General features: G+C 37.1%; 15 protein-coding genes across 28 annotated transcripts; 7 read left to right on the top strand and 8 right to left on the bottom strand.

Annotated features, from left to right (window-relative positions):
• Positions 1-1,538: 1,538 nt before the first annotated feature.
• Positions 1,539-5,526, top strand: LOC113694081 (AP2-like ethylene-responsive transcription factor AIL5). The gene is made up of 9 exons (XM_027212936.2): positions 1,539-1,995; positions 2,114-2,489; positions 2,636-2,718; positions 3,082-3,090; positions 3,295-3,383; positions 3,464-3,537; positions 3,680-3,730; positions 3,835-3,911; positions 4,270-5,526. The coding sequence occupies exons 1-9, from the start codon at positions 1,911-1,913 to the stop codon at positions 5,040-5,042; spliced, it is 1,617 nt and encodes a 538-aa protein (XP_027068737.1). The 5' UTR covers positions 1,539-1,910; the 3' UTR covers positions 5,043-5,526.
• A 6,238-nt stretch (positions 5,527-11,764) lies between these two features.
• On the bottom strand, positions 11,765-15,344 carry LOC113694257 (uncharacterized). Of its 2 annotated transcripts, XM_027213154.2 has the most exons (6): positions 15,205-15,344; positions 14,678-14,738; positions 14,313-14,461; positions 13,198-13,393; positions 12,472-12,491; positions 11,765-12,068 (listed from the first exon to the last, which is right to left on the bottom strand). In XM_027213154.2, exons 3-6 carry the CDS (start codon positions 14,426-14,428, stop codon positions 12,038-12,040), a joined length of 363 nt encoding a protein of 120 aa, XP_027068955.1. In that variant the 5' UTR covers positions 14,429-14,461; positions 14,678-14,738; positions 15,205-15,344; the 3' UTR covers positions 11,765-12,037. The 2 variants fall into 2 exon arrangements, with proteins under 2 accessions (XP_027068955.1, XP_027068956.1); XM_027213155.2 differs by lacking the exon at positions 14,678-14,738 and having other exon boundaries at positions 15,205-15,342.
• An 8,269-nt stretch (positions 15,345-23,613) lies between these two features.
• LOC113692744 (VIN3-like protein 2) lies at positions 23,614-28,533 on the top strand. 3 transcript variants are annotated; one of them, XM_027211269.2, is made up of 5 exons: positions 23,626-23,882; positions 24,002-24,132; positions 25,643-26,321; positions 26,747-27,048; positions 27,195-28,533. In XM_027211269.2, the coding sequence occupies exons 2-5, from the start codon at positions 24,111-24,113 to the stop codon at positions 28,376-28,378; spliced, it is 2,187 nt and encodes a 728-aa protein (XP_027067070.1). In that variant the 5' UTR covers positions 23,626-23,882; positions 24,002-24,110; the 3' UTR covers positions 28,379-28,533. The 3 variants fall into 3 exon arrangements, with proteins under 3 accessions (XP_027067069.1, XP_027067070.1, XP_071909035.1); XM_027211268.2 differs by having other exon boundaries at positions 23,614-24,132; XM_072052934.1 differs by lacking the exon at positions 24,002-24,132.
• A 6,203-nt stretch (positions 28,534-34,736) lies between these two features.
• On the bottom strand, positions 34,737-39,207 carry LOC113692930 (probable 3-hydroxyisobutyryl-CoA hydrolase 3). The gene is made up of 14 exons (XM_027211531.2): positions 39,116-39,207; positions 38,759-38,839; positions 38,570-38,638; positions 38,390-38,453; positions 37,874-37,953; positions 37,687-37,770; positions 37,292-37,376; positions 37,101-37,186; positions 36,183-36,313; positions 35,799-35,859; positions 35,591-35,689; positions 35,328-35,429; positions 35,207-35,248; positions 34,737-35,013 (listed from the first exon to the last, which is right to left on the bottom strand). The coding sequence occupies exons 1-14, from the start codon at positions 39,149-39,151 to the stop codon at positions 34,873-34,875; spliced, it is 1,161 nt and encodes a 386-aa protein (XP_027067332.1). The 5' UTR covers positions 39,152-39,207; the 3' UTR covers positions 34,737-34,872.
• A 6,527-nt stretch (positions 39,208-45,734) lies between these two features.
• LOC113691508 (ribulose bisphosphate carboxylase small subunit, chloroplastic-like) lies at positions 45,735-47,218 on the top strand. Its single transcript, XM_027209663.2, has 3 exons — positions 45,735-45,955; positions 46,053-46,184; positions 46,662-47,218. The coding sequence occupies exons 1-3, from the start codon at positions 45,806-45,808 to the stop codon at positions 46,887-46,889; spliced, it is 510 nt and encodes a 169-aa protein (XP_027065464.2). The 5' UTR covers positions 45,735-45,805; the 3' UTR covers positions 46,890-47,218.
• A 1,031-nt stretch (positions 47,219-48,249) lies between these two features.
• LOC113693613 (uncharacterized) lies at positions 48,250-51,504 on the bottom strand. 4 transcript variants are annotated; one of them, XM_072052932.1, is made up of 4 exons: positions 50,707-51,504; positions 48,870-48,960; positions 48,638-48,762; positions 48,250-48,558 (listed from the first exon to the last, which is right to left on the bottom strand). In XM_072052932.1, exon 1 carries the CDS (start codon positions 51,399-51,401, stop codon positions 50,721-50,723), a length of 681 nt encoding a protein of 226 aa, XP_071909033.1. In that variant the 5' UTR covers positions 51,402-51,504; the 3' UTR covers positions 48,250-48,558; positions 48,638-48,762; positions 48,870-48,960; positions 50,707-50,720. The 4 variants fall into 4 exon arrangements, with proteins under 4 accessions (XP_071909033.1, XP_071909032.1, XP_071909031.1 ...); XM_072052931.1 differs by having other exon boundaries at positions 48,638-48,752; XM_072052930.1 differs by having other exon boundaries at positions 48,638-48,960.
• A 10,804-nt stretch (positions 51,505-62,308) lies between these two features.
• Positions 62,309-65,777, top strand: LOC113694103 (probable receptor-like serine/threonine-protein kinase At5g57670). Its single transcript, XM_027212952.2, has 7 exons — positions 62,309-62,891; positions 62,987-63,241; positions 63,324-63,481; positions 63,609-63,688; positions 63,787-63,922; positions 64,010-64,159; positions 65,373-65,777. The coding sequence occupies exons 1-7, from the start codon at positions 62,669-62,671 to the stop codon at positions 65,538-65,540; spliced, it is 1,170 nt and encodes a 389-aa protein (XP_027068753.1). The 5' UTR covers positions 62,309-62,668; the 3' UTR covers positions 65,541-65,777.
• Positions 65,778-73,125: 7,348 nt separating this feature from the next.
• Positions 73,126-75,421, bottom strand: LOC113693581 (uncharacterized). Its single transcript, XM_027212118.2, has one exon. It carries the CDS (start codon positions 75,109-75,111, stop codon positions 73,342-73,344), a length of 1,770 nt encoding a protein of 589 aa, XP_027067919.1. The 5' UTR covers positions 75,112-75,421; the 3' UTR covers positions 73,126-73,341.
• Positions 75,422-76,418: 997 nt separating this feature from the next.
• Positions 76,419-81,292, top strand: LOC113691965 (protein WHAT'S THIS FACTOR 1 homolog, chloroplastic-like). Of its 3 annotated transcripts, none has more exons than XR_003448830.2 (3): positions 76,419-78,371; positions 79,569-79,669; positions 80,663-81,292. XR_003448830.2 is itself a non-coding variant. In XM_027210295.2 (2 exons), the coding sequence occupies exon 1, from the start codon at positions 76,983-76,985 to the stop codon at positions 78,351-78,353; it is 1,371 nt and encodes a 456-aa protein (XP_027066096.2). In that variant the 5' UTR covers positions 76,419-76,982; the 3' UTR covers positions 78,354-78,371; positions 79,569-81,292. The 3 variants fall into 3 exon arrangements, 1 of the variants encoding a protein (XP_027066096.2); XR_003448829.2 differs by having other exon boundaries at positions 79,569-79,883; XM_027210295.2 differs by having other exon boundaries at positions 79,569-81,292.
• A 1,939-nt stretch (positions 81,293-83,231) lies between these two features.
• LOC113692132 (uncharacterized) lies at positions 83,232-86,757 on the top strand. 2 transcript variants are annotated; one of them, XM_027210502.2, is made up of 3 exons: positions 83,232-84,275; positions 85,313-85,551; positions 85,993-86,757. In XM_027210502.2, exons 2-3 carry the CDS (start codon positions 85,315-85,317, stop codon positions 86,632-86,634), a joined length of 879 nt encoding a protein of 292 aa, XP_027066303.1. In that variant the 5' UTR covers positions 83,232-84,275; positions 85,313-85,314; the 3' UTR covers positions 86,635-86,757. The 2 variants fall into 2 exon arrangements, with proteins under 2 accessions (XP_027066303.1, XP_071909029.1); XM_072052928.1 differs by lacking the exon at positions 83,232-84,275 and having other exon boundaries at positions 84,357-85,551.
• Positions 86,758-88,616: 1,859 nt separating this feature from the next.
• On the bottom strand, positions 88,617-90,823 carry LOC113692559 (peroxidase 45-like). 2 transcript variants are annotated; one of them, XM_072052927.1, is made up of 5 exons: positions 90,605-90,823; positions 90,219-90,333; positions 89,833-90,030; positions 89,538-89,703; positions 88,617-89,253 (listed from the first exon to the last, which is right to left on the bottom strand). In XM_072052927.1, exons 1-5 carry the CDS (start codon positions 90,628-90,630, stop codon positions 88,847-88,849), a joined length of 912 nt encoding a protein of 303 aa, XP_071909028.1. In that variant the 5' UTR covers positions 90,631-90,823; the 3' UTR covers positions 88,617-88,846. The 2 variants fall into 2 exon arrangements, with proteins under 2 accessions (XP_071909028.1, XP_027066781.1); XM_027210980.2 differs by lacking the exon at positions 90,605-90,823 and having other exon boundaries at positions 90,219-90,586.
• A 2,218-nt stretch (positions 90,824-93,041) lies between these two features.
• Positions 93,042-99,505, bottom strand: LOC113693643 (putative glucose-6-phosphate 1-epimerase). Of its 2 annotated transcripts, none has more exons than XM_027212225.2 (9): positions 99,128-99,505; positions 97,361-97,435; positions 95,264-95,320; positions 95,021-95,181; positions 94,758-94,898; positions 94,415-94,517; positions 94,233-94,332; positions 93,494-93,741; positions 93,042-93,343 (listed from the first exon to the last, which is right to left on the bottom strand). In XM_027212225.2, the coding sequence occupies exons 1-8, from the start codon at positions 99,356-99,358 to the stop codon at positions 93,527-93,529; spliced, it is 1,083 nt and encodes a 360-aa protein (XP_027068026.2). In that variant the 5' UTR covers positions 99,359-99,505; the 3' UTR covers positions 93,042-93,343; positions 93,494-93,526. The 2 variants fall into 2 exon arrangements, with proteins under 2 accessions (XP_027068026.2, XP_027068027.2); XM_027212226.2 differs by lacking the exon at positions 93,042-93,343 and adding an exon at positions 93,845-93,870 and having other exon boundaries at positions 93,608-93,741.
• Positions 99,506-101,985: 2,480 nt separating this feature from the next.
• Positions 101,986-105,026, top strand: LOC113694338 (uncharacterized). Its single transcript, XM_027213267.2, has 3 exons — positions 101,986-102,291; positions 102,405-102,578; positions 104,626-105,026. The coding sequence occupies exons 1-3, from the start codon at positions 102,137-102,139 to the stop codon at positions 104,870-104,872; spliced, it is 576 nt and encodes a 191-aa protein (XP_027069068.2). The 5' UTR covers positions 101,986-102,136; the 3' UTR covers positions 104,873-105,026.
• Positions 105,027-105,678: 652 nt separating this feature from the next.
• On the bottom strand, positions 105,679-114,074 carry LOC113694066 (plasma membrane ATPase 4). The gene is made up of 16 exons (XM_027212919.2): positions 113,871-114,074; positions 110,738-110,857; positions 110,413-110,649; positions 109,489-110,250; positions 109,233-109,355; positions 109,028-109,132; positions 108,647-108,791; positions 108,382-108,546; positions 108,055-108,293; positions 107,942-107,974; positions 107,768-107,849; positions 107,521-107,681; positions 107,240-107,413; positions 106,561-106,743; positions 106,275-106,456; positions 105,679-106,166 (listed from the first exon to the last, which is right to left on the bottom strand). Exons 1-16 carry the CDS (start codon positions 113,925-113,927, stop codon positions 106,070-106,072), a joined length of 2,865 nt encoding a protein of 954 aa, XP_027068720.2. The 5' UTR covers positions 113,928-114,074; the 3' UTR covers positions 105,679-106,069.
• A 13,727-nt stretch (positions 114,075-127,801) lies between these two features.
• Positions 127,802-135,160, bottom strand: LOC113694253 (homogentisate phytyltransferase 1, chloroplastic). 3 transcript variants are annotated; one of them, XM_027213148.2, is made up of 12 exons: positions 134,844-135,160; positions 134,086-134,357; positions 133,822-133,905; positions 133,659-133,733; positions 132,855-132,938; positions 131,822-131,911; positions 129,970-130,071; positions 129,432-129,527; positions 128,857-128,928; positions 128,668-128,763; positions 128,373-128,477; positions 127,802-128,066 (listed from the first exon to the last, which is right to left on the bottom strand). In XM_027213148.2, the coding sequence occupies exons 1-12, from the start codon at positions 134,929-134,931 to the stop codon at positions 128,025-128,027; spliced, it is 1,206 nt and encodes a 401-aa protein (XP_027068949.1). In that variant the 5' UTR covers positions 134,932-135,160; the 3' UTR covers positions 127,802-128,024. The 3 variants fall into 3 exon arrangements, with proteins under 3 accessions (XP_027068949.1, XP_027068950.1, XP_071909027.1); XM_027213149.2 differs by having other exon boundaries at positions 134,206-134,357; positions 134,844-135,156; XM_072052926.1 differs by lacking the exon at positions 129,432-129,527.
• Positions 135,161-139,525: the final 4,365 nt, after the last annotated feature.

Raw genomic sequence — 139,525 nt, 5'->3', positions numbered from 1 at the left:
GTCCCATGTTTGCCCTCGCAAAATTTTCTCTTTCTTCCCCATCTTTGTGAAATATGAATTGGTCTAGTCATTAGAATAATTTAGAAACTCCACATACAATGACTACTTTTTTGATTAACCTTGCAAAATTTTAAAGCTCCATCCTGCATAAATTTCTTAACTTTCTTTGCAAACTTCGAAGTTTCTATGCACTAATTGTCTTGTATAAATCTCCTTTCGTTGAAGAAATATCACTAAAAACCAAGTATGAGCTCTTTTTTTATGCTCCTGGACTTCTACCTTATTACTGCCCATTTTTTTTTTCAAAAAATATGTGCATTTTCTATGAACACATTTATCAATACCTTTTTATCTTAAATATATTAAATTATTATTGTATTTTTTATAAAAATTTTAAAAAATAACAATCTAAATGAGCTCTTAGATTCAGTTAAGATTTTTTTTTTAAAGTTAACTTTGATACAATTGTATTACGCATTGAGTTGGTGTACAAATAATACATATATTAAATTATTTAATAAAAACAACAACTGTACAATTCATGATAAATCTAATTGCCCAGTCCTTAATCACCACAAGAGGTGTTAAATATAATCCAATTATATTGATTAAATGGATATGGGTACGGAATGAACTTCGAATGAGTCTATAAATGACGATCCGATCAAATTGATTTAATTGATAAGCAGTGAGTTGACTCAACTCACCCATTTATTCCTATTAATTAAAATGATTATATATATATTTAGACTCAACTTTTAGTAGGTGTTAAGCAGGTAAATTTGAATTTTCTACCAATCTAATAATGATAAAATATCGTTATTTCTTGTCAAACAATATGCAAAAAATTTTAAAAAAATAAAATTTCAAGTGAACCATAAATAGATAATTAAATGTATCCATACCTATTTTCTAAATTGATATAAATCAATTGATTTATTTTGACACATGTATTAAATAAATATAAATAAATTAGACTAATTATTTTTATTATCCAACCAATTATAACCCGTTCAAATCCGTTAAGCTCATCCATTTAGGTAGGCACCCCTAGTCACCCTATTGTCCGAAGAGTCTGTAATAACAACAATCGGTAAAACACGTAAAGTTACCACACTGCCGATCTAATTTTGTAAGGGGGGGAAAAAAAAAGAGCAGTAAGTAGCATGACAAGTTGATCTTCCGTGTGTTGAGTCAAGAGAGACAGACAACAGAGACCGCCCAGTCATCCCATGAAATGCTTCCACTTGTTTTACTCTGCAACCCTCCCTACATCAATAGTCAATCCCCATGCATATGCATCCTGCATATTGCATAATGCATTAACACACACACGCACGCACGCACGCACACACACCAAGCCCAGACCACTGTACACACACAACGATTACCTCCATTAATTATTATTATACTACTAATTTCTCCAACCCAGTGCTTCCCACCGGGCCACCACCCCCGCTTCCCACAGCCCGTCTTACCTCTTACCTTAGAGACTCTGCCGGTATATGTATGTATTTTTTTTTTGGGGGGTAGAAAACTCTTCCGGGTTGCTGGTATATGTATGTAATGTAAAGACTCTGAGAGCGACCTCGATCCTCGTGCAACTTCTCCATTTTGCCTCTATATTTGTGTCCTCTCCTTTCACTAACTCAAAGTATATTTTTCTCTGGTCTCCACTTCACTACACCTTCCTTCCTTTGAGATAGTAGTGGCAGTAGTGGTAATTTTCATCACCTCAATCATCCCCAATCTTTCCTGCTTTTCTCTCACTTACAGCAAGAATACATATTTGCTAGCTTAGCTCAGGACTCAGGAGGCGCTGTTTCCCAAAGAACCCATCTGGCTTAGAAGTTAGATCTCTTTCTTTCACGCTCACCGACGACCACTTCCACTTCAAATTTCAAAACCCTATGGATTCTTCCCATCCCAACTGGCTCGCCTTCTCGCTTTCCAACCATCCTCTCTTTGAAGCCTTCAACTCCCTTACCTCCTCGAGTATGATCTCTATCACCCCTTATTGCTACTATTTTATTAGGCCTGGAAAATTGTTCACAATCTTTTACTAATATTCACTACAAAAATGTTTTATTTATGTGTCTTTTATATTTTTTAGGTGGGGCGGTTGTTAGAGCTGAAGAAGATAATGGAAACAATGGTGCAAGTGTGACTGCAGCAGCAGATTTATCAACAGTTCTCAACTGTTCTAGCCCCAAGCTTGAGGATTTCTTGGGTGGTGGGTCTAATGGTTCTTGTTCTTCTGCTGATGTTTGTCAGTTTGGCGGGGGAAATCAGACTTCAGCTTTGATTAACGCGGACGTGTATGATTCGGAGCTTAAATCAATAGCGGCTAGCTTTTTACGTGGATATTCAACCGAGCAGGCTGAATCCCAGAAGCAGTTGGCAGCTGTTCCACTGGCTCCTGAGCCGCCTGCGAAGAAGGCGGTCGAGACTTTTGGCCAACGTACGTCTATTTTCAGAGGGGTTACCAGGTAAGCACCGGTTAAGAATAGTTTTAAGGTTGTATTTATTGCTTGTTATGTTATTACTAGTATATGGTATTTGTTTAGTACTAGTATATAAGTAACTCCTTTTACTTAATCTCCTTTTTTTTTTCCCCTGCTGTTTTGAACTTCAGGCATAGGTGGACCGGAAGATATGAAGCCCATTTGTGGGATAACACTTGCAGAAGAGAAGGGCAAAGTCGCAAGGGAAGGCAAGGTATATGTTTTCACTTCTCTAGGGTTTTCAGGTTTATAGTTGTTAATTTTTTTTTAAAAAAATGAAAACATGCTATCGTGGTTATCCAAACTCAAATTTAAGTCGGAGATCTAAGCTCAGATTTTTAGGATTTCGAAAAGAGCAGGCAGGCCGTTTAGATTTTTCTTTAAATAATTATTGGGTTTTGTTTTTGGGCTAATAAGTAACAACACGAGCACGTAGTATTTCATTATTCGATGAGAAGAGATTCTCGTTCAAACTACTATAGGGTAGACGAAGGTGGGCTAATGTCGGTTGGTTCTTTATGTGGCATGTACTTGGGCGAATGATTATGGCGAATGGACGATTCAAATCATGGCTCAGTTTATCTGGGTGAGTACTAATGATCTCTCTCATTGTATCATCATATTTTCCATTCTTGAGCACAGTTTGATAGTCAAATCATTTTTTGTAGAAGTATCGAAAGAGAATCTTCCTGCATGGACAAACAGTCCTCTAGGATTAGATTCTCCTTGGATTCTCATTTTCTGACACTACTGGTGTGTTTGGATGGTTTTCTTGTTTTACGCTTCACAGGTGGATATGACAAAGAAGAGAAAGCAGCTAGGGCTTATGATCTCGCCGCCCTTAAATACTGGGGTCCGACCACCACCACAAATTTTCCGGTGAGCACGTGAATGCTATATGCATGCCCTTTGCTTGTCCACCCTGTATACCTGAACAACGTTGGCTTGTGCTTATTTAGGTGTCTAACTATGAGAAGGAACTGGAGGAAATGAAGCACATGACTAGGCAAGAATTTGTTGCTTCTCTTAGGAGGTTAGATTTCCTAGCCATGCTTTATTTAACCTGCATTTTCCCTCTTAGCTTTGTTGGAGTTCTACGTTATTTACAATTTTTTGCTATCTCTCTCTCTCTCTTCCCTAATATTCTATTTTCTCTGTACTTTATGGTATTGCAGGAAAAGTAGCGGGTTTTCTAGAGGGGCATCAATCTACAGAGGAGTCACTAGGTGCATGCATGCATATAACCTTGTAGTAAATGAATCATCTTGTCCTTTAACTAATGTAACTGGATGTCTGCGAAACTAATTTTTGTGCCAAAACGTTCGATCAGGCACCATCAACATGGACGTTGGCAAGCTAGAATAGGAAGGGTTGCTGGCAACAAAGATCTCTACCTTGGGACCTTCAGTAAGTTCATATCTTTGTCGACAACATATCCTGATAAACCAAAGTACTTTCGTGCACCATTTCCCCGATCAGCCTTTTAAAGGAAAAAGTAATGCCAATTTTTGGAACAACAAAATAATATGCGAGTAGTACAATTTGTGGCCGTGGAGGTGAATGCCCAAAAATATCTTTTAAGGGGCCTTTGAAAGCAATAAATGTGGTTCCATTACATGCCAATTTCCATTTTGTTGCCTTTTTTTTCTTAACACGGGAGATAAATTAAAATTGAAAACAATGTTCAATTTTGTCTCTTGCACTTGAATTTTTCAGAAAATGTCGTTTAAGAGAATAGTTTCTTGATTTTGTACTTCCCCAACAGGTACCCAAGAAGAAGCAGCAGAGGCTTATGACATTGCTGCAATCAAATTTAGAGGCCTGAACGCCGTGACAAATTTCGACATCAGCCGTTACGACGTAAAAAGCATAGCAAGCAGCAATCTCCCCGTTGGAGGAATCAGCAACAATAAATCCAACAACAACAACAAGACATCATCAGATTCTTTATCTGATAACAAGAGCGCTGACGGAAGCAACCGGTCAGATGACCGAGACCACTCCTCAGCCACCTCGGTTTCCTTTGTTTCTCAGCCTTCAACATCAGCTCTCGGCTTTGGTTTGCCCATCAAACAAAACACCCCATCAACCTCCGATTTTTGGTCTAGCCTCGGCTACCACAATAATAATGTCACTGCCAAAATCCCAACTCCTACAGCTATCCCACTTTTCCAAAATCCCAGTACCCCAAATGGTACAACATTGCAGTGTACAACACCCTCCTTCAACGTGGACTACCCAACTAATAATAATAATAATGGCTACTTCGGTGGTGGAGTGTACTTTCAGCAGCAGCATCAGCAGAGTAATGTTCTTGGTGGTGGTGGTGGTAATGGTAATGGTACAGGTACTAATAGTTCAAGTCCAAGTGAACAAGTTCCATTTGTGACAAGAATTGCATTAAGCAGCAGCAATGGGACTGGCAGTACTTATGATGCCGCCAATTTTGGTAATTGGATTTCGCCAACCCTTCATTCATTCCAACCTGCAAAGCCAAATCTATCAGTGTTCCAGACACCAATTTTTGGAATGGAATGAGCCCATCAAAGATTTATTTATGGAAATGAAGGACGGGGAAATTGAAGGAGGACAGACGAGGAGCAGAGGAGTGAATGCTGTTCATGAGTTTGCTTAACATAAAATGGTGGGTTGGTCAAAAGGGCTAGAAAAACTTTTACTTTTTGCATGGGATGGTATAATGGGACTGACAATCATTTCACAGCAAAGCAAAAACTAGCAGCGGAGTACTTACTAACTGAATCTTTTGTTTTGGTCTTTTCCCTTCTTTTGTTCTTTTTCTCCTTTACCTTTCTTTTCTTGTCCCGCTTTAGGACTGACATGATTAATCACGGTATAATGGAAAAGAAAAATCCTTTTGTAATTAATCCTTTGTCTGCTAGCTAGCTAGTTCCAATCCTGTGAACATCCTTATCAGCGTTTATTTACTACATTTTGTAGATTAAACATATTGTAGCAATGCTGTATTAATGTGCGGTGGTGGAGCCCTGTTCCTGTTGCTGCATGCTTTCTACTTTTCAAGCTTCGAATGCTGCCAAATTTGGCTTCAATTTAGCTTTTTTTTAAACAACGCTAGTAGTGTATCTTTGTGGAAGGGATAATGCCAATTTGTCTCCTCGTGTCTCCTTTAATGTCTGGCTTAGTTCTTCAATTTGTCTCCTTTTGTTTAAACTTTTTTTGAGGGAATCCTTTTGTTTAAACTTGTGAAGACTTTTCTTCTGTATTTCCGTCTAATGAGCTGTACATTAGTAAGATTTTGCTTAGTTTTGACTGGATAAAAATTCGAATGACGCTTAGTAGTTGCTTTTGAATCAAAGAAAGAGTAATTTAACATGTTAGGTGGATTTTATTTAGCATGTGAATTAGCAAATGGAGTCTTATACATGTTAGAAAGAGTTTTTAAACTAGCTATTAGGCATGATGTTCTAATAGTTGGTTCAAACATTCATAAAACTTCTCACGCGAACGGGGAAGTTTTCAAAAGCTTGTATAATTTGTGTGTCTTAAAAAAAAAAAAGTAATGAAGGAATATTAGCTGTGGTCCTTTTTGTGTTTGGATTGCATTTTTCATTATTTTTCATGAAAAAATTACTGTAGCGATGTATGTGAGGGAAAAAGGTAATAAGAAAATGTGATAATGAAAAACAACGTAATTTTCCTACGAAAAAGGTAATAAGAAAATGTGATCACGAAAAACAACGTAATTTTTCGACTGAAAACTGCAATCCAAACAAGGTTTTAAAAACTTTGATTATCAACATTTTGCAATACTTCAAGGGTGCATCGAGCACCGAGAGATTCCCCGTACGGTCGTACGATAGAATGAAAACCATGAACAACAACAAGATAGGGCAAGGAGCCTCTCAATTGAATTTCTCTTCATTGTTTCCTTAATTTATTTATTATAACTCTATAAACTCATCTGAATGTATCATTATTTTTTGAAATATCTATTCTATTAGCATGCTAAAAAAGATATTTTTTTGAGAATACTTTGATATTCAATTTACATGAAATATTTAAACAGCAACAAAATTTATAATAATTGATCAAAAGGTCGAATTTAATTCATTGTATACAGAAATGTATGTATAGCTACCACAAGTAATGCGAAATATATTATGAATGGTGTGGATTTTTAAAAATAAATTTGAAATTAATTTTATTCGAGTGTAATAGAGAGAAATTCTCTCTAATGCAGTGGAAAGGAGCACGGCCCTACCAAGATAATACTTATTCACGAGCGTGGGAAGGTCGAAGCATCTTCCGGACCTTCATCAAATTTGACATTCTACAAGTGGAAAGAAACAAGAGATTAAAAATTCTCCATTATGGTAGAACTAGGAAGCCAAAAGAACGAGTAAATTAGGAAAGACACATTATATTGTCAGGGGATAATGCATAGTACCATTATTGTTTTTCTGGAGTCTGGATAATGGACAATAGTTTGAGTTTAACGCAGCATGGCTATATTACGACGTGTTCGAAATGAAAGTAAAATGAAAAGGGGAATAAAAAAGGAATTATGATCACCAGATGCGTGTCCTTGACTCAAAACTCAGAACCAAAGGGAAAAAAACAAAAACAGAATGTAAAGTTGTATGTATGGTCCCTTGTGAATTCAGGCAATGGTCGCCGCCGGTCTTGGTCCCGTTTTGAGGGAAGGCTTTTGATTATATATTTATTTATCTTTTTAATTACTTGACTTGCTCAAAGGAAAGGAAAGGAAAGTCAACTATAGCCTCATGTTCAACATCATGCTGCAATGAAGCACGAACCAAAGATTCACATAATGATTCAAGCATTTCGTCCCTTTTATCTGTTACCTATATATGCACATAGGTTGGTGGAAATAAAAATGGTTAAATTCTTGCGGAAATTGGAATCCATCAACGACAACTGCCAAATCTTTTTGTAACGTGGAGGCAATGACCGAAAACTTGTTTCTGATAATCAATAATGTCTTGTACATCCAGAAGCATGCGAGGATTTGAATGTTGAATTACCATCTCCGAAGCTGCTGTTGGAGGCATGCAGTAGACCTTGCTTTTCTTTCACCCTCCTTTTCCCCTTACCCCAAGGCTCTTCAACAGATTAACTATCTCAATGATTTAGCACAAATGACCTTTGTTACTGAAACTAGTTCTCTTTGATTCTTAGATGTATTCCCATAATTGGTTAATAAGTTGGTTCAGCATTACTTGTTGGTTTAGCAATGCGTAATGTGGTATATTTAACTACTGGGATTACTTCAATGATCAGGGGAGACCACTTAGAGCTAGATCTCACCGCTATCAAGTTGATCAGGATTTGAATCCTAAACCTCACAATTGGGGGTAAGAATGGTTTGGGAAGGAAAGAGGAGGCCAAAAAAAAAAGATATATTTGAGTGTTGACCTTAATTGTTTACATGCTTCTTTACCAATGGAACTAGAATAGAAATTTAAAAAAAAAAAAAAAACGAAAGAGAAAAAGCGCTGGATTGATTCTAATTCCTCAAGTACGTGCATGCAGATTGAAAACTCAGCAAACATAAAATATTTTCCATTTCTTGGCTCTAGGAGAACACATTTTTGGTCCAATAACTGGACTTGGTTCGGGACTGTTGACTCAGAATGAGCTACTAACGTTCAAGTAGGCCTTGCCTTTGCATGGCAATTAATTTATCTATCTCGTCTGAGATCATGCTCCAAGACTTCACAAAAAGCAATGATAAATCGTGCTTTATAAGCTTAAACTATCAAATCACCAGCTGAATGAATTTACATGCTAAGCAATTGCAGACACTAGCTGAGCTGCTGTGAGTTGAAGCACTTGATGAACTATCGATCTCCATGCATCATTTGACCTGAAATTTAGTACTATCGGATAATCACTACAAAAATGAATTCACTCTAATCTTTTCTTTTCTTCTTCTTCTTTTTTTCTCTTACGTGATTTGATTCCAATTTTTATTCCTTCCACCTTATAAGGTTATAGGGTCCCAACTGAAAAAAAAAAAAAAAAAAAAAACACAAAGCTTGCTGCTGCTTGCCTTAAATAATCTTTTCGGATGTTTTGCTAGTGGAATAAGTGAGATCGAATTCCATTCCTGTCTTTTCTTGTCTATTTTCCCCTCCGATTGATGGGGGGTCCGTTTATTCCTTTCGGCGCTCACTAGCTTCCCACCGTCACTCCGCCTCCTCCCCCAACCCTATCCCGAGGACCCACCACCATGCTTTCATCTTTGACCAACAATTTGACCGCTCTTTAACAGCGTTCAAAATTATCCACGAGAAAATCCTCCAGTTAAAGTTTTCTTTCTTCTGTTGGACCATTATCCCTAAAGATTCATGAAATTCTTTAAATGTAAATTCTTAGGTATTCTTTTCCTACACTTAATCAAAACAATCCCTTGTAGATCCATGAGGCCACGTTGCTGCCGTCGTACAATTTTCCGTCTTTACGCTCTAGCCAGATGCGGCCACGATCGACTTGCTTCTATGGCATGCTAAGGTTAGGTATCTGCTTTACTAACACTTAGCCTTAGCTAAATCACTATTTGTAGCACATGCAATGTGCTTTGCACTTTGACGGCAAAAATCCAGCAGCTGTAGACCAAGAAACTGAGTGGCCATACGTGACTATTAAGTTTGTCACACAATCCCTCGTAATCTGATAGGACAGAGAAAGTATACTGGTATATGAGGAAAAGGATAGAGATGATTGCACATACTTGGTAAAACAAAGTATATATTAAACAGCGATTAAACAAGCAGCTTGATTGTCTCCTACTATCCTAATCCCTGTTTCCACCTAGGCCTCAAAACGCAACATGTATAGTTAAAAAGACAAACAAAGATGGTTGCTTTGTCTAGAGGAAGATTACCAAAACTCAGTTTTTAATTGATTAGTCATTTGATTAGAGCGCGCGCGCGCACATATATATATATATATATATAAGAAAATTTGACCAGGAATTCTCTTTCAAATGTACAAGCTCTGCTGCTGCACATGGCTATATCGGCCACATACTGAAAAGGGTGTTTTAAATGGTGACTAGCGTATTAGTCAAATGAAACCCTTCTGCAAAATATCATCTTTTTCCTGCTCTTTACCTCAATTATGCTTGCAAGAGACCCTTTTATTATTGCTATTTGTTTCTTTGGAGTTCTTTCTCAATCTTTGCTTTCCTTCTTTAGTACTTACTTTACAATATTCATGTCGGCCTCATTATTTGTCCTCTCTATGGATAGAGCTCTGCTAATCAATTAAATAGATAGATGATGAGTTGGTTTGACTGAGAATTGGGAATGTACTATCTTGGTAACCAAACTAAAGTCTTTGCATTTTTTAATCATGAAGAGATTAGAGTTTGCCCTCTAAAATGTGAACAAAAAGGCCGAATCATAGAGACAGCAAAGAGCATACTCATCTCTATGGCTATTTCTTTACTGTTGATTGCAGTTGTGTTACAAGGGAGTTGCACGTGCTTGTAGCTATGACTCATGATCTACCCACGGTTGATCCTCTAAACACTTCAATTTCCTTAGAAAAGAAGCGCGTAAGATTGACTAACTGTCCAGAATATGTATACTAATGATGTTGCTATATACGTCTAGAGTGGCAACAAAGCTAATTAGCAGTACAAGTTACGTTACAGGGAAAGAGTACGGACCAATGCCCTCTATCTGAGTTTGAGTTCTTGATAATCAAAGGTAGAGAGCAGGAGACTATCATTATTTTGGAAGGATGATCTGTAATTGCTAAGTTGGCAAGAAAGTGAAATTTGAAGGACTTAAAATTGTATACACTTCCGCCACTTTGTGACTTTTCGTATGATTTTGCAGATTGCACCAACTTTTCGTATCATGTTGTGTTACACATTTTCAAATCAACTGGCATCCAATTACTCACAAGTAAACTAGTACCCAAAGTAGTATTTTTAATTTGCTATTCTCCCTTTGTTATGAATAGGAAAGTGTAATTTGCACTCCCAATCTCGCTCCTTTAACTCCACCTGTCCTGTTAGTTCTTTTTCATGAAAATCTACTATCCTTCTTAGTATACTCTCTGCTGATCTTCACATTCAGCGCGCCATGAGTGCAGATGTTTTTCAGCTATTTTACCACTAAAAATAAAAACATTTTGATTGGGGTGAAGATATCTTTTTATTTTATTTTATTTTTTTAGTAAGGGTCCCTTAACAGCTTAACTTATTTATCCATCGAAAACTTGATGGATTGATCAGTGAACCACTCTGCAGAATCTGGCATTTAAATTTTACGAAGTCACAATCTTGAAAAAAGTCACTAGATTTACAAATCCCGAGCTCATATTATGCCACAATTGTTAGTTTTCCTCTCGGCTTTAGTTAGGAAGGGTCTCTGTAAAATGTGAGATGGGTCCAAGGTACAAAATGGTTTTTCCCACCAAATCTGGAAGCTTAGCAGTCCTTAATCAGGAAGAGCAAAAGGGCTCACGCTGTCATTCATTCTGCTTAGTTTCTATAAGAAGAAAGTTATACCCGAACTTCAACACGGGCCCAGAAAAAGTAGTCCATATCTAGACAGAAACGCTTGCCGCTTTACCAACCCAGCAAAGGCAGATAGCCAGACATTAATGGAAGAGTAGCCTAAATCCCGGTGGGTAGAGGCATCAGTCTTGGGCAGTTTGTCGAAGTCTTCAAAGTTTTGGGTTCCACTGGAGTCCCAAGTGCTGCCCATTGTGAGGCTTAAATTCTTTCTTAAATAAAAAAAAAAAAAAGGAAAATGAAGAATTGAACACAAGTTCTTGATGAAATTGGAGAGGCCAAGTTTAACATATAGATTCAGACAATGATATCATTTTAGATACCAAAATCAGTCGCCATAAATTCGTATTTTATCGGTCCACGACCATGAATCGTCCAGTGGCTGCTAGGCATATGCCCATATCGTAGTCCAACTCCTGATAAATGCAAGGCATAGTTTGCTTTCGCCCTTTTTATAGCACTGTGAACTTACCCAGTACATCAACCAAGAATATAAAGTAGACAAAACTTTGCTACTAACAAGTTTCTCTATTTTGTTAAAATTCAAACAATCCAAATCCCAGGGACATTCCAAAATCACAAACACATGGGGTTGAGGAATCGGTTGAAGTAGAAGCAGCAACGCCTACTTTATAGGATTTCAAGAGCAGTAGAACAAGAACATACCAAGGTATGAAAGACGTATCATTATTTTGATATCACAAACTTTCTGGTTCAATCTCAATAAAGATTGCATAGTCAACAGATGGAGCTTTTCAACCTTAATTAACCACGAAGTGAAACAAAGTATAACATTGTATCCAAAATTAACTACAAAAAGCCGCATGGCGTTTAAGATATCCTGTAAAATTCTTACAAAAGCTGCAAGAAGAAGGTCCAAAGTTCTCGAGGCACATTAGCTGTGTGATCGAAATGTCAGACAACAAAATGTAAGACTTCCAGATTATCCAGAACTTGTTGTCCTTGCAAGCAGTAAGACCAGTCTTGTTCCATGAAGAATTCCTCAGAATATGTGCACAATGTCATAAGCAAATCTTTTCATGTCAAGGAATACTTGAAATATGCAATCAATGGACGCCTATAGAGGGAAAGTAAAAAGGTAACAAGGAGGGTGAGAAAGCTTGGCATCATGCATTCCTAATGTATCTGCTGCCATTAAATCCCAGGGAATGAAAAACTACTTTACAAGTTAAAGATATATTATTCACAGCTGTGGCGACCAGAGCTATAGCTCTTATATTTTCTCCATGAATATTTTAACAATTCCAACTCAAATTAAAAATTTGCAACAGGCCAAATTTCCAACAGGTTGACAGAGGGAAATTAGGTGGATGGAGAGAACAAAAGGATGACACGTAAACTAGGTTAAAATATAAAAAGCTCAAACACGAGAACAATTTGCTTAAAGATTAATGACAAAAAAGACTTGAAGGATACGTCCAGAACAGCACAAAAGACTGCAAGAAAGGAAAACAGCGTCAATCAAACAGAAAATAGGACAAGTACAGTTAAAATTTGTGAAACTCGACAAAACATTGAGCTGAGATAGCAAAAAGATGTTTATAGACATTTTAAGCTTCAGATAACAAATGCAGTGAAGCAAGGAAAAACAAATTATGAACATCATAAATTGGCTGCTAGAGAAGTTTTTTGGTGCATCAGATGCATTATCTTCCCTGCATTGGACATCTTAGAAAATTCCATTTCTTGACAATTGTAGTCCCTTGGCAACTTAAAAACACACAAATTCATTCTAATAATTCAGGTTTTCAAATGGCATCTTTCAGTACATCAACTTTTTATTTTGCAGCATAAAAGATAACTGTTATTTTCGATCAAATTCACAGATCAGGTTCTATCCTACTTTTTTTAAAAAAAAAACACAAATCTTACTCAAAGATAAAATGCACGTAACCAAGACATATTTTTCACTAAAAGTTCAGCAGAATCTTTCTTTGCAGATTTAAATGGACTAAAAGATGCAAATTAAATAATCCAGGACAAATGAAAAATCCAAATATTGAGGACCTCTACCATACAGATGCAAGTTGTAATATCACATCACACCAAATAACATCCTGCAAATGCTGAGTCCAGAGAAATTCTGGAATATAGTGCAAGAGGAAAACTTGGAAGATGAATTATTATGATGCAAAATAATACCATAAGCCCGCCAAAGAAACCATCTAGCAAAATCTTGTTCCAGCTGTCAAAGTACGAATGAATCGAAAACCCAGCCTTGGCAGCCAGTCCGGCTGAAGTTATGCCCATAATTAGGAAATAAAAGACAAATCCCATCAACCCTGTTAACCCCAAAATTCCAGCAACGACTCCTCCAATTATCGACATAAATGTTCGGCTGAAAAAAAAGAAGAAACACCAGTATTAGCCAATCAAAATGAATCAATTAAAAGGAAAAGGAGAAGAAACCAGTATTAGTACCATTATTCAGTGCATGGGCGTTTTGCAAAGGAGAGAAACACAAAAAGACATGAATAATGGACCTTATGGTTTCAAGTAAGGGCTAAGATCATACATGTGCATGCTTAGCAACATCTCAAAGGCAGTTTAAAAGTTCCACGTTTATTTATTTACTTTTTGGTATTTCAGTTAGAAGCTAAGCAACGGAAAAGAAGCCAGACTTCTTTCTTTCACTGGATATTGAATAGGAAGACAGGTAAGGCAGCTAATGGAAGACAAAATTACATCACTCAGCTTCCCAGGAACAGTTAACTTTCTTTCTTAGGCACGTAATATAGGCCACTAAACACTAGAGCAGCCATACTTTTTCTAAATAGAGTCTGAAGTAACCATATCTCATTACCAACATTTTAACATGAGAGAAATCCTAGAGGGTATCAACATTTTATGGCAGTTTCGCCAGATGGCATGTCACTGCATCTTAAAAATATTTATTCTTCTTTAGCATGGATTAATTAGTTTTCCATAAGGTCCTTTTACGAAGGGCAGTTAGTCTCCAACTTGGGTGAGTAGAGTTAATTATGATTTAATAGCTGGCTTTGGATAAAGACAAAAGTCTGATGGCATGTCACAGCATATCTAGAAAATAATATTTTTGTCTCTGCATGGATTCAGAAATTTCAAATGGTCTCCCAGAAATTGGCAACAAACTTCTTGAATTTTATAAAATTATGTGATCGTATCAATGATAGGATGCAATAAAAGTATCCATCAACTTATTACGTGTAAGACTGCTTAAGAAGGACAGAAGCATAGCAATACAGACAGGAATACATTATCCAGCTGTCATAACAGACCTGTAATACATGACCTTCGCGTTGTTCTGCATATTTTCCGCATTGAAGGTGGGCAAATCATTCAAGTTGTCACTGGCTTTCTCCTTAAGTTTGTCAGAATCAACACGACCAGCCATAGATTTAGCTTCTTGTAAGTTCAAAACAAAATTCTGAAAACAGCACAATTTTTGTCAGGAGGAGCTATACAGAATACCAACAAAGCAGAAGCAACAAATAATTATGAATTCTACAACTAGATGTATAATTCCATCGATTATCCTTTGTACACAAGAATTACACGAAGCACCACTCGAAATGCTAAAAATATCTAACTTAGATCCATTCCTTAATTTTCTTTTAGATGTTTGAATGAAGTTCCCTCAAACCTTAGTGATCGTAATTTTGCAACCCGTCAAACCGAAAGGCCACAAGTTTCGAACACTTTCCCTGCAAGCACACAATGCATCGGTCATTATCGCAAAAGACTGCAATGCCCCACTATTATCCTACTCTTTATTTTCTCTCTAGCTATTCTTCCTTAAATGTTTAGCAATACATAACTTCTTAAGAGCTATTCATTAAAGCAACGGCCACTGATTTTCTTAGTCTGCCAAATCCAAATCTTAATATCACCACCACTGGCCTACATAGAGTGTGGGGGAAAAAAAAACCCATATAAATGCCCTAGATAAAAAAAAATTCAAAGAATCTATGCTAAGATCAAGCAAATAAAGAATTGGAAAAATTTATCACTAGAGCCCCAAACAAAAGTCAATTTTAATCGCGAGATAAAATTTCCAGAAATTCACAAAAAGGACACTCCTTGAACAGTCCAGACATTGGAGCTTTGAATTATCAGGAAGAACGATTTCTTTACTACAACAGTGAAGAGTGACAGAAAGAAGAAGATTACCTGTAATTATCAAGTTCCTAGACGTAATTGCTGGTCGGAATGTCTAAAGGAACCAGGCTGCTGCTGCTGCTGCCGCCGCTGCCGGTGGTGGTGATAGCCAGGCTCAAAGATCTGGAGTTCGGTTCCTGCTTCCCATCGTCGTTGCCATGATCAGGAATTTAATTCTTTAGTCGGATGCTGAAATTTCGGCCCATTTGAGGTCCAAAAGTGTATTGGATAAAAAATATCAATGGGCTGGGCCCGTATTTTCATTAAGGTTCATGTCCAAAAAAGGAAATTTTTAAGGGTTCGGCCTCGAGCGTTAGTTAGTACCTTAGAAAACTGAAATTAAATTTAAAGAGTATATCTAAATGCGAATGGAGCGATTAACTATATCAGAAATCACTTGAATTATGAAGACAAAGTTGAGTTACTTAAGGATAGTTTTTGATAATCTATTCATTCAAAGAATAGAAAGAAAAGGGATAAAACATAGAATGCAGCATGGAAAAGGGTTTCCTTCCAGGCCTAGATTGGGTTGGTCTATAACTCTTTTATGGTTCCGGGGAGGGTAAACACTTGAAAATAAAATTTAAAAAAGAGGGAGCCAAAACAAAAATTAATTTTGAATCTATGCGTTCTATGCTACTATTTGATTTTATAATAATATATGAGATTCTTAATTAATGATGAATTTTAGGTCAATTATGAAGTGTTTTTTTTTTTTATGGACGTTGAAGCTTTTAATTTAACCTGAAAAAGCCTTTAATGTCGCTTTCCTTTTACATTAATTATATTCTAGCAGTCTCTGGAGGTGAAAAAGATTGCACTCTATAATTGGTGAAAAGGAATTGAATGAAATCCATGTCTTCCTCTTAATACATCAATGATTAGGCTACAATTGGAGCCTTAGCCTTAGCGTTTCATTTCATTTGATGTCTCTGGTGGACAATAAAAAAATCCATCGTCTCGTTGTTTGCAGAGGGGGGCTGCTGATCAATATAATTATGATGTTGTACTTGCACGGCTAAGGCACTTTAATTGATCCTCTGTGTCACTGGGTGGGCGTGAGTCAGATATCCGTCCCATTCACCATTTGGTTGATCCGATCTGCATCTTGCGAGTCAGTCATTTTCTGACGCTTATCCGCCTCGATTATCAACGGGTACCAGCTAAAATAGGATCGGATCAGTGGGTACCCGTCCCGCCCCGTTTATCATTTAATTTTTTTTAAAAAATAATTTATATCAATTTAATTTTATATTTTACACATTCATCTAAGATTTAATAATTTTTTTTCTAAAAAAAGGTTTCCCACCAAGAAACAAGCATATGAAGAGAATATAAGATAAAGAAAAAAAATTAAAAAAATTCAAAATCAATAAAAGTTTGAAATAAGTAGCACAATTTTTAATATATATATTCCATATTAATTAAATTTTTTTCTATAAAATATAAGATCATGGCTTTTTACAAATGAATCTTGTAAATAAACTATAGTCTCTCATATTTGTAACGCAATTTGTTCAATAAAATTACTTATTTAGCTCTAACTTATTATTTTATAGTGTGTGTATAAAAATAAAAATAAAAAATATATACATGCGGGGCGGATCGGGTACCCCGCAAGTTTTTAATTATGTGACCCTAACCCGCCCCGCATCTTAGTAGATACCCGACCCTCTTTTGACCGGATCAAATAATAAAAATCGAATATTCTAATTTTCGGATCGGATATGACGGATTTTCGGGTTAGCGGATAATTTTGCCTACCCCTATCTGTCACTATCATATATGTATATGTGGAGTATTATCTATTAACTCAAGCATTTAACTTAATCAACAAAAATATTTCTTCTTCTTCTTCTTCTTTTTTTATTATAAATTTTAAGCCCGTAATTCTTTATACAAATAATCCAAAACTAAAGGGTATGGTATTGGCATGTCGTCGTCCATCCAAAACAATAATATAATGACCATGACAGCGGAAGATAAACATCATGTTTTGTTTATCTTCTTCTTTTTTCAATAATTCTTCCACCGCTCGCTCTCCTCCGCACCCTTCCCTACCTCCAACTAACTGTTAACGACAGACAAAATTCGAACCGCCGAATCTAAAAGTGGGAAAGGCTACCATGATCCATGTTTCGTTTATCTTTATAAATAAATCTGTTGGATTTAAAGAACCTAAATTTCATATTGAAACCACACAAAACATGACATGATGCCACACAATTTTAGGTTGTCTATCTGTTGTTTGTGAAATTTAAGCATGCATTTTATGAAAAAGAAGAAATTCAGCATGCATGGTGAAGGAGTGTACAATGATGACTAATTATTGAAGCGGGCAGAGAAGAAGAAGAAGAAGAAGAAGAGGAGAAAGAGAAAAAAGAGAGGAGTGGTTGTTGAGTCGCAGGGTTTATGATTATCGGACCAAGAAGAAGACGGGATTGTGGAAACGACTCTGTCCCGCAAAAGGCGGTCCAATCCAATCGCGTGCTTGATGACCCCATGAATGATGCAGCAAGCAATTGGCTTAATTTAACCTAACACTGCGTATAAATAAAAACAAAAGTCTGCTTCTAGTTCTATCTATCAGCGTCGCCACCGTCTCCTTATCATCTTCCAGCCTGATTTAACATCTCTGAGCTTTTTCACAAAATTTAGTTTCGTCCGCCAGCCAGCCAGCCAACCATCTAGCGCCATTTTCTTCAATTTCTTATCTCATTTTTCGCCGGTTAGGCCTACGTCGCTTTTTCGATTTTGATGCGCAACGAATGGGTGATGCACATGACATGTATGTGAATATCAAAGCATAATTGACTTTTTTTTTAAAAAAAAAAAAAAAAAGCAACAAAGTACAATTGGCTTGAAAAAAAATAGTTTGTGTTTCAACGAAGAATTTTCGTAGATAAGGTACGTGTATTGATATGGCAATACATGCAGACTCCATGAAGACCCACCTTCTAAGTTTGGATGGTTTCAAGAAGAAGCGGTCTTTGAGTAATTTGCGGAACAAGTGGATGAATTATTAATTAAGGTGGGGTTAGAAAGTTTTTTCAGTTCAGTGTCAGAGTTTACTCAGTTAAAACAAGATTAGCATATTGAGTAGAGTTGTTTGTCTTATAGTATTAATTAATTTATGAGAGGAAGAAAGATAATATTTACTCCAATGTATAAAATTTTCGAATCGAGGTTGGGTTTCAGCCATAGGGCTTCTTGGTGGGCTCTCTAGCATTAAATTTTTTCCTCGACATTGAGCAATAGAAATCAGGGACAAAGTTGATCATGACACAAGAGTGAGTCAAATTATACGAGCTCACATGTAGTTAGATAGATCAAGGCATGCATGGACTCATTCATATGTAATGGACAAAAATTCATCACCGATGGATGTTGGTGCAAGTGGAAGGGGCTTGCATCCCTTAACCATGAGGTTTCGGGTTCGAAATTCATAGAAATGGAAAAAATAACGTTGGGAGAGTTTCCCCTGCAAGGGATTCGACCCAACTCGAACAGGATTAGTCACAGAACGAAAAAACAGACGCGGACACCTGTGAGTTATACCTTAAAAAAAAAAAAAAAAAGGGACAAAAATTCATCGATATTGAATGGCATTTGCAAATGCGAACTCCTCTCTTCGTTTGGTCATTTTCTATACTTTTGAGGTGAGCCTGCATGATCTTTTCATCAATCTATATATATATATGCGTTAGGCCAGTTGTCATCTTCACATTAATGCATTATAATGCACTGTCCAAAATTAATGGACTGCGTATGATTAGTGTACCGTGGCAGATGGTCACTGCTTGGGTAAATGGGCAGCAGTGCTGCTGAAAGGAATCCACAGAAAAGACTTCTCTCATGCTTTTCCTTTACGGAATACTCCCACCAATCCCATAAAGCTAAAGAGCAGATTGACCAATTATAGTAACTTGTTCACGAGATCACATTCTATGCTAATGCGTGAAAGACTGAATCCACAGAAAGCTAACCTCCCAATAATGAATTCTACAACATCTAATAATCCACCGAAGGCTTTGGGTTTCGTACGTACAGGTCATTGCTCTGAAATATTGGCCGCAAGAGTTGTTAATTGATTCATGCGAGGCAACTACTTCTAGAATGAAGACTGGGTCTCGAGCGAAAAGGGGCAAAGACGATTTGGTTGCAGAAAAAAAAAAAGAGGATCACCCACCCAACATTTGATTTGAGACGGCTGGATTGATTTATCACGGACCGTACCTTCGGCTTTGGTGTAGGTGAAAGTTTGAAATTGATCCATCGAACCTTTGAACTTCTTCAACGTCCACCGTCGAAACAAGAGGAGCAAAGACCCAACTTTTTAATTATTAATAATAATTGACAGCAATTTAAGAGACCAAAACTTAAGGTTCTATTTCTATAAGACAAACCAAACTCAAAAAATCTCACGTACGACAGCATTGTATGCTCTTATCACAAAAGGACCACATATATTTCACCGGAAAATATCGCCAGATCTTTAGCTATGAAAAAGCCTAATGGTATTGGCATTTTCGACAAGGCTACGCCAAATGCTGGGGACCATATCCCTCCTCCCCCGTCCAGAAATTAAGACGTGCCCCGGATATCATAAAACTCCACTAGAAGAAAAGCTGGAACAGTTTGCTGGAGCTCTTGCAAGGGTTAATAGGGGTGGAGAAAAAACCATAGAAACAAAAAGGCCAGTTGCAAAAGAGAAGGCAGCTGTTGACTATTGAGAGAGAGTCCTCGGGGTGACAAGCACCAGTCACTCAGTCCCTCCAAGAGGAGAAGAAGATATTTGTATGCATTGGCCTTTGATTTTAACAATTCTTTGAACTCAAGCCAATAAATTGAGGATACGATTTTCATCATAACATAGAGAATTAAGGGCAAAAAATATATATATATATATATATTTTTTTTATCTCTAAGGCCGCATTCATGGCGAATTGTGTTGTGACCCTCTTTAATTTCCATGGTATCTGAGCATTGTGGAGTCCACTTCACTCGTCCTCTAACACGTCACTATTATGGAGTCATTTTTATCATTTGTTTCAGGTATATTATTATTAGCAATGTGTGTGCTGATTGTAACTTCAAAGTAGAATCTGAATAAAATGAGAATTTATCAAAGTTGATTAGTCTGATGGACACTTTTGAAGAAGGCATGCAAAATATATATTACTATCCACGGAAAGTAAGTAGAGAGAATAAATACGAAGGAACTGGTTCAAATCAGCTTGATTCTTGGTTAATCTCGTCAAATTTTAATTGAATCTTGACTTCTCGATTAATCTCGTAAGCCCCTGCCGGGTTAGGGTCGTTTCGAGTCAAATTGGTCAAACCCTTCTTAAACACTCCATATACGTGTGTGTGTGTATATATATATATATATATGTGCCTGTGGCGTGTATCCAAGGAGGAGCGCATCACTTTTAATTTATCGTATGAATCCGCATACTAATAATTATTACGTAACTTTACATTTATAAGTTTTCCGGATTCAACTTTATACTTTTAAAATATTAATACCCGAACTATAAATATAAGCTAAGACCAGGAAAGGCAGATTGGACCAAGAATTGCCAAATTTCCTCGAAGCAAAACGAGGAGCATTAAAAGATGCTTGTATTTATTCCCTTGATTGTGTGAATCTTGACCATAAATTGTGGGGAGAATGTTAATCACCGCAAACTGTAGTTGGATTCTAAGTGATAGTAGTATCTTGGCACAATTCTTTCATGCTGCGCCAACATGGAGACACGATTTGTTGGAGGACTTTCAGTGAAAAGTGAGCAGGGAAGAATAATAAGAGAAGAGAAAGAACTTGTTCCTTGCCCAGATGCCAAGGGAAGCTAGAATTATAACCAATCATAACAGTGTTGCAATATTTTATGTCCAATTAGATAACGCCTTCAAACGTCGTCAACCATTTGGCATTGGCATGTGCAGCACTCTACTACTTATGTGCAATTTACTGCACAGCGTTTATTAAACTCTCTTGCCCCCACAGCACTTTTTGGCTTTTGGCAGTTGAATTATTATGGGTCATTTCTTGCGCTACCGATTGTAACATCCAACCTCTTCAACCCGAAAGTCTGTCTTGCATATAGAGCCATCATCTAATGGAAATATTATCCTAGTAGCTTGAATTGGATTCTTTCCTTGATTTCTTGAACTTAGGTTCGTTTTATCTCAACTCCCAAGGTAAAGTTTTTCTCTTTTTTTTTGGGGTTAGCATAATTTGATCAAAATTTTGACATGACCTACTTTTGAGTGTGTCTGGATAGAGTATTATTTGAAATAATATTTAAATTATTTATTGTAACGTTTAATTATTATACTCCCTCCGTCCCACTTTGATAGTCCTGTTTCTTTTTTCACACAGTTTAAGAAAAAATAGTTAACTTTGTTGGAAAAGTAAATTTAGATTGTTATTTTCCTAAAATACCCTCATATTAAATATGGTACAACTTTATGGGAACTTGAATTGATGGTAAAAAAAAGAATCAACTCTCATTAAATAGGATAGGTTTATAGTAACAACTACTTACATTGAATAAGGGTATTTTAGGAAAATTAAAATACAACTACATTCTTCAATTGGAAAGTGGACTACAATTTGGGACAGATGAAAAAGGAATACAGAAAAGTGGGATGGAGGGAGTAATATTTTTTATTATGTGATGTATGTGGAATAAAAATATAGTAAAAAATATAAAATAATAGTTAAAAAGTGTATTTTGATATACACAAAATAATATTTTAAAAAAATTTAGTATTCAAACGCACCATCTATTTCCACTCTATAAAGCATGTGTGAGGGTTCCTATGGAAAGTGCATGCAAAATAATTTGAATCGTTTAAATTGTTAGTGAGTCACTATAGATTCTTGATCAATTAAGGAGTTTAAACTAGTAGTTAAAATGGGGCCGGGAATTTTGTTTCTGGGGGAAGTTGGGGAGGTTAAAAAAAAATAGTTCAAAAATGGATCCAGGTATATATTTAGAGTAAATCTTATATACACTGATGGTGTATACACTATCACACTGTTGGATGTACGATACATATATAAAATTTGGATTTTAAATTCAAATTCGAATTATATGTCATGCATCTAATGATGAAAGTGTATACACTGTCAGTGTATAGAAAATTAATTTATATATTTATCTTACGAGTGTATACATGTCCATATCTAACTCAATACACTTACAGAAACTATTACAATACATGTTTCTACGAGTGTGGAGGTCAGGTTTTGATTCAAAAAGCAGAGTGACGTAGATGTTTTTTCAATGGGTTGGGTACTACCATATTATCTAATTTAACAAAGTATAATAAAACAGACAAAATATTATTCTTTGAGAAAAAAAAAAGATAGGCAGAGAAATCCAGAAAAGGGATAAAGCAACTAAACAAATAATGTGCCTGTTTCTGTTGAGTCGTGTGCAGTTTTGGGTAGGATATTAAAGTGATGGGATGGGAAAAAGTGTAATTACATGCAAGCAAAGCAAAGCAAAGCAAAACAAAGAGAGAGCTGCTGACGGAGCAGGCAGCCGCTTTTGCCACTCCTTTCTCGTTGTTTCTTTTGTCACAACGATATTACTAGTGTGTTCCCACAGTTCATTATTTGCTGATAATATTTTACTTGTATTATAAATATATATTTTTATTTTATATGTATCACATTATAAAATGTTTTTTGATGTCATATGCTGCTACTAACATACTACTAATAGCTAGGTATCAAACATCGGCATTTTTGGTTAAGAAAAAGCCAGTATAAAAATGTTTCTTAGCTTTAATTTCGAGGTTTGCGTCAAGTAACAAGAAACCTAGGAAATTAGTGATTTAATAGCATAATGGAAAATTGCAAAGTGACACACTTTGTGACATTTTAACTATCTTATTGCAGTTTAATTACATGTAAATTACTTATTTATTTATTATCTTTCTTTATACAAGATATATCTGCGTCTACTTTACGAACACCTTTCACATATCATAAACGCTCGTACTATATGTTTTAAACTTGGCTGCAAAATTTGTTAATATATGTGCCTAATTACAATGTAGGTATTTAATATGCTTGATTCTTAAAATTATAATATTCTACTGTCTGGTTAGGTAATTTGTAAAAATAATTTTCAAATATTATTTAACTTGTATCATAAACATAATAATTTTCAATCATCATCATTTTATGTCACATAATTCACGTTACAATAAAAAATTCTACAATGTTACTTCAAATAATTTTTTCCTCAAATAATCTCCTACCCAAATGCTACCATTACAACTCAAACATAAGGTCATGAACTTTAAATTTATTTACTTATTTATTTTTCCCTAGGAAATGAATTCTTTAGCGGGCACAAATATTATGACTTTCGTGCTTGATCCATGCAATCGGATGTAGCAGATCAATTTACGATGTTTCCCAACAGTTACCAGAGAAAAGCTTTATTTATTTTCTCTCTCTCAACCGTTTCTGCCCTCCCTCCCTCACTCATCTCCTTAAAAGGGTCCTGGAATCTCTTTCTCTCTCTCTCCTCCCCTGACTCTCTCTGAGATGATGAGATGTGCTTCGGGTGCTGAAAAGCCCACGTTGAGGACCCATCTCTTCTTCATGGATTCCATTCTATTCTATTTCTAGTGTGCCACAATTTCAGGGCAGCTCCCGTCCCTTGGTATTTGCACTCTATCACTCCTTCATGTTCTCTCTCTCTCATATAAAAGTGGTCTTATCTTTCTTCTCTTTTGTTTTCTAAATATGGGTTTCTCTACAACTCTGTTTCTGGAAAAGAAGAAGGTTTTCTTGTTTGTCTATTGAGGATTTATATACTACAGCTCCTCAAAAGAAGCTGGTATTTTGATGGTAATGCTGTAAAAAGACTGGATTTTTATCCTGCAGCAGTATGGACAGTTCTTATTTAGAGGGTAATTTTCTTTCTCCTTTTTTTGGTACAATTTGATGATGAATTAAGTTTCTTCAATGTTAGCTTTCTGGGTTTTCTTTCTTCTTCTTCTTTTTTTTTTTTTTAAAAATTTTTCTTGTCTCTAATGTGCAAAAGTTCATTTTTTGAGGCCTAAAATTCAATCTTGATCTGTTTTCAAGCCATGTACCACAATTCTTTTAAGATTGCTAAGTTCTTACCTATGAGTTTTGATTAGATCTCCTGTGAATTTCATTGGTAAGGAAATTTTGTAGTTTGTGTTGTTTTTGTGTGTGTTGTGTCAATGGTACTTACTAATTTGTCTATTTATCTGGTTAATAGTGTACTATTATGATAGTAGTGGTGGTTACCCACTCTCTTATTGATTTTAGCATTATAACTATAATAAAAATCTCAAAGGATATCAATCAGATTCCAGCAATGTCTTTTTCTCTGCCTACAATGCTCCTTCCTCTTTATTGAGTGAAAAGGGTTCCCTCTGAGAGTGGAGACGTATGCACAAAATAAAGTTTTATGGTACTAATGTGTCACCGTAGCATAATTGAATAATCAGATTGCTGTCACCCGGGAAGAGCAGCAGTGCCAAGTGCAATGCAAAGTCAAACATGAAATTTGGTGCGCTAGCATGTTTATCTAAATTCAATTGCAAAAATGATTCGCGTGACCTACTTGTAAAATTAGTCAACTGGATTGTTATTTATTCTGCTGACTATCTTCTTTTAGTATTGATTTTATTTTTGTTGGTTGGGAGGAGAGGGTTGCGCTATGCTGGCTTTAACTGTATACAGGCCGCCAGACTTTGCGTCAACCTTCCTCACAATCTTTTTGGAAGTTTTTCAAGTTGTGTGATCATCTTATAATTGAATTCTGGCTCAGAAATTTTTTTTCCTCATTTTTAGACACAGAAGAGGGTCCTAGTATTTCAGGTTTATGGTAATGGAAAGTATAAGCTGACCTGTATGCAAAAATATGGTTTCTTTGGGTGGATGATGGCAGAGACATTATATGCAGTTTGGTGCCACATCTTTTTTTTTTTTTTTTTTGTCATTGATAAGCAATTGCCCCTTCTAATGTGTATATTATTTATTTATTTACTTGGTTTTACTTTTCCGGAGATTGCCACCTTGTTGAGTAGTAGAGCTAGCATGGAGCATTGGTATATCGAAATGAAAGAAAATTATTTTTAGGGTTCCTGATGTTAGGAATTTATGGATTCAGACATTACGGATTTACTGTGCAGTGTTTTTTTTTTCCTTTTTATTTTTGGTTTCAAGAAACAGTTGAATAAGTAAAAGAAGAAAGGAAGGGCTTTACTAAACTAAATTGCCTTCTACCCTATAAGCTGCCTGATTGGCCCCACTGAAGGATCTTTTCGCTATTCTTCTCAGCTTTCTTTGTCTTTCTTAATTTCTCTTAGATTATGAGTAAATACTCAGTTAATTTCTCAATCCATTAGAAGGTCATAATCTTTAGAAATCTTTTTGTGGCTCCAGGATTGATGCTTGATCCGTCAAAGTGCAGTAAGTTGAGCATGGATGAGAAAAGGGAACTCGTCTATGCTCTGTCAAAATGGTCACATGGTGCACCGGAAATGCTCCAGTCCTGGAGCCGTCAAGAGATATTGGAAGTCCTTTGTGCGGAAATGGGAAAGGAAAGGAAATATACAGGCTTGACGAAACTGAAAATAATAGAGCAGCTTTTGAAAATTGTTTCTGAAAAGAAATCTCAAGAACATGCTGCTGCTATTGATCTTGAAGCTGGAGCTTCATCAGAAGTTCCACAAAAGACTGCCAAAAGGCAGAGGAAAACTGATAATCCCGTTCGCCTGCCTGTTACTGTAAATACAGTCTCCACGAATAATGTCATTGAGGATTTGGAAAATCCTGTATATTGTAAAAATTCAGCTTGTAGAGCCAGACTATTTCATGATGCTGCATTTTGCAAGAGGTGCTCATGCTGCATTTGCCGTAAGTATGATGACAACAAAGACCCTAGCTTGTGGTTGATTTGCAGCTCAGAACCCCCATTTCAAGGTGTATCATGTGGCATGTCATGTCACCTTGATTGTGCCCTAAGACATGAAAGATCTGGCATTCTAAAGGATAAGCTGGATAACAGGCTAGATGGGAGTTTTTATTGTGTAGCTTGTGGAAAAGTGAATGATATCCTTGGGTAAATATCCACTCTTCCTGTTTCGTATTGTCACTGTCATTTTCCACCTCAGAACTCATAAGTGCATATTTCTAATTTTGAGATGTTTCATATATTACACAATGTCTATAATAATTGTTGTGCTGCCTTTTATTTTGTTGTTAATGTGTGCAAATTTAAACGGACTATTTTGGATACTGTTACTATTAGCTTTATCAGAGAATGAGTAAAGTACATCTCCCTGAGAAAATTCTTTCTTTAAAACACTGAGGACAGGGCTGTTTACTGTTTAAATGTGATAGTGTCTGAGGGTTGAATGTGGACAAAGCTGAGTGTTGAGAGTGTTGATCAAAAGAGCCCATTGTGAAGTACCTATTATTCTATTTATGTATTTTTAGTTCAAGGTTTTTGATGATCGCATGGATCTTGGCCTTGGGTTTGTGCAGATCCTGGCGAAAACAACTATTAATAGCAAGGGATACCAGAAGGGTTGACATACTGTGTTATCGGGTTTCCTTGTGCCGAAAGATTCTTGCTGGTACCAAACATTACCAGAAGTTGTATGACATTGTGGATGAAGCAGTGAATAAGCTTGAAGCAGATGTGGGGCCTTTAACTGGTTTACCAGTGAAGATGGCTAGGGGGATTGTCAACCGGCTATCTTCTGGCCCAGAGGTTCAGAGACTCTGTGCTTTTGCCATTGAGTCACTTGACACCATGCTTTCAGAAAGAGTACCTGATATGTCAGGTAGAGTTGAGCAATGTTATTTTCCTTTCAAGCAGCAAGATAACCAGTTAACTTCATTCCTTTTGTCTTATTTGCTCCTTGTAGTACTAGAATCTTTGCAGAAACTATTGCTATAAAACTGCTGCATGATGTTTTGCCTTGGTTAGATTGCAAGGTGATGAGTGCTAAATTGGTGACGTTGGAAGATGTCTGCACCTCATCTGTCACTGTGACTCTGAAGTTTGAAGATTCATCTCTTGGAAATTTAGTTGGTTATACCTTATGGCATCGCAAATCTGATGATTTGGACTATCCGACAGAACCTACTTGTACATTGTTTGCTCCAAACTCGAAATTTTATCTCTCTGGTCTATCTCCAGATACAGATTATCATCTCAAGGTTGTATCCCTTGATAGTAATAGGGAGCTGGGGATGTGTGAAGTTAGTTTCCAAACAGCCGCTACTGAAACTGAAGCTACTAATCCCAACTCTAAAGATATGGAAGTTGGAAGGAGTGAAAGTCCAGCGACCAACTGTAGTAGCCTGTCTAATCCCTCATCGGTGGAAGATGAAACTAATAATGTCATTCCGTGCAGCAATGAGGATGAGACTAGAGGGGATAACTATCATGACCATCACAATACCCTTGAAAAAATGGTCTCTACAAAGGTGTATAATGGCTATACAGATACTATTGAAAGAGGACTTACTGGTGAGACGATATCCTTGTTGGATGAGGAACATAGCATGGGAAAAATTTGTTCTGCACCAAATACTGATGCTGTGAATCTTGAGAGCAAGCCCTCACCAGATGGCCAGATGATGGAGGACACCAGCACTGAAAATGGATCAAATACTCCTAGGCAGACTGGGCTGGACTGTGTTCCGCCAGCCGCGGAAGCTCTCCTTCCAATAACACCCTGCAAACTTGATAAGATGAAGGATGGGCTCCAAAGGAGCTGCAGACCCAAGCTCATAATTAAGGACCTTGATATTGGTTCAGGGAAGGAGGAGGAACCACAAGCTGGCAGCTCTTCGAAGAAGAGAAGGCTAGAAAGGCTAGATGACGAATCTGCTGCAGTTGACAAGGATTTTGAGTATTATGTAAAGGTCATCAGATGGTTGGAGTGTGATGGGCATATCGAGACTGGATTCAGGAAGAAGTTCCTGACTTGGTACAGCTTGAGAGCTACCCCGCAGGAGGTGAGGATTGTCAAGGTGTTTGTTGACACGTTTATTGAAGACCCCGATTCCCTCGCAGGACAGCTTGTTGACACCTTCTCTGATGTCATTTCGAACAAAAGATCAACCACTGTACCCGCAGGTTTCTGCTTGAAGCTGTGGCATTGAAGGTTGCCAACAGATTGTGCTTCACATTTTATGGCTCTAACTCAAAAGTTGGAGAAGGTTATCTAGGTTAATTCTTTGGACGTTATGAAATGTTATGTTTCTCCATTTGACTGATTATTCAAATTTTAATGATTAGGATATTCAAGATTGACCTATTGGCAATTTAGCATACCATACCTACTGTTACAAGTCAAACTAGTATATAAATTATTTTCTTTTCGCGGGACGCCCTGTATTATCCTTCATGGCAAATTGTATTCAGGCAGCTGTACCTAGTAGCCTAACAAATGCTGGATTTTATCTTTGATAAGAGCAAACAAGGATCATACATAGCCAGAATTGTATCATCAAGCATGAAGAACCAGAACATTTCTGAGTTCAATAACAGCCTATAAGCTTAAATAGCAGAGAAGCCTGAAGTAGTTAGGAAGCTGCAGAGGTACCATTTCATCATCAGTAACGTCAGAAAAGTACGTTTCCACCATTCCATTTTTAACTTTAATTCTTAGGAAAAGCAGATTACGAGAAGGAATTGCAATTTGAACCAATTACTTTTAGAGTGGTTGGCTATGAGGAGAGGCTTAAAGTTCTTCTTGGGTGTAGGTCAAAGGATAAAATCCCTTGACTTGCATTTTTTTTCAAAATTTTCTGGAAAAATTTATCAGCAGGTGCAGAGGCATTCGTCTGGTTCGGTGGCAGTTCAGTCCCTTTCAGGTTTTTTATTGACCCTTTTGGGTCCATCTCTTCTCCTTAGTGCAGAGTTGGAGTAGGTATAGAATAAAAATTATCGTATCGGGAAAAAAAAAAAGGAGAGAAGGAATTGCAATTTGAAATGATACCAAGCTTTATTCTATTTTATTTTTCCTTCTGCACTTAGAAACGGATCCAAGCTGCCTTTTTCACCAGCTGGAGCTGCAACTGAAGTATCTTTCAGCTTGGAATGTCACTTATTTCATTTAGAACACCTTGAATTGAAAGAGTTGGACTTGAGATGGAGTGATTTAGATTTTCTTCCTGAGAGTACCCTCGCCATAAATTATAATGATTCTATTATTGCTCAACTTGATTTGAAAAAAAAATTAATTGCCATCTTTGTGCCTATCTAGTGTAACATCCCCTTCAAATTTCTCCATGACCAGTCGTATGTTTTTCTAATGGGACGTTTGGATATAAATCTAATGGAGCATTTCAGGATTAGACTTCAATATACCTTTATTCACTTGAGATCCACAGCTCCATCCCCTTCCCCAAGAAAAAAAAACATCAATGCAATTGTTCTTGGACAATATAATATATATATATATATATATATATTATCTTTCTTTCACTGATAACGTATATATTAACAAATCTAAATGCATTGAATTTAAATTCTAAATTTTACACATTGCATGCATTTAGACCTACTAACTTATACACTGTTGTGAGTGTAAGAAAAATTAAGTAAAAGTATTGTATGAAGTTACTACCAGGGGAAGGATTGACCCCTCACTACTTACAGCATTCATGGGACACGGCCAGGCAACCAGGCTCTGGGAGTGTGAGCAATTAACTCTGCAACACAAGATTGCCTATTAAGTTGGTTGTTTTTGCTCACCCCTCCATCAAAATTTGGTCTGAGCATGATATGGAAGTAAAAGGGCTCCAGCGCCATTGATCCGTATTGCGGCAATATTACATTTTTCCATTGCTAACTTCGGCCATCATGTTTCTACTGAACAAGTTGTATGGCACCGTGGAGAGAGGTTTGTCAAGTTCCTCTAAAAAGATGAATTAATTTTGTGAAACACTGTAAACTTATCCTATCATGTTAAAAAGCATAAAGCATTCAATTGAAATTCTCATGTTCTTAACCCCGAAAATCTTTAAAAAAAAAGAAAAGGAAAATGTATTTAATAGATGTTAAATTTCAAATAGCATTCACACACAAAGCTCATCTTAGATAACATTCAAGTACAAAGCACCTGAATTATTGATAATACATAAATGTATGAGTAAGTATTTAATTACACAGACCAAAAGTAGAGAGTATTAGTCCATCCCATACACGGGACAAGATTGGCGCCTGCAATCTCTAGAGCCTCGACATTGCAGATCTTGCAGGCAGTCGCAAAGGCTCCCAATGATCATCATCATCAACTTCGCAGAAATACTTTTCCACCATTTCCTTGCAGTGATGATCCACTTCTCTTTGTCATTAGCAGCTAACTTCTCCTGCCACGAGGAAATTTCATTTTCGCAAGTACATTAATTAATTTGGACTATGGTTGTATGTGGTTTTTTTGTCTGATATATGGTTCGAGAAAGAAATCACAATTCTAGCTTGTTATGAACTTACGAGCGATCCCAAAATGAAGGGGTGTTGGGGGACTATGACAGTATTTCTTCAAGAGTATCCTTGGAGAAGCAGTCATTGATGGCATCAAATCTAGTCAGAAATTGATTTCGTTTCGTTAAAAATTAGTGTGAATTGGTATGCAAGAAAACATTTTTGCATCAGCATTGCATACAGAGAATCAAAGATTTATTAGATATTTCAAATGAAAACATAAGATTAGCATTGCATATAAAAAATCGTGCAATTGTAAGGTATAGTGCCCTATTACGACTTTCCTATCGCAAAAAATAAAAAGAAACGTAGATCTTACGTACGTAAAGGAATAGCATTAAATTTATTAAATTAGTTTGCTTAAAAAAATGGCAAATTAATTACCTCTTGCATAAACTGTCTTTCTTAAGGCGTGCTTCTTGAACAAATTTATGGATGGTCTCAGAAATTGATGCCACATTGAGCGATCCAGACGCTACCAACAAATCAAGAGCATTCTCCATTGAAGCGAGATCTTGAAGGAAATATTTATTATTTCCGATGTAGTTTTAGGATGGCTCTATCTAGCTAGCGGGTGTTCATTGGACACTCCCTAAGATGTGTATGTATTTCAGGTTTTAGATTTTTTAAAAAGTAAGGTTAATTAGAAAAAGTGTATAAATGTTAAAAAAAAAAAAAAAGGTTAGTGATTGTTAGTGCGTGTATATACGCGATAGATTGGATGCAATTTAACAAGTGTTTATTGAGCACATATTGAAAAAACCTTTTTTTAAGGAATATATGCTACAACGGCAGTAGTATAGTCGTAACTAAACACATGCACGTATTGCTTCGACTGTTATATATATATATATGTTGATAAATAAAAAAACCAACAAATTATTGGAGGGGGAAAAAAATAAAAAGAAAAACAGAGACTCTTATCTTATGTTACGAACTGCTACAATACAAACTTCAGCCAGAAACCTTTGAAGGTCATCGTCATTCAAAAATTCATCATGCATATAAACTGCACGAAAAGAGATTATTCACACAGTTAGTCTCTGGAATTATATGCTACGCGCGCATTTGTGAAGGCGATGCTGTGGAGCCGCTTGATGTAAACAACTTTTGGATTACGGGCTGTTAAAGCAATTGTATTTTAAGCATCTTTCATGATCTCAGAGAATTTTTATTTGGTTTGTTCTGCAGGAAGGAGGTTTCAACTTGGTTATTTGTCCAGAAAGATACAACTATCTTGGCAAAGTTAGGTTCTTTGACCATTAGTTACAGTTAACAAGATTCAGCTGTAATAAAATTTTGGTGTTCCTTTAATTCTGCCATCTTGAAGCAGAGTTCTGTGCGCCATTTGCTAAATTTGCTTGGAGGGGATGAGAAGGGAACAATTCATTGCTTAGTTGAGGTCCACCCGATGGGGTGGTCACACTTAAACCGTCAATTTTTATAAAAACAAAAGAAAAAAAGGCTTTTTTTTTTCCCCAAATTTTCAATCAGTGACAGGCACAAGATTTTGGTTTGGGGGCGAACGATCAAACAATAAGTAAATAAAATTATCAAAACAAATGATGCATGCTAACTTAAAATCAAAGTCTTAAAGCCAAAGTTTAAGAGACGATAACTAATAATTAAATGATCTAGAGAGAGAGAGAGAGAGAGGGTAAAGCAAAACAAGAAAATTAACTCACAACCAAATTCATATAAACATTAACTAAATTCAATAAATAGACATTCATCCTATACATATTAAGCCTAAAAAAATCCCTATACATATGAACACAAAAATTCTAGTGTACAAATTTAGGATAAGAAAAATTGACAAATTAATAATCATAAAAAAAATTCAAAAAATCACAGATTAAAATAAGGGTATGTGTCTCAATAATTAATGATCCTAAATCAAAATATGAAGGAATTGTAAAGGGCAAAAAAAAAAAAAAAAAGTTAAACTTGCCTTAAAAAAAATTGAGTTTTGGAAAGTGTTGATGTTTGAGATGAGGTTGAACAAACTTAGGAATGATCTATATCATTTGGATGTTAGCTTTTGGCTAATACATTGAGTCAAATCACATATAAATATAATCCTAAACCTGATTAAATTTCCTTTTATTTGTCAATTATTTGTTTTCTTACTTTAACAAATGTAAGGATACACAAAATACGTTAAAATTATATAAGGAAACTAGTGTGGCTTATTATAAAACATGTTTTCAAAGAGAAATTAAAAAAAGAGATAACCATGCTAACTAATAAAAAAAGTTGTCAAGAAGACAAAATGATAGAGTTTAAATTTAAAGGGTTAATTTCACTTTGTCCCCCTAAACTTTGGACGATTACTCACTTCAGTCCCTAAACTTTAAAATGGGACACTTAAGTCCCTAAACTTATAAATACCTCCCACTTAAGAAAAATTGTTAACAAATCTTGAATGCCGTTGGTGGCCGAAGTGTCCTATTTTATAAGGATTTATGGATTTAAGTGTCCCATTTTATAAGTTTAGGGACTTAAGTGGGAGTATTTATAAGTTTAGGGATTTAAGTGTCCCATTTTGAAATTTAGGGATTGAAGTGGGTAATCGTCCAAAGTTTAGGGGGACAAAGTGGAATTAACCCAAATTTAAATCCAATACTCCATGTGCAGTTTTTGGAAAATTTTGGGGGGCGAAAAACTTGCTAAGGAGACAAAATAGAATTAGTAGCATTTGGAAAATTTTCGGCGGCGGGGCCGGTGTCATTGACAACTCAAAGTCGACGATTTAACGTGACTTGACCACAAACCTAACGTTGTATTTGTCAATTTTCATTGCCAACTAGGGAAGCCCAATGTCCATCCGTTCTTATGCTTGGTGCACGTTCATCGGCTAGTCTTTGAATACAAATATACTACTATCAACAAATGGTAGCCATGAAATGGGGAGGAGGGGCAGTAACAGTTGCTTGAAGCAAAGTTTATGGCTAAGATTTGTTCGAAGAAAAATACGCAAGTTCTAAATTATATTTTGTATATTATTTTTCACATTACGTGTGAAATTCATAAAATTTTATACTATAATTACATGTTGTTGAAAGTTACTTACACCGTGTGCATATAAAAAAATTATATCTTTTATATTTTACATAAAATCGACTTGAATGATTTTCCTACAACCTTGCCCTATGTCCATGATATGGGATTATCATCCGTCAACCATCAAATAATGTGCAGCACGGCGGCACCTTACGATTAGCCAGTTGTATTTACCTTGAGGTCCATGATTTCAGTGCAACACATCAGAAGCATTATGTTTTAATTGAGTAAAAAATAAATACAACAGTTTCAAAAAGCTAATATATAATAGAAAATTAAAAAATACAGCAGAAAATTCATAAAAAATCTCATTTTTTTTATGCATTTTGATTTATTGAATTTGTTAAATTTTGTGTATTACTCAATTAATAGTTATTGGATCATAAGGAAATAAAAAAGAATTAAAACATGATGTTTGTGAAGGAGAAATAACAATATAATAAAAAATGGGATAGAGAATGGCACAGAGTGTGAGACAGAAGATCCGTTGCGTCTTTTTTCTATCTGACTCAATTTAAGTGCATATAAGCAATGGGTCGCTATATCTTGTCTACAAATAGAAGAACCTAATTAAATTAATAGGTAACGTAAGCATCAACAACACATTACACAATTGTCTAAACTTTCTTTTTTTTTTTTCCAAACAATTCTATTATTTGCATCACCGACCATGTTTTTCTCCTGTAGCAGCCCTGAATCTTAAAAAAGTCTCCGATGAAAGGATGTTGGGGTTTGGGTTGTTGAAACATAATAATATTGTTATATTTCTAATTAGCATATTTTTATGATCCGGGAGTAATTCTTTATTCGGTTTTTTCTGCTGCAAAGATGTTGATAAGCATAATGTTGTTTGACTTGGCTCCTTCTCAGGGAAGGAGAACAGTACTATCTTTGGCAAATTCAGCTTATTAAACAGTTAGTTTCCGGATCGGCGAATTATGCAACGCTGTGGCTCAAAGATCGATATATATAACCAAGAAATTTCTTGCATCGCAGGACAACATCCTCAAAACATTAATACCCTTGCCCGCTTTATTGTAGTAATTATTCCACTTTTACAAGCAAAAACTTGGACTTGCATTCTGTAAATGTATGCCGCACTTTAGAGTCTAGACGGTGCAAAGTATGCCGGAGCAGGTCTTGGAGGTAGATGTAAAGGCTCCCAATCATCATCGTTATCAACCTCGCAGAAATATTTTCCCACCATTTCATCGCTGACTAGGTCTAGTTTAGAAGGCATCCACTGTTCAATGAAGAAACACAAACATGAAATCTAAGTAATGAAGAAAAAAAAAGAAGAAATTAATCAATTGTTTGAACCCGATAAAGCTACATCAATGATAAGAAGAGACTTAGGGAATGGTCGAATTCCTTACTTCAGACAATAATTAGGAAATACTTAAGATGAATTATATGCACGTATAATACGGCTGTACCTGGGGTTGTCTGCCTTTCTCAACGAGGAGAGCTCTCCCACCCTGCGTGTTAAACATAAGAAGATTTGTCATATTAATTAGTCCTAAAAATAAATGATCTAATTAATCACCCTGTGCCAACCTCGTAGAAATCGTTGTTGACTGTTCTTCGCAAAATATGACAGGAAGCCCTAAATTCACGAACAAGACACTCTTTTAGGTTCTGCGTACGTCCTTCTCGGATCTATTCATCAATTCCAAAAGCTCAAGTAAGTTGCATATATTAGAAGCTAACATCTACTTCTTTTACTATATACGAATACATTAGAAGAATGTAGTGGGCTCTTGTAACGATAATTGTATCATTCGACATGAAAACATGAGCTAGTTATAATAAGATTTTACCAGCCTTAGGAAAATTTTGAGACTTGTTGGAGAAACTGATGTCATGGATTTAATCGCATGGACGATCCATTTTTCTTCATTTTTAGCAGCTAATTCCTCCTGCCAAAAAGAAATTCCATGTACAAGCGCATGTTAAGTAATTTGACTAAAAGTTTTGGTCCGATGTACAAGAACGAAATACGATCTTATCTTCTTCTAATGGACTCACCAACGATGACAATATTTCTTCGGCAGTATCCTTGGAGAAGCATTCATTGATGGCATCCAACCTAAGCAGAAATTAGCTTAATTGATTTCGAAAGAAAAATGTAGATGGACTTGCAAGAATACAAAATTTAGTATTGTCAAATGTAGAAATGCACTAGATTATTCAAGTGAAATTCACAAGTCATGATTAATAAAGCATATAAAAAACCATGAGAAAGGTATGGTAAAATGCCCTTAAAGTCAGTAATTTCTCGTTGATATATAAATATTAAATAGTACTTCTACTGCAACTTTTCTACCAAAGACGGAAAGAGACGTAGATATTACCAGAGTGGAGAGCACATAATTTCTTATGTTAGTGTGCTCAAAAGGAGCAATATGTTACCTCTTGTATACACTGTCTTTCTTAAGATGTGGTCCGCGAACAAATTGATGGATAGTCTTAGAAATGGATGACAAATCCACCGACCCAGATGCTGCCAACGAATCAAGAGCATTCTCCATTGAAGCAAGATCCTGAAGGAAATTTTAATCCCGATGTAATTTTAGTTTAGAATATACGCAGCAAAGCTAGCAAGATTGATATGATTTACTTGATTGTGTCTATAAATGATAAGCTTATTTTTGTTACTTACTTGGAGGTGGCCGAAAAAAAAAAAAACTCTTACATTACAAACTGGTGGAATATGAAGGTCAGAAACTTTTGATGGTCAAATTCCTTTAGAAAAAATCTTTGATAGCATTTATCATGCCGAACCAACTTTAAAAAAAAAAAAAAAAAAAAAACTCTCCAACTTTTCTTCACACCCTTCTATCCCTAATTATAAGGCACAAGATTCAAATCATGAATCTTGCAACAGGATAAACTCTAGGAGCTTTCCTCTAATGTTGAACCAACCACTCAGGTTATGGTAACCCATGACGAAAATTTGGGTAAAAAGTTAAGAGTTTTTTTTTCTCTTTTGGATAAGCTCCAATCTTCTTGATTGTCTTAAGAGAGAGTTTATGTTAGCGTAGAAAGAAAACCAAAGAAAAAAAAAATTCAATAGCCAGTCCAAGTGGTCCTCTACAAGTTGACCTTTTCGCAAATTTGATTGGTACTTTAGGCTGGTTGACTTGCATTGAATGCATAACAATTTCGCCAACAGTTTCAAGTTAATCTCAAATCGATGGGCCAAGAAGAAAACCATTTTGGCATTTTCTTAATGCTATTGATGCAAGCAGTTAGAAGTGCTTCTGTCTTGAGCTTAAAAGAAGGAAGCATTAATTTACAGCTGAAAAGAAAATGATGTGATGTGTGCACCTTTGAAAGAACAAAATGAGTTGCTAGGCCGCATTTAACCATCTCCGCCCCATCCAACCTGCTGCCCGTCAAACCTAAGTATTCTCCTATTATATTTTCACAAGAAGAGAAATTCGAGATTACATAAGCCTGCTGCTAAAGGTTTTGATTAGTCGATATGATGCAAAATGATTGTAACGTGTGGAATTTACCAAGAAACCCTGGAAGCCTAGACAAGAAATGAGATGCGCTACAATCTGGAAAGAGTCCAATCGCAGCCTCTGGCATGGCAAACACCTGAGAGTTTCATATCAAAAGAAAGAAATTTATATATATTGCACTTTGCAGAAATTTATATATATATTTGCTTGACATGCAGCTGATTTTGGAGAAGAAAAGATTATCGTTTTGGGCATCTCTTGATTTTCAGGTTATCTTGTCATTTTGTGATCGAATCTCATGTGTAAAAAGTAGAATCAATTTTCTATCTACCTCAATGTTCCAACCAAATTTCCTTATAAATTAGAGCCTCCTTACTGCAATTGCATAATTGAGAATGTATAGATGAATGATTCGCAAAAGATTGAAGAGGTAAGGGTAAAATTACAGTATTTTCGGTGACAATCCGAAAGGTCGAATTCAAGGATAGACCAGCTCCTCCTCCCATTACGATTCCGTCTATGATGGACACCTAGAATTGATGCCCGTGTTTTGAATAAATATCCAAAGTTTATAGGGAAAAAAAAAAATAGAAAGTGAAACAGCACAGGATAATGAGTAGGAAAGTATCTCACCACTGGTTTCTTATACGTCCCAATTTTGTAGTCTAAGTTAAGCTGCTTCCTATAGAAGCTAGCACCAAAGCTCCAATGCCCTAAATCACAAGACATATACAACACAGCATTCCTTAATCAACGTTGATATGAATGTGCATAAATATCAAACTTGGATTTACACATCATCTTCAAATTCAAATGCATGGAAGAATTATGGGTTAATCTTTGGATTAGTATTAGTAAGACTTGTATCTAAAATCTATATGCACCTTCCACACCAGATTAGGTTTGTAATGCCCCAAAAGAAAAAAAAAAAAAAAAAGGAAAACTTTTAACCTTTGAGTTGATATGAGGAAACCCAAGAGAAATTTCATTAAATAAACTCAGTCCTAGTCGAAAGAAACCCTTAAAAGCTACTCATGATAGAATCATATGGTATAGATTTACATTTTATTTTCCAGGCAATGATTTCTTTTCACGCATGTCTCCTATTCTTTTTACATTTATCTTATGATAGTTGTATTGGGTACTTACCAGTTGTCATGAAACTTAGTACAGATTTAACATCGCCGCCTGCGCAAAATGCTCTTCCATTTCCCTACAGTATTAAACGCAATAAGAGAAAGAAAGTGAGAAAGCATTGGCAGTGTATATTATAATTAAGCTACAGACAATACAAAATTCCATAGGAATCACATTGGACTATATATATACCTTGAGAATCACGAGTCTTGCATTTGGATCTTCCTCATAGTCTCCGAGTTTCTTCAACATCTGGCAGAACTGAAACCAATCGACAAATTAAAAATCACTGATGCAAGAGCCAGAGGATGTGCCAGCATTTTAATCTATCTTGGAGATAGAATTAAAAAACAAAACCGAAGCTTGATCATCAGCTCCTACCATTTCATAAGTAAGGCAGTTTAGTTGCTTTGGTCTGTTTAAAATGACCTTTAGCTCCCCTTTCTTATCCTCGAAAAGCACCTGGTTCAAAGAGCCCGAAGCAGAAGAATTGTTGTGTTAGCTATGTTAAAACTCTTCCTATATATTATGTTATGTTATACCTAAAATTTAAGAAATCAAAAAAAAAAAATTTTTTTTTTTGCTGCATGCTTCGCATGTGTATATATGATGATGTTATCGCGTTAGAACTTTCAACTGTATGGCAGTTTCTATATAAGTACAACTTTGATAACACTTGTCGGAAATAAAATTTGATCAGCACAAAAGAAAAAGAAAGAAAACCAAGATGAGAATTGCCTGATCATTTTGTTCCTTGATGAGTGAGCTAGCCATACCGGAGACGACTGATCGCTTGTTTTGCGCTATTTCTGATACGAATTAAGTGCACACGCAAAGGCTCATTGCCGCTAGCTTCCTTATTTATAGAACAACAGCTCGATGAATAGTTGATGTACGAATTAGCAATATATAATACTAATACTAATACTAATACAAAAAGGTTATAGATCACAGAATTTGTTTAAAGTTACTTTGTTCTACAATTACTCCAGTAAATTACTATGCCTTATCTACCGGTCATTCGTCTTTTTTTGTGTCAGGGTGAGAGTCCTGAATCTATCTGTATTTGATATTTCGTCGAACTTGGAAGCGAAGCACGTCTTAATCAACGCGGTGCTGGACGGCAGCAAACAATATATAATACTAATACTAATACTAATACAAAAAGGTTATAGATCGCAGCAAACAAATTAATCAAATCAAACTCGTTTGATTTTGGGTTTTGGGTTGTTGGAGGATTATTTTAAGCGTTTCATGTCGGAGTAAGTCGCTGGATGTTGCGTCTTGGGTTGTTGAAAGATTATTTTAACCATTTCATCGGGCTGTAGTCGTTTTTGTCCAATTATGCTGCTTAGTTACCGTAATTTCTTATAATTTTCAGCGAAAACTCGTGTAAATTTGATGAAATCGTAAAATTAGTTGTATCAATTAACAAAATCTATGCTTACACCAAAATTATAATATCTTATATACTAAAAGGTTTATGAATTATACAATTGGATGGAATTAGGTGGCGTGCATTTAAATTTATCACTAGTATATACAATGTCAGCACATAAATACAAGATTAACCCTTAATAAATTACCCTTAATCTTTTATACATACATACAAACATATATGTATGTATGTATGCATGCATGCATAATTTCATTCATGAGATTTGTACCAATGATGGAAAATGCCTTAATATATCACAGCAGATGCATCAGATTTGAAAATTTACAAATAATCATGCCTGAAAAATAATATTACAATATAAACCCCAACCGACTGGCCCAATTTTCCCACCACCAGCTAGAATGAATACACATTTGTTCACAAAAATAGACGCCACAAGGGATTACTTCATCCTTTAACAACGAAATAGAGCATAATTATGTGGCAGTTGAGGATTAGAGATTAATATGTAGGATGTGGATGATGACTCGAATTCATCACATGAAGAACGTGGCCTTATTGACTAGGCAACTGTTCTCGTATTCCAAGTACAGAGGCACATATAATCAGAACATTTCTTGCCACAGCTTCTTAAATGTTTTTTTTTTTTTTTCCTTCTAAACTATCTGGGAGGAAAAGTGAGTGCATAAGTATACTGACCCTCGACTACAAAATAAGGGTCGATTGATAATTGAGTTATGTCCTATTATTCTTTAGAAATCATTGCGCTTTAAAATTTTAATTATGCTATATATTCTGACATCTGCATGGATGGTATTATTTGGCCAATACGGATTAGACATACAGGTCTGACTCCCAAATTTCAGTTTACATACAGGTCGATGGTATTTTTCGTGGGCTATTAGTTCACGCAAGAAGCTGTGGATGAATGCACGAATATGCAGTCACTGCTAAGCACCACAAGGCACCAAAATTAAGTTGACTCAATAATCAATTTGCATTGTGCAATGTCCCCTGTTACATTTGAGTACCAATACAGTGTATGATTTGCTTCTTTTGTGTTAACCTTTTTTCTTTCTTGTACAGGGCATACGTACATCTTTGATTTGTTTACTCATTTGAAGAGGAAATAAGCAAATAAAGCTATGCCCCCTGTGCTTGATTTGGCCACAGCTTCGTGCTTGTTAAAGCTCATTGACATGTTAATTATCTAACCATTGATGGTGAAATCTAAGGTCCATTTGAGTTCCATTACAGGATTGTATAATGGACCTTAGGTTTTCAGAGTTTTAATACCATGCATCATTTGAGCGCGTGATCGAACATAGGGCCTGTTTGGAAGCCAGATTTTTGGACAAATTTTTTACCTACTAGTTTTTTAACAACTTTTGCTACAGGAATCTAAAAAACTTATCAAAATTTTTACCTACACATTTAAAATATTCAAAACACAAAAAAAAAAAAAATTTCCCTTCCCCTTCTTTTCTTCTTCTTCCTCTCCCACCCCAACCCACCACCACCTTCGTCGTCGGCCACCACCTCCACCGCCGGTTCCGGCGTCAATCACCTCTTCCGGTGCCAGTCTTCTTTTTTTTTTTTGCCCTTTTTCCCTCTCCCCTTCTTCCTCCCCCGCCATCCTCCCCTCTATCTTTTTTTTTTCTCTCTGCGTCTCCCCCACTCCTCCCCCACCACCCTTCCCTTTCCCCTCTCCCTCTAGCCGATCTGGTCATTAGACTAGATCACACGGGAGAGGGGGAGGGTGAGGGTGGCGGGGGAAGGAGAGGAAGGGGAGAAGGAAAATTGTCCAAAAAAAAAATTTCATTTCGCTGCTTCAACTGCCGACAAGAGCAAGGAGAGGAGACGGGAGGAGAGGGAGAGGGAAAATGTGAAGAAAAGAAAGGGGCGGAGGGAAGGTGAGAAGCGGGAAGGGGAACAGGGGAGAGGGAAGGGGCAGAGGGGGTGGCGAGGGAAGGGCGTGGCAGGGCAGAGGGGGAAGGGACAGAGAAGGTGGCGGGGGAGAGGGGAGGAAAGGGATGGTGGGCATAAGGGGTGGCGGCCCAAAGGGGTGGCGGGCAGAGGGGAGAGGAACGGGGAAGGGAGTGGGAGGGGGGAGAGAAGAAAAGAAAAAAAAAAGAGAGAGGTGGTGCTGGCGGAGGTGCTGGAGGTGGGAGGCAGAGGTAACGGGGAAGAGGGAAGGAAGAAGAAAAAGAAGAAGAGAGGAAAGAAAAGAAAAAGGAAAGAAAGAAAAAGAAAAAGAAAGAGAAAGAGAAAAAGAAAAGGGAAAAAAAATTTTCTCCTTACAAAAACTTCTATAAAATTTTTCGCATTACAAAAACTTCTATAAAAAAGTTTTTCACCTTACGAAAACTTCTACAAAAAATTTTCAAAAACTTTTACAGTACACTACAGTAAAGTTTTAGATAAACTCCCAAAAAATTCAGGGCCTGTTTGGAACCTGAGGGCTTGTTTGGAAGTGAAGTTTTTGGCCAAGTTTTTTAGCTACTAGTTTTTTAACAACTTTTGCTACAGGAACCCCAAAAAACTTATCAAAGTTTTTTACCTACACATTTTAAAATAATACACAAAAAACTTTCCCTTCAATTTTTCTTCTTTTTTCTCCCCCACCCAACCGGCACAACCTCCACCACCGCTTCCGGCGCCGGTAATGAAATCTCAACACCCCAAGCTAAAAATTGCACCCACGTCCACTTTTTTCTTGCGGGTTTTTTCGCAACTGTACTCAAACAGTGCTCAGTCCGACCACCACCATTTCTCCAGCACTCCCTTTCCCAGCCATCTCTGATCAGCCACCGCCAAAACCAACATCACCACTACCACCACCTCCTCCTCCTCCTCTCCCTCCTCCATCGTCTTCCTCTCATCCACCACATGCACCGACCAAACCCGATTCGGAATCATCCTCATCTTCCTCATACACCTCCCAGAGCTTCACCCAATGGAGGTTCCCGCTGACTAACTCCCCCATCTCTCACCATTTTATACACCCGTATCAGCAAACTCAAGAAAAGCCGAAGATTTCGGAGCCCACCCCACCAAGAAAAGCGCATGATTCTCTGCCACCGCCGCAACTATCCGCTACCAAGTTGGAAGAAACTTTTCACGTTGCGGAGCTTCGTTTCAGCTCTGGATCCGACGAAGACAAGCTCGGCGCGCTACACTTGCTAGAAAAGTCACTCATTCCAAACCCATGCGCAGTCGCGGACGGTGGAGATGCGGTGACATGCCCGGCTACGGTCATGAAATGGGTGGTGAGCTGTCTAAAAGAAAGGGTCATGGCTAAGTCGGCGCAGTCGAAGCCGGGGCAGTTGGGGTTGTGGTGGACGCAATGGCGGATTTGGAGGGTGCAGTGGCAGAAAGTTCGTTGTCAGTATTGGAGTGGGGGGGCTTTTGCAGGGGGTGGGGGAGGGGGGTTGCGGGCAGAGGGACAGAGAGACAAAGAGGGGAGGAGCTTTTGCAGAGGGACAGAGAGGGGGAGCTTTTGCAGGGGTGGGGGAGGAGCTTTTGTAGGGGTGGGGGAGGGGGGTTGCGGGCAGAGGGGTGGCGGGCAGAGGGACAGAGAGGGGGAGCTTTTGCAGGGGTGGGGGAGGGGGTTGCGGGCAGAGGGGAGCGACGGGGGAGCTTTTGCAGGGGGCGGCGGAGGTAACGGGGAAGAAGAAGAAGAAGAAGAAAAAAAAAAAAGAAAAAGGAAAGAAAGAAAAAGAAAAAGAAAAAGAAAGAGAAAGAGAAAAAGAAAAAAAAAAAAGAACAGGAAAAAAAAACCTTACAAAAATTTCTATAAAATTTTTCACCTTACAAAAATTTTTACAAAAATTTTTCAAAAACTTCTACAGTACGCTACAGTAAAGTTTTAGACAAACTCCCAAAAAACTCAGGTTCCAAACAGGCCCTGAGTTCTTTGGGAGTTTGTTTAAAACTTTACTGTATTGCACTGTAGAAGTTTTTGAAAAAATTTTGTAGAAGTTTTTGTAAGGTGAAAAATTTTTTTGTAAGATAAAAAATTTTATAAAAGTTTTTGTGAGGTGAATTTTTTTTTCTTTTTCTTTTTTTTTCTTTCTCTTTCTTTTTTTTTTCCCCTTTTTCTTTTCTTTCCTCTCTTTCTTTTTCTTCTTCTTCTTCTTCTTCTTCCTTCCCCCTCCCGCCACCCCTCTCCTCCCTTTCCCCTTCTCCTCTGCTCTGCATTTCCCCCGCCAGCCCCTCTGCCCCTTCCCCCTCCCCTCTGCAATCCCGGCCCTTGCTGCCCCCCGCCTCCCCCTCCCCCGGCCAGCCCGTCCCCTGCTGCCTCCTCCCCCCGCCAACCCCTCTGCCCCTTCCTCCTCCCCTCTGCAAGCCTGGCACCCGCTGCCCCGTGCCTTCCCTTTCCCCCTCCAGCCCGGCCCCCGCTGCCCCCCAGCCCCTCCCCCAGCACGCCACCCCCTCCCCCCGCCAGCCCGGCCCCCGCTGCCTCCCAGCCCCTCCCCCAGCACACCACCCCCTCCCCTCAGCCGTCCCCTCTCTCTTTTCCCCCTCCCCTGTTCCCCTTCCCGTTTCCCGTTTCCCGCCACCCCCACCCCCTCTGTTCCCCTGTTTCCCCGTCAGCCGTAGCGTTGGCGTGACTGGAGGGACAAAGAAAAATCAGAGCAGGAGGAAAGTAATCGCTGCTGTTGCATAGGTCGGGGAAGTTTGGCCAGGGAAGGGAGGGAAGGAGAGAGGGAGGGAGAAAGGAAGGAAAAAAAAAATTGGGAACGCCGATGCCAGAATAGCCGAATAGGTGGCCGACGCCGGAAACGGCGGCAGAGGTGGTGGCCGGCAATGAAGGTATGGTGGATGGGGTGGGGGAGAAAGAAGAAGAAAGATAGAAGTTTTTTGTGTATTAAATATTTTGAAATGTATAGGTTAAAAAATTTGATAAGTTTTTCTGGATTCCTGTAGCTAAAATTGTTAAAAGACTTGTAGCTAAAAAACTTGGCCAAAAACCCACTTCCAAACAGGTCCAGTTCCAAACAGGCCCATACTTAATTGTGATAAGACAAGGATGGGGTGCATACTCGAATTGTGTTACCATTTATGGATATTTGAGTCAAGAAAACTAATTTATCTCCTAAAAAAAAAGAAAAATAAAAGAGAGCTAATTTATGTGGCCGCATTTAATAAGCTTAACGAGGTTTTGCTTCTTCTTGTTCTTTCAACTCGAGAAGTCCCTCGTGTTAACATAAAATGTCATATTAATCAGAGTTAATTAAAGAGCTTAATAAGGTAATAAGACCTGTGAGATTCATATATCTGCTCACAATAACTTAAACTCCGAAATAACCAAACTATCATCACTTTCCTTTTCCATTTTTCTTGTGCTTTTAGGCTTCTAGATAGGAAGGAAAACAAAAAACACCTATCGAATCGAATCAATCTAGAGACCTATAGCTAGTATGAATCCTTAATGCAACAATCCGAAACTTATGCTGGATGCAATCCATTGAAGTGACTGAAGTTAATATACGTTAATAAGCAAAAACTGTACACATCTTCGTTTTCTTGTTCCTTTTCATGAATACACATTGATGAAGACAAAACAATAGAGAATGCCCAGTACATTGAACGGCACCTCACATTCAATGCCCACTACATCTTAATCATTTACCAGAATTTCACAAGTGATCGTGCTGAATTTACTATTGGATTCAACATCATTCTAGATTTGCCAATGGAAGGCGTTAGGGAGACCATAAAAAATTCCAAAAGTATGGCAGCTTGGTGATGAGACCAAAGCAAAATTGCATAACGAAACTCGGTCTAAAACCTACAATCTACATCTTCTTCCCTTAACTGATCATACCTCAGCCCATCAAATTCTTACCCCCTCTCCTCTTGTCCTTTCCCTAACAACTAACAGCAATTGCAGCGCAGTGTCATCAACAACTCTTCGAGTTTACTATTATAAGACAGGGTACCATCGCTATTAATAACTCACTTTTTCGTAAAATTTTCTCCATTGTCCTCAACATCCCATCTTCACCAAGTACTTCATAAAAAAAATGTCTACATCAAGTCTTTCAGCAGTTCCTGTTGTGGGATCAAGCTATATTGGCCTGAAACCAAACTGTTCCAAGCTTTCTGCTGTCAAGGATTCAGCTGCATGGAGTCGCAAAACTATCTCAAATGCATCCAGAATTCACTGCATGAAGGTTTCCTTCCGATTTTGTTTTTGTTTTACATCGTGTTCTACTTGTAATACGACCCTTAGATGGTTTGATCGGACTCCGTAACGTGACTTTTTGACAGACATGGAATCCAATTAACAACAAGAAATTCGAGACCCTATCATACCTTCCACCTCTCTCGGATGACTCAATCGCACGGGAGATTGATTATATGCTAAAAAATGGATGGATCCCATGCCTTGAATTTGATGCGGTAGGTTAAAGAAACTTGATTTTGTCTTTGATTCAGACATAAATATCAGATAAAAACCTCGACTTTGGTTTTTGTTTACATTCAGAAGAAAGAGATCGAGTAGTACATGGGCCTTGCCAAAAGCACTCATTTCTCACAATTTTAGCAACAACTTGGTGGTACTGCAAGTGGTTTAGCCAAATTTGTTACTTTGTATGAAAAAAATAATGAAGATGCTCTTAGCTTACACTAGATTCTCTTAGCTTAAACAGGCCAAAAAGTAAGAGAAAAAAAAATGCCTTTCGAATATATTAAGGCAAAGATTCGTACTACAAATAGCTATAATCTTTTTCATAAATAAGTGATGCAAATGCAATTAGTGCACGCATTTTTGGTTCATTGAATCTGTCTCGAGTCGCTCTGTTTATTCTACTGCAACATGATTTAGATAGTTCAATTACGTAGCTATCTAATACCTTTTCCTCTGCCTTCCCAAAGGACGGTTTTGTGCATAGGGAAAACAGCAAGATGCCAGGTTACTACGATGGGAGGCATTGGACAATGTGGAAGTTGCCCATGTTTGGCTGCACTGACTCCTCTCAAGTTCTTAATGAAATCCAAGAATGCAAAAAAGCATATCCAAATGCTTATATTCGTTGCTTGGCATTTGACAATGTAAAGCAGGTGCAATGCATGGCTTTTGTGATTCAGAAACCTACCTCCTAACTCCCCCCACCTTCTCTCAGCTTTTCTCTATTGACGCTTCCTTCTTTTTTATGGGCAAGGAAGGCTGGAATTAAAATTAATTAAGCGTTTACAATTGTCTTCGAGATGCCTTCAACCAGCCTGTTTTTCTGATTTGCCCTTCTTTCCCTGGAGAATAAATGTTGGAATATTATGCTCTCAAGTGATGCCTTAAGAAATTACCAGTAATCGGCGAGTTGTTTAAACATTACAGCACGCCATGTCGTATCCTCGTTAATTTTGTTTTTAATTATGTAAAGATCCTTATGGAAAGGAACCTTACATTTACTTTTGAAGCGGCTCCCGCTGAAGATGCAACTTGCATATTCTTTCTTTTTTTTTTTTTTGGGTGGTAAAGATGCAAGTACCCTTTTCTTTCTTTCTTTCTTTTTTTTTTTTTTTTTGGTGAATAGGTAACTTCTGCACTCCTACTCTAATCCAAGGGAGGATCCAACTGAACCGAGGGGAATTAGGGAGAGTGATTCGCATCTCTAGACCAAAGAATGCATTTTCTGCAAGTGCAGAGGTTTAAATTCTTTGACCTAACGGCCAACTCAACTAATACGAGTTGGTTATGCAAGTTGCCTTGTTGCTTACATATAATGCTGCTTGAGAATCAGTTGGGACGCGTTCATGTCCTTCGAACAACCCTGAGAAAACTGATTAGCCACCACCACATGCTGATGCCAAACAGAGAGTGGACGATTTTAATATGCACTTCGTCGGCAAATCACCGGTTACAGACCACACAACCAACTCCTAATACTACCAATTGCCACCCGTACTAGAATTAATATGCTTATAAGATTGTAGAAGGAGTTGGTCCAGTTGGGCATGCCTATGCGTCTATCTCAAGAACAGATCAGCTATCATGCTCTAAACAAATACTCCATAAAGGACCAACAATGACCAAAAGATCATGTTGAATTTTCCCGCATACCTGTGCTCCATATTGTTAGAGATGAACAGTGGAATAACAAGTTTGACTTGCACTATTCTTTGTTTTTTTTTTTATATATATTTTTTGAACATTATTCACAGTAACTGTGCCATTACATATGTTTAAGACTTGATATAGCAGCTCTTTTAAATTACGAACTTTTACCATACATGCAGAGTATCACTCTCGGAGAAGTCGGCATTTTCCTATTTAAGTAAGGTAAATTTTAGAGAAACCAAAATTGGTTGAAAGCAACCAATCTGACCTCTAAAATCCCAATTGCAGGACCAATTCCAACTTCATCTTCGCTGTAAGTTCAAAAGGATTTTAGTTTGCCACTTTCGCATTTTAACTAATTGTTTCACCCATTAAGTTGTCAAAACTAAACCTTAAAAGCCAGAATGAAGTGAAACCAATATGCTCTATCTGCAAACAACATGATTCCCATACTAAATAAACAGAAAAATCTGAATGCTCAATAACCTAATCAACTCCAGACAGCAATAGAAGCCACAAATGATTGCTTCCCAATATTTTCCTTTGACCTGCTAAATCAGTATTATTATGTTTCCAAACAGGATTCAATTATATAGCTTGGCCTCAGGTTCTAGAGCAAGAAGGGGCAGCCAAGGGACGCCAACAGAAAACTTCCGAAGCCTAGACCAGGCCTATTAAATCTTGGGGAAGAAAGCATACCGATGTTCCACAGCACTGGAAAAAACCAAGAAACTATCAGCACCAGTCTCGTTTTTAACATCATGGGTGCCATGCAGAGCACAGTTTTCCTTACCTTTTCAAAAATTTAATAACTAGACATACAATCTTCAGAAAGCCAATTATGCAAGACCATAATTTACATGTACATTTGTAGCAGCAAACTACAAGTTCACCAAGATCCGTTGAATCTGTAAAAGGCTTGTCAACATTATCAACCCACAATATCAATAAATCAGGAAGAGTACATCATCAATTGAATCCAGCTCTACTTTAAGTGAAGGGAAATATAACGTCAAAGATCTTACATCACTTCACACAAGGTAAGCCCAGTCAGGAGCAATCGGCCGAATTCCAGAATCATTGTGCAGGAGGTACAACTGGCTGTAGGTTAAAAGCCTAAAGATATTTTTTCAGACAAAATTTAGCATCAATAGCAGTAAATAACATGGTGCTATATTTAAAAAAAAAAAAAAAATCTTTTAGAATTCCAAGTAAATAAGTTTTATAGTCTAGAGCAGCATATGCCAATATACGACACCCAGTTGCCCAAACCAAAGACATAAAACAGAAGAATCTTTGTGAACATTGAAAACAGTTGCACTATTCTTGACTATGTAACTGAGCACTTATGTGTGTTTACAGGCTGGGATTCACGGAAAGACATTGTCTAGCATTCACAGCATCCTGTTTAACCTCACCAAATGACTTGCACAAATCAAGTACCAAGTCATATATCTACATCAAAGGGCTCAGCCAAGAACATAAAAAATTTAAGACCACCGGTGAGGTAATTGACAAATCAGAAGCTAGCTTGCTATAAACATCTACTACCCCAACGGTCAATGACTACAAGATTATGAGAGCTTTTGTTAACAGACAGCCCTGTGGGCAAGTATGAAACAAGCAACAAAAGGATAAAAGTAAACAATAAGGGTTATGCCAAATGAAATATGAAGCCTGAACAAAAGGATCTAGAGTTACCAAGGCCAAAGCAATTCTGCCTAGATGGCAACACTACCCTCCATGTTTGAATTACCCAACCCAACTATATGCTATCTCCCCTTCCCATTCCACCCTACTCCGCCTCTATGCTTCCTCCCTTCTCTCCTCCTGGCTGTCAGATCACCACCTCTGTTCTCTCCTTGCATCACCTGCCTCACCAGCTACACCCTCCATCTTCCTGCCATCCTTTTTTTGGCCCCTTGGTCTCCCCTCTCAACAATGCACAGACCCATTGACACATCTCACTCCTTTGTACTACATTTCTTTGGTTGCCACACCATCTAACACATAACTACATCACAAAATTACCTACAATAACAACCAAACTATGGATATTCCAAACTCCTCAAAAGGTGTGATGTGTTTGTGCAAGAAAGAGAGACAGTATAGTTTGAAGCCGAGGCTCAAAAAGATAATTTCTTTATAAAGAAAAAATATAGTAAGAATAACAGTCTTAAGTTAATTCAGCTCAAACACATTCTAATTCAAAACACCCCCGTCCATTTACTAATTCATTCAGTATATTAGACCAGCATTCCTTGTCAAATTTGAGATAGATAACTGCCTATAGAATTCCCAAATAATTTTCTACATTTTTTATTTTGCTTATCACAAATCCACACTGAAGACCCTAATCAGCAAAACTGTAAACAAGTACACCTAGAAAGCAAATACTCAAATGGTAGAAATAAATATCCAAGTCACCATCAATCTGGTCTTTCCTAAGCTCTGATCGAAGTTTCAATACTACAATCAGACATGTCTATGTAGCCAAAATTTGAGTCTAATAAACCCCCTAAAAGAAATAACATCCATGCTTGTATACATTTCAGCTCTCGTCGTGCACTGACCAATGTTAAATTAAGCCTAGTAGCGGAATTGCTATTGTTCTCGGTTAGCCAATTAAATTAAAACCGTCTTAGCTCCACAATGCAACACCACTCATCAAATAATTCAGTACCAAAACTGACAACCAATAAAATGGTAACACGATCTAAGACAACTACTAGCTCGATCTTCCTAATTTGATCCCGCTAATAAGTAAAATAATTAGCAAACCCTAATCATATAACTTAAACAGTTGTTCAAGTTCCATCTTACTAAATTGAGCAAACGCATACAGATTGAGCAAATCCAAACCTCAGAAATTCAAATCAACGGTTGACTTCTGCAGGCAAGGGCCGATTAAATCCACCGCGGCGATTCATGTACTGCCGTGGCTGACGTTTAGTTACCTTCCTGACTGACCCGACGTCGTTCCCAGCCACCGGCTTCCCTTTTGTCGAATCAAAACCTACTGGAATCCCCAATTTCTTCATCATCTCAATTTCATCGACATCCATCATCTCACCATCATCATTATCTATCCCCCCATCAATTCCACCTTTACCGTCACCACCAGCACCACCACTCTCCTTCTTATCCTTCTTTTTCTCAACTGAAGAGCCACGCTGTCGGTCCTTCTCCCTCTCCCTATCCCTCTCCCTCTCCTTCTCGCCGTCATCCCGTCGTCGTTTCCGGGGAGGACTTTCAGGAGTAGGCGAGCGATGGTGACGGCGGCTGCGGTGATGGTGGCGATCGGGAGAATACGAACGCGAGCGTTGGCGTTCAGCAGCTGGGGAGCGCGTGCGAGAACGAGTGTGGCGGGATCGAATGCGGTCAGGTGTACGCGAGCTGGAGCGAGAACGCTCGCGTTTGCTTCGTTCACGGTCCCGGTCGCGATCTTCCCGCTCTCTTTTCCGTTCTCGGTCACGGTCTCTGTCGCGGAAATCGCGGTCACGCTCTCGGTCTCGGTCCCGGTCCCGGCCACGGTGGTCACGACCGCGGTCGCTCATGGTGGAGGGAAGAGGAGGAGAAATGAATAGAGTGAGACTGGGGGGAGTAGTGGTGAGGATTCTGAAGCGAGGTTTAAAGTGGGTTTAATGAGTCAATGTCCAAATGGTTATAACTTATAAAGGTACCCTACCGTGAATTTTTTGGAGGGTATATATAGGTTGTTGTTACTTGTTTCTGTATTGAAAATTGAGAAATTGAAATATCCCAATATTCACCTTTTAGGGTAAATATATTTAAAATTTAGACCCTATTTGATAATTTAATTCAACACTTCAAATTTAATGGATTCGGAGGTTAGTATATTCAATTCATTTAATAATCAAAAATTGAATATTTGAATTAATTAAATGACACTAAATTTAAAATTTTTGAACATAATTTGCTTTCAAAATCAAGTGATAAACTATTTAATTATCACTGAATGTAATATATACTCAAATGTATTAGATTTAACACTTATTCAACACTCAAAAATAAATATATTCAATAAATAATCAAAAAAAATTACGGTCGTTATTAGCTCAAGGAACAAATGAGATATGTACCCTAACATTCATTATAACCTCAAGGAACAAATTAATTATACACGTTGGGTAAAAAAGTTGCATAGTGCTCCTTTTTACCGCTTACTTATTTTCAATTAAATATTGTTCGTAAAATGAGTAGTGGTTGAAGAGTAGTTGGGATTTTTTTTTTTTATATTGCTCACTATGGCATTTTTCCTTTATTGTGATTTGATATGTCGGAGATAAAAAGCTTAATTAGAAAAATAAATATATTCAATAAATAATTAAAAATTTTCCAATTATTGTACCATCCGATCGCATTCCAAACTTGGGCCTTTTGGCGACACCCTATAAGTCTAAAAGGATGTGAGAAAATCAAGTCTCAGGATTTTTGTTCACTACACGTTGGTGCACGAGTCCCAACTGGAACAATGAGCCCTGCATTTCCCTAACAGATCGTGGCCTTGCCACCAATAGGTAACATGTCCAATTGAAGTTAAATTCTCGCCCATTACTTAGATGGGCTTCCAGATAGCCCATAACGTTAACATGGACTAAGTGTTGGATGAAACAAATAAATTTTGGATTTGGTCCGATGCCCCGTTTCAGTTTGTTGAACCAGTAGTGCATACAGAGTGAGTTGGCAGCTCTCAAACCAAACCTTTCACTTTTTTTTTTTTCTTCTCTCCTCGTGAGATTTGAAATATTCACTAGAGTCTTCGAGAAAAAGAAAAAAATTCGAATAATATATAGTCTATAAATAAAATTATAGCCAACTTTGGATGTAATTACTATCAGAATAGATCCACCGTGCATTAGACACTTGATATGAAAATAAACGCGTTCAAGTAAGGTATTGAAATTGCACACGATGACACAATCAGAAAGAAATCCGCGGAGAGATCTTTTGGGTTGGGACGGGTTGTTGACTCATAAATGTACCATACACAGTAATAGAAATGCGTAGAGAATCCCAGGAGACGAATTTGGTGAGCGCCCCTCCTGGGCAGCTCGTCTGGCAGCGTACGCTTCCTTAGGAGCGCTTGTCAGGGGTTCGATTCGTGCAGGATTACCGTGTTCGGGGGGATGGGGCCTCTCCTCTCGGGCCGCAGGGGATTAGTCGGACCGCCTTCGGGTCTTGACCCGGACACCCCTGTGTCGACAAAAAAAAAAAAAAAAAGAAAAAGAATTTGGTGAGCAAGTGTGCGTGTTTAGTGCGGATGGTACATGTTGTTGCAAGTATTTTAAAGTCACTGAATCCATTGTAACCAACAGATGATGGAATGTTAGGGACCATAGGTCTTGGTGGTTGGCGGGGCGAGTTCAATTCTTGCCTCCCACTTTATTTAATCATGACAGTCACTTTAAGTGGTTTCCTCCGATGAAATTTAAAGTACCAAGCTTCACTGTTCGCCAATCATGGAGTCTAGGTCCTCCAAACCCTACGAGTACTATCCATATTTAGTTAGGAATAGGGATGACCATATTGGGATCCTATTGGGATCATTGGTCCCAGCTGCTCCAATAATTTTCTTGGATCTTTCTTGAGTTTTTTGCTTTTTCTTCTTGGGGGTGGGTTTTTTGGTATCTGAAATTTTCTTTTTCTTCAAGCTGCATTGCATGCGAATGCCAAATTGACACATCTTCCTTCATTTCTTGAAAACAACACAAGAACCGATAACATAAAACTTTCACATCTATGAAGACTTGGGCTGCTTACATAAGAACCTGGCAAGTTTCATTTGCTAGCGACATTAAGGAAGTTTCAGCTTAGAGATCGAGTTCGGATGCGGTGCCTGCCCCAGTAGAAACGAGAAAACATTAAATTTACTACCAATACTACTGATTACACAGACTTTGAGGTTGCCCCTTAAATGAGGGTGGTCAATCGTTAATGCTACCTTAAGAAAGAAAGTTAAATTTACGATAAACAAGAAAGACATTTTGTTCTCTAACAAGCCATCTCTGCTGATTCTTTTTAGGCCTATTGTCGGCTAAAAAAGGATAATTTGGCCAAACAGCTAAGCAAGAATCTTTTTTTTTTTTTTTTTTTTTGTCGGCAACGGTAGATATTCTATAATCTAATCTAGCCTAATTTAGGGGAAAGGGATAAGGGGAGATGGTCAATTAAGACCAACCACATATTGTGACAAATTTGAGGGAGGCGGGGTAGAACCCTGACCTCCAGCTAAGCAAGAATCACTTGATCGAATCTGCTTCCACGAAGAATCTTGACCAAAAAGAATCTGCAATAGAATTTTTTGTCGGCATCATATGATCAACTAGGAATTATTGAATTTATGTATTTCAGTACAAAAAGCTAAAAGGCAGAAATGCCAATAAATATTTGAGTGCTCTGCTCTCTATTCTCTAATCGCATTTCTGACTTTCCAAAAAAAAAAAAAAAAAAGACAAGCCAACACCTTTGACCTTATCTATCAATCCACAAATAGGTGATTCCAACTTGAAGGGGAGAGCTTAATTTAGTGGAGGTGATCATTGTTAATTCATTTGTTCCTGTTCAAAAATTGGCAATTCTTTGACTGTGATGTGATAATCAAGTGTAACATACAGTTTATGAAATCTAATATTGGTGTTAATTAAGTCAGATAGAAACATTATTGTAAAAAAATTGCGGGTCAAATTGTTACAAATTGAATTTTGAGTTACGACTCACTCGAGCATTATATTTGAAGAAGGATTTATTACTTCTTTTCTCATTCCTTTTTTTTTTTTTATTATTATTCCCCTTCTTCTGGGCTGCAATTATTGAATTTTCAGTACAAAGTATCACAACAGTTGCACATTCAATATTTACGTTTATTTCATAAAAGCGAAAGGGGCCATATAATATAAGGTACAAGGACCACACATGACATATCCCTGGGCTTGAAGCTCTCGAAATTAAAAATGTTTCATATAAATTTTTTTTTCAAAAAAAAAAAAAACAGTTTAGATTCTTCTCATCGTAACACTTTATACCGGAGCTCCAACAATTAAGTAAGTTGTTCCATTCAAATTGGAATAATTAGTTGAGCATTAGGTCAAAGATGTAGCTTTCTTTCTTTTTTTTTTTTTTAAAAAAAAAATTCTTTTGGATTAAAATGCTCATTGAAGGGGTTCAGATAATTAAAGATTGGCAATAAATTTTATATGATTAATGTGATATATATACTGTCATTTTTTTTATATTAACAGATATAGATATATGATTTATGGACAAAAGGTGAATTTAAAATTTGAGCAATAATACTGTGACATTTATCTAAACTTGCTGGTGTAAAAAAATCATTACGCTGACTACTGACAGCGTATAAAAATTAATTCCAACTTTTATACTGAGGTGTTTATTACATGGAAGCGAGAGGGGACTAATAAGGACCACATGGCTAGGCTTGAAGCCCTCAAAACTTTGATGCTAGAGCAACCTTTTTTCTCCGTAAGGCGAATAATAATTGCCTTGTAAGTTCACTTAAATTTGGATAACACGAAGTGCATTTAAAATTTCATGATAAATTTTTTTCATTTGAAAAATTATAAATTTCGACCACACGGCAGATCACACACATATAACATGTATCTAGCGTATTTGTCACTTCTACTTCACTACAATATCTATATAGGGAGTGTTTGGATAGCATTATTATCTCAAATAATATTTCGCTTGCATCGTAAACACATTTTTTAACTCACTTTTTTTATATTTTTAATCACTTTTTAATCTCACAGACATCACATCACATCATAAAAAGTGCTACAGTAATTATTTCAAATAATATTTCAAATAATACCCTATCCAATGTTAAAGGGGAACGATGTACCATTTTCTCCCAATGAGACGACTATGTATTCGAAGGGTCGGGAAAACTTTCACTGGCTAGAAGCCCAGGACCAAAAGCAGCTAGCCTATAAACAAGGGTAAAGTACATAAAACCCCCCTGTGGTTAAGGAAATTGACAAGAAACCTCCTCATTGTTTAGAAACTCCCACTTAACCCCCCTATGCTTTGGACTTGTTTGGATTTTACCTGCTAACCGGCTGGGGAGCCGGTAATAATATGAAATACCGAAAATACCCTCATATATAATATGTGAAAAGTTACAGATGCAATGAGTCAATCTGGAGCGGATGAAAGAAACTGAGAGAGAAACCCTAAACCTATAACGAAGAAGAAGGTAACTGTATTGCTGAGCGGCGCGAGTTATGGTGAAGATCTGTCGGGCTTGAGACACATTTCATGTTTAGAGACAGAAACCCTAAACCTAATTCCAAAAAGAAGGTGTTAGTGTGCTGCGGATCGGGAAACCTACAGCCAAGAACATCGGTCGGTGCTTCAGTGCAGATGGATCGGCGTTTAAGTGTAGATCGGTCGAGAGTCGCAACGTATTGAGCATATCTGAACCAGGTAAAATACATATACGAACCTTATGCATTAGACGAGTTGATTTGTTTGATGGCAGGTGTTTTGGTACTAAATTGTTGGGAATATTTTGAAACTTGGTAAAGGAACTACCATGTTTGGCTTAGTTAGAAGTGTCTCCGACAATGTTTGTGGGAATTTGTTTTTGAAATTTGGTAAATATTGCAAAATGTCAGTTTCGGTTTGGTCAAAAGCTTTTCCGACAGTCTTCCGACAATGTTTGTGGGAATTTTTTTTGTTTTTTTATAACAATACGCAAAATGTCAAGATTTGGCTTAGTCAGAAGCTTTTCTGACAATGTTTGGGTGCAATTATTTATGAGTTTTTGTGGAGTAATCGAATTTTCATTGGTCCATACTGGTCTTGATTATGGTCTTGATTATGTTTTTCATCCTTCTACATAAGTGTGTTGTTGTTCATTTTTTATGTTTTTGAAACTGAGTGTATGAAATATTGCATGAAATAATCTCGGTTACTTTGGGTTAGGTGCATAAAAATGGGAGATAATTCGTGGCAGACCGTAGACATACACTTGCATTATGGTGGATATTTCAAATGGGAGCCGAGAATTAGATACACTGGTGAACATGTGAGGGTATTTTGTGATTTCGACCCTGATGAATTATCCGTATTTGAGTTTCAAAAAATGTACCAAACAATTGAGCGCGGCGTTACAAATATGAATTTCTGGTACTCTATTCCCTTTCATGACATTGATTTTGGTGTGGTTAGCATCAATGATGATGTGGACATCGAATTATTGACAACATGTTATGAGGGGCTTAAAGAAATGCACATATATGCTGAGAGGGGGTCTGATCCCATTGAAGTTGTGTCCCCGGAAGGAAAATTACTGTACAAGAGAGTGACTGGTGATGGCATACTTGCACTTCCATATCATGATGCCTGGCAGGCTGAGATGAGTTCGTCCTCAACTGTTAAAGGCAAGGATGACATGGTCAAGGAAGTAATTGGGAGTGGGAGTGAGGACAATAATGACATTCCAGACATTAACAACAAAGCAAAGGACGTCTGCGAAGAAAAGTCATCACAAATGGAGTCAGATCCAGCTGTTATGGGACCACATAAAGAGAAGATACATGATGCTGGTGACAAGTCCAAGAGAAAGAAGGCAAGAAATGATAAAAAAGTCAAGTCACAAAGAGTAAAGTTAAGCGCAAGGAAATCAGTCAGACGGTTATTTAAAGACAAAGAAGAAGGTGATACTTCCTCAGAGTTTCGGCAGTGTCATACAAGGAAATCAACAGAAGAAACAACACAGACAGAGAGAGATCCAACATCAGAGCAGACTGATTGTTATGAAGAAAGACCAATTCATGAAGACGGAGAAGAAGATGAAATCATACTGGATTACTCAGATTTTCCTGATTGGCTAAGAGAAGCAGTACAACTGTCTGAAGATGATGATATATTTGCAGGTTTACATGGTCAAGGATCAACACAGGCGTCTATAAATATTGGATCTGCAAATTCGGTTGGTATTCCTTCTGAGCAGCAACAAGAAAATCAGCAAGCAAAAGCATCAAACAAAGCTGATTTAGATGAACAGCACCAAAAACAACATGAGAATCAGCAACCAACCAAAAACCCAGAAGTTGATTTCGATGAACATCAACAACAGCAACAAAATCAGCAGGAACAGGATTGGAATGAGGCAGTAGATGATGATGAAAACCTGTTTGACAGAGGAATAGGTTCTGATGATGAAAGCACCCCTGTCTACAGCTACTTCAATGCGGATGAAGAGTTTAGAAAAGAGCATTTTGAACTAAAGGCTGGCCAGAAATTTAGCAGCTTTCATAAGTTTAGAGAGGTTTTAGTGGAATGGGGTATTAGGGAGGGATATGAGCACAAGTACATCAGAAATGAGGGGTCTCGAATCACAGCTAAATGTGCAAGGGGGTGTAGTTGGAGGATTCATGCAAGCAGAATCCAGAGATCAAAGACATTTATGATCAAGACTCTTAAGGGAGATCACCATTGTGGCAGGGATTACAGCAATCGACATGCCACCTCAACATATCTGAGTCATAAATTTCAAGCCAAAGTGAGAGATGATCCTGGGTGTAGTATTCCTGGCATGATGAATGAGACAAGAAAATTGTTCATGCTAGACATTAGTCAAAAAAAAGCTGCCAGGACAAAGCAAAAGGCATTAGAGGCACTCAGGGGCAATGACATGGAGCAATACCACAGACTTTGGGATTATGTAGCTACTGTAAAAAATTCCAATCCTGATAGTCATATTTCATTGCAAATTGATAGGCGAAATATTGAGGAAAGGGCTACATTTCAGAGGATATATTATGGTTTAGGTGCGTTGAAAAATGGTTTCCTACAAGGATGTAGACCTATCATAGGTCTAGATGGCTGCTTCCTCAAGAGTCCCTTTGGAGGTCAGCTGCTTACAGCCTTGGGTAGGGATGCCAATGAAAATATGTTCCCTATTTCCTTTGCTGTTGTTGAGATTGAGAATTACGACAGTTGGAGTTGGTTTTTGCGGGAATTAATCAGCCAAATTGGAAGAGGAAACAAAGGAGTGGCTTACACTTTCATCTCAGATAGGCAAAAGGGTCTTGTCCATGCAATTGAAGAATTATTTCCTGAATCAGAGCACAGATTCTGTTTGAAACATATGTTCGAGAACTTCAAACTAAGATTCAAAGATCAAGACCTTAGAGATCTGTTTTGGGAGGTAGCTGCAGCAGCAAGCATGCCGGAGCATGAAACTGCCCTTTCAAATCTTGAGAGGGCTGACCCACAGGAAGATGACAAGCTAACAGCTGCGGGATGGTTCAAACGGTTGCCTCGAAAATTATGGTCTAGAGCTCATTTTAGTACAGCTTGTAGGAGTGACACTTGCGTTAACAACATGAGTGAGTCATGGAATAATTACATTCTAAAAGCTAGAGGGGAGCCAATAATAACAATGTTGGAGTGGATTCGGAGGAGATTAATGCAAAGGTTGGTAACCAAACGAGAGGGCATGCTGAAACATGGTGGAACTTTATGTCCAAACATTTATGAGAAGTTGGAGAAACTTAAGATAAAGGCAAGAAATTGTGTTGCGGTTTACGGAGGAAATGGAAATTTGGAAGTTGATGGCTATGGAAGGACAAATGTTGTCAATTTGGAGTTGAAAACTTGTACCTGTGGTCATTTTCAGCTTAGTGGCATTCCTTGCGTGCATGCGGTTGCCTGCATTCAGAGCAGAAAGCTGAAATTCGAGGAATATGTTGATGCTTGTTACCATAGGGAAGCATATTTAAGGGCCTACAACTTCACAATTGGTCCCGTTCCTTCGAAGCAGTTCTGGGTAGATAGCAAGATGCAATATCTGAACCCACCATTGGTGAAAAAACAGCCTGGTAGGCCAAAAAAACAGAGAAAGAAGGGTCCAGAAGAGCCTACAAATCAGCAGAAAGCAAGTAGGAAAGGACTTGCAGTTTACTGTCGGAGATGTTTGAAAACTGGACATAACATACGTACTTGCAAATCAGCGATTGACCCTAAGTCTAAACTTTACAAAGTAATATAACATTTTACACTCTACTGTAATATGGTTTAGTGTGTTTTGTTGCTACTTATATACTAATTCATTTTGATTTGGACTGTAGGCACCTAAAGTTGGTCAAACAGCTTCAAATGCAACATCCGTAGCTTCTGCTGCTCAGGCAAGCGTATCAAGTACTGCTACTACAGTTTCACAGGTACTAGAGAGTATTGGCCAAACATTTTTGGATGCTGGAATATACTTACATATATACTAACCATGACGAGGTACATGTAGGAGCCAAATCAGCCTATAGGTGGTACCAACCAAGAAAGCCAGCAAAGCAGATTCTCAAAGAGAAAACAACCTGCTGCAACTTCAAGGATGTCAAGGTTGCGACAAAGTGGCTCTAAGAGACCAAGAAAATGAATTCATTTTGTTTTCCTGATTTTGTTGATTAACAATACTGCTTATGCCAAGTAGAATATGTCATTTTATTGGTTGAATGTACTGATGCCATTATGGTATGGATGGATGTTGCAGTATTTTTCATTGTACTCCGATTTTTGGTTATTTTTTGATTGACTGTTGCTCTCGTGGATGTTGTATTATGGTTTTTGTGTGAATGATTTCGTTGACTATGGCTATCGTTTGGTTGACTGATGCCATTGTGGTATTGTACTCAGATAAATTGGCTATGTTTTGATCGACTGTTGCATTTGTGACTATATAGCTATGCTGGTGAACCTTTTGACCATGTTATGGTAGGATACCATTGTGGTATGGTTGTAGTAGTGCGTTGATTTTTGTGTTTATGGATGGCACGTCTTTGCTTGTTTATCATGTCTGGCTGTGGTAATATGGATGGCAATATCACTGGCCATATCTTTGCTGCAGATGACTAAATCTGACAAGTGTTTATGGAGATCAATATTGCTGGTTATATCTTTGCATCTGATGACTTAAAGGACACAACTTCATTGCATTTAATTGGGTATCTCAGGTTTTTCTGTATATGTCCCACACCAGAAGCAGGCTTTTTCAATGTCTTGAACAAAAGCAGCTTCAGTTGCTCATTTATAATTCAAACATGAAAATCAACTCCAAATTGAAACAACTTCACTACAATTTCCCAACTCCAGATTCTATTGCACGGCCAAACAGCCAAACATTACATTTTTTGCCCAAAATTCATCTCATACATATAACGACCAGTGACAAAAGAGACACAAGTACAGTCAGCATCATCATCATCTTCATCAGCCCCATCGTTGCTTCGACATTGTGAATCTTCGATTGTAATCCCATAATAATGTTATAGTTGTTACTTTCTATTCCTTGCCCAGAGATGATAAATCTTTCTGCGGTTGCAGGTCGAATTGATGAAACCCCTTCCACGTATGGACTTTGGCAGGATGATTCATTAGTGCCTCCCTCTCTACTAATTGGGTTGCACCATGCCCAAAATGAACAAGCACCAGTTTCACATACATAATACAACATACCTTTTGATGGTTTTTCAGATTCTACTACCTTAATCTTTGCTTTATTGTTGCAGAAACAACGCCGATTTTGGTACCTTAGGTCTCTCGATCCACCGCCAAAATTTTGGGAGTTTGACATTTTTGGGTTCTTCCTTGAAATGATAGCTGATTTAGCCCCTTCAAAGCTTTTCTTGATCCATCCAAAGTTGCGCTGAGCTCTTTACGTTTTTGGGTCTTCGTTTTGCATCTCTGTCGAAATTTTTCATTTGCAGATCTACAACTATGGTGGGTGCAAGCTTGGAAGAGACATGGAGGACAAAATTGGAATGAAATGAGTTTCTGCTAGGCACAAATTACCATTAAGTCGCGTAAATATCACTTGCTAGCTCCCCAGCCGGTTAGCAGGTAAAATCCAAACAAGTCCAAAGCATAGGGGGGTTAAGTGGGAGTTTCTAAACAATGAGGAGGTTTCTTGTCAATTTCCTTAATCACATGGGGGTTTTATGTACTTTACCCTATAAACAAATTAGTCCAATTGTACGTTGATTGGGGCAAGCTAATCTCGAAAGTTTCCCACGCATGGAAGTTGTAATCAGAATAGTAAAAAAAAAAATACCACGCATGGAAGTGGTAATTCCTTTTCATCATTCTTTAATCCTTTTGCAGTGAATAACGTGAGAACATGACTGCTAGTTTGAAAGTAAATGAGGTAAATTTCTGATGCATAATTCTAAAACACTTTGACCTACCTGCTAAAGCCTAAATGACCTGCAACAACATAAAAAGTCCAACCCAAACTTACCAAATCAGCAGGTAATGTAAGCCCCAACAAACCAACCAATGAATTTAATGTACTATTCGATGCATGTTGTCATAAATATAAACCATATGGCCAAGTACTTTAGTAAACCCCAATGCAAAAATCTTGGTGGATCAAAACCCGATGGAGGGAGCATTCAGGCATGAGCCATGACCCATATGTGCTACTATGACCCTGTCCAACCGCTCCTCCAATCATTTTCATGTTGGATTAACAGCACCATTGGTCTCGTCAATTATTAAAGCCAAGCTTCTGAGGCCTCCTCTCTCATGTGATCCCTATCTAAAGCAAATAAAGACCATGAATATACAAGCACTGTAGAAGAGCAATGTATGTGAGGTGTGTTCAGAACAACAAATGCATTAGTACGGACTTCCTTTGACTCTTTCTCTGAACGATGTCTCGTTATACCTTACAATACCAACAACAATAGCAGACGGGTTCGTGAGATTGTAGTCTTCTACTTCTTGGCTTCCATTTTGTACAGAACAAGTACAATTGAAAAGTTACAATTCATCAGCGATGAAGTATATTCGTACTGCCAGCTTGAAGAGGCTGTTTTCTCCCAAAAGACACAGTCTTGAGGATGAACTTCCAAAACACTCTGATTCTACCCAAGAAGAAGGTAACAATAAATCCAAAACAGACAGTGCTTCTCCTCCACCAGCAGAACCTCTTAAAAGACCTTCTTGGAAATGCTTTTCCTATGCAGAAATCTTTGCTGCCACCAATGGTTTTAGCCCAGGTGTCTTTTATTTTTTTTCACTCAATCTTCTTTTTCTTAGCATCCCATTTTTCCATTTGGACAACAATGATGATTTTTTTTTTGGGGGTGATCAGAGAATATGGTAGGAAAAGGAGGATATGCAGAGGTTTACAGAGGAGAATTGCAAGGTGGGGAAGCAATTGCTGTGAAAATGCTGACCAAAGCGTCCGATGATGAGAGGAAAGAGAAGGAATTTTTGACAGAGATTGGAACATTGGGACATGTTTGCCATCCAAATGTAACTGCATTGCTTGGTTGTTGTATTGACAATGGACTTTACCTTATCTTCCAATTTTCATCTAAGGGCTCTGTGGCTTCTGTTCTTCATGGTATGCTCAGCACCACAAGTCTATTAGACGATATCATTGCATTTCAAAACTTCATTAAGTTTATAGTTTAACCGTTTATCAGATGAGAACTTGCCTGCCATGGACTGGAAAACAAGGCATCAGATTGCTGTTGGAACTGCCAGAGGCCTACATTATCTGCACAAGAGCTGTCCCAGAAGAATAATCCACAGAGACATCAAGGCTTCAAACATCTTATTGACTACAGACTTTGAACCACAGGTATCCACCGTATAGCCTAATTATCCGGAGAAGTTTACATAGTTGCTTGTATTGTCTCATGGATTCACTTGATACTCTTTTACCAAGACTGATATTTTTTATTCATTACTATTTGTTTGATTCATAGATTTCTGATTTCGGGCTTGCAAAATGGCTTCCATCACAATGGACTCACCATTCAATTGTTCCAATTGAAGGAACTTTTGGGTAGATTACTTGTCTACATTTTTTTTTTTATTTCTTTCTTCCATAATCTGCTACAAGTTGGGTCTTGTGCTGAATTGTATTTCTTACCGATTTTACAGGCACTTAGCACCTGAATACTTCATGCACGGCGTTGTCGATGAGAAGACAGATGTGTTTGCATTTGGTGTCTTTTTGCTGGAGCTTCTATCTGGCAAAAAACCAATAGATGGTTCTCATCAAAGCTTACACGGCTGGGTAATCAAAGGCAGCCAATTTTAGGATTCCTGTTTAACATATGATGGAAAAGTCAATTTTCTAATTCCTGGTAGTGAATTCAATTAGGCCAAACCTATACTCAGCCGAGGGGAGATTGAAAAGGTGGTAGATCCAAGACTTGGAGGGTTTTATGATGTTAAACAACTTGACAGACTTGCCTTTGCGGCATCCCTCTGCATTCGAGGTTCTTCCATTTGGCGTCCCACAATGAGTGAGGTATTACTATTTCCATTCAATTACCACAATTACTGTATCATTTCTCAGCCAAAAACCAGATCAAGTCATGCAACCATTCCAACGCATTTAAACTTTTCATCAATCCTGTTTAAAAATGCATGCTTGATTCTTGATAAAGTATAAAGCAATTCTGTCCTAAACCATCCAACTTGCTCCAGAAAATGTGAAGTTTAGTATTTAAAAAGCCTGTTTTGTCTTGTTCTGCTAGACATGCTCGCTGAATCCACTTTGCTGTCCTGAACTTCTGATAGAATACTGCATATTCATTACATGATTGCATATTCTTTAATCTGCTAGCCACCTATGTGCATAGACATATGAGCTCATGGGAATTACACCAACATATGAATTTGATCATTTTTTAAGGTGCACATCATTTTCTTTCTATGTTTTGCCATTTTTATCCACAATTAACCAGAGTATTGAGGAATTTTCTTACCTTCATGAGCATGACAGATATGTTTATAGGCAGTAGTGCTGATTAGTCCAATCAAACCCTGTCTAAAGACAGTGAATTCTGGAATCTGTATGAGCCTTACTGGTTGACCCACCAAATGGAAATTTGACTATTTACACATCACAAGATTTGGGTATCAAAATACTTTAACGTTTTGATGACATCTGTTGTCTTCTATATTTATTAATAACATATATGAGATGAGATGATTTTTACTTTCATTTTCTTGAGACAGAAACTTAAACTATGATTGAGTCCCGGTTGGTGATGGTCCCGATGAACATTTTGATTCAGCTCTCTCTCATAAATTCTGATCATAAAATTCTGATCATTTAGTTGACGTTGTATCTTACCAAATCAAAATCCTTATGTTGTAATTTCCAAAAATAAATAAATAAATAAATAATGGTCCTTCCCATGTGAGCATTGCACGGAGACAGAAAAAACAGCCAAAGCAATCAGTGGTGATTTATTAGTGGGTCCTTCAATAAAGCTTCATGAAGCCACATTTTTCTACGATGTTGTTTTTATTTCGATACAACTCTATAACGCATCTGTCTCCTTCTGCTCAATTTGCTTGTCTGCATGTTTGCCAATTCCTGTTAGTTGTCCATCTTAGGTAATGGGTTATTTACTCAAGCTCATCACCTATAAGACTATATAACTATCTTATATATATCTTAATCATGAAGTTGGGTCTTCCCAAGATTGAATTCTTGATTTCTGCACTCGCAGATATTGGAGGTAATGTTGGAAGAGGGAATTAATGAAGAAAATTGGAAAATGCCAGAAGAAGAAGAGGAGCAAGAAGAATTTTGGGGGTTTGAGGATCTGGAATGTGAATCTGACCATAGTTCCTTCTCAACTTCTCCACACGACTCAATCTCAACCGGGAGTTCCTAGAAACAATCCCTGTTAGTACATGGCTAGTAGGAGTTGACATGTAAATAGGAAAATTGCATTTAGTACCAAAGGACATAGACGCAAACATCCTCCTAGCCTTTTCTCGTTCATTATATGGGAGCTGTTTTCACAGTGAAAACATTAATCAGCTTATGCAGAAGTAAATTATAGGAAAGTTTTGTGAACGTGATGCCTTGATGATCGAATACCAATCAAACTCCAGGATTTGCCAGCTCATGAATTATGTAACATAAATTTTGCCATCCAACATGCCAAGTGATTCCTGCCGGGAAGAAGGGCAAAAGTCTTTGAGCATGTTGGGAAAAATGTTGAATTTCTAACATTGTAGCACAAGGGTCATCTTGTGGACAAAAAACAGACTTGTATTTAATAAATTTGGACTTGCTTATAAGTTACTCAATTGAAAACTACGTTCTCCTGAATTGAGAGAACATCTTTGGCAGGATGTGCGATAACGTGAGAAAGAGGGATGGATGCATCTACCAGTTTAAACGGGCATATTCCTTCAAAGCCCGTGAAGTTCTTTCTTTATCAATTTCTGCCCATCAAAGGCAGCGAAAGACCTTTTTTTTTCAAAAAAAAAAAAAAAAAAAAGAACTATTTATATGAGAATATTTGGAATTAGCTATGTAGTTTTCAGCTAGCATTTTTTTCACCCCTCTCCTGGCTGGCTCTGTGGGTGTAAAATATGAACATTTTTATCCTCTAGTTGAGTAAAAGGATTCTAGTTCCATGTGCAGCGAGACATTTTTTGTTCTTGGATTCCATCCTTCTAATACTCTTTTCCTAAAATATTCTCATTTTATTCTGAAGGCCACACACAGTATACAGTGAAGCTAATCTAATCTAGGTAAAACAAGCTAATCTAATACTACTTGTCTTGCTGGATTCCCCACGTACTATGACAAAGAATTCACAAATATATATGCTGTTAATTTTATGAACATGGGAGACAAACTAATCACTCCTGGCATTATGTAATTCTTGTACTTTACGACTTACTGCTGCATAACTTCACTTTTTTAAGGAATCACAATATGACAAGAGAATTCTAGTAAAACCCAGTTTTCCTTCATAAGGAACTGAAAATTTAGTAGCAGTACAAATTAAGGTAGCAAGCATATCTAGGAAAACCAAACTCTTTGATGAGATCAATGTTCAAATAAATAATTGTCTTTCAAGTTTCAACCAAAGGAGGGGCCGGGCCAAAAAAAAAAAAAAAGGGCAAGCAAGAAGCAAAATATGCTGCTGCTACTACAACTTATCAAGAATTAACAACGGGAGGAGAACATAACAAAGTGGGTAGTTTGGAATTGATTCAAAAATGCTAGAAGCCTTTGTGATATTTAAACAAGGCGTGCTAAAGAGCGGCAAGACATAACTGACGGGTGTGGATAATGGATTAGGACAGTGACAGATTTATCAACGAGACGTCATTCCACTGTTTTCATAGCACGAGTGGTGCTTCGAGCCATGCTCGTAAGAGTAACAGCCCATCAAAGCTAAAGCATTCTTGGTGGAACCTTTGCCGACCATCAATGTCAACTAGTAATATAATAAATTAGAGGGGTTTTTGTAACAGGAACTTCTTTAATTGCGCAATTATGCTGACCCCTCTCGTTCCCTAGCTAATCATCGAGTCAATCAAGACCAACCTACCAATCAAGTCATAGTGCTCCTTGGTTACGTCTCTCTCCTTCACAAATGTCCACAAGTTACAATGTCGGAGGAAGATGAATTTAGGTACTCCTACATACTACTAGTTATCATCAAATCTCTATGAGGAAATGGAGAGAACTAAGGAAATATGAAAAAGTTTAAGGTGGCAAAGTAAGGAAATCAGGAGGTGCAAATATAGTTTTTGCTATTACAATTTTGTTGAAACCATTGGCTTATTGTACACCTAAAATGTAAACGTCTTAATCTTAAGCTTGGTGATAATGTCTTGATGAGTGCTATACATGACAATAATGTTAATAGGTTATTCAATTGAACAACTATTTCACCAATATGAGCTTTAAAATTATCTTCCCCTCTTGAGTGAATCTTTGCAAATTAATATCCGTACATTATAATGAGCTAAACAAGGTGGTGAAAGAATATTATAAAGTGATTCGTGCAGACGATCACAAGATCAATTATTGTGATGTATCTTTTCACGGAAGAAAAAGTGGAAAAAACATCCACAATTAATGAATCACTGGATTTACAGCTTTTGGACCTTGTAACAAAGTTAAAACCCAATAGCTCATTAGTTAAAAAAGTCCACCTACAAAAAAACAACCGAAAATTATGACATTTTTGAGCGATAGACACAAACACGAGAACCTCTAAAATCAAAGAGCTAGGCAAGCCGTCTTTTAGTTTATTTTTATCACTCAAGCCGTATATCATTTAGAATAGAATTTTTCTTAGCCAAACAAAAATATTACACAAAGTAAAACTGCGCTCCAACGCTCGCTCGATTGTTTCGCAGAGTGCGTGAACATTTTAATGGACATAAATGTTGAACAGCACATATGCCGCCGTCTGATTTGGAGAAAACAGGCACACATAACCTTCAATACAAGTTCATGTGGGGAAGCCACAGCTGGCACCTTGGCAAGGTTGACAGGGCTGTTTCTTATTTTTATGGAAAAAGTGACGAGGATATTTCAACCACCAAAGGGCTGAAGCCTGAATTTAATATGAATGGTCCGAAATACAGTGAATGCTTCAAATACATAATAGTATATGTATATGAATATGAATTAAAAGTACAACCTACACATTCATACATACATACATAATATATAAAATATTGTTGGACTAGGATTCTTCACTAGGATTCAGACAATATTCGTCTGCTAGTAAATTCTGAAACCTCAATTAATATACGATAATGCCAAGTATAGTGTATCATTCTGCATGCCAACACAAGAGTGGGAGTTGATGAAACAGGTAGGACTGGCCCCCCTTTTTGTCCTAGTGGCTTCGGCATTGTAATTAATTTGCTCTTAGGTACTCGTCATGATGCACCAGATGCCACTATTCCGAGGCACCACGAATCAAAAAACCAGAGTTAGTTGAACTCCTAAAGCCCCGAAGGAAGAGAATTAGGATGTGGGATTGAAGTCACTCATAATTAGTCTTTTGTCAATGAGGGGCAAAACAAGAAGAAGAAGAAGAAGTGAATTTGGTAGAAGGTTGTTTAGAATTTAAGACTTGGAAGATCAGAAATTAACTAAGAGGTTGGCTTGAAGGCGTGGTGGCATCAGCTCAAGGGAAAATTGAGCATTAAGGATTTTATTAATGATAAGTCGAGTATGATAAGGTTAACTGCTACATGCAAGAAGAGGACAAGTCCAGAGGGTTTTGGTGAGCAGATACAGCTGACCTTCTTTTTGTTTTTCTCCCTTTAACTCTAATCTATGTGGCCACCAAGACATCAATTATCATGCCCTGATGATAATTAATTTGCAGCTGCTAACGGGAACCTGGAGAATGTAATAAGTTAAAGAGTTGTTAGGAGCACTTTATCAGTTTACGAAGAGCAAACAAGTACATCTTGTCTTTGCATGTTTGCTTTTTTATGTTTAAAAAATAAAGTGGTCAACATTGTTGTAAGCAGGTAAATGTCAGGATGCAGCAATTTAGATGAAAAGAAACTTTTTTTTTTTTTTTTTTTCTGTTGAAGAGTTCGCTGATAAACTCAAAATAGAAATTTAAACCAAACATATCAGTAAGTGGTTCTTTCTGCAGATCTTCCTGTCATTTTTCGTCCACCAAGAATCAAGGCGGTTTTATCCTCCACACATTCGTGGCTTATTGAAAGGAATGTAACAACCCTTTGTGGCATCTAAAATAGCAAAACATCATGGCGTAAAAGATTAGCAAGCCAAATATGAGCTTTTTGACATGACATGTTGTTCCAATTTCCTGTTCTAAAGTTATTTGGCAATTTATCGGCTGGTGGGAATCCATCTTTGAGAAAGGGACCTGGTTTTTAGCAGTTTTTTATGTTAGCCTAACTTTACCCCAGTGGTTTTTATTTTTTATTTTTTATTTTTCCTCCTATGTTGATCGAGATGTAGGAGAGTAATCAATCAGTTTCTTACGTTTCTCCAAAGTCCTCAAGCTTATGGGCAGTGGGCAGGACATAGTAACATTTGAAGAGCCAAGGCAAAAGATTATTCAACACACCAGCACTTTATTATTGATGGTACATCAGTGATGTAAAGTTTCTTTATCAAGTACTTGCATGTTAACAATTGCCCAATGGTCTTTTATACAACCAAAAGGATTAGGCCTTGATACTTCACAAATGCTACTGATCGGTCTTTTTTGTTTCTTTTTCTTGTTTCCGCATCAGAAATTGCTTTCTCTAAAAACCATGGAATGGTAACCTTTTGGATACAAATATCTTGTCCTGACCGTTTTCCCTTTTCCAGTAACGAGGGAAAGTCATTAAAAACAATCAGAAGTTCGGCTGCTCAATTCGAAGACACCCATCAGCTAGCAAGCACATCCATCACCCTTTCTTCCCCTTTAAGATTTCAATCCCTTCCTCCAAACGCATCTTGGTTTATCATTAGCTGCTTTGCACAGATATTTCTGTTCTTCCCCTTGGTTTTGGAGGGAAGAGGGAGTTAAACTTCAAACGCTCCATTCTCCTCTCCAACACCCCCCAACACACACACACACACACACAAAGTGGTTTTAAATACTAACAATAGGGATGATTTCTAAGACTGAGTTGCTCATTGTTCCATATTATTTTCTTGATTGGAAAGGAAAAATAAACATTGCAAGCCCTATCAAGTATCTGTGCTGTGCAATTGGAGATCCGAGTTTAAAAGGGGTTCTTACCCAGAAAAGTTACAGTGCGGCAACACACAAGGAAAGGAAGAATAAAGAATCAGCAGCTTAGTAACAACCAAAGGACAAATGTTCGAACCCAAAGAAGAACATCAGCAGGTTTGGCAACGCAAAAAGCAAGCTTGTCCAAGTTGGCATTACGAGAAATAAAAGGACAATGTGGTGACAGGAAAGCCCATGCAAAATGAATCAGCCCAGGTCGTCCTCGGCCGCCATTATCATATTTCTATATGGCAAAGGAATCCCCAAGCACCAAACCCGTTGGATCAAGCAGGTAATAATGGCCCAACCATGACTTTCAACGCTAACAACATGCAATAGTCCGTTTTCAAAGGAATGATAGGAATACGCGTTACCTTTACTACTTTTATTACCCCATTTCATCGGTGTTCTACAAATTTCGTGCACAACAAACACATAATGAGGCAATGCTCAGAGCTTGAGAGGCTGTAGCTGCTGAACGAGAAAAGACTTTAGCAGTATACCAAACTTTCAGCACTTTGGAGCAAATTCATCTCAAGCATTGGAAGAAGCACTTTTCAGGAGTTAAAAAGGGTTAAATTTAGCAACAATCTAGATTTGAGAAATGAGAAGATAAGATTAGAAAAATGCAAGCACCAACTTTGCTTTGCAACAAGCATTTGCAAAACTTTGATACTTCCAGAAGGAACTAAAAAAAAGGGAGAAAAACAAAAGACAACAGGGATTAAACTTGTCAGTATCAGTATTCGTCTTCCTAAGCAGATCTTTCTAGGCACCGACTAAACAGATCTGAACCAGAATGCACGATATTTCTCTTCTGAGCAATCAAGTTCCATACAATTAACCATCTGAGTACACTTACCAAGGAAAGCTGAGCAGGAATTTTAACACAACCAAGAAACAGAAATAATCACTTGACAAGCTAAGCCTCAGCATTAACACAACTAAGGAACAGCAGAAAAATTCATCACGATTCTTTAGAAGGGAAAACTCATTCACTAAGATACAGAAAAAAAAGTTGAAAATGGAGGTAACATGTAATGCTTTCCTTAAATCTCATCTCAATCCACAACATTTTGAGCTAATTTAGACCCGAACTTCATCTTAAAAAGTCTATCAAATAAATCATTACATCTCCATTTAAGCTTCTAGCAACTTCAATTGTGATCGCACTGTGGGGGCAAAATGGGTATGTCCAAAATGCTTCCTTCCAAAGGTGTTCAACCACTTCTAAATGATTTGGCACAATTTATTGGAAAGGAATCTCAGTAGCTGATCTTAATCAACATAATATTTGGAGGGCACATAGCAACTCAATTCTAAGTCAAACACCATACCGCATTTACTTGTCCTTTTTTCGTGTTGCTTTCCTAAGGTGATTAAACACTAGCAGGATTTTTTGGTCCCATAATCGCCATCCCTTCTAATTTTGGTACGTAGGATGAACAAGTAAAGATGAGAAATGCTTTTTATGTTCTTTCTCTGTTACACACATCTGAACCACCTCAGTTTCATCAGGCTGCTCGTTTTTTTTTTCTTTTTTTTTGGGGCGCAGGAAGGCCAGTAACTTTCTTGTTTTTGTCATGGAGATCCAACCTTGAATTGTCATGCTTCATCTCTTTGTTAAAATCTGGAAGTGATTTGGAAGTTGAACAAGTCCAAATGCATCAAATATAGCAAGCCATAAATCTCAAGCATTCTATCTTTTCATGTATTTCATCAATAGAATCTATATATACTTTTTATGCATACTGATCTTCTTATGCTCTCTATCCTCGAAGCTGAGCCATGGATGCTCTCCCGAATTAAGTATGTAATAGCCCATTTTACCACCTAAACAGTGATTCCCATTGCTGAGAAAGGACATGCAGAAAGCAAATATATAGTTTAACCTGGAAACATGCTTCCATCAGCAATGCTGTTCATCAAATAATAAATCCATGGTTTACAGGGCTAAAAAACAAAATTTTACTTAATGTTCTTAAATTAGACTAGGATGAGCAAGCTGTGAATTCCAAACTATTCAATCATATTAGAGAGAGAGAGAACATTAAAACTAGGCATTTCTTATTCATTGAAGATAGGACTTAAATCAAAATTAGAGCATGACAAGCCAGTTTACAACACAAACAATAGCATCCAATCATCTCTACTTCTTTCTGATCAATAAAGATTCAACATTGTGACATACACAATCAAGTGTACAAAATGCATGTCCATCACATCAATCATGAAAATCATCTCTATGCGATCGTACTCGTCATCCTACCTATGATTCAGGAGTTGGCAATCATATAGCAAAACAAAAAGGAAAGAAAGATAATATGTAAGAATGGAAGAGACACTACGCAGATACAACAAGATACAGCAGGAGAAGAAAAAATGCAGCTATCCAAAGAAAATCCTGCAGCATTTTCCTCAAAAATGTAATATAGTGATCTCAATCCATAAAGCAAACGAAAAACTTTTCTTCCCTAAGTTGACAACAATTAGCACAAACAAATTTGATAAGACACCATAAGTCAGTTGAAACACAATCTTTATGGTAAAAGAAAAATATCCAACAAGACTAAACTCACCTCCAGCTAAAGAGAAGTATACAATGGCATCCTAAGAAACAAAGCAAGAAGATATTCAAATTAAACGACAGAGTATTCCCCAAATAAGGGTCAGAGAAGCAACCTGAAATGGTAAAATCAGCTAAAAGGATATTAAACTGTGCCGATTATGGTTGAAATTCTTTTTCTGTCCAAAGTAATAGATTTCAGTTCAACTGTTGTATGCAAACGAGAAACAAATGAGAAACAAATCACAACGTTTGAACTCTTATCCATCCAATTTAGCTACCTCAGCTACAAAACACAATATTCTAGATTCCCACACATTTGAAGGATAAAAGCACTAACCAACTAAACTTACAATGACAGGATTCCAGAGATTGTTAAACAGAAACAACTCGGACCTTCTTGAGTCGTTTCATGCCAGGAGAAATTGTCCTTAATATCTTTCGTCCCTTCTTCTTCTGCTTCACCTTCTTGGTTGCAGGAGGCATTTCTCTGATGGGACCTGGAGGTACTCCCTTTTTGAGTGCACTACCTCTTGGAGTAAGAGAGGGTGGTATCCTTAAACTTTGAGGCGGCAATGGACTATGTGGCTTCCAGATCAAGTTATTCTTCATTGCAAACCTCACTTTCTTGGCACTCTTTGCACTGGCATCTAGTCCATCCTCTCCTTCAGTGCCCACCTCTGGATTGCAACAACTATCTGCAGTTTTAGCTCTCTTTCTCTTCTTTTTCATTGCGACTAGAGGCAAGTCATCAGAAGACTTTAAGTCATCATCAGAACCTTGCTCAGCAGCAATCTTCTCAAACTGGAGCTGAAGATTTGAAATCACAGAGTCGCTGAATTCCAAGACACTTTCATCATTCTTGAAAGCAGTGGTTGATTCATAACCATTAGCAGAAACTGCATTCGCATTTTCCAAGGCATAATCGTTACCTGCATTGCAGTTTTCTGAACAATTAGCATTAACTACACCATTTTCTTCAATCCTATAGGTATAGTCCATAACCCTATCCTTGTCCTTTTTCTTCTTCTTAGCTTTTTTATCGCCTGCTTCCTTCCCCTTCTTCTTCTTCTTCTTCTTAATATTCCCTTCTTTTTCAACAACAGGATCAGCATCTTCATCCTGTGATGCAGCAACTACTTCCCTGACACCATTATCTATCGGGATTAACTGAGGCACCTCTTCTCCATCATTGTCATCACCCTCATTAAACTCTGGAATGGCAAAATCAATCTGTGATGCTTGCATTTCCCCCTCCAGCTTCAAAAATTCTTCATGCAACCCAAGAACCACCTTCCTATTCCCCTGAAGACAGTCAGGAGATGCTCCCACCTCATAAAGCCTCCCAGAAAACCCCATCTTCAATGCGATTAACCCCAACAACATATCCCTAATTTCACCATCTTTCTCATCAACCCCGTTTTTCTTTCGCTGCAACAACGCCCTTCCTCCGTCCAACAAAGTATCAAACACACAACTCTTCACTTTTCCCACCAAAACCTTATCCAAAGACCTCCCCATGACACTAAAGAACGGCTTAAACAAACACTGCACCACTTCCTTTCTCGCCAGCGGAACCTTAAATCCTATCAACTCATCAAGAAAAACAGAAACAACGTGATAATTCACCCCATTACCCAACAATTTATCGTTGGCCAAAAACCCCTTTTCCTCCAACACCTCAACATATTTCCCCAAATACTCCAAATCCCACTTGTATTTCCTCATCAAAGAAAAAACCCCATTCACAAACCTCCTAATGAGCAAGTAAAACTTATCCAATCTCAAATGATCAATGCCGGTCCATTCACGACGAAGAGTTACCAAAAAACAGCCAAAATACTGCAAAGAAAGCAAAGGGTCAAGCGTAATTAGCAAGGAAGACAAACGGTTGATGAGTAAACCTTGAGCAGGAGCTTTATCCGAATGCCAAAGGCAATAGAAAAGCCCCTTCCACAGCCTTTTCATATCATCCTCGGGAAGTTCGGTTTGAGAGTCCGACAGCCAAGCTTGAATTAGCTTGAGGGATTGGGATCTGATTGAGGCGTTGCAAGAGGCTAAGTGCTTAATCAAGGACGGCCCAGGTAAGGCCGAGAGGGTTGCTAAAAAGGGTTTCGGCTTTGGGGTTCTGGGTTTTTTCTTCATGGTGGAATTTGGACCGTGGGGTTTTGAAAGATATGGATCTGGGAATTGGGAGGTAGAAGGGTTGAGGTAGTTGGAGTGGCTCCGAATTGTGCTGTAATCGTGGATGCAGCGGGTTTATAGGGTTTTAGGTCGTGGAGGAAGCAGTAGACGTGGTTCCCGTTTTGTCCTTGGCTTTGATTTTCTGCATTTCCTGGGTCGCGGTTTTCAGACCGGGATCGTGCATTCGAAGCTAGAGAAACCCTAAGAGGGCGTTTTGGGGCGAGGGCCGATGGTTTTTGCTATTTTTACAGGCTTGGAAAATTTGCTATCTAATCCTTAGACTATTTATGAAGTTTTAATATGGTGCGACTATTGGTCTACAACAACTGTTTGCTCCTCCAGCTGCCCAAGTTCACCGTTAGTCCTGAAGAATTGAAAAGTCGAGCCGTAACACATTTTGGCGCCTATTGACTTGTACCTCATTAACTACATTAATTACAATTTACAAGTTTAGAACTGGTTTTTTTTTTTTTTTTTCGATCGAATTTTTTCAAGCGCTCGTCAGTACATTTAAATCAGACCCAATCTAACATGACAATTATTATCTTTTCTTATACTTATATACTTTTTAAAATTAATTTTGTTTTATAAATACAATTAACATCCAAATGCATTCAAATTACTCTTTTTTGTTTTAAATGAAAGACGATTTTATTAATAAATGACTATAATGTCTAGTGCCCATCTTTATGCACTCTTTCACATCTTGATATATAAGATTTCATATGCTGCTGCGGTATTGCCTTTTCTACTAAACCAATACCTTTTTTATTTTTCAGAAACTCGTGAATCCAAACAGGTTAAAGTATCGAATTTGAACAATTAGTACTATGTAATAGAAAAATTAACAAGGTTTATAAAGTTAATAGTAGGATGTTCTTTTGTTTTTCTCATAGTCCAAGATAAACATTATCACAAGAAAATCATATGTCAACTTGAAAAAGACAGCCACCTCCAAATTTTTGAAAGCTTTGTTTGGATTGCATTTTTCTAAATTTTTTATAAAAAAATTACGATAACGATTTGATATATGTGAATTAAAAAGGTGATTGAAAAATATGTTCACAGAAAACGTAGCAATTTTTCTTTAAAAAATTTCAATCCAAACACAAATTTTTTCCCTTTTTAGAAATTTTCCACCCTTTACCCTCCTTTCCCCTAAATGAAGTAAATTCTTAAACATGGTAATCAAACCCTCCAAACAGATACTTTTGCATACATAACTAAGAATACATCATGTAGTACATATGTTTGTATTAAACAATTTTTGTCTTGCATTTCACAAATAATACTACTTTAATATGTGAAAAAACGCCTAATTTGTGACAAAGTACCAAGAACATGTATTGCATTTGTTAAACATTTACTCATACTCCCATAAAATTTTGTTAGAAATTTCGTATCTAACAAAATTTTAACTAATTTAATATCTTGGTTCCAATAACTTTTAAATATTAATCACATTGTTAAGGTACAATTTTACATTTGTTATTTAGTGAAACTCGTTTCTTTGTGCCAAATTTTTTTAATCTTAAGTTGAACTGCATTATCTGGATTGGAGCATGCCCGCACCGGATCCAAATTTCCAACTTATTTAGGTAATTAACTCAAAGGTTATCCCAATTTCCCAAAACAAGACATGAAAGGCAGTGGATAAACAAGACATGAAATGCAGTGGATAATGGTGTTCCCAGAAGATTGAAAGAAAAAGAGGCAGAAAAGGGCACTTCCTCTGAGTGAAGAAGTCATTGGACTTCCACAAACATCATCATTCTTCCGCAAGACCGCTCCTTCATCTGCGTGTCTGGTTTGTCTCTTTTCTGTTTGATGTAATGCCCCACCGAGGTGTTAGAAGCAAAGCTCTTTTAAGACAATTTTTATTGAATTTACGCCTGCCATTTGTGAATGAGGTTACGTTCAATAGTAATGATAATGCATTTCGCTACTTACAATGGCGATTGATGACTACCAGCAAAAGGGTTCAAGAGAGGAGCAAGAGAAAACGTGTCCATGATCTTGAGGTGGCTCTGGAAAAGCACAAAGTACTGTCCAAGATTCTATTTTTCTTTGAAATTTTAAAGCAAGAGCCTGAACAAATCGTGCCCATTAAAAGTTTAGATAGGTACAGAAGGCAAATTAACCTCCCTAAACCCCATAAACTATCAGCTTTTCTTCGGAAATCGCCTAAGCTTTTCGAGCTGTACAAGGATCAGAGAGGGGTCTTGTGGTGTGGGATGACGAAAATGGCTGAGGAATTAGTGGAGGAAGAGGGAAGAATTATTGAGGAGAATAGCGATAAGGCTGCTGAATATGTTACTAGGATGTTGATGATGTCAGTAGATAAACGACTTCCATTGGAGAAGATTGCACATTTTAGGAGGGATATAGGGTTGCCAGTGGATTTTAGGAGCCGTTGGGTGCATAGATATCCTGAAAATTTTAGAGTCGTGCGGCCGTTTAAACCGTATGATGAGGGGGAATATTTGGAACTTGTTGAGTGGAAGTCTAGTTGGGCAATAACAGAATTGGAGAAGAAGTCAGGGATGGTTGAGGGTTTGAGTGGTGGCGATCACGTTCCAGGGCTGCTTTCGCTGTCGTTTCCTATGAAGTTTCCTCCTAATTATAAAAAGGTCTTGTCACGATATTATCCACAAATTGGGAATTTTCAGAAGAGAGAATATTTGTCTCCGTATGCAGATGCTAGAGATCTGAAAGCTGGCTCACAAGAATTTGATAAGAGGGCTGTGGCAGTAATGCATGAGCTACTGAGTTTTACAACTGAAAAGAGGGTGGTAACTGATCATTTGACACACTTTAGAAGAGAATTTGTGATGCCTCAAAAGTTGATGCGATTGTTGCTGAAGCATTTTGGTATCTTTTATGTTTCGGAGAGGGGGAGGAGGTTTAGTGTCTTTCTCAATGAGGCCTATGAAGGTTCAGAATTGATAGAAAAGCATCCCTTGGTTGTTTGGAGGGAAAAAGTCGATAGACTTATAGATTACAGAAAGAAAAAGAAGAGAATTGGGACTGTTGAAGTTTTACATGATATAGATGATAAGGACCTGTTTGAGAGTGAGTCTGAGAATGACAGTATCTTGTTCGATCATGAACAGGAGGAGACCATGGGTAATCTAGAGGATGCTTCACCTGCGGACAGTTCAGAGATGGAGATTGAAGAGATTTATGCGGCATACCAGGACTGAAACTTCACAAGTTTATAGGTTTCTTATTTTTTTTTACTATATTTTTGTTTGGCTAAAGAAATCACATTGGAAAACATATTTTTATCACTTCTTTGATCGTGCATTCTTCAACTACTTGATGCATGTGGGGAAGCTTTTCCATGTAATATATGTCGACAGATTTTGAAAATAGCAAAGGTTGAAAGCAAGATGAATAATGACACAGAGAATACTACTCTTGGAGAGACCTGCAAGTTTTATTTCTTTGTAGTTTCAAAAACATTGCACACACCTGAATTTGGCTTTTCGGCTTTGTTGGCATTACTGAAGCAATCCTATTTTGGGCTTTTTTTAATAAACGTGCAGAAAATAAAATCTGCCAAATAGTGTCAGGATCCAATATTCTAAATCCTAATCGAAACAAATCTAGAAGACACGGCAGATGAGAACAGGATAACAAGTGACAATGTCATGATACAAAATGGAAAATGGGAAAAATTTTGGCTGATGAATCCTTTATCTGCCAGATAAGTGTTGTTTCCTGTGATTTTAATTTGAATTGAAGTTGTGGACAGGCTGAATACAAACACCATGTTACAAGAGATGCCCATTCATAAAAAGTTGTGAATTTTATAGTAACAATTTCCATAGGCAACTTCGAGCTATGTACTTAAGAATCGGGAGACATTGTCAGATGATGAACATTGGGCAACTTTCTTGAATGTTATTAAGCTGGGGGCTATAGAGTAAAGCACTAGGCAGCACTAGCTCAATCACTTCTTCCGTGGTTTTGCTTGTTTTTCAAGCTGAACATTTTTGGTTTGTTAGTTGATAACTTTCTTTGTTCACTTTTCAAGCGGAAGGTTTTCTTGAGATTCTTATTGTACTAAAAATTTGAACATACTTGCTTTCCTATTTTTCAGTGCTTATGGAAAATATTATCTCCCAGACTCTTGTTATTAAAGGAATCAATTAAAAGAAGGAGAGATTTATGAGAAGATAGTGGTATGTTTATAATCTTTCTCACAAGGAGAATGACAACTCGAAGATAAAAAAATCAATCTTATAGAAGGTCATAAACTTACCTTGTCATGATCCTCCAAAGCTAGACTCAATGTTAGATTTCAAGTTTCAATCCTGTGTAATCCCTTCTTTATGATGTTCACACTTGCTATGTATTTGATGTATTTTTCCCAATCTGAGGAAGGGTTCTGATCTTTTCTCTTTTGTTTTCAGGAATTGGTCACTCAGGAACTTTAAGTTTGTTAAAATGATGAAATGACCGTGAATGGAGAACAGTCAACTGCATTATTCAATGCTACTCTCTTTGCAGAAAAGTTAATATTTTCTTATTTAATTCTTTTGCCATCACATTTTTTAATTTCATAAATTTTCAGGTACTTTTGACCTCAGTCCTCATAATTATCTTCTTTGTTCTCGCTAATCTTTCTTTTCAGCTATAGCATAAAATAACAAGTGCTGTTTTGTGCATAAAAGTTGCCACTTTGCTTGCCTGCACTTACTAAAGCATATGGTGTGGACTATTTTCTGGTAATGTTTATTCTTCTATCACTCTAGTAGTAATTGGAGGAGCTTGCAGTGGCAAGGTGTTATGTAGTCTGTGTAGGAATGCATAAAAGTACTGGAAGTGTGCAGACGCTTGCTTTACTGTTCGAAATGTCTAACTTTTTGACTCAGAGATAATTTCTAACCAAGTGACTTGTTATGTCCAGATATATATGAACTTTTGTCGAATTAGGATGCATCTAACCCCAAGAAAGACATCTTCTTTGCAAACAGGAGCTTATATTAAGATACAGTTATTTGATAAATGCTGTTATGGATTGGTTTTCTTTAATTTCTTTTTTCATCTCCAGGAACAGGTTTTTTTTACATCATTAATCGGAAATCACTTTGATGTCACAGAATGATTTCTTTGAACAATTTTATATGCTTAAGCTGCCCTTTTGCTTACCCATGCAATTTCAACATTTCCTCCCCTTCCTTGCCCTACACCAAATTATTTTGTTAATTAAGAGAGAGGGATATGAATATTCTATCTCATCTGTTACTCTTTTCTTATCTGACTTGGAAAGCATGAGCACCCAAAAGTATCTACCCTTGGACCTGATTGTCACGAGTCATTCATCTGTTCCACTTTCTTGTCGTGTGATTGCAATAGATTCTGCTGCCTGTTTTCCTGGATTTCCAAATGGGTGTGTGCTGGCAGAGGAGTTGTGTGTGCGATAGTTTCTCCAGGATATATACTCACGTGGAGTATAGTCTTGTTTTTGTATCTCTGTAATAGTACTAAACGGTGAAATTTCCAGGGTAAAGTGCTGAATCCACGAGAGGAGACTATATGGTGCAGGGTATGAGGCGCACAGGACTTCAAAAGGCAATTTTGTTGCAAGTTGCCGACTCAGGCTGCGAAATTACTCACCTCAGCTTTAATATGTTACCATTTAGCTCCGTCCTTGGGTCTTAATTGGCCTCCAGCTTTTGTCACTTTTAGCACAGAAGTCCGTAGGGAAGAGAATCTCGGCAGTTTTGGTTGGTGTCCAGGAGTCCAAACTAGAAGTACACATTGCAAATCCTCAAAACAATCCCCCCCCCCCCCCTCTTCCCCCCAAGAAACCCCCAACCCGCACGCGCACACATACACACACAACCACCACAAAAACCGTAGACGAAGAAATAGATGGCGCAGTGTTTTCAATTTCTGGCTCTGGAGAGTGTGTGGGTTGCATAGAGATTTATTATTTTGCTTGTCATTAATGGCTTTGACCTTGAGAGTAGACGTCAACGGAGTGGGGATTCAACCGAATCGACTCAAGGCCTCCATATTTTCTTGGGCCTTGTTCTGTGTGTATTAATTCTTTTAAGTAACCTATTAATCCTATGAATCACAACAATATCGTAGTAGGAGGATGACGCACACTTTGTATTGGTTAAAGCAACTCGGTGAGTTTGGGTCCGGGTCGGTAGATTCTGCCCTTTAATGTTGCTATAACGTTGGATTGTTTTGACCCGCACATAAATTACAATCAAGAAAGTGATTATTTGCTATCTTACTTCAAGAAATGCCTAATGGGTAGACATTAGGAGCTGTTTAACTCTGAAGAAGATGATTAAGGAAAATACACGTAATGGCACAAGCAAGGTGCAAATCAGAACTAAATATGGGAGATGTTTTTTCTGAGGCTGGAGTCTTTCCTATTGTCCTATTGATTTATACGGCAGTAACATACGGCCCAATGAGTGTGAAATTCAACAAATTTGCGTAACTTTGTGACATGAGATGGTAAATTACGACTCTTTGGAGTTTCTCAATTCAATTCTTAGCTTCCCCCAACGGGTTCAAGAACAAGAATCCCTTTATGTCGGTTTCTTTGCCAACAGCCCGACACTCAAAAACATCGAAATGGAAGGCATTATAGGCCTAGCCAAAGATCATCCCGAAACGGGGAAGGGCGTCAGAGATGGCCTGGAAACAATCGACTTGGCACAATGGTTGACCATCAAATGGGAACGGACACACAAGTACAAATGTTGCTTGCTGGAAAAGACCTCCTTTGAAGCTTGAATTGAAGAGGTTCGTGAATATTACTTCTTTCTCCACACACATACACACACCCACACACACGATAATACTCATAATAGAGGTAAAAAAATTGGAGCTCTCATCTTCCAATTCAGAAACAGTCTTGGTTCATACCAGTATCGTCCTTTTTCTATCTTCAATGCCTATCAAACACAAGATTATGTGTCGTACACTTCCATAATGCGCCTCTTCCTTCATTGTAGTGTATGACATGTATTATGTTGTGTGCTAAAGTTCCTGCTTGATCTAGGAATTAGTAATTCCTGACATTATTTCTTCATATCTTGTGCTCGTAGTGTTTGTTACCTCGACACATTATGCATATCAACATCAAGAAACTACATTGTTTGTTGGTATACATGTACAACCTATGACCTACCAATCCCACTTCATGCCCCAACCACCACCCCCCCCCCCCCCAAAAAATTTCGGGCCAGGGCTAGAGTGGTGGGGTTTTGGAAGGGTAGAATGTGTGTGCGTGCGAGCATACGTGTGAGAGGGGGAATGCCGATGGTCCCATGTCAAAACAGGAAGATATGAAAGTTAGGCCAGAAGATGCATTGCATGCTTCCTTAGAATAAAAATCTATAGTAGGATAGTTGCTTCATGGTGTTGAATCATTTGGTTGTATGTGGTGCAGAATTTCGTAGATAAGAATTGTTTTTATTTTTCTTTCTAAATAATCTGGGACAGCTACGATTTGGACCTTCAGCTTTTGGAGGAAAGCGAAGCGATCCAAAGCAAAGTTTATCTATCCTCATCTCCAATCTCGATGTAGTATTCTTTAATTGTATCGCAAGGGGTTGGATCAGGATCAGTGCACCAACCTTTCCCTTTCTAAATATTAACTTGATTCTCTCCTGTCTTTGTCAAGCTAATATAACTCTTGAGCCTGAGGGCAGGGCTTCTCTAATTCTGCTTTTATCATTTAAACCAGCACATTTCAAGGATCTACCATGATAAAGTAATCATATCATTTTGATTAGGCATCTTAGGATCGATCACAGACATTGAATGCGGTCAACTTTTTACGTTCATCCATGTTTCTTTTTCTTCTTTTCCTTTACTTGAAAAGAAAGAAGAAAAATTCATGCCTATCGTTCGAAGGCTTCATTCAAACATTTTTCAGGGCTAAATTATGGCGCCGCTCGATTAAGTAAATCCCTGTTTGATCACAAATCTGACCGATCCCGGTTGTTGTTTTTTTTGTACTGTCCAACTGTCCAGCATATGATATGGCCACTCGAAGGAAATTTTCAAATGATACCACCTATGTAGCTAATCAACTGCAATTAATGTAATCTTTAGCCAATTGCCAAAGGAGGAGGGGAATAAAATAAAAGGAAAAATAACATAAAACTCAAGTGCGTACCTCGAAAAATTCAATGATTTGTCAGGTACGGATACAACAGCGAAGAGGATGATGATATAGGATTTTCCCATAAAATTGGGATCAATAAGAAAAGATTCGAAGTGTAAAAATAAAGAAGGGAAAAAAGGAAAAAGGAGAAAGAGATGGATTCCAAACCATTCTGGATGTGAAAAAGAAGCACCAACTTTTTCTCTCTTCCACAAAAAATCCTCATATCCAGCAGGACCTGCATGGAATATCTTGTTCACAGGGCCTGTAACTTCATTTGCATGCGTCCAAGGAATGCCATTTGTTGTTGGTAACCTAGCATATACGAGAAAACTGTTTATCCTTTTTGATTCTTTTATGGGCCCTCCCCTTTTTGATCTTCCAACATATTTAGAATAAGGAAAAACACATAAAATATTAACACATCCTCACGAACACAAACACACACACACACACACACACACACAACACAAAGTAGAATACTACAATTGAAAGCATAAATTTATGGTTAAATGGTAATGCTAGCAACAGCTCTTTCTCTCCCACAATCTCTCAACACAAACACATGCACACACACCCTACAGCCTGTCATTGTGAATTATTAAGAGCCCATGATTAGGATTTTATTAGTGAAAACTGCTTTGTTTTTTCTCTGAGGAAGAGAAGAAGAGAACAGAAAAGCAAGGTCTTTGACATTGGCCTCAGAATAATAAAGGGATTGTTGCTGTTGGTGATTCATAACCATCTGTTTACTCCAGAGGGCACTTCGATTCCATCGTCCATCATGTTTTAAAGAAATGAGTTGTTGAGTCTTCAGATGTTTCGATCAGTGCTCAATTTGGATGGTCGCACTAATATTTGAAGCGGTTGGATTCATTGGTCGTAGTTTGTTTTTGCGCTTTAAAAGCAGTGGCATGAGAGTGGAATGTCTTCAATGACACTTATACTGATAGAGCGATCCGCTTCCTTTTTATCCCAGGTACGTTATTCTATCCAATGCATGTGTACTTTGGAAACTTCTGATCTCAGGATTGTTTCAGGAAAAAGAAAATTTTGCAGCTTTATTCTGTGCAAACCATGTCAAGTTTTGGACTTTCTTCTTCTGGAAGCTTCAAATCGTATAGTTGTGTCAGAATTCTCAAATTCGAATGCAAAATTTAGTTCTTGGAATGCTTTTGCGCCATCTTCATTCTTCTCCGTGGATAATGATTTAGGCATAAATAGGAATGGCTAGTCTTGGATATGTGTGTTAATAAGACCAACTACTAGAGTTTTGTTTGTGAATTGTGAATGATTTACTTCATCAGAATTTGGTGAGATCCCATCTCCAGCATAAATATGGTACACAGCACATATGAATCCGGGGGAAGATAGCCAATGTATAGCATGAGAAGTTAATTAGGGTCATCAATTCTCTTCAACTCCAGCATTTCTCTGCATCTTTGCAGCCGGTGTTATGTAATATGAACACTTGGAGGTTGGTAGGGGGGAAGCAATTTGAATTAAGTATGGGTTTCTCAAGGGCCTATAGCGTATGACCCTTGCAGAATAAGCAAAATTCATATGTCCAACCGAGAAGAAAAAATGTCGCAGTCTAATTTGACTTCTTCAAATGCGTGCCATTTTGCATGATGATCATACGTTCCATTTGGTGTTTGGTGGTTGGAGGTTTCTAGGCCTTGTCTCCACGTTCATATAGTGGATTTCATCATACTCATCAATTACTGGACCCAAAGAGCATTCTCAAATATCTCCTACTTTAGTAATAATATTCTGACTCTTCAAAGCCATGGTTGTATTACCATCTTCAAAAAGGCATTTTTTGTGGGGGAGCAGAGGAAAGAGGCCACAAAGAACTTACAAAAGAGAGAGATGCAACGAAACAACTCCATCTCTACTTGCATTTCTCATTATCAGCATATTTCTACAATCAGCATGTCATCCTCAAACCCTCCCTTTTTTTAGAAGCTTATACACTTACTGCTCTGATTCTTTGATGACCTAAATGATTTACAGGGATGGCAACCAAATTCCAATATGCAATAAACCCATTAGCTACTGCTTCAAACAACTCATTTGCTGTAAATCAAAACAGCGACTGGGGATACTCCCGAGAAACTGGTGCAAGGGGGCAATCAGAGGAAAGTGCTCTGCATCATTTTAAGCACTCTATGGATCATGAGATGTTCGATTTACAGAAGATAGAGTCCATCAAGAAGACAATGCTATTGCATGAAGATATCTTTCAAAGACAGGTGCTTTTCTCATCCTTGCTAAGCCCTTGATCATCTTCTACACCAGAGTTTTCAAATTTATTCTCTCCATAACTTCAGCTACGCATTTTCCAAAATTGATACCTTCGGCTAAAGGGATTAATAAAAACCAAAAGAATCTTGATGAATTCAACCTCTTCAAGATGTGCTTGTTTTCTGCAATATTTTATTGGTTTCAGATCTCATCAGCAATATAGTATTTGAAACATGCAAGAGCCAGCTACTCTTTGCCCCCTACATTGTATGAGAACAAAATCACGTTTCCTTGCAATATTTTTTTCAGAAGTTCATGGTGAGCTTGCATTGACTTTGATTAAGTAATTCCAAGTATTATCTTGGGTTCCTAGAGATATGCTGCACAATTCATGAGATGGTACAGAGTTGGAACTGATTTTAGCTTAAAAAAAAAAACTAAACTTGCAGGTAATAGAGCTTCACCGGCTGTATAATCTCCAAATGAAGTTGATGTATGAGCTAAAGAAAGAGATGACGTATAAACAAGGTCCGTTAGCAGGAAAGGATCCTAGCAGTTCTCAATTTTTAATTTGCCAAAAACAAATGCAAGATATCAGGTCCAATCTCCCTGTACATGGATTGACATATGGTTCAGCAGAAAGGAGTGCTAGCAGTTGCGGGGAGAGCCTGAGAATGCCAAAACTATTCAACCTCGAAAGGGTTGCTGAGGAAGGTCCCTCAACTAGCATTCAGCCCACTGAACAGGATCAACAAAGGCCTAATAGGTACGGGCTTTCAACGAGTAATAAGGCAAGCATGGATGGATCAGATGAAGAAATAGATGTGGAGCTGACTCTCAGCATTGGGTGTAGCAAGAGTAAAAAGAGATCGAACAGCCGGAATAATCCATGCAGCCCAGAATTAGGGGGGTCAGATTCGAATTGTAGTGGCAAAGAGCTCTGTTCTGCTGCAATTGTAAAAACAGAGAAAAGGGAAGATTCTGATGACCCCAGCCCTGCTTTAAGCAGTTCCAGTGCCACACCGAACCAAAATACTAATGCAACAAGATCCCATTGGCTTTTCCAAGATCTGAGTTTGAACAGAACATAATATTTTGCTCATTGTTCTGTCACATTTTGTTTAACACTTAGTTAGAATCCTAGGAACAGCTCTTGAAACTGCATCTTCACCTGATCAAAATACTCGCAATAAAAAAGACCATTGACACTCAAATCATTGAAAGCCAGCCATATTTCTTACTCAAATCAGGTAGCAACCTGGATGAGTAAGAAAACAATTTTGCCTCGTTTTCCCTGTAAAAGTGGCCATCATATTACACGACACTTTTATCGAGCAGTCAAACTAGCTACTACCACTACCTTAAGTCATTCATAAGAATATACCGAATCCGCATCCCTCCATCTACATGCAAACATCCGAAAAGTGTCAAAGTCAATAGAACAAGACATTGATGCACCAAAGACATTCGGATTTTTAAAGTGTCCGGATTCACCCCATCCATACTCTAAAAACAAGCTAGGTAAAGGTAAATTTTCTGCAGGTAGTCCCCTTTTCAGCAAAAAACGAAGACTTTTCATGATTAGGACAAAGTGTTCACGACAATTGACATGATCAAAGCTAGAAAAATTATTCGATGTATGCTACTATTACATGAACTTAGAAGCGCTGACAGCGTAGGAAATAGATGGAAACAGGTTAAATTTGAGGCCCAAATTTCAAACGACCCCTTAACAAAATCATAGTAACCACCTTTCAGTGCCAGCATGTTTTTTAGCAGTCGCTTTCTTGACATACGGGTATGTCAACAAATTCCCTTGCGACAACTTAAATGCCTCCTTCTCCAAATTCGCTCATCGCTCGCTAAAAAGTAAAATCCAAACAACCACATTCTGCTTTCACTATTTGCCTTGGCAGGCAAGCCAATCTTCACCCAATCCTCTAAAGAATCACTGCTGGAAATAGTCAACTCATCAGGCATGGACATGAGCCTTTTCACCCCAGCACAGCAGCCATGGTGAGGATCCGGTCACTGGTGCCACGTCCTCGTGTTGGTTTCCTACAGAGGAAAACTTCCTGAGTCTGGACATGGCGTTGTCACTGGTTCCATTCCATGTTTGGCTCTCCTTGTGATTCTTTGAAACTATCAAGCTGGTTAGATTGAATTGACAGCACTGTAGAATCTTTGGACAAGCACTGATTAGAATGTTCAATGCCAGTAAAACTTGCGTTCTGTTTCCTTTTTCCCCCTTTCTTCCTGAGGAAGTTTAGCCCCTTTTAAAGAGGAGAAATCGCAGAATATGGTAGAAATTGGAAAAAATAGTTACTTACAGGCCTTGGTAACTTCTAGGAGTATTTTACGTTCAATTGGAGCTTCTAAATTGCGATTTATCGTCTATTATTTGCTTGATAACTTCATTTCAAGTCAAATTCTATACTATACGCAAGGAGAACAAAATAAATTTACTTCAATGAGATTATATTCTTTAAAAAAGAGAACGTACATCTTTATTTTTATTAAAAAAAAAAGGGTCTTTTTTCACTCGAGTAATTTCACTGGCAAGCCTTTTGATCTTCACTATGCAATCCATGCATTCTCCCCTTCCTAATATAATAAAACAACAGAAGAAAGAAATTCAAAGGCAAAAGGAAAAACAGCCCTCTGTAGCAAGTATGATAAACCTGGGCAGACAACCGTATAAAGCATACAAAGTGAAAAAAAAAAAAAACCTATGCACAATCACACTAATATGATGAATTGAAAGACCAGTAGATCACACAATTCCTGTTCTTAAGTGCTACCAAGCATCACTTTTCAGGCAGCCATGCTACTACTATATTACTACTGCAATCTCACGTACGTGTAAAATCCTGGTTTCCTAGTTATGCACAGAAACCTCTTGTATCCACAACTCACACTTAAACTTGACCTCTTCCCTTCTCTGCATTTTTAGACTTGATTGCACTGGAAATTATGCTCCCTTGCTTTTGTTTTCTGTTACTCTCTCTAGTACTTACAGCTCCCATATTTCTTTTCTTTGTATCCGCTCATCTCCTTGCAAGAACTCTTCTGATTCTAAGAAAGTTTGTCCTGTTCTTGTTGCTTATAGCCAAACTCATTTTTGCTCTTTACATTTCTTAAATTCTTGAAATTGCAATGAAAACCACACAAAAAGGAATTTACATCCTTGTCGAAGAAAGAGTTTTACAGGGTTCACAGCCTCACAAACAAATAAAGAATTAGCTATACTTCACACTGAAAGACTAATTTCTGTCCATGGAAATGTGGGAGCTGTTGGATTAATCAGTTTGGCCTTGTGCAGTCACGTCTGATCTCGCCCTGATTCCCAGTCAAGACTCCAACGCGGCCCAGCTTGGTGATGGCTGTGATAAAAGCTTTCTGGAAAGCAGCTTTGTTGGACGCAAATTGGTTGACGGTGGTCTTTGACCGATTATCCGTAAACAATGCTTGATCAGAGGTGAACAAGCCCTTTCCTTGCTGAAGATTTTGGAAATAAGCATTGTCAAAAGTATTAGGGGTGGTCGGATCCATGTCGATGGCAATTCTTGAGTCGACGTTTGTTGGGCACATTTGCCTTAGCTGCATGGCGTATTGCAGATTCAGTGTTGGGTCAATTCTTGTTTGAGGAGTAAAACTGTATATGCGCTTGGAGAATCTTCTGCAGTGGGAGAATCCAATTGTATGTGCACCTGCAACAAATCAAGAAATTGATAAATTAACCATGAATGTTATGAAGAAAAAATACGTCAATCTACTAGAGAAGCAAAGCCGAAATTTTGTTAATTGATTCTTGCAAGGAGGATTAAAATATTTGGAAATCAAATTATCAGGGGATTTCCCCCAAAAAAAAAAGGAAAAAAAATTCAAGGATCATTGGTGGCTTCAGAAGAAGAAGACCAAGCAATCTATTTCAAGATTTCCAGGAAACATATGAATCAGAACAATGATAGTAATGCTGGCTTCTATTTGTTACCTGATAAAGCAATCATATCAGTTTGGTCTAGACCATGACTAGAAAACAAGGCATTGAGCTGGTCCAGATTAAAGTTCGGCGACGGAAGCCTATGTTGTACACTGGCAATGGTAGATATTCTCCCATCACGGCGTCCCAATTCGACCGGATAAAATGGTCCCCCAGCCTGCATAATTAAACAAAATCAAGATTATTCATTCACAAATCACAATTCTGCTCGTTTTGATTAACAATGAGAAGCTTGTTATCAAGCGATGCTTGCGCCCTACTGCTTCAAATTTAGGAATAATCATACCAAGGAAACGACTTCACGGGTAGCCAAAGCCAGTATGTCAGCACATGAAACTCTGTTTTTGCACCGAGGATCGCTATCTACAGCTGCTTTGGCTTTGACAACGGTGTCAAATCCATCTCCGGCGAGCGAAAGATTGTCGGGGTGATCCTTTTCGGCGCTGTTATCAGGCTTTGCAATCATAATCGAAGCATCGCAACCCTGTACACAGACAGACGTCAAACCAAAATTTATCACAAAAGCAAGCATCAACATCAGCCCTGCAGAAAAAAGCACTCGTCCGCGCGTAATAATTGATGCGGGCCAAAAAAGTGAGAGAAGAAAAAAAAAAGTCGAAACTAGTAAATTGATCAGCTAATGAATTATGGATGGAATCTACGCGTACGTACCCTGACAAAGCAATCGTGAAAATAGAGTCTGAGAGTTGCCGGAGCAGTAACAAAGGTCTGGCTGAACTTCGTTTGGACGGCATTGCGGACAAGGGTTTCCACATTTGGGCACGTACTGCGATAGAAGTTGGCAGTGAGTTGAGCAGAAGCTGTTGTAATAATTATAACAAAGAGAGAAAGAAGCAAAGCAGACAAGCTTTTGCAAGGCATTCTTTTTGTTTTGCACCAGTAAATCAATATATATTTCTAATTAACAAGCATTGGTTATTTGGTTGTTGATGAAGAAGATGTGTATATATAATGAATCAGGAATCAATCATAACAGGGAGGAGCAGCTGTTTATAATAATAAAAATAATAATAACGTGGAGAGATTGAGGCAGATACAGTCTGGCCACTTCCTGATTGATCATGTCTGCTGGGATTAAGGATGTGATTAGGAGGTGCCATTTAAGAATTGGTGGATTTATCGCTACTTGCTGATCTTTTCTGTAGAAAAAGTTTGACAAGCATGTTTGCGAAAAGGAGGAATGATTGGACTTTGATTACGTGCCGGTGCATGAACCATGAGTGTCTCCATTTTCAACACAAGGATAAATCACGAGCAGGAGGCAGCATGGAAGAGAACAAAACAGGATCAAATAATGGACTATGGAAAGTCCCATCAAGAATGTGCTTTCCCTGTTGCTTCCTTGTTCCTACTCCTGCCCAGAGAAGTGAAGTGGGGTAGGAAAACTACCATACAAGTTTTTTGTATTCCTGATGGAGATAGCCAACCAATTAATCGTTTACAACTCCTTTTTTTTTAATAAACAAGTATCAAAAATTGCTTCTTGCTTTCATAATTGAGGTGGAGTAGTACATGGATAGGCTCAAGGTACTACCATACAAGTTTCAGCTAATTATAACTTCCTATATAAAAACTCTGAAACTGAGATACCACCATTATTGTATAAATTTTTTTTTTTTTTGGGTGAAATTGAGAAATACCATGTTCGTATGACTGGGATCCCTTTTGGCGACACAATAAAGATTTTGAGAAATGAAGGGCAACGATATTCTGGCACCTGTCCATCAAATGATCAGGGGCAGGCACAGAAACATAACATATGGGTATGAGAATAGATAGAGTTATACTCCCTCCGTCCCACTTTGATAGTCCTGTTTCTTTTTTCACACAGTTTAAGAAAAAGTAGTTAACTTTGTTGGAAAAGTAAATTTAGATTGCTATTTTCCTAAAATACCCTCACATTAAATAGAGTACAACTTTATGGGAACTTGAATTGATGATAAAAAAAGAATCAACTCTCATTAAATAGGGTAGGTTTATAGCAACAACAACTTGTATTGAATAAGGGTATTTTAGGAAAATGAAAATACAACTACATTCTTCAATTGGAAAGTGGACTGCAATTTGGGACAGACAAAAAAGGAAAACAGGACTATCAAAGTGGGACGGAGGGAGTATTAATGTTTTGGCGACCTAATCTTACTGGAGTATATATATATACTAAATAAAGGGCACTTCTCGTATTCACATGTTTGACAGTTATCGTCTCTCCGCATGTTCCAGCACTAGTTATTATATATATGCCGCTCCATGTGGATTTGCTAGCAATCAATGCGCAAATAATTGAAACTTTCACTGATATATATTATAAAAAGTATTAAAAAGATTAGACAGAGTTCAATACTTTGCATGTTTTTATTTGTCGTGGAACAATTGGGTTAAATCCATCTGTCAATTTTAGCTTGAGATGGGCCCGCACACACGTCAATCTGTCCTTGAGTCTCAAATTTCACCATGTATTTACTTTTACAATACTTATGAAACTATACCATTGATTTGTACCTGTACAGCTTGGATTGATTTAGCGGACCCAACGGTAGTTGATTTCATAGCAGTTTAGGCTTTAGATTTTTCTGACACAAAGATGATTTTCAAGAAAACAGAAGACAAAATCAACTGTCTTAGTCCACCGAATTGAGAGAGGAGGGAAGAAAACTACAATTTGGATTAGCATTGCCACCAGGAGGAGAATAGGTCTACATGACAGACAGCAGGAGCATGGCGCTCCCTAAGGCACAGGGACCGCTGCATTTCTCATCTAAAAGTCTAAACATGGCAATCTGACCAGGCTTCATGGACATATGCTTCTACTAAGAATGCACTGCCATTCATGCATTGAAAATTTATGCCTCGCTTGGAGTTTAGGCGAGAAAAGAAGAGGAAGGGTTAGGATTGTATTTTGGCTCGTTTGGGAGTCTTTAAGGGGAAGGAAAAAAGAGAAAATATGGAGCAAATCATTCCAAACATGCAAACCCTCAAGTCTAGCAAAATTAACAGTAAAATCATATAAATGTCCCAAAATTTACACTTTCTATAGCGTAGAGGATGGATAAAAACACACAATTAATAATTGAGAATGAATGAAAGAAACACGAGACACTTCAAGTTGATAAAATCATTCCATTTCCTTTCTTTTCTTCCAAATGAAAGGAGCCCAATATTTATTCCATCTAAACCCTTTCTTTTCTTGCCATTTAGCATGATGATGAAGAGGCAAACGTCGGTCACGAACTTGAGGCGCAGAACGAGGATTGTTGTAATTTTTAACTATTCTTACTGGACAATGGAGATGACACGCCCTTTGTCTTTTGTCACATTTGAATATGGGTTGACAATATACACATTAATATTATTTTCTGCACCTCTTCAATACCTCAATTTAAAGGCCCGATTTGATGCAGTCAAATTTCTACGCTGCTTGAGATAAGTTCCTCAGCGTGCAAATAGATACAACCCTACTCAAAAGCAGCTAAATTCATGAATGATAATAATAGCTTCATCCAATCGGGTCCCAACTCAAGAGTTCGGTTAAAACATAAATAATCAGGTTAAGAGTTCAGACACCCCTGATTACGCAAGGACCCGACTTGCTGCCTTTCCTAAATATATAACAGGATTGGCATCCAAACAGTCTCGTATCCAAATACTCAAAAGATTATTAGACAGTTTCTCCAACCTCCTACCCAAGGTAAACAAAATTAACCAAGGATAACACAGGAAAGAGTCTGGGACAGAGGTAGCCATTGCACTCCCAACAGTATACTTCAACTCAGCACCTGCAACAATCAGATTTTCTATTGGAGGTAAGGAACAGTGATTGTCAATGGAAATTAAGATTCCGATGATATCATCTCAAAGCGCAGATTTGTGCCTCGACCAACAACTTGATATGAATAATAAAGCCGAATGAAAACGTTGGTGTATACCTGTACATCATATGAATTAGCACAACCCATTTTTTAGCTGCCCTGAAGAACTCTCCGAGGATCAAGCTGCCCACTGCAGTAACTTGAAGGAACAGCAGAAAGCTCTTGCCTTCCTCTCCACTCCTCACCAGGCCTTAAAGTGATTGGCTTTTCAACAGCAGCCGCCTCCACACATAGCATATGCTTGTATTCCTCGTCCCCAAAATCAGCCATCGCCTTTGCTTTCTTCTCCCAAGGATTCCACACCACTGTACAAAGAAAATCCACAAAGATGCAACAGCTAATTACTTTCCCAGAAAAGGACCAGAACATCGGATTAGCGTGGGGGGTTGTAATGCGAGAATTCTCAACCTTGAAAGTTTATAAGAACACAAACTCTGCAAAACATCCAAAAAAAAAAAACACTAATACACTTCAGTAGCATGCAGCCCCTGATGCAATGTCAGGTGCTATAACCAAAACAGCAAAACAGTTTTATAGAAAGCCTATATATTGAAAATGACTATAGCAATAAACTGTGTGGGGACTCTTCTTGTACGTACTAGGCATTTTGGGTTATTGACTCTGAAGAAAGAAGGAATGTCCAGAACATCACTTGCAACAAAAACAATTTGACGCTAACTTGGGGTTGGATCCTTAGAAACTAAATCTTTTCCAGTGAGTAGAGAATCAAGAAAATTAGCTAGGTTTCAATGCACAAAATTAGAATCTACAAGAAGATGAAAACTTTCAATCTTACCAGCATCAGGAAGTCCATCTTTACGCAAGACAAATGTTCTTTTCTTTTCATGATCCAGGATTGCAATCTTTGTAGGTGTTCCAAGGTAGATCTTGTCCACCTAATCAACATGTATAATGGAGTTTAAGAGTATTTAATAATGCAGATGCAGGAAAGAACTGCAAAAATATCTTGAAACTTACTTCAGATTCAAAAGTTATTGCATCCCCTTGTTCAGTAAATCGCTCCTTATTCTGCAAATTATCAAGATAATCCAGAGTCTCCAATCCTTCAACACGAACTTCACTGCAATGAGAAACAAGGGGTGAATCCATCATGCTTTCACAGCAGAACGTCGCATCAATCGGTTACTCTTCCAATTTTGGGGTAAACACTTGACAAGGAAAGCTTCAAAAGCCAATTCAAAATTTCCATGAACAGTGCAGAACTCAGAACCACGCCACTCAGAAAGTAGAAACAACTGAAGATCCCAAATGCAGTTGACAAGGTAATCAAGAAAACATATAAGCCAACTTCATGGTTCACCTGATATCTGAAACTGAGAAATAGGTGTGATATGCAAATGTAAAGGTGAAGGGCTTCCCATCAGAGTTGGTATTTCTGATGCGGGATGTCAACATCAAGTCACCGGCAGGTGACAAACTAATCCTCAAGCGAAACTCAAAACTGTAAAACAAAATGCAAAAAAAGACATGTTTACCAGAATCAGCAGAAAGTATAATAGTAAGCTTAATCCAATAGACAATATCAATAGAAACCAATAATAAAAGTTACTTCCAACTCTGCACCTGTGAGACCAAATCTTCAAGTCTTCATCAGTAGGCTTAAGAATCAAGTCAACGAAAGCCTTAGGAGGGGTGCCAGTTGGAAAAGGAGGGGGGTCAGTATCAATGGTCCAAAACCTGTTTCTAGCAAATCCATGCTGCTCCAGAGAGCCAAGATTCGAGAACTGCTGACACCAAGTTTTCCTTATAACCGGGGTTAAAAGTAACCACACAAAACTGGAAACAAATGGTCTAAGAATTACATACTTGAGGGAAGCATATTGGAATGCCTCCACGAATGGCCTTTGGAGGTTTGAATATAGCCTGGCGATGTGTAAAGAAAGTCAAATATAATGAAACACAATAACAATTAAATGGGTCCAATTTGCTCAAAATGTTGCAGCAAAACAGCATAATTACTTCAAATCTCAAGCTCTTGACAAGGGATTTAAATAACAAGAAATCCACGATTCAATCATCAAAAATGGATCTGGAGAGAGTCAAGAAGACCATTATGGAAAGTTGGTGAATTTGTATATTTGATCTGTGCTACCGCTGTTTTTAACATTGAAAGTGATGGATGCTACCACTGTTTAACTCTGAAAGCAGACGAGTACATGCAAAAACAAGGAATTTTCCTGATGCAAATACATGTCATGGTGCACATTTTCTTACTTACCCATCATAAGCATGGATGAGAATCCCTGTCATGATGAGCATACTATGTCTCTCTAAGACTTTCTTAGGGGCCAAAGATACACAAAAAGACTAGCTACCAAACAAACCAACAGAACAGCTGCAGAGAAACCAAACATTACACTACCATCATCTGCATATGGGGAGAAAAAACAAGTATCACAATCATTAACAAACTTTGGCTTAATAATGATTTTTTCCATTTGCACCTCTCTTTTCAAATCTTCAACCATCTCTCAACATGAGCAAAACCATGGGTCACCAAATGAGATTTGTTTGACTTGTCTCATTACAGTACATCTTTCAACACACATGAAAGTCCAACAACTTAGTGCACAGACAACTAGATCACGAAGATATTCCTAACAAGTAACTGCAAGTGTTTATAAAGCTCTAGCCCCTATATACACAGCTAAATCATGTCCCTCTCCAAAGCTGTAGCTTGTCTTAATAGCTCAGCCTGCCTTTTTATGACAGAAACTAACAGGCTCACGACCTTCCCTTCTCTTCAGTTACCAACCGTTAAGTGTAAAGCACAAAATACTATTGTTATACCAGTAGAACCACATCCAGACTCATTCCTAACACTTTTGATCCCAAGAATCATTTTGCTACCCAGTTTTCAACCAACACTCACTATCACAAAGCCACAACAAATTAGGCTGTTAGTTATGTGCTTGCTCAAAGCACAAGACCAGCTCCTTAATCTCCAAATGTATTTTCGCAAAAGCATCAAAAAATCTAGAAGCTTTTTGCTTTTGACTGTTAACATACTAGTGATGCTTGCATAAAGTCCAGCAAAACTCTTCATGAAGCAGCCCACGTGATTTCCCTGATCTCCAGTCCTCAAGCAAGCATATTTCAGACTGAAGCAGTATTTTTGCCCTAATACAAATATCTTTCGCCCTTATGCTTGAACAACTGACCAAATTCTTAAGTTGTCATTCTATAAGCAAGAAATTTATTCAAAAATTTTTTCGTGAAAATTAATTACCCATAATCCACTCCAGAAATAGAATAGCACGAAGTAGGCACAGGTGCTTCCTGGACCATTATTCATGTCAGGCAAAGCATCTAGCCAACCTCCTCATTCTCCACTTATTATGGCCAAAAAAAATATAAATAAAAATCCCTGATGATAAACAGATTGTGTCCTCATCATCACCAATTCAAGCTTGTCAACTACTTTCACACAGGGTAGACAACATAACTTTTTTAGCACATATGTAGTTCCAATTGGTGATTTTTCAAGAAGAGAATCCAACTGAAAGAACTTTTAACCACCAATAAAAATGAACATGAAAAAAATTAATTTTTGTCACTTTTCCAGCTAGTAAGCAAACTATGGAGTAAGCTTACTAAAATCCTGGTGGCAAATCACAACACTCTGATTTTAAATGAGATTAACTAGGACAGAAAAGGATGAGAGTTCAATAGAACCTTGACATGCTACATATTGGGAGAACCGAGCAAACCACATTCTCAAAAACAAAGTCATTAAAACCTGATAACTAAGTTCAACTGAGTGCTCCATAATAGAAAGCAGGCCAACTTCCACCTAATAACTCCAAATATAGGATCGGCATACACATCTTGTCCATAAACAGGTTCTTATAGGAGGAAGCATTTTAATAGACAAAGTTCAAAGAATGAACCCAGTAAAATTACCTTGCTACTGAGAAAGAGCAACTCCTCTCCATGGTCATTCTTCCAAGATGTCACGTGACCCCCATACAGATACACCTGTAAAGCAGCAAAAATTTTTGAAAAGCATGCAACCATCCTCATGATGCTCCATTGAATTACAGATATTTGACAGCTCAGAACGAAAAACATATCCTAAACAAAATATGTACATATTTATGAGTTATAAGATGGTCCCTATTTGATTTGGACAAAGACTTATTCTCACTTCTCAAGGGGATTGTATTAGCTCATTATCCTATAGCATTAGGTTTCTACCAAAAGATCCATCCAGAACTCCATTGTTCTATATTTTACTTAGGTTCTCATGTCAAACATAAATTAATTAGTCAATCATTAGCATCCTAAATAACAACCCAAATTACATTCTAAACTTAACTTGAATCTAAACAGGCTTCAAATAGATTCAAATTGAGTTAGTCCTAGGACACGATAAGCATGAAACCAGAATCAGTTTTCAGGTCCACAAAAAGGCTTGAATGCCAAGCCAAAAGGAAATCGGTATCTATTCATATTGTACTGTTGAACCCCATGACTTTGTATCATTTTGCAGCTGTCTGCTTTCACTTGCTAACCTATGCTTCTGTTTATAAATAAAGCGTGAGAGATATTTTTGGTGTAACAAAAGTTATGTCCACTTTTAATTCCAAAATAACCTTGGTTCATGGATCCATGTAAAGCATACAAATATTCAATTTAACAAATCAGATATGTAAATTCTGAAGCTTTATCAATGCTTCCAGCTCCATTACATCTCTTCCTTATTTGATTTAAAGGTATTGTTGGATAGCAAACTTCTTTCATATAGATTACAAAGACATGTAATTCCTGCACAAGATGCATATAACACCATTCACATTTCATACCAAGCCTTCTGCCAAGCCTATGGTCTACAATCTACATGTTGTATCCTTAGAAACAAACATGACAAATTCAATCACTGCACCACTCAGGCAACATAAAGGTCTCCTTCATTCAAATTCAGTAAAATCATCCACCAAAAAGGGATAATGAAAGAAAGTAGCATCATTTTTTGTTCAGATATTATTGATTTAATAACCAATCCTGGACTGCTACAATGAACTACACATAGACTGAACTGCTCAAGTGAAAAAGAAAACTGCAGTGCTGAATATATTTTGCCAATTATGCCATTTAGTAATCTCACTCTCAAGTCTGAAGCCAAGAAAAGGAATTCCAATTTATACCCTTTCTACTTTGATTTCTCTTCCAAGATTAAAAGATGTAAATCACAACAATGACCATAGTAGTTATTTTAACTTCAATCAGCTCGGAAGATCATCCACACGATATTCCTCCTCGACCAAAACCTGACGAACCTCGAAATTTCTTAAAATTACATCATGGGCAGGTCTTTTCCATTGGATCTCCACAGAGCAGTCATCTTTATAACATGATCAGATCCATTTTCATTGGATCCAAGCAGCAACCTATCAATTACCATAAAAGTCCTAAAAGAGAAACAAAAGAGGTAGTCGAAAATGAAAAAGATCCAAAACTCATTTGGATATTCGCTCAATCTAACATTTCGGGAGCAAGTAATTGCCCAGAAGATTCATGTACTCAGTAACTCCAGCCAATAAGACAAAAAAGGCAGCGAATCGAGGCAAACACGTTAAAAAAATCGCAGAATTACGTCACGAAATGGGCTCTTCACAAAAATGAATTACAAAAGCAGAAATGAAATGAAGAGTTAGAGTTAAACTTTACCTCAGCGGAGCTGCCGCGGACTTCCCGGAGGACGATTTTATCAAGGCCATTGATCCCTTTAGACCGCTCCACTGGGACCCTCTCAGGCGCAGTCACGGCAGGTCCCGCCCCACTGGGGGTGGTGGCGGTGGTCGTCGTCGTCGTCGTAGTAGCCGCCGCCGTTGCCGGCACCGCCACCGCAGCCGGTGCGGTAGACGCCGGCGGCATGGTCGTTGGTGGCGTCGAAGACATTTAGTACAAATATAGCACTAGTACTAGATTGACAGATTTCCAAGCACCTTTGCTTCTTTCCCTGTAAGCTGGATCTTTTTTTCTTTTTCCTATATCTTTTCTCTAATTTAAACTCGTTTAACTGATGGATGGATTAAATGGAACGAGCATTAGAGTTTTAATTGATGGTACCAGCACTACTAGTATTTATTTTCATTTTCCCCTTTTGGGTTTGTTTTAATTTTTGTGTCAAGAATTCTCTGGGGGGGTCTCGGGGCTGGGAGAGAAGGGGAAAATGGAAATGGGATTGGTGCAGAAAGTGAAGTGCTCCTACTACTAGTGTAGTTACTAAGCAAAAGCAGGGCTGGGTGAGGCTGGAGCAAGTGGGGAAAATGGGAGGGGGGGGGGGGGGGGGGGGTGGGGAGGAGAAGTGGAGGATTGAGCAAATGAATCTTCTTTTTCGTTTATCCAAAATAATGATACTCACCGATTCTTTCTATGGTAATTAAGGAGTTTATTTAATTAATTACAAGTAGTATCATATTTGTGTGGAATTACCTACAAGCCCATTTCTTATCCACTCTATTCTCTGAGCACCATCAAACATTCATTAATTTTTGTTCCCCTTTTTTTGCCCTTTTCCCTCAATTGTCTTCACTTTGGTGCTAGAGGTTTCAAAACTACCAAGAAAAAAGGACAAAAAGAAGACATTTACTAAATTAGGACGGGGCAGCAATTTTAGAAGCCTCGGATCCAATTTGAAGCAAGGTAAAACTAAAACATACAAATTCCAAGCAGGTCATCCTATGCTATGCTCTTTTCTTTTCTTTTTTTTTTTTTTTTACGGAAGCGATGAACCTATATCATATCATGTGGAAGAGCGGACCTGAAAAAATTCAAAGATAATTCGGAAGGAGCTAAATTACCATCAAATCAGACAGGTGCACTACGTCCCCATCAAATTTTAATACTTTGGTGGTGGCCGCCAGACCAAAGGTTGGTGACTGTCATCTTATGCTATGCTGCTTCATAATTGTGGCAATTAAGCAGCGTATGATAGATAGTCTTGGTCGAACCAAGTGTTTTTTCCATTTTTGTCCATTATGTTGTTTGTATAAGAAACCATTAAGCAATATTAATGTGCCCCTTTTGCATTTTAATATATTAATTAGAAGGGCTTCTGCAGAAATAAATTCTTTGAAACGTTTGGCCATTTAGACTAAAAAAAAAACAGTAAGAGTCACTAACGACAACAATGTCATTTGTTGAATTTGTGTATCGTACCTTTTGAGATCTTGAAAATATTACATAAATTAAGTACGTTTGCTTTCACATTGGAAATGATAATTTACTAACACTAACATTAACATGCAGGGGCAGGGCCACACGAACAAAGGCCTTTTTCGTTACTTTTACCGGCGCCTCGCGCGTTGTTTGTTTTTTCGGAATAATACAGTACTAGCTATTTGTGTATTAGTGGTACAAATGATCCTCAACTCTAGAAAGTAGGTTTATGCATTACTCCGAGAAAAGATTCAACCAGAAAGGAAAAGGAAAGATTCTAGTCGGTAAGCTTGCGTGTGTGCAGTGTGGACGTGACATTTTGTGGATGTTGATTTTAATTTTTTCAAACACATGTTTCCAGAACATATATAGTTCAAAAAAAATGAAATTAAAGGATGATTTGAAAAAGAAAATTAATTTTGAAACAATGAAATTCCTTTCTCGTCTCATGATAAATACGTTTACATTTAAATATACATGTGTGTGTGCGCATGTTACGGTCAGAATTTTATAAATTGTCTCTAAAAACATCCCTTATATGTCCCAAAATACAAGATGAAGAGACTAATTTGACCATTTATTGTCCTAAATGTAAGCATACAAATTCCAAGTTTAATGGTATAGGTCTTAATGTATGAGAAAATATTCATTGTTGGTTGTAGTTGTTGCCTTTGATATTTGAATGCTGTACATCGATTTACAAGAGATAAATAAAGTTTGAATATGTTGTTTCTAACTTGATATTTTGAGCAATTTTCAATTTTGTGATGCATGACTATGTGAAAGCCATCATACTAGGTGCATGTTTGAAATAATCTCTTGCCAAAAAAAAAGAAAAGGGTTAATGAGCGACTAAATTCCACACCATTTAAGAGTAAATGTCACATGTCATCACTAAACCATTTGAAATTTCCTATTTTGGACATTAAACTTTTTATCTATCAAAATAGTCATCAAACCACTTAAAACGTACAATTTGTGACCTAAAAATATATGTTTTCATTAGTTGAGAAACTCAAAAAGTAAAAATTTTTAATAATTGAGCAACTAAAAATATATATGTTTTTATTAGTTAAATGACTATTTTACTTAAACCAAAATAGGAAATTCTAAATAATTTAGTGTCATTTTTGGCCATTTACTCCACCATTTAAACTAGAAAACCATGAGCATATATATCTTGCACGAGTGTCGCATAATTATTACAATTTACGAATTCAATGAGCATATGAATTATAGGATGCAAAAACTACTTATAATAAATTTTGAGGCTCCACCACAGACTATCTAAGATATTCTTGAAACTTCCATTTCATCCACTAGCATACCACCACGTGGGGCTCCCGGAATCATCCAATAATTGAACTTTTCAACCTCTGAAGTTGATCGACAAGGCACGAAAATTATCCATCCAGCAGCCGGCCTTCCAATTGGAGCAGACGATATTGCTGCACTTCTCCCTCCACCCGGAATACTTTCTTGATTCGACTTCCCGTTTCCGATTCGATCATCATTATGTGGGTTGTTCCGTTCAAAAGTAGCTTCCTAGCCAACCACCCTCGCACTTCAACTTTCAAACCCGCAAGAAAAACTTGTTTTACTACAGTAAGTGCACTCGCCATCTCATGCAGACACGGCCCAGATCATGACCTCAACAAAGATTCCCCCAGGTTTCAGATAATGAAAAATCATACCATTTCTTTGAATCTCTCCCTTCTTTTATTTTTGAAGAATTCACAAAGTTCAATTTTTTTGTTTTTTTTGTTTTTTTTGTGGGGAGCAGCAAGAAAATTGAGAACCAGCTGGGGAAATTAGCAGTCGTGACATTGGCAGCTGGGGTGCTGGCACTGGGGGCAGTTGATCCTGCATCAGCGGCTAAGTCTGGTGGGCGAGTCGGGGGACAGGCTTTTAAATCAGCAGCTCCGCGTCCTTCTTCTCCAAGAATCAATAATTCAAGGTAATTTACTCCTCGAAACTGTGAAGCCTTGTATGATTATAAGCAGTGACTACACTGTAGGCTCTTTACTGGATAACTGCAATTGCAATGTGGACAGAACTAGAGTTCATGGAAAATTTTGGAAATGTGAGTTATAATCTATGGAATTTGTACCATAAAATTGACCTGCTTATGCAATCGCGATGTCTACACTCTGCAGCAGTCGCCGCATAAGCAGTAGTACGTGGTTAATATGGTAGTTTAAAATGTTAAAAAATTAGTATTCATCAATTCTAAATCGACGCCCCAATACATATATGAAAAAAAAAAAAAAAAACTCAAGTGTAAAGCATTTGAATTGAAATTTTGGTACAAAAAGGAAGTCGGAGAGATTTTTGCTATGGGGATCTACCTTCTTTTGATTTTTCTTTATTGGTGTCACAATCAACATAGGAATCACGACTCTAGGTTTGGGGTGCATATTGCGCAGAATATAATAATACCAAATGGTACAAGTGCGTATTGTTTATGCTTTCAATTTTATTATAGTCTACATCCACCAATTCAACAATGAAAATCAACAATTTTATTATGTTGCTATGTGTCTGAGTTTGGTAATATTAAAACTTGTTCCTGTTAAATTGGCAGTCATTATTAAACTTGAAGTAGTTCCAATACTCTTGTAAGAAGTAATCATTCTAAATTTTTAGTTGCTTGATTGGGCCAATGTAGACGTAAAAGGGAACACCACCAAATTGTTTTGGAGATTTGGGGCGAGAGAATCGTGCAATTTCTCAGATTTACCGGGCCTTCTTCTAATCTTGTGTGTACAAATTAAGCAATTTGATCATCGGCTGATAAAACTCTGGAAAACTTTGCGTCTTTGGTTTTGAACTTATTGTTTGTCTATGGTTGTTGAGAACCACCCTAAATTGCTAATTTGCGTCTCTTCTTCTGACTTGCATTTGTAACAATACCCGGACTAAAAAGGTTAAACCTTGCAGCCTTTCTCAGTTGTAGCAAATAATATATATTACATGTTTTACCAACTGCTCTTTTAATTATTGCCAACCGCCTCGAGTATGCTCTTAGCTAGCAGGCCCTTAGATTAGATTTTGTCAGCATGCTTCGAATCCATCTCATATTCCTATACTTCTGCATGTCTTTAAATTCAGAATTCCTGACCTACGTTGACAGCATAGTTCTCACGTCTTCGCATTCAATTCAATACGTTACGTGCAAGTAGTCATTAGTTGACATTATTATTTTCACGAGCATCCTCCAACAGCGTTTGTTTGTTTCATACACAAGGAGAGATCAGGAAACGGTTATTTATAGATGATGAAAGCATGCATCTTTGCTGTTCTTTTTGTACTATCATTCGTCTAATCCTTGACTTGGATGGGATGAAAATGAAAGGATTCCAAATATTAAATAGGATTGGAACTTGAAAGCTTTGTAATACTAATAGTAGAAAATGGCAACTTAACAGAGAGTGGCGGCCGGTGAGTTCATGATAGGTGAAACTTTTTGATTTTTGTGTGTGTCTCATCACCTTGGTGCAGTACAAACTTTAACGTAGTAATTGGCTTTGCGTATTTTGCACGAATTGTGGACTGTGGATCGGTATTTATCTGTTTGGTAGAAACTAATCAATATTGCTCTATCTTTTAGATTTGTTCTCTTGTCCTCCAAATCCTGCAATCGATCGGTTGCTTTCAGTCCCCGTTTGTTTTTCTCCTTTGGTCTTTTCGGTTCTCCTCCCGTCTTGTTTTCTGCCCTTTTTCCAGCCTTTTCCTCCCAAAGGAGTACTTTTGTATCAGTCAATGAAAGTATCATCCGTGACGTATACTAAACCTCAGTCAAATGATTAATTTTTGTGTCAGCTGAATGGCTTCAGATCTCATTTTTCTCTTTTCATCGTCTATATCTTACCATATACAAAGCACCGTCTACGTCTTGCTTTTAGTGACATTTTTTTATGAGGAACCCGCCTGTTGTTTCAGCCATGAGGAACCCACCCTCGATAACGCTTCGCTGAATAAGTTAACATGGTTCTTGGTTGCAGGACCAATATTTATGTAAACCCACCGGTTGCTCCTCCCCTCATCGGAGGATATGGATATGGGTTCGGAGTTCCATTTTATGGTGGTTGGGGCTGGACGCCATTCTCATTCTTTGCTCCAGGTCCGAGCGTTGCAATTGGCGTTGGCGGGGGATTTGATCTCTTTCTCTTGTTCTTGATTTTGGGCGCGGTTTCCGCAGTCATCAGGAGGGTTTTTTCATCAAGGGACGAGGATATGGATGAGTACTAGGCGGCGGCACGTCTATGCTTCTGGAGGAAATTAGACTGCAAATCTGTGGCCTTTATACCAAACATGGCAAATCATGTATGTATATATAGATAGTTTTGCAGATCACATTCTAATTGAATTACAAGTGCCACTTGGAATTCATTCCCAGAGCTAACTTCCTTGGCTAGTGAAGATTTTCTTGTTTTTTTGGAATCAATAGTCACGATTTGAAACTTTCCTCTTCAAACAAAAGCAGCCCTAAGAGCATCTCCAGATAAAAAGTATTTTGAGTCTGTCAAAATCAGACGACTGGGCTCTTTGAATCCTGAATGGACAATAAGTCAATTTACATCAACCGACCAATTATGTATGTCCCTTTTCTTTTTCTCATACAAGAACAATGATTACATCAGGTAATGTTTACTCCAATAAAAATTTTCAATTGCCCCTGGGAGATCCTCACAAAGATTGATGCAGTAAAAAGTCTATTGTTACTGTATCAATGTTGTTGCATAAGGGTCCACGCTTTCATGCTTTGAGCATATGGAATACAAATAACAAGAAAGTGAATGGGCCATTATTCAGCCCGAGCTCACATAAATTTGCTTCGTGTTTCAATTCGCAACAGCAGCTCTGTTTTGGACGCAGTTTCCGTCAAAAAGAGAGCCCGGTGGATGCTGTGAGTAGAGTAGTCGGCGGTATATTGGCACTGTAAACTCCAAATTCAGTGAAAATTTGCTCGACGAACGAGAATTTGAAACACCTTGGCTCAATTGGAATTTTCAGGGAATGAACGTACACTGCAAACATTTGATTGAGAGCATCTCTTGAGTCGAAAATTGGAAGGTTTTCTGTTAGTTACATTATTCAAAAGTGACATCCAGAGACTGTAAAACCCACCCACCAGGATGATAAAAGGAAGCAAAAGTGAGAGGGATATTCAAGTTGAAGACGTGTTACAGCAGATATCACTTCTTTCTGCGAGATAGCAAGAAAAACTAGACACGGCCCTTTTTTCCTTGGGTACTTCTAAAACCATAAGGAAAAAAAAAAAAAAAAAAAAAAAAAACTGAAGTAGACAGAAAGGGAGCTGTGTGGCACATATATTGCCCTTTCTCAAGACAGACTTTTATCTAACTAAATATGGCCTTCTCTGCTTTCTCTGATCAACACTTCTTTTTCCAGCCGGCCCCTCACGCTCAAGGTTCATTAACTTCTTCAGACGGTATAATGCTGCTGAATAGTTTCAATGTCCAAGCCTTTGAGCTTCACCACTGACTCAACATGACCCTTGAGTGTATGCAGCTCCCGAAGCCTATGCCAATCGACGTAGAAAATGTTTATTACAGTTCCCGTGCACAAAATGACATGCGTAAGGTGAAAATTTGACACACTTAAAAAGGCTAAGCAACGTCTTCATTACCTGGCCATTTCAGCTCTCCTTTTGGCTTGTTCAGCAATTTCAGAAAGTTCTCTGTAGCTGCTCTTTTCGTCCAAGATGCCAGAGGCATCAGGTGGTTGAAGTCCGTGCAAAGTCCTCTGAGCAACAGCCCATTGAGCTTCCCTCTCCTCTTTGCCATAATCCTTCTTGGTTGTGAAAGCGATCTGTTTCCAAGGCAGCACGAGATGAGTTGAAGAGAGAGGAACATGAGCATGGGGAATGGATAAAATAATAAATTCAAGGCAGGTCGAGGAGAAATCCGCTATACCTTGTTGTCGATCAAGTTTAGCCAAGCCTTTCCACTTAATACATAACGAATGAAGAACTTAAGGAAGTCAAGTGGCACATAAAACACTACACTGTAAAGCCAGATCACACCAGCCCATCCCCAACCGCATCCTTTAATTCTAGCGAAACTCCAGTTAGCATAAACAGCAATCAATGTTGCAACCTGAAACACCAAAACATATTATGCATCTTAAACAGTCAGTAACAAATCAGAAGTAGCACCTTAATAAATTAGTAAATCACAGGTAAAGGAATTCAACATCCAAGTAGAGTAATGTAATGTCATGTATGATAGGTAGGAAGGCTATCCAACTTCTTTCTCTATTCATGTGATACATTCAACTCTCATCATGGAGACATCCAAGTAGTGTGGATAATATCATGGAGAACATGGAAAAAAGATGGTTATTTAATCTAGTATCATTAGTAGTTAAACGCTGTTTCTAACCCTGAAAAGTCAGTTCTTAGGGAGGATAGTACATCAACTCTTTTGCTTCTGTTTATTTCCTTTTTCCTTGGTCATTCAACAAAATAAATGGAGACTCTATAATGAGGAGAAAGGAAGATGTAGAGCTCTTTCTACAACAGAATAGAAGTTTTTCCCCCAAATGGACTACTTAACTCTCTGAAGGTAGCAATGCGAAAGCACCAACACTTACCAGCTGAGCAATGACAAAAGCAGTTAACAACAACAGCCCAGGGCGTTCAACATAAGACCAACTGCGCGACCGAGTGACAAAAATCAGAGCCTGGCTAACAATACTGACTTGTAGGTATAGAGCAGCCATCATTTCATCCTCACTGTTCCTTATATTTTTTACCCCAAATTTGTCCTGAATCATCAAGAAAAAAGCAGAAAAATGATTTAAACAAGCAATATTTGTGGAGTAGTAAACACAGAAAAAGAAATAAACATCAAACAGAAGAGCTTCATTCTTACGTGGAAAAAGTCAGTTTTATGCATTGCCCAAAAGAAAACAACAGTCATCACTGCCAGGTAGCCTCCAAGCACAACGCCAGTGGCAAAAATCTCTTTTAGTTTCCAGCTATCAGGGAGAGGTGATGGCTTCACTCTGTCCTTTGAGATTGTCATAATTGTTCCTGATTGAAGCAACATATCCATTACACCAGACAACTTGGACACCCATACAAAAATTTGATTATTGGATTTGTACCAAAAAACTTACCGTCATTCAAGATAGCAATAATCAAAACCATAAAGGGAGAGAAATCAAACTTCCATATCAAAGCAATAAGCATGAAGCCAAACTGCAATAGAGATGGGGTGTCAGAAAAAGCAAGTAATTCAGTGTAAGATTCTCTGCCGTTTAATTGTTATGCAAATGCTTTAATGAACTTACCACAATACGAATGGTAATGGAGACTGCATATATCTGTAAAAGAAAATATAGATAATTTAGAAGGCCATCATACAAAAAGTCTGAAACACTAATAGATAGGAGAAGAAACTAACCGTGTAATTCTTCATTCTCTGGAAAATAGCTCTACTAGTCAAAACAGCACTTATGATAACACTTAGACCAGGTTCAGTAAGCACAATATCAGAAGCACTTCTTGCAGCATCAGTAGCATCTGCAACTGCAATTCCAATGTCTGCCTTCTTCAATGCAGGGGCATCATTTACTCCATCTCCAGTCATCCCAACAATATGCTTCCTCTCCTGCAACTTCTTCACTATTTCATATTTGTGCTCTGCATGGAAACCATATAACCTTAAGCCTTGAAAGTCCCTGATATTAGTCTTCAGGAAGTGTAAATAGCCATGAGCAACACATCTTACCCGGAAATACTCCAGCAAATCCATCAGCCTTCTCGATCAACTCTTCAACAGGAAGGCCAGCAATGGACTCATCTTTGTGTTGACCAAGTAGAGAAGCAGAAGGATACATGTTTGTTCCCATTCCAAGTCTGCGTCCAGTCTCCTTTCCAATAGCAAGTTGATCACCTAGATATCAAACAATTTGAATAAATTAATAGTGAGAAGAATGAGCAGCAATGACATGCAGAACATGCTTTGAAGGGAAGATGAATAAGCAATCAATCACCTGTAATCATCTTGACATTTACACCAAGATTAAGGGCCCTGCGGATTGTCTCGGCACTATCATGTCTTGGAGGATCAAAGAGGGATAGCAAACCAACAAATTGCCATGGACCACCAGGACTGTCCTTTGATTTTGCAGGCACTTCCTGTGAATATGATATTACAGAGAGTTACCATCCAGTATATAAATGACATGATAAATGGTAAAACATAAAAGTATCTAGCTGTGAGAAAGTAGTAGTATTTATAGCATATACGTTGACAGATGGGGCATATTAGTGTAAAGGTAAACTGATGAGACATATTAGTATCTACATGTATCTATATATGAAAAACTAGTAGTATCCAAATGCATCAACCATAAATTTTGGGATCAGAAAACCTGTCTTGCAACAGCTAATGATCGCAACCCACGTTCAGCAAACTTATCTATGATAGCATGAACCTTCCTTTTAAAGTCTTCACTTGCATTGCAGAGAGTTAGAATCTGGTAACACATAATAAAACATGATTTTAGTGATTGTCTTTGAACTTTGAGCTATTTGTTTGTGGAGAAGGGAGCTGAATAAATGGATCTATATTAACACCTGCTCTGGGGCTCCCTTGCTAGCTCTATGCCAGTTGCCCTCGGCATCAATATAAGTCAAAGCAGTTCTCTTGTCCACAGGGTTAAAGGGCAAGAAATGGAGTTCTCTGATACCAGCTCGTGCCTACAGAGCATAATGGAAATAACAGCATGATCTTTATTAAACCAAATATAGGAAGAACAGCTAAGTCAGAGGTTTTAATTGTCCAAAATTATATCACAGAAAGATTTGGAAGGGTTCAAAATGACAGTGATACCTCCTTTGGATCAGCAAGCGTCCCTACAATGGCAGCATCAATTGCATCCTGATTTTCTACTCTAGAAGCCCTTGCAGCCAAAAGTAGGACATGCTCTTTGTCTACTCCCTTTGCAAATGCCTCGATTAAGTTTTTGTCAACAGTAAGCTTGTTAAGAGTCAAAGTTCCTGTCTTGTCACTGCAGAGGACATCCATGCCAGCCATTTCCTCAATGGCAGTCATTCTTTTTGTAATTGCACCCTGTTGAGAGAGCCTGTGTGATCCAATAGCCATTGTAACAGACAAGACAGTGGGCATAGCAATGGGAATGCCTCCGATTAAGAGAACAAGGAGATTGTCAATTCCGTCTCTATATTTTCTGTGTTGAATGGGGTACATGACGATTAACTCAATCAACATTCCCACAGCAATGGAGCAGATGCAGAAGTTTCCAATGGCGGTTAGCACTTTCTGGAAATGCCCAACTTGGTTGGTGCTGTCCACAAGATGTGCTGCCTTGCCAAAGAAAGTGTGGACACCAGTAGCAATAACTACAGCTTCAATCTCGCCTTGTTTGCATGTTGAACCAGAGAAAACCTCTTCACCTGGGTTCCTTGTAACAGGAAGGGACTCTCCAGTAAGGGCAGATTGATCCACCTTCAAGGGATCACCTTCGAGAAGACGAGCATCAGCAGGGATGATATCCCCCAATTTTATGCTTACAATATCTCCAGGAACCAGAATAGCTGCTTCCTGCTCACTCCATTGGCCATCTCTAAGCACCTATTTTTACCAGCCGGAATAAGACATAAGAAGCTAATGTACGTTATTGTTTAGTTTTATTTGTTTATTGGGATATGTGAGTCTGCCCAGTTTTAAAAAAGTGATTGGTGAAAGGTGAATTCCAAGGTGATTGTTAGATGTAAAGGCGTGTGAATTTGGTACCTTAGTTTTTGGAGCAAGACCAGCCATAAGAGCTGCAGCAGCATTTCCAGCATTGTTCTCTTCAATGAAACTGATGGTGGAGTTGATAACGAGCAAGCACACAATACCAACAAAATCCTGCCAATCAGGGTCCTGACCACCTCCGTTTGCCAGTGCAATAGCCATGATAGCAGCAGCTTCCATGACCCACGAAAGTGGATTCCACATAAAACCAAGGAACTTGAGTATCTTGCTTTCCTGCGAACAGGTTGAAGAAATTATACAAAGTACAATTACATTCAGATACTTGCATTAACAAAAAAAAATTAATAATAATAAAACATACCTTTTTCTCTTCCAATTTGTTGGGGCCAAAGATTTGCAATCTGTTGGCTCCTTCCTCTGAAGATAAACCTTCCCTGGTACATTTTAACTGCTCAAACACTTCCTCGATGGGTATTTTTTCCTGTAATCAGACGCCAGAAAGCAAGAAAAAAAAAATCAAATCATTCAGCTTATTGTCTCGGGGATCATTTTATTGTAATGATTAAAGTCCATCAGCAAAATGGGTACTTCTGAATCCGAGTAACAAAATCCAATACTTATTGCTAGGCACCGTGTCACATAGAAGTTCCACTAATATAACTTGAAACTAAACTAGAAGCCACCACTCTTCACAAAGCTCGTCGATATTCATATACATTGGCTACAATTCTGATCTTTGCTTAGCTTTAAACATCTATTTGAGTATAGCTTTTGCATTATCCAGATCTGATACCAAAGTCAGATGGAAACAAGGAATAAAAATGAGCCATCACGTTATGAAAATAATGTGCATTTAACAAATTTAAGTTAAAATGCTCCCTACAACTTAAATGAAAGGGCTTGTTCAACTCTAAAAGGTGGTCAAAGGGCATCCTCCTTTTGTGAGGGGAAAAAAAAGGAAAATTAAAAAAAAAAATCCAAGTGGACTGATATTTCTTAAACATTTCTATCAATCAATTTAAATTTTTAATTTAATTTACACAATTATCAACTAATCATTAGGATAATTATTGGGTAGCTTTACTTTTTGATTATTAATGGTGCAGTTTCACAACACTTTCTCAGTCATGCACTCGGATACCTGTTAGGCTGTTAGTCACATGAATAATACTCCTACTACTGTACTAGGGCACCAAAAGTACAGTTTCATACGGATGTGTGAGTCATCTAAGTTGACTTTCGACCAGGGGAATGGACCCCACAAACAAGTTCCCAATCCCAAAAGAACGGCCCAGGGCCATCCCCACCAATCACACCAATTGACTAGCCCAGCCTTTGTAAGCCACCTTTCACGTGTCCTTCACGCGCCACAAAGCAAAAGTAACGAAGATATGGGTCGCGTCACGCTCTTCCTGACCTATTAGGCGGTATTGCTCCCCCGGTCCCCCCCACGGGCCCCAACCACGAAGAAAAGACGGCATCCTTGAAATATCGGGAAAACCAACGGGTAAGATTTACTACTATTATTTTCATTAAAAATTTTTCCATAATTAACTAATCCAGGGGCGGGTGCCAGCCTGAATCGTCCAAAAAAAGGGGGAGGGGGTGGGTGGGTAACAAAAGAAATAACCGAAATTGCGGACCAGTCAGAAAACCGTTAGGCCGGGCAGGCCGAGGTAAATTCCAAAACGAACCATCAATCCAGAGCAAGTGAAATGGTACCACGGAAAGGTACATGGAAAAGTTCCAACCTAAAAAAACACAAATCTGACACAACCAACAGTCGTAATAAAAGAGAAAACGTACTGCAAGTTTTAATTGGTAATTAAGCCTTACTTTCGCCATTAGGGACAAATTACATATGTGAAAAAGTCCTATATACGTTTAATTTTTACCGGAATTAATTTTTTTATGTTTTTGTGCAGAGTAGGTCAAGTGTGTTTGGATTGAGTTTTATTTGTAAAATAGTTTTTGATTATATCAAAAACACATTTTTCAACTATCTTTTTATTTTTTCAGTATTCTTTTCATTTAACATATATCGCATCACATCACAAAAAGGCAGTATCGCCGCATTTTTCAAAAATATTTTATTTTAGATAAATCTCCAATCCAAACACATAATTTAAAACAAGATAAAAGATACAGATATCCTCTACAAGTATTGCTTATCGCTTAATGATGGTAATTTTGGGATTATGTTGAAAGACCAATTTCTAATTGCCGGCCAAAAAGATAAGGAATGACAAAATAAAGCAGTTATCCAGAACAACATGGTTTAGTTACCTATTTATTTAGCTAAGGACTAATCAAAGTACACAGGCCAGCGTTTATGGCATAAAATGGGCTGGTTTGCTAGACTGATAAACTATTGACCAAAACTTCCAATCACATCAGGTGAACATGGCTTCGTAATCGTAGCAAATTTAACAGGATATGATTATCAGTGGTACAATTAAAATAAAATGCAAATTGACCAGACCATAAATAGCCCGATCCAAAATGGAAAACTCTTCTCATATCAAAATCATAGGAGTAATTATTTTCCCATAGTTGCGCCTATGGCTATAACGCTAAGTCTTCGTCTTTTTTTCTTTTTTCTACTATTGGCCGCCCTGGCCGCGCGTACCATTCTCGCACATCTGTGTACGTATCAAAATTTACTTTCCATGACTAGTCAAAATTTTCTTGTATGCTACTATAATACTACTAGTAATTGAAAGCATCCGAAAAGGAAAATCTCAGGATTTTTTTTTTTTTTTGCTGAGAGATGGAATCATGGATTGAGAATAAACAAGTTTGACAATTATTACGTAATTGAAAATATTCAGAATACTTAATAATTTTATTTGTTTACTTTAAGAACAAACAAATAATGATAATTAGGAGTGAGTATTTAGGTTTGCATGAGTGAGTGCGTGCGTGCGTGCGTGGGTGGTGGGAACAAAAGAGAATCTGCCGAGCAATTTGCGCCGAAACGAAGCTAACAATTAAAAGCAGTGAAAAGGAGCAGGGCGACACAGAGGATAAAAAAAAGGTTAGGCGAGTGAAACTGAAGTGGCCCAAAATCAAATTTGGTTTTGAAAACTGCTGGTGAAATAAGTTCATGTTTGACCATGAGGAGAACGAAAACTGGATAGGTTTATGTATCTACAAGCAAAGCATCTTAGGATTTCTCGTTTCACGCACAAAGACAGATTTACTGAAGTTAAAAACAGCTAAAAGAATGTAAAAGAAAAATTTTTTTTTTAAAAAAAGAAAGAGAGAGAGAGAGACAATCAGGAATACTAAAAGTGAAGCAGATCATCCGTATAGTAGGTAGTAGGTGATTGGGAATTAAGGTTTAAGGGATGGAAAGATGTTTTGAAGGGGAAGGAAAAAGGGCACTTGATGGATCCCTGTTTTTTCTGTTATCCAATTGAGAATGGATATGAAAGCAAAAATTCACCAAAGTCAAACGATGGAGAAGGGAGAAAGAAGGAAGAGAGTTTTACCAAATCGACGGTCTCATTCTTGATCTCTTCAAGACTGATAGCCTTATCGCCACCCATGACTGGTGTCGCTGCCTCGCCTCCTCGCCGCCGCTAGAGCTATCCCCGTATATATATATATTGTATATATACGCGAACTACTTGGCAAAGAAACAAAAAGAGTTTCCCACCAGGAGGGATGGAGAGAACTTGAATGAAGAAGAGATAGAAGAGTTTATATCAAAGATTCATTGAATGAGTTATTACAATCCCCTAGGAAAGTAGTCCTAGTACATCACTAATACTAGAGGGTTGGGGATTGGGCGTGGGGGAGGTGAGATGAGGGGAGGGACAGGCGGCAGAACACACAATCCTGCCACAACCCGCAACAAGGCTACAGTTTGAAAGGGATTCTGATATCTTTGAAGTGAGATGAGGCCAAGAGGGGGTGCGTTTTTATACTTGCTCTGCCTAAACAAATCTCCTCGAGGGCACGAAGAGAATAGAGATGTAACCAGCTCCAAAAGTCTCAATTTTGCTTACAACCCCAACTCCCTCAAGTGGCCCCTTTGTTTCTCCCTCCGTCTCTCTCACCTATAGGCATGTACATTTTATCTTCATCTATCTCTCTCTCTCTCTCTCTCTCTCTCTCTCTCTCTCTCTCTCTCTCTCTCTCTCTCTCTTAATATTAATTTGGCAAAATTATTATGTTTTTACGTACATATAGATATTGATTAATTTTTCATTCGCCGACAGCATATACACTTTCATCATTAAATTTAAAATTTAAATTTTGCATGTGTAACGTATATTTAATTTTGATAGTGTGTACGCCGCCAATATATATAAAATTTACTCTATAGATATATGTATTTTTGGTTATTAGTAGAATCTATTCGAGGAGCTTAACTAAATGAGATTTTCCAAATTTGGTCCCGAAGCTTGGTTCCACTTTTACCTCTTGACGGTTCATTTCTCTTCTTTAGTATTTGTAAAGGAAGTGCTTAGCATGTTTAAAGCTATTATTGTTGTTCCTCGGCATTTAAGAGCAAAAAATGCTACTACTAGATCACTAAGCCGGCGTTAACAAAAAAAAAAAAAAAAAAATTCATGTGCTTATACGTCTTCTAATATCATTGATTGATTTGGATGAAACAATCGAAACATTAATAATTAAACTGTACATTCCACAACTCATAAATGTACTTTCCAAAAATTTTCAAATAAAAATGACCAAGATTTTCAACCAAAAATAGCTTTTAGCCTTTCGTTGATAAAATGTTATAGGTCAGAAGGAAGATTTTCAAAGATAAAATGAAGGAGGATGAGAAATTTCAATCCATACGAACTCGTAATCTCGCGCGGCTCACAATATTTGACCTTGACGCATCTTCACATAAAACACCCTACTACTATTTATTGAGAAGTAGGCTCTAATGACTAAATAAATAGCTTTCGAACCATATATATATATATGGGGATTTTGGGAATTTATAAATTAGTCTTCAAGTATCAGGGACAAAATCGAAACTAAGAGTAAAGTTCAAGGATCAAATGTGCCAATTAATTTCCAATTGTTTCTCCCGGCTACCCTAACCGGTGACTTGTCGGGTGCACCTGCATGGTGCATCGGGGTGCCAACCTTCCTCACGCACTCGCCGTCCAAATTGGGCTGCCTTTGTGGGTCCCAAAGGCCAGAAAAAGGACTACCATCAGCTTGTCAACATGGCAACCATTATTTGTGCAAGATAATTAATTGCCCCACCAACCCTTTCCTTTTAATTTGTCAGGCTGGGAGGGTACACCTGCTATAACGGCAAGGTACTACTAGAATGTTGTACGTGATGCTATATTAGTAGTACTTGTTCTAGGAAACTGAAACCTGGTCTGACACAATCATTTTCCCATTCTTTTATGTTAGTACAATGCTAGTACTCCCTCCGTCCCACTTTGTTAGTCTTGTTTTCCTTTTTCGTCCGTCCCAAATTGTAATCCACTTTCCCATTAAGAAATGTAGTAATCTTTCAAATTATCTAAAATACCCTTATTAAATATCTTGTTATTAATACATTGTTATTAAATACTAACCCACTACATTGAATACATTGAGCTTTTCCAATACTAACCCATTAGCTGTAACTGATATTAATTGGCACTTTTCGTGATTAGCATAAGGGTATTTTAGGAAATTATTAATCTAAATTTATATTTCCAACCAAATTAATTACACTTTCTTAATCTGTGTGAAAAAAAAATCAGGACTAACAAAACGGAACGGAGGGAGTATATTACTACTATGTAGTACACTAATTAAAAGTTCTTCTGGTAGTAGTAAATAGAAGCAACTGCTTTCCTCGGAAAGAAAAAAAAAATTATTATATGCTAAGATCTTTTATTAACTGCTGCCCTTAAGGCTTAGTTTGGGAGTTTATGATAGAAAATAAAAGAAGGGAAAGCTTAAGTCATGAGAGAAGAGAAGAGATTGTTATGTTGTTTGGGAGTTTTGAGAATTAGTGGAATGATTTTGAATATGGAAGTCATTAAATATTTATTCAAGGCATTTTTAAGAACAAAAAAGGCATTTTAGAAAAATTAACAAGCTTTCTCCAAACTTTCTCTCCATTTCTTTCCAATTTGAGAGGAAACATTTTTGTCACTATTCATCCTCTCATTTCCTTTCTTTTCCTTCCTACTTAAAACTATCAAACAAAGGAAAATCGCTCTTTCTCTTCTTTTCTCTTCTTTTCTATCCAAATCATTCACTCCCAAATGAACCCTAAATTCAAATGTTAGTAGTCGAGTCACGCACATACGGGGCAGCAGGAGAAATATGTTTCCCTGGGGGAGATCTTTTCCCATTTTTTGATGCCACTTTAATACTAATAATGCAAGTTTTTGTTTCTTTTTTTAGTATTATTTTAAAATTTTTATAAGACGAGTTATGACTCTAATCTTCTTGTTAGGTGGGGAATTGCGTATTTAAAGTTGCTCAAATTCTACCTCTCAAAAAGTGAAGTCAAAATTCTTAACCAGTGGTGGCTTTAGAGGTACAATGAATGGAGCTGTTCAATCTATATGTTCACTTTAGAAGTTGCTTTACGAGTTCCGTAGAGCCCGTGAAATTAATCCTGTATAGAAGCTCAAATGAGAGGATTTTTCAAATTCAGCTCAAATATTTCGAGAAAACCGATGCAGTAAACAATTTAGGAGCTGAAAATTATATTATTGTTTCCGAGTGTTGGAGGACTATCCTTCATTTTGTATTCAAAGTTTGAGATGAAAATCCCATTTAAATTTCGATCACATGTACCAAAAATAAAAAAATGTTGCGCTTTTTTAAAAAAAAAAAAAAAAAAAAAAGAGATCCTAAACTCTACTAGAATAAGGGAAAAAGTAAGTATTTGATAATTGAATTAAAAAGCCTTTAGTTATCTAATTGATCTGGGTTTGTTTGGATCGAGACTTATTTTGTTTACAAAATACTATTTACTTTTTATTATAGACGTATTTTTCAATCAATTTTTTTATATTATCAACTATCTTTTTATCTTACGTACATTACATCATAAAAAGTACTATTATAATTATTTTAAATAATATTTCAGGTAATTTCCTATTCAAACACTCTCAACGTTGTCATGAGTTGAACCGGTTTTTGGGAACGAAATTTGTTGTTTCATTTCGATAATAGCAATGTTTGCTGTGAGAACGGAAACATACATACACAAAAAGTTAAAATCAAAAGCAAATAGTATTAGCAATCGAACGAGATTATGGCTCTTGATTTTCGGGAAGCATTATTATCCCTTGTAATTTTACGAGGACCTCAATCCGTCCGTATCAACTGCGACATCTGGTCAATGACTATCGTGGCCACGGAAAACCGTTGATAATGCGAAATATCATGTGATAATTTCGCCAACTCTAGCTTTTGCATGGCCCACAATAATACTTTGCGCTATAAAAAAAAAAAAAACTACTAACAATTCATTATTATACTGAAATTTTCAGAAATTAAAAATTCCCAGCTCAATAATACATATCTTGTGGTGGGTGTTTATCATTGCTACGAAAATGGCAGTGACAGAGTGATTTATTTTATGACAAAAGAGATTGACTTTAATAGAGCGGGGCCCCCTACAATAGAAAGTCGTCGCCCCCTTTGAAGCCTAAAAAAGGGCAAACACATTTGCGATTCCGATGTGAGTATTCCACTGTGCAATAACATAGTCAATAACGCCGGTTTTTTTTTTTTTTTTAAATTCTAAAGTAACTGGGAGGTCATAGTCCCGGTAAAACAAAGGACCGCATTAAAAAAAGATTTAGGGTGCGTTCCATAAAATTAAAGTTTAAAAAAGTAAATTTAAAATTATTAAACATTAAATTTTATATATTTAAATATATATCACATTAAAGTGATAAATAAATAATTTATTATTTATTTAAATTATTAAGTACTAAATCTAATATATTTGAGTGTATATCAAATTAAGAGATAAGTGAATAATTTATCACTTATTTTTAGGAGTAAATTTTGCTTATAAAATTCAGTGCCACTTAATTAATTCAAATGTTTAAATTTTGATTATTAAAGACATATAAATATGTTAATATTTAAATTCATTAAGTTTAAATGTTGAATTAGATTGTGTTTTATTTGGAATATTTTTACTGTAGCACTTTTTGTGATGTGATGTGTGTGAGATAAAAAGGTAATTGGGAAGATAAAAAGGTGTATTGAAAATTGTAATGATGATGTAAGCAGATAAAATTGGGGAAATAAAACACAATCCAAACAAACCATTATTAAACAAGAACTTAGATTTGGACCGCCTCTTCTCCCGATTTGGACCGCTTCTTCTCCCGAGTCCTGACCTTCAGATTCCTTGAACTGTTAAATTTCATGGATAAATTTCTTAGCAAGTAGTAGTATTTTTTCGCACCCAAATGACCACGATTCAACGCCATTGAAACATCCAATTCATATGCATGTCCCTCTCCGGCTCGTGCCAGCCATTTCCCCTGATCTTTAGCTATATTGACAACGTTTATCTGGGTAACTAAAGCCTGGTTTGAGAATTTTAAAAAGAAAACAAAAGAAAAAGAGAGCTCAACTCCTGAGAGAGAGAGAGAAGAAAAAGTTGGTAAGCTTGGAAGTTCAAGAGATAAATTGAGAAAGGGATAACCTCTCCTGAGGTTTTTGATAATTTCACTAGTCTCTCCTAAAGTTTACAAAATTATGCAAATCTCTCCTGAGATTAAAATTTTGATAATAAAATTTTAAGGTCTTGATAATAAAATTAGTCTAATTAGAAAAAATAACATTAAAAACGTACTTTAAAAAAAGAGATAAAACTTAGATTTCATGAATACCTGTTATGCATGTATATAAGTTTTATTAGTAAAAGAATAAAAATAATTAAAAGTTAGAAACAATTAATACATATATTTCATTATTCAAAAAGTTTATATTTAATAAATTAGACAACACCAATAAGTAAAAAACTACACTAATGATCACAAGATTCAGCAAAACAAACTAGTCATCTCTTTTGACATGATATTTGCTATTATTCTTGTGAATTTGATTAATAAAAATTTTAAAATTTTGTCTTTCTTTTTCATTCATTCTCATTTACTAATATCCAACGATTAAGTAATTGGAGTACTAATTAACTATTAATAACTAACTAATGAAAATAACTGTTGAAAATTTCCTTAATAATGAATGATGACTTGTATTTACAAAATAACATCAATTAATATACCTAATGGAAGAAGAGGGAAAAGAAAGGCAAAATTTTAAAAAAAATTTTGTTCAAAATCATAAGAATCATGGCAAACATCATGTTAAAAGAGATGACTAGTCTATTTTGCTGAATCTTGTGATCATTAGTGTAGTTTTGTTACTTATTTGTGTTGTCTAATTTATTAAATATGAATTTTTTGAATAATGAAATGTATGTATTAATTGTTTCTAACTTTTAATTATTTTTATCTTTTACTAATACAATTTATACATATGCATAACGGGTATTTATGGAATTAAAGTTTCATCTCTCTTTTTTTAAAGTACTTTTTTTCTAATTGAACTAATTTTGTTATAAAAACCTTAATCGTAGGGGTCGTTTGTGAAATTTTGTAACTTTTGGGGAGGCTAGTGAAATTATCAGAAATCTCAGGGGAGGTTTTTGAAATTATCCCATTGAGAAACTTCTTGCTTAGGGAGCGAAGAAAAAAGTTGGTAAGCTTGGAAGTTCTTCGGATTGGAGAGAGAAGAAAAAGTTGGTAAGCTTGGGAGTTTAAGAGACGAAATAAACTGAGAAACTTCGTACTTGGAGAAAGGAGAAAAAGTTGGTAAGCTTGGAAGTTTAAGAGATAAATTGGAAAACTTGGTACATATTTATCATCATATAATTTTTGTGGATAGGGCCTCGTAGATAAGCTTGATATCTAATTTAAAATGTTCTTTTGACTTTGGCATCCAAAGCTAAACACAAAAGTTTGCAGCCCTGCCTCCTGAATTTAAAATTTTCCCGTTTATCTTCCTTACTTATCTCATTCAATTCTCGAACCACTTTCTCCTTCAGAAAGAAAGAAATGAAATGTTTGTTGTTGTTGAGATAAAAACTTCTTTCCCTGAACACATAAAAAGAGCACTCATATGGCGGCAAACGGAAGCGTTGCCAGAAAAAATGCACTCAAGATATTTTTTTATGGTAACATTATATTGCTACCATTATTAGCTAGGCCAATATCATAAGTATCAAAATAAAAAATGTAAAATGAGGTAAGATATAAATTTGAGTGCTCAAAGTCAAACTTGGTAAAAGTATTGGTCCTTGCTCAAAAAAAGCAGAAGCAAAGACGTTAGTTGTAGAACAATGGAACAAAATTTGAATACAACGGAACCATCATAGTTCAAAACAAAATTTTCGTCGGATTCACGTTAATGATGAAGACGAAAACTACTGCACAAGAAGCTCGTACAGCTACGGCACCCAATCCCACCCGTTCATTTATGATATTGCTTAGAGGTGACAAATCAACCCACCTAAATAAATTTACCCATACCCGTCCATGAATAGATGTATATGGGTATCTTAAATTTTTGTATACGGGTATAAATGGGTTACCCAATAATACCCATTTAATAAATGGGTATTATTGGGTAACCCATCAAACCCAATTAACCCATTTAGAATTCTCTTCCACCCAAGTCTCTTCTTTTCTCCCACCTTTTTTTTTTCAAAATTTTCATTTTGTCATGATGTCAACAACTTTTGTTTCATTATTATTATTATTATTATTATTTGTTGATTTTATCTTATTATTTTATTTTCTCTTAGTTTGTTAACTTGCTCATTTTTTAGCATTAGCAATTTATGATAAATTTTAGCCTATTTTCTTATCTTTATAAAATGAAATTTTAAATTTATATATGAAAAAAATGTTAGGGGTTCAAAATTTTTCGATTAAGTTTTTATATTAAATTTTATAGAACTTAGTTCAAATTTTTATATTCTTATTATTCAATTATTAAATAATAGGTAATTTTGTGACATAGAGTATAAATGAAAAAAAAATTGGTAATTAAGTTTATTGAACATTATAAGTAAATATTTAAAACTAATGATGGGTACAAAGAGTGGTATAAATTGCTAACTTAGTTTGCAAAAATGAATTTAAATGAATTTACAAAAAGTTAAAATGAATGGGTTATAAATGGGTAATTGGGTTACCCAATTCATTTTTTGACTTACCCATTTATACCCATCTAATTAAATGGGTATAAATGAGTTGACTCACTTATATCCATTACCCATTTTACCCAACCCAAACCCGCCTAAGTCATCCATTTTGACACCTCTAGTATTGCTATTCCCTTTGTTTTGTCGTTACAATTTTGTTAGTTTTACATGAAACGACAGCACAAAATGGTTTGTTAGTGCTTATGTATATAAAACTTTGCACCGTCGAATCTTGTCGGCCGAATCTGGACCCCTTGGTGTTCGATGGTGAAAACTATAGCTGTTTTTGGCCTCATCAAAGTAACCTTTCATCCCCGGCTGGAGGATGCTGGTTTACTCTCAAGGTCTCGTGGCTTGAATATTATTGATGATTTCCCAGCAAGTTACGTTACAGCTTAAGCAGAACAATTGGCATCATTTGATTGAGAGCATCAAGAAGCAGATATTTAAGAGCCATTTGGCAACACGTGTAGCCTGCTTGTTTGAATATTCAATTCATACTTGCTGGTTTCTTCGATCACTTTGCCAGATTTCTTTTCTAATAATGCTGAGGAAAACGTAATCAGAGTACAATTATGGTGCCGCTAGACACATTTTGCCAAAATAGAAGATATATTTAGCCTTTGTGGTCGTTGTCATTGTCTTAATTTGTCTCTGGGTTTTTATTGGCAAACTTGCACGAAATTACCGACTATAGAAATAAAAGTCAACCCTTCAAGTGAGAGTTTCAGGAGATCATGATTCTGATGTCAATTAAATTTGCACCAATTGAACCAGTTATGAAGGGGGAAAAATGATATCTATAAAACAGCAAAAGCTCGACTGAAGTAATTCACTTTTATTCACGGATGAGTAGCAAGCATCTTCTGATGTTATCTCATCCGAACACATGATTAATTGATAATAGAGTTATTCACTAATTAAATATACGTTAATATGTCTTTTTATAAATAAAAGAAAAAAAGAGGATCAACCGTGACTCCTCACTTACCTCTTAGATAATTCGATTACAGGTAAAATATGTCTTATTAATTAGGCTACGCTTGCACCCACTAGTCACAAAACTTGTTTAGTTCACTGGCCATAATAAATTAGTTAATACTTGAATTTGCTTACGATAGTAACGAGGGTTTTTTAAAAAAAAAAAAAATAAAAATCTAAAGGCATTCCTTTAAAAAGAGAAACTCATATTTGAAGTGCTCCTTAATTATTAATTTAATACTCATTGAGCACTCGTTAATATCTCCATTCTTATTTTGCTATACCTTTGCAAGTGAGTCGTGACTCATGACTCGTGAGAGCATGGCTTTTGGCTGGCTTTAATGTCCTTTTAGAGAACTAAACCATGAGATCCACCCCACAAAGTAGATTTTGTTGGCCTAAATTTTCCAGGTTTCCTGTCTACTAGATATCTGCACAGAGCAACCACTAAAAAAAAAAAAAGAAAAAGAAAAAGAAATTCAGCATTTCGCGAGCGATACTGGACATTCACATGAAGACATGCACGCACTCATATTATATTGCACAATCAATTAATTAGAGCTGAAATCATCATGATCTTGCAATTTGTACGGCTAATACCTGTTTTTCACTGTAGCAGGGCTTTCATACCGACTACTCTGCGTTGTTTATCAACAACTATATAGCCCTTCAATTTAAACTAGTGGCAATTAAATGTGTCTTAGTTCGTGAGATTATTTAATTACATGCTTACGTCCAGAGTCCCAATAATGGAGATAAAATCGCAGTCAAAGTGAAACGTTGGCTGCTAGTTGACATCAACAATGACTCAAAAGCGGGGTAGATTATGCAACTGATTTTTGACGCTATAAAAATAATGAAGTCAGTAATCACTCCAGAAACCATATATGTCCGCAGCTTTCTGAAAAGGCCAAGTACATACAGTTCTCTAGAGGAAGTTTCATGTTCTCTCTGGAGTTTTTCAACTCCGTACCAGGCGTGGGGTTTTTGATGACCAGGGGCCAAGTGTAGGAAGTAAAGAGAGCGACGTTTGTGGTAAATTTGGCTTCCGGGCAACATATAGAAAATAGAGTAGAACCTTCCCTGGGAAAATATGGAAGTTGAAAATTTGAGCAGAGCAGCAGAGGGAATAAGCAATGTAGATAGTGATCTTATCGTCGTCGGTGGCTGTCCACATACTCCAAACTATTTCATGGTCAAACCTACATGTATGATATTACGGGTGATTGGACAGTCATATCCAAATGAATTTTTCTAAGCGACTAGTATAGATCATTGATTCTTACACAACCCAAAAGATGTTCTTCTTCCTAATTTATCAGTAAAGGGAGGACGAGAGAGAGAGAGAGAGAGAACCAAACGAAGGAAAGGATAGGGAGATGGTAGATGGAGAATATTAACTGGCAGCGAGAATTAAATCCCATTTTTAATGAGTGGAAGAAGCGAGCCGTAATTGTTTTGTTTGATTATGACCCAAAATCTCTCATCTTTTGTCTCAAATACTCGTCTAATAGGCAACAGCACGCTCTTTCCTTGCGTGCCCAACTTGAAGTTGGCCTCTCTGCAAGTCCACTTTTTCAACAGGCATGACGGCGAAGGTTAGATAAAGCAAGGTCCAAGGACTAAGGGCAGAGACTCCAAGGCTCTCGACTCTAAATTCTAATTCTCTGCTCCATTCCCGTTTCCAAATTCCATCCCTCCACGGAAAATAACGAGTAGGTAAACCAAAACATTTTCATGTTTGAAGTTCATGGAAGGCAAATTTGTGGGGACTGCTAATTCCTTTGATTCTCAAATTTGTGGGGACTACTATTTCATTTTTCCCCAAAACGTGCATACCTTTGTCATCCCTAACTGCATCATGCATGCAATCTCCAAATTCACTATTTAGGGTGTCACCCTACGCCCCAAGGATCGCTTGTTAATTTGCCAGTAGTATTTGACAAGCAAACTAAAAATTGATGAATTATTGCATACTATAAAACCACGATAGATAGCCTATTACTATCTGAATGCTTTAGTAAGCACGTCATTTCTCGTTATATAAAGGGTTGCTAAATTAATGTGTGCTACAACTGGCCACATTTCACATTTCAATTCATGATTTTCTGTATATTGATAAGATTTCTCAGAAAAATGAAAGCGAGGATGCTTGAAGATCCTTTTGTGTGCAAAATAATAAAGTGGAGTATTTATAAGTGGATCATGAGAGGGGAATGGATTGGGTACCATCGGAAGGGAAGGGAGTGTAAGTGAGAGATTCTAGATTCGAAACCTTCCACTTATCTCGAAAGAAAAGAAAAAAAGAAGAAGTGGATCCATGAAATCAACAAGCTAATCCGTCTTTTAGTGAGCGGAATGTTTGTGCGCAGATCGATACTACATAGATTTCTCACATCAGCTTTCTCTTCTACAACAAAGATCTACTTAGTTCTTCTCTTTCTATTTTAAACAGATTATTATAAATCTATTGACAACTCTGCCGATGTGGCCTAAACCTTCAAATTTTCAAGAAAAGTTAAAGCAGACAGGACATTGAATTCTGAAAATCATGTTTGAAATTCATATTAGTGACTGATTACCAGTGTGCTTAATTTGCTGTTCTTCTAAAGGTGAAGATTGAAGGGGATTTTTATTTTTTTTTTGGTTTAAGGGGAAATTTAAACCTTATAAAGGAGAAGGATGAAAAGAGAGAATTTGAAAAGTCGAATCAAAGACTTCACCGTCATCAACTAATATCTCTAGCGGCTAAGCTGGATTTTAGAGACAAATGTATGGAGTTAAATCTTACGATTATGACAAGCTGTTGAATTTCAGTTCCGATCAGAGGCATTCGTGGGTCATAAGAACAACCTCTCATTATAGTAGATTTGGTCCTTAAAAGTTTGAAAAACAACCTCTCATTACATTGCCCTTTATCTCTCCCATTTTATGTGATTATTGGGCACGTAGACCTTAATTTGATTCTGTAACGGGGGACAAATGCATGAATGTATAGCCTAAGAGACACATGACATGGGACGGAAGAATAGGGCTATCCCCGCAACTCAAGTTTCTGGCTATTTTGGAATATATTCTACTTTATACCCGTTTTGACTCTTGATTGAGAACTTTTGGCCGGATGGAATGGACAGAGGTCTCCTCCCCTTGCTCCCCTCCATGATAAAAAAATTCTCATGGTCCCACTCTCCATCTTCATCCCCCATTATTATTATTTTTTTTTTTTGGTGCCCCAGAAAATTTAGATAACAAAACTCCACTAGAAAAGCAACGACAGACAAGATACAAGCGGTAGCCAGAAGGATCTAAAAATGAATACTGAGTGGTATTGAAAATTGCTAGTTGTGTTTTGTACCCACTCCTTACCGTCCAGTGCTTTTTGAGTAAATTCCTCGTCTCCCATTATGTTCAGGCTTGAAAGCTGGTTTCAACTTTTCGACATTATTGTATGGGAAGATTGGGAGGAGAGAGGCTAAAGAGGCAGGCTAGATTCTATTCACCATTTGGTCTTATTTTCACTGCAGGTTTGGAAATAATTTTTAGTGGTTGTCTCGGTTTGGTGCTTCCAATCAAGAAAAGCTTCTAACGCTCGATCATCCACGTACATCTTAGGAAATACAACGGCACATGGATTTCAGGCTTCTACCATCCACTCATCCAACCCTTGTGCTGTTCTTGTCTGTCCTGCCTTTTCTCTCTTCTTTTTTTTTTTTAAAAAAAAATTTTTATGGGGTTGAAGAATAATCAATAAAGCATCCAAAAGCTCAACTTGAATTTTTCTCCATCTCGTTATGGGCTTGAATGGTTGAATGATGTTGATTGCAAATCAAACAGATCATCATCATTTTAAATGAATAGAGGAGGTCAAACTTTGGGCAAGCAAGTGAAAGATTGACAGCAGGTAAGTTAAAAGGAATTTAATGTTTCCAAGACTTGACTCAATTAACTGGGACATTAGTTATTTTCTAACTATGACATCGCTCGCTGATTTACACCTTCATTTTTTCCTTCTTGGTGAATTGATCCCATCTTCAAACCTTCTCCTTTCCCCTTTCAAACCTTCTCCTTTCCCCTTTCTCATTGTAAGGTTTAAAGTTTTTCCGGTTCGACTTTCAGATCCTTCTCTTTTCCGTAGATTTTTTTTTTTTGAAATTCCAAACTCCATGGACTAAGCTAAAATTTGAACAAACTCTAAACCTAGGTAAAATGGCACCCAATATAGTAATAAAATAAGCTCCAAATCTTACCTGAGCATAAAGATGACGACTATAAGATGCCAACGAAAAAAAAAAAATTAAAAAAAAAATTGAAAACTTCGTCAACTATTTGTACTCCTACTTTTTTTTTTTTTTTTTTTAAAGCAATTTGGTAGTCCTACTTAGTGATTCCTGACGTTCACCATAATTGAACTAAAATTGCTTTGCCAGTTTTAGCTAATTTCTAATTGCCAGCACCATCATCCTTGTAGGAAGCTTCCTGCATCTTTCCCCAAGTCATCCAATTCACTCTGTCTACGTAATACAAACCCACTAAAATGCGTAGCCTGATTTACCTAAAATATTCGACTAAACCAAAATATGTCGTTCTTTGGCAATTTCTTCTTTAGCTCAAATGTACGACCGACGCCTAGATTATGATTGAAAACGTCGTTGTTTATTAGTATAACAGAGAAATAAACGTTTTTTTCGAGTGTCAATTTTCTTGAGGTAGTTTTCTTAGGAACTTTGGAATAAAGGTGAAGAAGGAGAACTAGAAAAGTCCTAGTCATGGTCTGGGCCCAGCCCAGCCCAACCAAACCGACAGTTCAACCCTCCAATCTTTGGTCTAGTCAAGATCAGCGAGCCCACCAGCTCCATCTCTACCAGTCCGCAAGTTACAGCACCTAATTTTTCTTTCTTAATTTTTTTTTTTTTTTTTAAAAAGGAAATGGTGGAATTTAAAGAATAGAAAAGGGGACACAGAATTTAAACTCAAAGTTCAAAACTCTCGGACCTCAACTTCAACTATTAGATTAAGGCGTATTCATTTATCTACCACCCAATTATACTGAGCATTTGCATCCTCGTTTAGGATTATCTTCCTCTTTTTTTTTTTTTTTTTTTTTCTCCCCTCTTTCACTTAATAATCCATATAACTATCAGGGAAAAAAAAAAAAAAAGCATGCGTACCACAATCATCCAGAAATTTTAACTCCCCAATTCAGTAAATGGTCAAGAGGGAAAATGACAACAATGACTTTGAAATAGGATTTCATGGCTAGAATTAGAAGTATTCGAGTCCAAGACTATGTCAAGTCTTCTGCATGGAGCACAAATCTAAGCATCCTTGCCGTATCTACTCAACACAAATCCACAGATGCATAAGGGGAAAAAGGAAAAAAAGGAAAAAGCCTTGTCATGCCATGAGGCAGACAAATGGGGGGCCATTCTCTTTAAATTTCTCCAGCTTACCTTACTAGAGGTATGAGGAAATACTCTGCATAAAAGAGCTGCAAAATGCAAAACATTCCAAAACGCATTTTAGTTTTGTACTGATGCTAAATTCAAAGATGCAGGAAAACAAGCATGTGTATAAAAGAACACGAGAGAACTTTCTGATGTATGTATGGGTCTAAACACCCCATTTCTCTTTGTAGTATGCACCAAATATGTACAGAAAGTTAAAATGGTCAATGGCTACCCAGCTCAGTGCCATTTGTCAATAGTTTGGATGTAAATTCTCTCACTTGTTTGATAGGCTAAAGTTTCATTTTGGTTTTAGAATATCCAATTTCATAGTTTGAACCAGACAGTACCTTCCAGATGAACATGTAAAAGGATATTATTTGTGTCTTGCTTTCCAGATCAACAGATTTGGCTCGCCTCCAAAGTATTGAAGCCAAGAGGATGTGACCACCAACCTGAATTTTACGATGCATTGAGACTGTTGTATAATGCTAGTTAATCGCTACTGAATTTAATTATGGAAGAAACCTATGTAAAGAAGTTTTGCAAATGAAACTCCTAACTTTTCAGAACTGTGTATGAGTGCAAGTTTAGCGCTTCGATGCCTCACAATGACAAAGTAATACCGTAGGAAGAGATCCTTACCATAATGTACTTGCTCCAGAGTTGGGAAGATGTCACTCCAACAAAAATAGCGACAATATAAGCCATTTGAAGAAGGGATATACAAATCCAAAACACCTGTCATAATTGAATCAGGACCAACCCGGGGAAAAGAAAGGCAAAATAAGACCTTGACCTGGAATTTTTTGTGAACAATGCTTAAGAACTAACCCTCTCTTGACCCAATCGGACACTAAAAGATTCAATACCATATATCTTGTCTCCAACAATATCAGGAATATCCTACAAAATAAAAATGTCATCACGTAACTCACTTTAGTCCAGTATCTTGCAGAAGAAAAGCACAAACCAAGCTAAATGCAACCTGTATCAAAAAGTAGATAGTAATTTCTTCTTGTACATTGTTCAACATGCTGAATCACCTTTAGGCAGTTTAGATGTTCGTTTGAAGTAGCAATATTCCTAAGTAAACCATTTATGTAAATTTTAGGGTTGAAGTTTCTTAGTCGGTCACCAGAATTCCAGATAACAGCAACGTTGACTTCAATGCAAGGGGACAAATTACAGAATGTTATCCTTTGATCTAAATATCAGAATTGGACACATTTAGTCACACTGGTTATGCAATCAGAGGAATGGTATAAAAAATCCAAGATAGCTTTAAATTGTAATCATAAATTTATAGATATCCCAAGCCCCAAACTTCTATGATGCTGTTCAGTTGAAATGCTTTTGCTTTGTAACCAAGAGATTACCCCCCCAGCATACCAAGTAAAAACATTCACCTTGAATAGTGCAATAACAACGGAGAAGAAGGTCATGAATGCAGTGGCAAAAATTACAGGCTTTGACAAGAGAGCTGGTCGTCTGAATACAAAAGTCTGAAAGAATTTACTACAGATTAGTAATCAGTTAGCAACTGAAGCTGACATAATATCACAAAGCAAAATATCAAGAACAAGCAATTCTTCACATCCCAGAAGAAACCCTATTTGTTAAGCTGCAGCAAAGCTTATTACACTGCCATAAGTCTGTGAACAAGGGTCATAAAGAATCAGATCCACGCATCACCAGAACTGTCAAGCTTATACATTGGTAATCATCCAGTCTACTGCTACCATATATGATAGTAAAGGATGATAAAAGTCCTCTTGTTGCTTAAACTCGGAGACTATTAGGAAATGGTAAAAAGAATGCCATATTTCAACACGGTTAGCTTATCTGAGAATGACAACATAATTCGCAACTACAAACTGAGTCACTCCATTTCACAGAAAAAACATTTATACCAAAATATATTACTTAGAACAGATCGAGGATGACCTGAATGTGCAAATAAAATGCTAACTGTACAATTACAGCTCGCACAGCTAAGATGCAGAGTGCAGCAACAAATGCAAATCTCTTCCATCTCAACCATGGTACCTGCAAAGGACCGGAAAACTGTGAGCATTGGCATAGAAAACCCCTTCTGGGTATCCCAGATTTCTACCACTACAATGCTAAACATGGGCAAGTACTTGCTTAAACAGCTAGGCCATTCCACTTTATGTAAGCCAACTCAATCGCTCTATATTCTTATCCCAATATATCAACAGGAATCATTACTGTGTTAATTTGCATTGTCAGCAATAAATGTTCTAATTGGAGATGATATTTCAAATGGGAAGTTATGGTCTCGTGCTTCCTGCTCTCGGATAGATGCAAGGTTTTTCTTTTCTTTTCTTTTTTTTTGAGGGCTAGTTGTTGGCAATGTATTGATGGAGCTGTTCACATATTAAAACGAATTAAATATTAGAAATATTTGAATCTAGAACCTCTTGCTTGATGACCTGCCAGCACCAAATGAACTGAAGATTGATAATTGAAAGGACGAAGGAGACTAAGAACAAGTTCCACTTTTTTCTTTTCATTCAGGAAAAAGCATCCTGTGCTAAACAAGGAATTCTGGAGTCTTATATGCAACTATTATCTTGAAGGTTTACAAATAATTGCAAAATCGGAAGTTGGCCTGAAGTGGTACCACCAAAGAAAGGCCTGAAGAATTATAATACAGGAGGAAAAATAAGTTCCAAACCAAAGTAATTCAGTGAAGCAATCCTGTGATCTATTAAGCAACAAAACTTGATTTTGAAAACTCTTATCACATAACATGACATCACAAGTAAATTAGCCAATAAATTGGAAATGTTATTCCTCTCACTCGAACAGTGTAGAAGCCAAAAACTGAACTACTTGCTAAAGCATAAGACTAAGATGAACACGTTTTATGCGAGAAAATTTCAAAATAGGAGTTTCACATAATGTGCATCCACTTTTGCTTGCCAAGAACTTTTTCTCTTACAACAAATACAAGATTGGTTAGCAGCCTACTCACAGGATCTTCTGGCACATTTCATTAGGAAAGCTAGAATAATAGCAATGGTCCCTATACACTAAGGACATGAGAGGGCAGAAGCCAGATGAGTTTGTGAGCTTCCAGAATTTAACAACCCTCAATGTAAAGTTGTTAATGGCAATTTACTAGTGCATATAACTGAAACAACAATACAGATCATATCATAGAGCAATTCAAGAACCATATACATCCTTAAAGACAATCAAAGAATGTTTTAATGTAAAGATGACATGCTACAAGATTAGTTTCGTATGTATACCTGTCTAACAGAAATGTTGTAAGATCAGACTAAAAGGACAGATTGAACAAGTCACTGTCAACTTACCTCGTACTCTTATGATTAGTGACGATCAACCATTCTAACCAGCAAAATGCAGATGTCCATTCTAACCATTCTAAATCATGCTCATCAAACAGAACATTTTAGTTTCATGGGTGGAATATTCAGCCAACAATATTTACTTCAAATGTAAGTAGGTAGTGGCAAAACATGCGGAGCCACTACATTTTGCTGATGGATAGAGGGAAGGTGATACTAAATTGGAATGGACCAAAACCAAAACTAAAGACTTTATCAGTACTGACTTTGGGCAGGCAAAAAATATAAATTGCTGCATTGGAGAACCAAAACTAAAGACTTTATACTTTGGGCAGGCCAAAAAAAAAAAAATTACTGCATTGGAAATTGACATCAGCAGTGCATTTGAAGGCAAAATCCAGAGTCTCCGGAAATAAGAAAACTATTTAGTGAAGGCATAGGTTTCATATTTCACTTACGTTCATTGAGTATGCAGTCCCAAGCACAAAGCTGACAAAAAGAGCCCAAAATAATGGCCATGAGCCTACTATCCATCCAAGCCAAAAGCTCTGTAAGGAGAAATAAATAAGTTTCATGATAAGTAAATAAGAATAAATGAACATATTGCAAATATTCTAGAATTCCTCTGTTAACATTCAGAATATTTACTGAAGGAACTCCAAAATAACCTCTAGAAAACTAATCACAATTGTTTCCAATATGGAAGAAAATACTAATAAAAACTAAATAGTCTATAGACTTATGACAAGTAATGAAGAACACACGAAAGTAGATAGGCAAAGATCTAACCACCAGCCTTTGGGTTGGTGGCCACCACCAATGCATTAAGGCTTGGTGGGGTGGGAGGCAAGGGTTACCAATTTGCCACAATTAAATGTGGCCTTGCTTAAAAAATCCAGGCGGGTACGCAGTGCACCCGTCTGGTCTGATGGTGGTTTAGTCTCCTCCGAGTTACCTCAGGACCTCTTCAGGCCCCCCTCTCCCCATAGTGTAGGAAGCTATCTTATCGACAAAAAAAAAAAAAAGATAGGCAAAGATCCGTGAGTTAAACTACATTGACTGACTCCCCCCATCAATGTTAACATGAAGTCACATTAAAGATGTTCTCAATTTTTAAAAACAGTTAGCCCCACTGGCCATCATCTTTAAAAGGATATTTCAGAGTTAACTACCTCTCAATTAAGGCAATTGTAATTTACAGAATTCATTGGAGCTCTTTGTAAATATACCATCTAATTAGTATAAAAAGTAGTTAACTACTTTTTATGATTTAAATATATAAGGTGAGTAGTGATAGGCGCTCACTGCCGGCAAAAAATGGTTAGCTATCCAGTGATTTATGTTCATGAAAAAAATTCTTTCAAGCTACTACATATCTAGAGGAAAAGTTTTGTGATTTGTCATACAATAGCTGGCAGACAACTAAACAGTCATACCATGAAAGAAAATGACAAAAGAACACACAAAGTTTGGTGGAAGCTTAAGAATTACCATTATGACAAATGATGAAACAATTATTATACCAGTCTCGACTGAATATTCCCCTGATGCCAATGGGAGATATGGCTTATTAACCTGAAATAACAACATCACTAAAATAACTGGTGGAAGAGAAGAAAAAGAAGTAATCGCATTGACAAACAAAAGTCCAGTCATAAATTTAGTAGATCATAAAATAGTTAAACCCTGTCCATGTACGCCACCTCAGCTCCTAACTTATCCTTTGCGCCAAGGTAGAGAAAAGCAGTAATGTGGAAAATGAATTTTAATCTTGAAATTAAAATCAAACTTCCTAACAATCCCATATAACTGGACATGCAGCAACTCTCGGCGTGGCTAAAAGAAAACACTAATAGATATCGCAATTTCCAAGTGATAATTGTTATTGTTTACACATAATAACAGTTGTCACTTAATTCAAATGCAAAACAAAGTTTATGACTTTCTGATATAGTAAAAGAATCTATGATCTAGAAACTGCTCACATACTCTGCAAACTAGAAAATAAAGGTAATAGAGGTAACCATTCTGCAGAATTATATTATAAAAAATTAAATAAATTCCTTTACATGAATAGCCATATTGACCATGTCCTGCCATCAATCCTTCCCTTGAATTGCATAAGGCAGCTGGATTTCTTCTGATTCTTTGTTTCGTGAAATTGCAATGCAAGAAGTAAATTTTAGATGTGGACCTAAAAGAGAAATGAATTTATACATGTCCTACCTTATCTATTTCCATGTCTGACAACTCATTCATGGACCTAAAAAAGAAATGAATTCATGCATGTCCTACCTTGTCAATATCTATGTCTGACAACTGATTCAGGCCAACAATGTATATGTTCATCAAGAAGGCAGCAGCAATGGCCTGAAAACCAACAACTTCAATGCCTAAAAACATCATATTAGATTATACCATACTTGAATTCTTGAATCATCCAAAACATCAAACGAACCTCGAACATCCCAGTGAAAAACAATGGAGAAAAATCTGAAACCTTTTCGACTGCAAGTAGAGAAACTGAAATTATGCTCAGTACCTGCTCACAGAAAAGTGAATAAAGTTTACAATCTTCCTTACAAACAGAGAAGTTACTTTCTATGTATGTGTACACATGCCATCGTGAAAATGCTAGCATACACAAACAAAAAGTGATTACTGCTTAAAATTAGTTAGCATCTTAATGTCAACTCAGAGCAACGGGATCTCTGAACCTAACTGTTCCTATAACAGTGTGGGGACGTGAAAACCGATAGAAAGCATCTAAACTGGCTTGAAGTGACTTCAGGGGGCTGTTCGAAGGTTCAGATTCAAAAGGGTGTTCAGAGACAGCATTCACCAAATACTTATCACTTCCTTTCCAGCAAAAAGCAACAAATTTTTGGCTGCTGTCGCTACCAACATGCTGACGCATCAGAAGCCGCCTTTTTGGGATCACTGCTAACTGTTTCTCTAGATTGTTCCATCTTTTGCATTTCAAACCCAGCAGTCCTACATTTAAACCAATTATTTCAAGAGAAATCCTATAGAATCAACATAGTGGACCAATTTCAGAATTATAAGAAGTAACAAGAAAGGGAAATAAAACAGTAAAGAAACACAAGAAATTGCAGCATGCACCCCCTTTATGAGCTTCCGTATTTAATTCTTTTTTGTTTCTTCTTCAGTTAGCATGCATTCTCATAAAGCTAATATTTTTATCTACAAACAGCAGAAATTGAATTCCAGAATGAAGAAAATTAAGCTAAATTTTCTCAAGAACTGAATCCCAAGTGAAATTGACACGATTAGCTAAAAATTTTTCGATTATGAATTAAATGAGAACACATTAGACAATTTTAAAGTCCCATATAGCTTAATCCCAAAATCTTAAACACTGAGACGAAAGCAAAAAAATCAATGCAGGTACCCCAGTTTTCCCAAAATCCAATAAAATAAATTATCAGAAACGACATTTGAGAACATATTTCTGCTTACCGGAGGAAGGAGAAGAAAGCTCAGAAGTGAGAGGAAATGAAGGTAAAGATGAAGGCTTTGCAAAAGACCCAATGAGCAGAGACTCCATTACTGTTCTGGGCTTATTCAATAAACTCAAGTCAAGATGGTTCAGTTCTACTAGCACAGCAGTACTAGCGTACGGGCGTTAGCCAAGAAAGCCGGCTCTTGCCTCTTTCTCCCCTCTTTTACGGGTGTTTGGTTACCAGATGGTCCATTACTTTCTTTTTCAGAGGGAAGAAACACAGACGAAAATCGAAAGGGACACGCCCTTGCACTGCAACGTGTAGTCAGCAGGCAAGCAAAGCAAGGCAGTATGGGTCCATTAACCACATTTTTTATTTCAAGCCGACGTGCAAAGGGACAAGGACGGAATTTTAATGCACCACGATCCTATAAAATTTTTGTTTTTGTCTGAGGTAAAAAGATCCATGTAGCCCCGTTTGAAGAATGAATTTTTTGAATATTTATCTAAAATTTAATTGTAAATTATGATAAAAATTATAGAAAAAATTTTTGATGTGTATAAATTTTTAGATATTTTGAAACGTATAACTTAAAATTTTTGAGAAAATTTTTGAGATTATTATATTAAAAATTGTTGAAAAAAAAATTTGAAGCAGATAAATTTGGTCAAAAACTTATTTGCTAAACATGCCCTAATTCTGTTGGGTCAACATTAGTAGCAGCAGGAGAAAAGAATAAAATTCGGAATTTGTTCAGCTGCAAAGATGATTTTTCCGAAATTCAATATTTCTTGTCAAATTTGCTGCTTTGCCATTTGGGTGGGCTCAATTTAGAGTCACATCAAGGATATAATTCAGAACATTTTGATTTAAGGGTAATTTTCTGCTTCACCATTTAGGGAGGCTTAATTTAGAGCCACGCCAAGGATATACTACAGAATATTTAGGGTCCGCTCATTTAATTGTTTTTGGTCAGTGCAATTAAAAATGGATCTGTTAAAAGAGTAAATACCTCAAAAAGCATAGTTATTAAATGTCAAGAAACCAATAAAAGGACCGAATAGATAGATAGGTCACTTGGTTCAATTAGTGACTAGGTGGTTAAATCAATGGGTTACTAAAATAACATGTATAAATATAAATAATATATTACTAATAAAGTGTTTTTAAATATTAATTATTATATTTAAAAATATTTATTTTGAATATATAAATATTAATAGAATACTCAACTTAATTTTACGTACTTACACATATAGACCATGTAGTAAAAAAAAAAAAGTTATTTTATTTAGCAATAAAACAAGAGATAGCATATTTTTTATTAATAAGTTTTTTGCCTAAAAATGATATACTTCTTTGAATATACCACTATTGTTACATAATGATAACATTCTTAGTTTGAAGGTAAAATGATTAAGTGTAAAATATAAAAGTAACCAAATATAGTTCAACGTGTATTTCATCGCATCTTAATATGCTTAGTATTATTTCTGTTTATGTTATTTTTTATTTTCTCTTTTTTCCTTTTCAAATTTCATAACTCTCGTTGTATCATACGGCTAATAATTTCCTTCCTTTTGTTACCATTATTTATATATAGAAAATTAAATATTTATATGCATTAACTTATTCTTTTGGTTTTGTATTATTGCTTATTCGGTGGTTTTTACTAGTAATAATTTACTATAGCTAAATATATGCTACATACGTTATTTAACTGCTTAAAATAGATTGGAGGATATCGTTAATCAATAACTACTAGTAAAAGTAGATGTGTTAAAATGGATAATTTGAACAGGTTTGGACGGGTTAAAATGGGTAATAGGTATAAGTGAGTCAATTCATTTATATTCATTTTATTAGATGGATATAAATGGGGAAGTCAAAAAATTAGTTGGGTAACCCAATTACCCATTTACAACCCATTTACTCCAACGTTTTACATATTCATCTAATTTTATTTTGTAAACTAAATTATCAATTTATATCACCCTTTTGCAGTTTGCACCCATCATTAATTTTAAATATTTACTTGTAATGCTCAATAAGTCTAATTACTATTTTTTTCCCATTTGTGTGCCATGTCGCAAAATTACATACTATTTAATAATTGAACAATAAGAATATTTTTGCTATATAATAGGGAAAGGATTTGGAGCCATGAAAAAGTGAGATATTAAATAATGATCGACCAACTTATGAACTTGAAATTGGATACCAAGAATTACAAATGAAAATAGAACAGAAAAATCTACAAGTGTATAGCTATTTTTTTATCTTTAAATTAAAAACTGGCCAAGAGATTCTCTCACCTTTCGATTAGGTTCTCCACTTTTTGATGCTAACTTTGGTCAAAGGTGATGAAGAAATTAGGATACTATTGCTAAAGACAATTCTAAATGGACGTGATTGTGAAAACAATTCTAAATGGATTAATTGAATTCGGTGGGTTACTCAATTATACCCATTCATTAAATGAGTATTAGTGGATAATCCATTTATATCAATATATAAAATTGAAGATACTCACACCCATTTATTCATGGTGCGAGTATGAGTAAAATTGCCTAAATGGATTTGTTTGACACGTATAAGTAAAAGTGATAAATTTATAGATCACATTAATAATATAGGTCGATTCATTATGATAAGAACAAAAAATATGTTTTATTAATAGAATTGTTGATGCTTATATTTCTTTTTTTTTCCTTGTTATTAGTAAAAGCTCTAATCCATTCATGTGAGCGAGCCAACTCAAGTTCTAAACTACATACACTTTGCATTAGAAGAAGCATATGCTTTGTTATGATCAATGTTTTCAAAAGATCTTTCGGTTTGTGGTTCAACCTTGATCAAATGTTTAAATTTTTTTATTTATTTTAGTGTTAAAAATTTGTAAATAAAACTAAAATATTTGTTTTAAAAAATAAAAATGAATGAAACTTGCTTGAACCATCTGATTTTTATCGATTTTTACCGGTTCATGATTGATTTTGAACTATTCAATTGAATTTTTGAGTTAATGAGTGAATCGGACCAAAAGTACGATCAATTCATGGTTTGACCAATCAAATTGACCGATCCAATCCGATTTTCAAAACATTGGTTATGATATGGAGTTTGTGATTACTTATAAATAACAAAACTTTGCAATAAATAAACTACAACACAAAATAAATTAGAAGACACTAAAGTTTTAGTCTAAATTAACATATGATAATAGTTAAGGGAAGTTGTGTGAAAGGAGAGAGAATAAAGGGCAAAAGAGAAAAGGAAGATAAAGAAGATGAAAATAAGGGAAAATAGAAAAATATGGTAATTGTATCTAGGGTATAGCATTGAATAGTCGTGTAAGATATTACAGTTAAACCACCATACAAGGAGAAGCTCCAACCTTGCTTCGCCGCACACCCAACAAGCCCCGGAAAGCGCGGAAAAATGGTAAAGGAGGACTGATAGCCTTTGTCCCACGTCGCTTGTGTGTGGGTTCTTCGACCTGGACTTAAGTTTCACGGAGCCTCGTCCTGTCACCAATTGGTTGGATGTGGGTTCTCCGTGGGATCCGTTTAGATTTAACGGGCGTAACTTCTGAGTGTTTCTAATCTAATTATGTGTGTGTATTGTGAGTTTATTCCATTTAGGAAAAAAGCCTTTGTATAAAAATATTTGTCGAAATTTGGATCGCTGGTTTTTTCCATATTTATTTTAAATAAAATTAATCTAAAATACTATCTACATTAATACTCTAGAATATTTAAAATTTTTAAAAAAGTACAAAAAATTAAATATATACCCATGGAGGAGGTAGGTATAGTGATGGATGACGGGTGATGAGAAAAGGGACAAAAAAAAGTATTATACATGAATACTAATATTTTTTTCGTTCTAAAACAACTACACGATAATTTTAGATTACTACCCAAAAAACACACATTCGAAAGAAACTAGATTTGGCAGTGGTCCAACTTCTAACGTACACACTGGTTATGAAATGCGGCTACATATGTATGCAGCAAAATCACATCTAGCCAAAAGTAAAACTTTAAATTTCTAGATGGAGTTGCTATAAATTTTCAAGAATAGGGATATATTAGACATTCAATTTTTCAGGCTAAGTTGGATGTACTTGAGTTAGCAGGGAAGCAGTTCATTTACTTCTTCAGGCTGGGCAAGATTGAAAATTAGCTCCAAATATGGCTGCCATAACTACCTTCTGGCAGAGCCTCACCAGTTCACCAGACTATAGGTGCATGATCTTCTTTGCCCAAACTAATTACATAAATAGTAACGTTTTGTGAACTTATCAATAAATTTTGACTAGCGATAGCGACCATAAAAGGGATAAAGAGTCTCCCCAGAGGAGCCAATTCTTTGCCCATTGAGAAAAAGAAAAAACAAGAATGTAAATCTGTCGCTGACAAACAAAGCCGACGAGAGCTGCCACCGACGCACTCAACCAGAAAGTCAAAAACTTGCAATAAAGGAACAAATTTATACAGACTTGAGAGGTTGGCCGAGCTATTGGAAGTTGGATGTTGCAATAAAGGAACAAAGGATTGATCCGGGCATACTGTGTCGACAAAAAAAAAAAAAAGTTGATAGAAAGAAAGGAAAAAGGAAAATGGTAGATACGGGTCTTTTCTTTCATAGCAAATAACGATAGAGATGATGGTTATTGATCAACTGGGACAATGA

The sequence above is a fragment of the Coffea arabica genome, chromosome 6c, assembly GCF_036785885.1.
Source record: "Coffea arabica cultivar ET-39 chromosome 6c, Coffea Arabica ET-39 HiFi, whole genome shotgun sequence".
Taxonomy (NCBI): Eukaryota; Viridiplantae; Streptophyta; class Magnoliopsida; order Gentianales; family Rubiaceae; genus Coffea; species Coffea arabica.
The sequence above is the reverse complement of the archived record's forward strand: the minus strand, read 5'-3'. Positions and strand labels throughout refer to the sequence as shown.

Excerpts from the sequence above, each read along its gene's own strand:
- LOC113694081 (XM_027212936.2), top strand. The coding sequence starts at position 1,911 with ATGGATTCTTCCCATCCCAACTGGCTCGCCTTCTCGCTTTCCAACCAT. Across the intron at positions 3,731-3,834 it reads ATCTACAGAGGAGTCACTAG|GCACCATCAACATGGACGTT; the intron begins GTGCATGCATGC and ends ACGTTCGATCAG. Across the intron at positions 3,912-4,269 it reads TCTCTACCTTGGGACCTTCA|GTACCCAAGAAGAAGCAGCA; the intron begins GTAAGTTCATAT and ends CTTCCCCAACAG.
- LOC113694257 (XM_027213154.2), bottom strand. The coding sequence starts at position 14,428 with ATGGCTGGTCGTGTTGATTCTGACAAACTTAAGGAGAAAGCCAGTGAC. Across the intron at positions 13,394-14,312 it reads GCGAAGGTCATGTATTACAG|CCGAACATTTATGTCGATAA; the intron begins GTCTGTTATGAC and ends CTTTTTTTTCAG. Across the intron at positions 12,492-13,197 it reads GTTTCTTTGGCGGGCTTATG|TCTTTTGTGCTGTTCTGGAC; the intron begins GTATTATTTTGC and ends CCTTTCTTGCAG.
- LOC113692744 (XM_027211268.2), top strand. The coding sequence starts at position 24,111 with ATGGACAGTTCTTATTTAGAGG. Across the intron at positions 24,133-25,642 it reads GGACAGTTCTTATTTAGAGG|GATTGATGCTTGATCCGTCA; the intron begins GTAATTTTCTTT and ends TTGTGGCTCCAG. Across the intron at positions 27,049-27,194 it reads AAGAGTACCTGATATGTCAG|ATTGCAAGGTGATGAGTGCT; the intron begins GTAGAGTTGAGC and ends TGCCTTGGTTAG.
- LOC113692930 (XM_027211531.2), bottom strand. The coding sequence starts at position 39,151 with ATGGCTAGCTCACTCATCAAGGAACAAAATGATCAG. Across the intron at positions 38,454-38,569 it reads CAAGACTCGTGATTCTCAAG|GGAAATGGAAGAGCATTTTG; the intron begins GTATATATATAG and ends TTAATACTGTAG. Across the intron at positions 35,430-35,590 it reads TCAAAATTTTCCTAAGGCTG|ATCCGAGAAGGACGTACGCA; the intron begins GTAAAATCTTAT and ends ATTGATGAATAG.
- LOC113691508 (XM_027209663.2), top strand. The coding sequence starts at position 45,806 with ATGTCTACATCAAGTCTTTCAGCAGTTCCTGTTGTGGGATCAAGCTAT. Across the intron at positions 45,956-46,052 it reads CCAGAATTCACTGCATGAAG|ACATGGAATCCAATTAACAA; the intron begins GTTTCCTTCCGA and ends ACTTTTTGACAG. Across the intron at positions 46,185-46,661 it reads CATGCCTTGAATTTGATGCG|GACGGTTTTGTGCATAGGGA; the intron begins GTAGGTTAAAGA and ends GCCTTCCCAAAG.
- LOC113693613 (XM_072052930.1), bottom strand. The coding sequence starts at position 51,401 with ATGAGCGACCGCGGTCGTGACCACCGTGGCCGGGACCGGGACCGAGAC.
- LOC113694103 (XM_027212952.2), top strand. The coding sequence starts at position 62,669 with ATGAAGTATATTCGTACTGCCAGCTTGAAGAGGCTGTTTTCTCCCAAA. Across the intron at positions 63,482-63,608 it reads CTACAGACTTTGAACCACAG|ATTTCTGATTTCGGGCTTGC; the intron begins GTATCCACCGTA and ends TTTGATTCATAG. Across the intron at positions 64,160-65,372 it reads GGCGTCCCACAATGAGTGAG|ATATTGGAGGTAATGTTGGA; the intron begins GTATTACTATTT and ends CTGCACTCGCAG.
- LOC113693581 (XM_027212118.2), bottom strand. The coding sequence starts at position 75,111 with ATGAAGAAAAAACCCAGAACCCCAAAGCCGAAACCCTTTTTAGCAACC.
- LOC113691965 (XM_027210295.2), top strand. The coding sequence starts at position 76,983 with ATGCCCCACCGAGGTGTTAGAAGCAAAGCTCTTTTAAGACAATTTTTA.
- LOC113692132 (XM_027210502.2), top strand. The coding sequence starts at position 85,315 with ATGGCAACCAAATTCCAATATGCAATAAACCCATTAGCTACTGCTTCA. Across the intron at positions 85,552-85,992 it reads AAGATATCTTTCAAAGACAG|GTAATAGAGCTTCACCGGCT; the intron begins GTGCTTTTCTCA and ends CTAAACTTGCAG.
- LOC113692559 (XM_027210980.2), bottom strand. The coding sequence starts at position 90,428 with ATGCCTTGCAAAAGCTTGTCTGCTTTGCTTCTTTCTCTCTTTGTTATA. Across the intron at positions 89,704-89,832 it reads CCCGTGAAGTCGTTTCCTTG|GCTGGGGGACCATTTTATCC; the intron begins GTATGATTATTC and ends TTAATTATGCAG. Across the intron at positions 89,254-89,537 it reads TGATATGATTGCTTTATCAG|GTGCACATACAATTGGATTC; the intron begins GTAACAAATAGA and ends GATTTGTTGCAG.
- LOC113693643 (XM_027212225.2), bottom strand. The coding sequence starts at position 99,358 with ATGTCTTCGACGCCACCAACGACCATGCCGCCGGCGTCTACCGCACCG. Across the intron at positions 94,518-94,757 it reads TTCTCAGTTTCAGATATCAG|TGAAGTTCGTGTTGAAGGAT; the intron begins GTGAACCATGAA and ends TTCTCATTGCAG. Across the intron at positions 94,333-94,414 it reads CAATAACTTTTGAATCTGAA|GTGGACAAGATCTACCTTGG; the intron begins GTAAGTTTCAAG and ends CATGTTGATTAG.
- LOC113694338 (XM_027213267.2), top strand. The coding sequence starts at position 102,137 with ATGTGGGTTGTTCCGTTCAAAAGTAGCTTCCTAGCCAACCACCCTCGC. Across the intron at positions 102,292-102,404 it reads CTCAACAAAGATTCCCCCAG|CAAGAAAATTGAGAACCAGC; the intron begins GTTTCAGATAAT and ends TGTGGGGAGCAG. Across the intron at positions 102,579-104,625 it reads CCAAGAATCAATAATTCAAG|GACCAATATTTATGTAAACC; the intron begins GTAATTTACTCC and ends TCTTGGTTGCAG.
- LOC113694066 (XM_027212919.2), bottom strand. The coding sequence starts at position 113,927 with ATGGGTGGCGATAAGGCTATCAGTCTTGAAGAGATCAAGAATGAGACC. Across the intron at positions 110,251-110,412 it reads GTCTTGCTCCAAAAACTAAG|GTGCTTAGAGATGGCCAATG; the intron begins GTACCAAATTCA and ends TGGTAAAAATAG. Across the intron at positions 108,547-108,646 it reads AAATGTCAAGATGATTACAG|GTGATCAACTTGCTATTGGA; the intron begins GTGATTGATTGC and ends TTTGATATCTAG.
- LOC113694253 (XM_027213148.2), bottom strand. The coding sequence starts at position 134,931 with ATGGAGTCTCTGCTCATTGGGTCTTTTGCAAAGCCTTCATCTTTACCT. Across the intron at positions 133,906-134,085 it reads CCCACACTGTTATAGGAACA|GTACTGAGCATAATTTCAGT; the intron begins GTTAGGTTCAGA and ends TTCTGTGAGCAG. Across the intron at positions 128,764-128,856 it reads TCCGATTGGGTCAAGAGAGG|GTGTTTTGGATTTGTATATC; the intron begins GTTAGTTCTTAA and ends CAATTATGACAG.